Below are 121,896 nucleotides of genomic sequence, written 5' to 3'. Positions count from 1 at the left end.
CTGTCTGTTTTTGTTTCTCTTCGTCTTTTTTCGAGCCTGGTGCGGAGGTCTCAGCTTTTTATTTTCTGCTGTGCCGTTATTCCGTGGCGGAAAACGTTCTCAGCTCCTTTTCATTTTCGAATTTGAAAAACTGTGCAGCTGCTCTTCTCGTTCTCTTTCTACGGACTGTGGAAGGCAGGGGGCGTGGAAGGCCGAGTCTGCGGTCTGCAGCCAGATACAATTGACCTGCAACGGGACACATCTCTTTCAGAGGGGCGCACGCTTGGACTGAACTTAGTGAGTTTTTTGTTTTCTTTTGTTTTGCTGTGACACTTTCACAATGTCGCTGTCGCGGCTTGGATCCCTTGGCCTCACTGTGACCTGCTCGGTACGCGGCTTTGGCTCCGCACGCTTTTTCGACACTTCGAAGAGTGCAGCGGCGGCGGCGGCAGTTTCGGGACGCGCCTTCCACGTTTCAGTTCGGAAACAGAAACAGCAAGGTACGGGGATGTGGGGCCGCTAGGGGGCAGGAGAGACCCGCAGAGCTGCTGGAGAGCGACGCCGAGGGGGCGGACGACTGCGGGGAGGTGTTGGGCTGAGCCGCGCTGGATCGTCCCGTCCTGCCTCGTCCTCATAAGAATACTTTTTTTTTCAATAATAATACATTTTATTTATTTGTAGGCGCCTTTCTAGAAACTCAAGGACACCGAACAACAGACACAACACAGATTATAAAGAAAAGTAAAATACAAAAGTTAAAATCAGACCGAGCAATTGTAATCAGAGAAAAGCCGTCATAAACAAATAAGTTTTAAGTTTAGATTTGAAAAGTGAAAATGATTCAATATTTCTAAGCTCAGGTGGTAGTGAGTTATAAAGCTGGGGAGCAGAGCAACTGAATGGCAAGACGGGCGAAGGGGGCAGTCAAGTGGGTGGAGGAAGAGGATCTGAGGGTACGGGAGGGAATGGATGGCAACGTGGAGGAGTGAATAAGATTAACGTTACGCAGGTGGAAATACGCAGACCGGGAGATGTCATTGATGTGGGACTGGAAGGAGAAAGTCCTGTCAAGGGTGACACCTGTGGGGAAGGGGACACCGAGGAGTTATCAATAACAAATGACAAGTGATCAGTTTGAGATAATGGGGACTTTGTACCAATGAGGAGCACCTCTGTTCTGTCACTTGTTATTTAATTTAAGAAAATTTGAAGAAAACCAGGATTTGATTTCTGCTATGCAGTCAGTGAGTGAGGAGGGCGGAGAGGAAACGGCAGGACTGCTAGTGACACAGAGCTGGGGGGCATCAGAGTAACAGTGGAAGGTAACGTTAGATTTATGACAGGGGGAGGAGGGAAATAATGAAAAGGAGGGTCCCCAGGACTGAGCCCACCTGAAGTAACGGCGCTGGGTTGGGATGTGAAAGTTTTAAGCTGAACGAACTCATCTCTGGGGGGGTGGGGGGGGGGCTTCACACGTTAGCACTTCTGTGTGATTTAGTAAAACTTGAAAGGGTCTTCGAGGCGAGCAGACTGGGAGAAGGAACTGTAATGGGATATGACGACTTTCGAGGTGCGCACCAGCTCAACAGCCTCCCTTTTTTGCACTGGCAGGTCTGGAGTGTACACATGGGGACTTGTGTTATATAGCGCATTGCAGAATGAAAGTCATCTCAAAGTGAACTTAAGTAGTGGCCACCATGATACTGTCATGTGTGCAGAGTCTGGTGACATTCTGAACAACAAGCAGCAGGGTGGCGCTCAATGGCAGGGAAAAGCAGAATGAATGAATTAGAGATATCTGTTATATAGCGCCTTACACTTGAATCAGTTATATAATGCCTTTCATATCTATCTATCTAATCCTGCTGACTACGCTATCTATCTATCTATCTATCTATCTATCTATCTATCTATCTATCTATCTATCTATCTATCTATCAGTTCCTTCACTCTATATATCCATCTCTCTTATTATATAGTGCCTTTCCTGTCTATTATGTAGTTCCCTTCATTCTATATTAGAACATTAGAACATTAGAACACTCTAGACGAGAACAGGCCATTCAGCCTAACAAAGCTCGCCAGTCCTATCCACTTATTTCTTCCAAGAAAATATCAAGTCGAGTTTTGAAAGACCCTAACATCTTACTGTCTGCCACACTACTTGGTCGCTTATTCCAAGTTTCTATCGTTCTTTGTGTAAAGAAAAACTTCCTAATGTTTGTGTGAAATTTACCCTTAACAAGTTTCCAACTGTGTCCCTGTGCTCTTGATGAACTCATTTTAAAATAACAGTCTCGATCCACTGGACTCATTCCCTTCATAATATTAAACACTTCAATCATGTCACCTCTTAATCTTCTTTTGCTTAAACTGTAAAGGCTCAGCTCCTTTAATCTTTCCTCGTAATTCAACCCCTGTAGCCCGTAATCAGCCTAGTCGCTCTTCTCTGGACCTTTTCTAGCGCTGCTATGTCCTTTTTGTAGCCTGGAGACCAAAACTGCACACAGTACTCAAGTTGAGGCCTCACCTTATTACTGTATATACATTTATCTTTTATATAATGCCTTTCATATCTAGTGCCTTCCCCTCTATCTTTTTATGTATTATATAGTGCCATTCATATTTATCTATTGTGTGATGCCGTACATATCTATCTTTCATTTTATGTCTCTCATATATATATCTAACAATCTTTTCAGTGCCTAGCATATCTATTATATAATGGCTTATATGTCTATCATTTTTATAGTGCCTTTCATATCAGTTGTCTATCTACATTTAATATACTGCCTTTCATTCTATTATCTTTGTACTGGGGCGGCACGGTGGCGCAGTGGGTAGCGCTGCTGCCTCACAGTTAGGAGACCTGTCTGGGTTCGCTTCCCGGGTCCTCCCTGCGTGGAGTTTGCATGTTCTCCCCGTGTCTGCGTGGGTTTTCTCCCACAGTCCAAAGACATGCAGGTTAGGTGGATTGGCGATTCTAAATTGGCCCTGGTGTGTGCTTGGTGAGTGGGTGTGTTTGTGTGTGTCCTGCGGTGGGTTGGCACCCTGCCCAGGGTTGGTTCCTGCCTTGTGCCCTGTGTTGGCTGGGATTTGCTCCAGCAGACCACTGTGGATGGATCTTTGTACTGTACAGTGCCTTTTACGCCATAGTTTTCTGGTTATCTTTTATATTGTACCTTACATATCTATCATTTATATTTTTCATTTCTCTGATATATAGCTCCTTTCATGCTCTATATATCTTTTTATCTATGTAGTGCCTTTCACTCTCTCTCTCTATATTATGTAGTGCTTTTCATATCTGTGTATTTATTTCACTCTGCACATTTGTTTATCTGTTATAGTGTGCCTTTCTTTCTTTCTTTCTTTCTTTCTTTCTTTCTTTCTTATGTATGTATTATATAGTGCCTTTCACTCTATATATTTGTCTCTTATTTGTTTATCATCTGTCTTTCAATGTGATGTATAGCGCCTTTCACTTTCCCTGCCTACTCTTTCACTCTGCCCATCTATTATTTAGCACCTTTCACTTTGTCTGTCTGTCCGTCACTAATCACATCGATTCGCACACACAAGTTGAAGTTCCACTTGTTGCTGCACTTGTGACTCTAATGACCTCCTAAGTCTCTAAACTGATGAACGGGTTACTTTAACTGGTGACTCTGAATTGTCCCCTCCTTTGTGTCGGTGGCTGTTGCCGTGGTTGGCATTGGCTCTTGCCTTGTGCCCAGGGCAGCTGTGCTCTGCCCAACTGGATTAAGTAGGTTTCAGCTGGTCATGCCGTGTCGGGTTATGCTGCACTTTCTGTTAAGTTGAGGTCACTTCATAAAACACTTGGGGACCCGCAGAGGCTCAGCGTGGTGCCCATCAAGTACCAAACCTCAAATCTAAATGTGCGGCACAACAGACTCGGGGGTCAATTTCAAGAGTCAGTCCTGCACAGGGTGTCTGCCGGGATGTTAACTGTAGCCACCGATGGAGGGAGACCCCAGTGATGAGGATGACAACAGAAAGGGGACCTGACAGATGTGAAGGTAGCGGACAAAATGAATCCTCTTTGTCATGATGGGACAGCCTCACTGGTCCAGGGTTCAGTCCTGGCCCAGTTTGTGTGTTCCTTTCGTTTCCACAGACGTGCTGTCCAGCTCATGCCAAAGACCACTTTGGTGGAGTGGAGTCTCTAAATGAGCCCACCCTGTCCTGTCACCTGGGGACTGGCATTGCCTCAAGGTTGGCACAGTCTGTTCCTGACCCCAAAGAGTGTTGCAGGGGCCCAGCAGGAGGGTTAGGGTGTCGGATGTCAGTTTGCATTAAACTGAAGTGAACATTCAGGTCCATGGAAACCGACGCACCTGGAAGACGGGCGCGGGAAGATTGGAAATAGTGGCGAGGCTCCATGTGCCACCAGAGCGGCCCATCTGCTGTCTGGTTAGAGGTGCCCGGTTCAGGGCCGCCCGCTCTGTGCTTTGTTTAGCGGGGCTGTCAGGAGTCATCAGCGCCATCGCCCCCTCTTGCCCCAAGGTGGTATTGCTTACCTTCTCAGAGTCATAGAGGTTGTCCCCAGGTGGGTGTGTGTGACAATATTTAACATTAACATTACCGATGTCACTTTTATACCGTTATTTCTATATTTTCTACGCTGTGTTCTGTTTTCTGTGTGTTATTCTTGCTGCACTGCCTTGGATTGGGTCCGTCCTTGATTTGCATGTTGCTATGGTTACAGGTCCCCGTCACATAAAACCCAACGTGTGTTTCTTTGCAGCTCTGGGGCCCAGCGTGCTGGTGGAGCGCCACGGTTCCATTTGTTCCATTGGAATCAACAGGCCAGAAGCGAGGAACGCCGTCAATCTGGAAACGGGCCGGCAGCTGGTCGAGGCCTTCAAGACCTTCGAGGGAGACTCGTCGCTGACCGCCGCCGTCTTCCATGGCATCGGTTGGTTCTCCTTTTAACTTCTGCCGTGAGAGCCGTCGTTTTGCTGTAGCGTTCTTCTCATTTCAGGAGGTGAGTTTGGGAATTGAGCGCCGGCCACTGTTTACCTACGTGACATTTGTAGGCACACTTCCTCCAGTTGAGGCTCACGGGGGGCTTCAGAACACCTGCGGTTCACAAACCTTCAGCAGAATATGGAGAAGTGGAGACGTGACATCCCGTGGGGGTCTGCTGTGCCCCACACTACTGCTGGTTCTGATTGTAGGCCCACAAAACTCCAAAGGGCCTACACAGGCCTAAAGAGCTAAGCAGGCCAGAACTTGAGACGCGGGCCTAGGGGTCTGCAGGGGTCCAAACATCAATCAAATGTCAAAAATGATTCTCTGGGAGTGAAACCTCTGAGCCCATGGAAAGAGAAAAACTCCAAAAAACTTCACTAAAAATGTCAATTACAGCAAGACCCTGTTAGCCACCTGGTGTCCCGACTTCAGCCATCAGGACCTGGTGACTGTCCTGTCCTGTGTGGGGGTCCTGCATTCTCACCTTCTGCATCCCAAATCAATCATAATAACAAATGTCACCATGTCATTGTCTGGCCCCCTTAGTCTAAACAAGGGGCATAGAGGGGACTGGTGCCAATCAAAGGCAGCACAAGGCAGGGGCAAACCCTGGACAGGACGCCATGTGTGAACAAGTACATATATACACATATAGATAGTGATGGTAGGAGTAAGAGAGACGTATACAGGGCAGCAGTGTGTGGCTGAGCCCCCGATTTGTGCTAACTAACAACACACAGGGCAACATCCAGCCAAAGGAGGAAGACCCTCCGGTCCTGGCATCGTCTTCCTCAGCCTGGAGAAAACACAGGCATCCGCCCCCCCACCACCACGTCCATACGGCAATAGGAATGGGCAGAGTGGCACTGCTTGTGTTGGCGCAGAAGTGACGTCTCTTTGTCTTATGATTTCTCACAAGGTGGCCCAAGCTCTGTGAGGCCTTCAGAATGAGTCAGGACAGCAGGCCCAGAATCCACCCACAAAATACAAGGAACATAAGAGAACCGCACAGCACACACAGGACTAAAGACATAAAGACTAAACAGAATAAAATCAACAGATGACACATAAATAACAAATAATAAACAAATGGAGTAACTTTATAAAAATAACAGAAAAGTAGCAAATAAGAAAATGGAAAATAAACAAAAATAATGAGGGAAAGGAAAGTGAGGTGGCTCAGCCGCAGCCAGCTGGCAGCACTGGCATCACTGCGGTCTCGAATTCCTGCCATTTAGGATGCCCCATGTGTCTGGCTGTTTATATATTTAAATATATGCGCATATGCAAGAGAGGTATTCTGTATATAAGAGATGCCCTGTAATTTAAATCTTCTTCGTCTTCTTTCGGCTGCTCCCATTAGGGGTCGCCACAGCGGATCATCTTCTTCCATATCTTTCTGTCCTCCTCATCTTGTTCTGTTACACCCATCACCTGCATGTCCTCTCTCACCACATCCATAAACCTTCTCTTAGGCCTTCCTCTTCACCTCTAATCTGGCAGCTCTATCCTTAGCACCTTTCTCCCAGTATACCCAGTATCTCTCCTCTACACAAGTCTAAACCAACGCCATCTCACCTCTCTGACTCTGAGCTGACCCTCTAATGTCCTCATTTCTAATTCTATCCATCCTCATCACACCCAATGCACATCTTAGCATCTTTAACTCTGTCACCTCCAGCTCTGTCACCTGTGCCACCATCTCCAGCCCATATAACATAGCTGGTCTCACTACTGTCCTGTAGACTTTCACTGTCACTCTTGCTGATACCCGTCTGTCACAAATCACTCCTGTCACTCTTCTTCACCCACTCCACTCTGCCTGCACTCTCTTCTTCACGTCTCTCCCACAATCCCCGTTACTCTGTACTGTTGATCCCAAGTATTTAAACTCATCCACCTTCACCAGCTCTACTCCTCTCATCCTCACCATTCCACTGACCTCACTCTCATTCACACACATGTATTCTGTCTTGGTGGTCCTACTGACCTTCATTCCTCTCCTCTCATATCTCCACCTCTCCAGGGTCTCCTCAACCTGCAGATCACAATGTCATCAGCAAACATCACAGTCCACGGTGACTCCTGTCTAATCTCATCTGTCAACATGTCCATCACCATTGACAATAAGAAAGGGCTCAGAGCCGATCCCTGAGGTAATCCCACCTCCGTCACTCCTACCACAGACCTCACCACAGTCACACTTCCCTCATCCATATCCTGTACCACTCTTAGTACTTCTCTGCCACTCCTGACTTCCTCATACAATACCACAGCTCCTCTCAGTCACCCTGTCATTTGCTTTCTTCAGGTCCACAAAGACGCAATGCGACTCCTTCGTGTTCTTCTCAAAACTTCTCCATCAACACCCTCAGAGCAAACATCACATCTGTGGTGCTCTTTCCTGACATGACACCATCCTGCTGCTCCCTAATCATCACCTCACTTCTTAACTGAACTTCCACTACTCTTTCCCATAACTTCATGCTGTGGCTCATCAAATTTATCCCCCTGTAGTTACTGCAGTCCTGCACATCCCCCTTATTCTTAAATATCAGCACCAGTACACTTCTTCTCCACTCCTCAGGCATCCTCTTACTTTCCACGATTCCATTAAACAGTCTGGTTAAAAACTCCACTACCATCTCTCCTAAACACCTCCATGATTCCACAGGTATGTCATCTGGACCAATGGCTTTTCCATTCTTCACCCTCTTCGTCGCTGTCCTTACGTCCTCCTTGCTAATCCGTTGCACTTCCTGATTCACTATCTCCACATCATCCAACCTCTTCTCTCTCTCATTCTCTTCATTCATCAGCCTCTCCAAGTACTCTTTCCATCTGCTCCACACACTCTCCTCACTTGTGAGTATGTTTCCATCTTTATCCTTTATCACCCTAATCTGCTGCACATCTTTCTCAGCTCGGCCCCTCTCTGTAGCCCACCGGTCCTTTTCTCCATCCTTAGTGTCCAACCATCTCATACAACTCATCATACGCCTTTTCTTTAGCCTTCGCCACCTCTCTCTTCACCTTGCGCCTTATCTCCTTGTACTCTTGTCTACTTTCTGCATCTCTGACTGTCCCACTTCTGTCTATCATATAGTGCCTTTCACTCTATCTATCTATCTATCTATCTATCTATCTATCTATCTATCTATCTATCTATCTATCTATCTATCTATCTATCTATCTATCTATCTATCTATCTATCTATCTATCTATCTATCTATCTATCTATCTATCTATCTATCTATCTATCTATCTATCTATCTATCTATCTATCTATCACTTGGTGTACTCCAAACGTTTTTTCTTCCAAGCCCTGCCTCTTGATGGCTCCTGCACTTCTGCACATGAAGTGTCACACCAGGCGTGTGTTGTTTATAGCGCCTTTCTGGAGTGAACAAGGCGCTTTATAGAGCAGCGGTGTTTTCCAGCTGCTTTATATGGAGGGTGACCCCCCTCAGGTCACACAGAAGGTGGATCAGCTGCTGATTCTTTTTGCTGAATATAGCGCCTTTCTCTGGCTGACCCCACCCGAGACACTTCACAGTGTCAGGACTGCCACTAGTTCAGTTAATTCATCCCCGGCCATGAAGCAGACATTTGAATCGCAGGGGTGACCCAGAGGCCATCATCACCCGAGCCTTGGCTGGCAGTGCCCACTGTCAGGACCAGCTGAGGGCCATGTGTACGTTTTACAATCCTGAAGACGTCACCGCTGTGCACTTCTGCCTCAACGCCTGTCCTCCACCGTGAACCCCTCAGGCCGATTCTGGTTTTCGTTTGACTGCCTCGTGATGTCCGTCCTCGTTCTCGACTCCTCTGCTTGACTTGGTGTTTTTTTTTTTTTGTTTTTTTTCATCAGATGCCCCTTGGCATTCTGCCATTTGCTTGTCTGAATTCTCACAATATGCCGGTATCTTACTGCTGCCGCTTTGTCTTCCGCTCTTATCTTTGCTTATGATTCCTTTGTCTACCTAAAAGCGGACGTCCTGCCCTGCCAGAGGAGTTGATGCCTCTGCACATTTCCACATTTTGCTGATGAAACTCCTAAATGTATTTTTTCCCCCAAGTTTTTGACCGAGCCGAGTCTCACAGCGGGTGCTGCTGATTCTTTAACCCTACTGTGACTCGGGTGGCTCTCTTGGGCAGCAAAGGAGAGCAGAGAAGAGCAGTGCCCTCTAGTGGTGGGACACATATGAACAAGACAGAGGAGACCTGGCAGCGGCTGGCGACCTGCTGACGTGATGTGCGCCCCCTCTGTCTGTCCTCCCACCACAGGGAGCTTTGGTGGGCATAAGGCTCCCGGCTCTGAGGCGTCTGGAGGGTTGCCAGTTCAAATCCCATTACTGCCAGAAGGGATCCTACCCCATTGGGCCCTTAACCTCAACATTGTTACAGCTGACCCTGCGCTCTGACTCCCAGTTTCCTCTTGGAGATTAATCCAATATACCAAATAGCAAATGGACGTGGACCCCTGCTTGGGCTGGGAATGGTGAACATGCAGCTTTGTCATGTCATTTAGAGGTGGCATCTCCAGTTCCCTGGTGGTACACCCTTACCCTATGGTCACTCTGGCAGGCCATCTCTGTCTGCCAAGGAATTTGCTCATGGTGATGCCCGTCCTCCCCAGCTTGTTTGTCATTTCTAAGATGACACCAGCAGCACTTGGATTTGGCCACTGGATTACTGTGCCAGCCGTGCCAGTCAGGTCTTAGTTGGTAGCAGGCTCTCGTTCTCTCTCTCGTTCTCTCCCCTTCCTGAGCAAATCTGGGGTCACATGACCATCTGTCTCTACTCAGGAATTCGCTCAGGGTGACCCCATCACCCGCCGCCCCCATGAGCCACTTGTTCTCTCTGACAGGGTTAGGGTGACAAAGAAGTCTTTTAGTGCCTATCATGTGGCAGCAGCTCTCTCTCTCTCTCTCTCTCTCTGTTGCACTCGTCCCTCCCATTACACTTGGCCCCTCCCTTCAGTGAATCCGAGTCACATGACCAGGAGCTGGCCACAGTGAGTTCCTTTGAATCACAGAGGCTGTTTCTAACAGCCAATCAGATTTGTAGCTCTATCTCTTCCTTTCTTCCTTACTCTGCTGCGCAGGCTCCTCCCATTACGCCTGGCCCCTCCCTGACCAAATATAGGTCACATGACCACTCCTCTCCCTCTGCGACTCCCCTGCCGCTTGTCCTTCTTGAGATGGCAGCCACAGGCCTCAGACAGAGCAGCCATCCTTTAGCTCAAGTGGATAAGCTGCCAGCCTCTGGGTGACCTGAAAGCTGCGGGTTCAAGTGTGAGGGTCTGCTGGGTGGGCCCTCAGGTATTTAAAGCTCCATTAACTGTGTGCACCACCACAACGAAGACTGGAGCATCATGTGAGGTAAAGGATCAAAGTGGGCAGCACATTTAAACAGAGTGGGCAAAGAGCACCAGAGGGGTCACCTTCAGCCCCCCTATCTCTCCATTCACTGAGGAGCTCAGTGTGAAGGATTTGTGAAACATTTGGTGACCACTTAAATAGTGAGGACGTGATTTAAAAACCCTGGGGGATCAGTAACAGACCACCACACGCCTCCCATCTGTCCACCTGCAGCACAGTGAGCTGGCCCTGCAGAGGGCACTAGTCTGGCACGGGGCACTCTCCTTGGTTTTGGACGTGCCAGCATGCGGATAGCCGTCTTGGTCGTCCCCTGGCGTGTTATCCACACGACCTCATCCCAGGGTGGGCCTGTGCAGGTTATGGGGGTGCTCATGTGCCGCTTTATTGGGGAGCAGCAGGTAGAGCATGGGCTGACCCGTAGGGGGCGCTCTCCTTTTTTCCATCTTTAGTACGAGTGACCACCTGGTGGTGAGCTGGCGCGGGTGCAGGTGTTAAGATTTGATTTTGTCTTTTGTGCTCTCCTGCAGGAGGCCATTTCTGTGCCGGCTTTGACCTGAAGGAGCTGTGCCACCAGCGAGAGGCTCTCGACATCAAGCAGGATGTGACCAAAGGCCCTGGCCCGATGGTAGGAGCCTCCGTCAATAGTGTGGGTGTGTGGTGTGAAAGGCGCTATATGAGTGAATCTCGCCTGATGTATTAGCCGACCGCCAATCTGTTATCATGGGGGGCTCTCCTAGCAGATTGGGGTGAGTAACTACTGAGTGGGGGGGGGGGTTTGAGTTACTTCAAAACAGGACAGAGTGGGGACACAGACAGGTGACATGTCATCCTGCCCTTCTCTTTGTTGTGCCACCCCACTCAGGTGTGAACCTGAAGGATTGCCGTCAGGGCGTCCCTGTTTCTTCTGGTGGTCCCGCCTTGCATGGCTGTCCCTGGGAGGTCCCTGTGACTCACCAGTCATCTTCATGCCCGCTTTGGATGCCAGTGCTGTGTTTCCACATCTCCGCCAACGTCTTTGTGTTTCTCTCTGCCGCAGGGTCCGTCTCGTATGCAGTTCACCAAACCTGTGATCGCAGCGGTCAGCGGCTATGCGGTGGCCGGAGGTCTCGAGCTGTCACTTCTAGCGGACCTGAGAGTCATGGAGGAGAGCGCCATCACCGGAGTGTTCTGCAGGAGATTTGGTATTGCGCCTCTTTCTTTATAGCGCCTTTCACCGCTAGACTCGGGCGTTTCCTGTGCCATTTTATTTGACATTCTGGGACTCACTTGTGCAAACGGTAAGAGCGCCACCTGCTGCTCACTCTTAGATTTGCGCTTTGTTCTTTTAATTTGTAACACCGAGTTGTCCCCTAGCCTGTACCCTGTACCCGGTGTGGGCCATTCTGACCTCCATACCCACCAGCAGACAGTGTGTGGAAGGAGCTCACAATGACATGCCCGGGGTCAAAGTGCAGCTCTGCCACCCAAGCAGAGTGCCTTCTGTAAAATGAGGACTGGCACTGCCACAAATCAACACAGTAGGGCACTCAAAGATAACGAAGAGCAGAAAATATGAAATCAGAGCCAGCGGGAGTGGGGGGGGGGGGTCACATTGAAGTGTACCCAAGCAGGCCTCTCCTGTAGGACCCCCTTATCTCTGGTCCCCCAGCCAGTGGGTGTCTTTTAACCACATTTAACTTGACTGCCAACAGCCCACTCAGGCAGCGCCATTTGTTGCCCTACACAGCCTATCAGTGGCAGGTCACATGGGCTCCCACCAGACGTCACCGTAACCCCTCAGTGTTTGTCTCTAAACGTCCCTCCGTTGAAATATAAAAATATAAAATTACAGGAAAAGTCCGTCTGCAGCGCTGAGCGGCGTCCCTCAGGTGGTCACTCGTCACAATGTTAGTCCCCCCAATTCACAGGGAGCAGAATAAAAGAAAAGATTGGAGTGACCACCTGAAAAATGGACTTTAATGCAGATAAGTGCAACAGCCAGGCAAACGGGCATTGATTACGGCGGCATGATGGGCAGGTCCTACAACGGTTTACCCTGATGTGCCATTTTAATCCTCCTGGTAACATCCTGGCACAAACAATTAAAAAAGACCAAGAGAAGGACAGCTGAGCCTGGAGAGTTGACATCAGCTGAGACTGAAGGGGGCGCCAGGAAGTGACTGTCGGGCTCATCCTTCTGGCAGTGCCCGCCGTGTCATCACACACACACTTGTGTCTTCTCCCTTCCTCTAGGAGTTCCTCTCATCGACGGGGGCACCGTCAGGCTACCTCAGCTCATCGGGCTCTCCAGGGCCTTGGACCTCATCCTCACGGGACGTCCGGTGGGCGCGCAGGAGGCGCTTCACTTTGGAATTGCCAACAGAGTCGTTCCAGATGGCAAAGGTACATGCGCGTGAGTGAAGCTGTGCATGAGTGACCCCTCACCCTCTCATCCCACTCCTACCCCTGGATTTTGGGGTCTTTTTTTTTTTTTTGTTCCTTTGCTGAGCTTTTTTCCTACTGCAGAGGGCCATTTGTGTGGGGGGGTCCATTTGCAAACATCAAGTGAATGAACGCAACCTCAAGGTGGCACCAGAGAGGCTGGCAATCAAACTAAAGGTGCAGTTTTAGCACCAATGGGCTATGGCAGTGTTTCCCAACCGGTGGGCTGTGGTGGCATTGCAGGAAGGTTGGGCTGACTATGGACGTACCCCTGAGCCCCCCCCCCCGCCACCCCCCAAAGCATGTGTCACAGTGGCAGCATCACATTTGGCTTATGGCCAATCCTGCGATGACCTTCCCAGACACTTTGCATGAGCAAACCCCCCACTCCCCCCCCCCCACCACTTTGACACCAAATTCACCCCCCTCAGTGGGTCCTGCTAAATTCTCAGAGGGGGTCCCTGGTATGGGGAATTCTGGGTTGTGACACCACAAAGGGATATGGGCAGAGGAGCCCATTTACAAACCGGGTGATGTTACGAGAGTGTCCATCAGGGGGCAGTGCTGGGCACTGAGTGGCGATCAGCAAAAAAAACAATGAAAGCAGCTGGCAAGACACAAGAAGCTCCGACCAGACTGGAGGAAGATGGTGGTGGTGCCAGTGATGAGGTCAATGAGGCGGAAGGGGCGGGGTCAGGGAGTCCCAAACCGGAAGTGATGTCATGAGCCGCCGAGCTGCAATTCTCTGGAGGGAAGGGAAGGAGAGGCATTTGGAAGCAGTGCCAACCCCTGACTTGGCAAGTCGACTCGCCCTGACATCGTCTCCCAGGCACACGTGTGTGACAACAGGTGGACTTATCCGGCACTTTCTATAAAACTTTAAACTTGGACTTCATTGCTGGACAACACAATTTGTGCAAACTGGTGCAGTTTCCAGATGACACAAAGCTCAGTGACGGGGACTTGGCTACATCGTCACAGAGCCACCTGGGCAGCCCACCAGCTGGGGCCAATGGAACTCAATGTAGTTTTATCCAACACACTGAATGGCACCATAAATGACCCTTTTAAACGGACACACTGGTGACGTCACCTGCGCACACTCCCTGGGACTTCTGGCAGGTTACCTTGGTAACAGCTGGCACAAAAGTCACAAAACGACGCTGCCCATCAATATTCAAAATGGTGACGTAATAAGACACTAAAAAATGACAACTTAGTCAGGAACTAAAATGAGATGAAATAAACTCCTCAAGTGAGGTCCTCGACCACCGCAGAGACCCCAGGATTGGCACCAGAAAGTCCCAGAAACACCTCAGGAATCTGTAAAAAATCCTAAAGAACACCAATCACCATCAACACAACCGGAATGTTCCGTCCATCTCCTGCTGCCCTGCCTCATCCAACGTTGTCTTCCTCCTCCCTTTGTTTATGTGGGACCCGCCACTACTTCTGCTGTCACCGCCTGTCACAGCAGAGCCACCTCCAGGTCATACACACAACAGGGACGTCCCCTCTCAACAGCACCCTCTGGTGGCACCCAAGGACCTCAACAGGGTTGCTTTTCTGAACTACAAGTCCCAGGAAGGCCTGTGGGTGTCACGATCTGGGACTGGGCCATAAGGGCACTGCCACCTCTCGTAATGGGGGGGGTGACTTGTTTTTGATGTAAGGTCTCCACCAGTCCACCCAGCACCCTTTCACCCCAGCTGAGACAAGAACTGAAGGTCATCCTGGCCGAGTTGCACCTCCATTCATGTAGTCCCTCCATTGCCAGGCAAAGTGTCACCCTCTATGCCAGCCGGGATGCCAGTCATTCACACTGTATTTTTGTTGCTGATTTTTTCACATGACATGAAATGCACCTTGAAAGGAAAACTGTCACTGTCACCCGTCAAAGTTGCGTGGGTGGGCTTGAGCGAGTACTGCGTTTTGATTGGTGGCTCATCGGTCGCTCCACTTCTAGACTCCGGGCTTCTCGAACACAAATGTAAAGCCACCGCGTCACTCAGCCACACACGGTCACTGCCTTGGCCACACCCCTTACCGATGACTCGCCAATCAAAGAAACAGAACTCGCTAGGGCCCGCCCTCTCCACTTTTGACAGGTGAAGGTGACAGTTTCTACTTCTGTGTCACTGAAATGAATTCATGAAATAAACACACAAAGAAACCAGCAACACAAACCTGGAACTGTTTATGGTGACGTCACTGCAGTTGGATTTACTTTTTGTCACATTTCACAGTAAAAGTCCTCTTATTATGTTGTTTGTTATCCAAGGTGACTTTCAACATGCGACACTCGATTGGTTCCACTTTCTCTTTGGTTTCCCCCCAGCTGGCGCGCCAGCAGGTGAAGTGACTCGCTCAGGGTCACGTGGTGTCAGTAGTGGGATTTGAAGCCTCGGCGTCTAAAGTCTGTGGCACTACCCCACACTCAAGTTTCTTTATTGATTTATTTAAATATTCCACCATATGCAAGGACCCCAGAAGTGCGTCACCCTGTGAGAGTGGGTGGCTTACTGGTATGTGGGTGGCGTGGGGGCGCAGCAGTTAGCATGTTTGAACGTGTTGATCACACCTGTGTGCTTGAGGCCACTTCACTGCCATCTGATCGTCTCATGCAGGGTGGCACAGTGTGGCAGTTCGGCGCCCCCCTTCTGACCTGTCACCCTCTCACAAGAAGTGCCATTTAAGTGTCGTCATTCCATCGCCATGGTGAACAAAACTCATTGATTCCCCAAATGTCACCAATGGGTGCACAGTGAGGGGTCTCTCCCATTGTTGTAATGCATCTTGGCACCCATGTCCTGTAGCAATGTGGCTCCCTGCTGGGGTTGGGTTGCTTCGTCCCCATCTGGAATGAGTGGGATGGGGGCACAAGGACCTGCTGGCCACTGACCCTGAGCCCCCAACAGACCCTCCTCTTCTTGGTGGCATTGAGTCTTTTTTTGCTGTCCATTTTCTGAACCCGCTTTTCTGGGCAGGCTCACTGGATCCTATGCCAGTAAGCATTGGGCTCAGGACGTGGCGGTGTGCCAGTCCATCACTTCCCATCCCGTGTGTGACCCTCACGTCACAGATGCCCCCGTCACTCACTGCGTGTCCCCTTTGTCTTTTCCAGGCCTCGACTGTGCTCTGGACCTCGCCGAGCGGATCTCGTGTTTCCCCCAGGAGTGCCTGCGTGCGGACCGAAGCTCGGCTTACCACAGCGTCTTTGATGCGCCATCCTTCACCGAAGCCATGCAGTTCGAGTTTGACAACGCCAAGCACGTCCTCCTGAGCGAAGCCATCGCTGGCGCCGACAAGTTTGCCTCTGGGATTGGGAAAGGGGGAAAGTTTTTCTAATAAAAAGGCACAGGTGTGCCCTGGCATGGACCGTGTGCTGAGTGTTGAATCCATCCATCCATCCGTCAGTGAACCCGCGCCCGTCTGTCTGAGTGCTGGGTACACGGGCCGACGATGAGCGAACATCCATCATGAGTTTCGGGCGCAACTGGAGCCTGTCGGGGCAACACCTCTGCTCGTCATGGCACTCAGACCGTCCCCGGCCGGTGACACAAAAGTAGAGGGGCACATGTGGCCACACACAGGGAAGCAGCAGCCTATGGCAGCCATGCCAGCTGAGTATCCCAGGATGGCTCTCAACATTTGTTTTACTCACCTTAATCGTCACCTGATGTGCTGTCACCTCACATCCACAGCATTTGTTCGCGTCTTCAGCTTTTCTAACAAGTGGTGCGCTCCACCTGGACTTGAGTGGCAGTGCACCAGACTGTTGGCGCCCCCTCCTGCCTGGTGGCTGACACAACTGTCCCTTAAGATCCTCACTCCCTGTGACTTGGAGGGTGTATTCAGTGACAGGACACACTTTGCCAGGATGATGCTGCCCCCCCCCATCCCAAGATGGCAAAAATAGAAATTGAGGGGCCTTGGCATTAGCAGTGCAGCTTTACCATTTGGGTAAAAGAGAAACCTGCCAGTTTAGGCCAATGATGGCACATTTACCAAACTAAATCATAAAGAAAGCATAACACGTATAGACCCCCACTGTCCCACATCGTCCCCTTGTCCTTCTTGTCACACCCCAAATGTCCCCAGTCTTACAGAATGGAGCCTAAATCTTCATGAGACATGTCACCTCCTGTGCCGTCCCCATGTGCCATTTCACTGTCAGTCCAGCTATGCTCAGGGTGCCACACTCATTTCTCACCCACTGCTGGGTGACTTTTGTCTTCTTTAGTTTAAATCTGTGGCCTCCACATGACGTGTGTCCTTTGTCCTTCACCTTTTTCTCCCTGTTGCCATGCCAGTGATGCCAGCCCATAATATAACATGGTGAGTGAGGCAGGTCATTTTTTTCAGACGTGCCTTTATCATGAAACATTCAAACAAACACAAAGCGGCCAGTGGGATGAACTCGGACGCAGGGCATTGTGGGTAAAGTCCCTGGCCTTGGTGGCTTGTGCCCATAATGACGGCAGACAAAACAAGGCCTTGCAAGTGGTGCCAGCGTTTTAAAGGGTGAACACAACAAAGTGCCACGAGAGCCCAAAACGCCGGCCGCCATCAGCGTTGTGTGCCCCATCAGAGAGGTCAGGACCCCCATTCTGCTTTTCTTGAATCCTATGAAAGTGTCTGCTTTGGTGAAATGAGGCTGACGTTCAGCACCAGATGGGGACAGCCGCCTGCCTGCCAGCTTTATATAGCGCCTTGTGTAGAACTACGGGCGCTTGTATTTATTACCATGTGAGACCCCAAATCTATCATGTGAAGCCCACCTGTGTGTAACGAGGGGAGTCATCCAGAAGATGGCCACCCATCTTGCACTTGCACTGGAAGACATTTTCGCCCCCTTGTGGCCAATGCACCCTACTGCATGTGTAGACTTCAGCAGAGGTCACGTGACATGAGTGCAATTAGAGGTGTGGCCTTGATGTGCCTGAGGGGTAGCAGTGCCCACTGGAGGCTAAGTGCCACCCTTTCATTTAACTTACAGCTGCTTGACTAATTGAGGTCACGCTGGCACTCGTTTTTGTCACACTATATGATTCTTCTTTCAGGGGACAGTGATCTTCCAACAAAAAACAAAATGCCATCTTTGATGTGCCACTACAGGCCACCTGCAATCTTGACTGAAGGGGTTTCCTCTGAGCCCACCTGTCACTGCACTTACAAAAAGTTCAGCGCTGGGAGAGTTGAGCTGGTGTAGCCGATTTGCTGCTCCATACTGTCTGCCATTGCTGTGCCAGTGCCAACTTCAGAACTCGCTACCTGGGTACAGGGGGCTTGACCACATTTAGTAGGAAATTCTGGAGCACCACGGTGGCCACAGTTGATTTGCTCTGAGTCTGCAAGTCTCAGTGGAGACTCCTCTGTCACCGTGTCACTGTCATTGGGTAATCGCTGCCAGCCCCCGAGCCTCTGACAGTGGGGTCATTTGAACCCGTGTCGCTTCAGGGTCACTACCAGAGTCGGGGGCAAAGGGGGCACCTGGCTTGAATGCCCGTTAGTGCAGTGAGGTTTTCCTTCCTGTCTTGGGTCCTTCCATGTGCCCAAAGTGCCCAGTCATCCTGGGCACCTTTACAGAAATCGACTGAACACAGAAATGGGCATCTCCACGGGTTCCATATGCGCAGAGCACTCAGTGGTGGACACGAAGCCCGCAGCCTTGGGACTGTGATATTATAACTTACATAGCGCCTTTCATACGACGCCTCTTGACATTTACAGTGCGATTGTTTCCATGGTTTCACTTTATGAGAGCTGCTAAGTGACATGACTCACTCAGGGTCACCGGTCACCTTCTGCTGTCAGAGGTCCACTTCCCGTCGCGATTCCGGTATCACTGCTCATGAAATTTAAGGAACAGAAATTAAAGAAATGTGAAAGCTGTATGTGCATTATCGGGGCCCCCTAGTGGTCGAAGCCCCCTACGCAATGCCTACTCTGCTCACCCCCAGTTTAGACCCCGACACTTCGGATGCTTTCCGTTGTTCGGATTGTCACCGAGACGCTGCGAGTCCTGCCGCCGACGTGCACTTTCTAGTCTAACCTGGAGGGGGCGCCCGATGCTCAGGTACGACTTTTGCGCTGAACTCCTGAAGCCTTTTCGCGGTAACAGACACGGCAAGTCTCGCGACAAACCGACTGACTTTACGCAGACTCACTCCCGAGGCAGGCTGTGGGGGCATCAAAGGCGACGAATGTAAAGAGGGGCCACAGAAAGGCACAAAAAGTACATGAGCCACGGCCACGAGACCTGATAAGGGCACAGACAGTCGCTTACAGTGCCACATGTATCGATCGGTGCGCTTTGGGAGACCATTGGGGGAAAACGGGGTCGCAGGAAACTGGCAACGAAGTGCAATGAAGGTGCCAGGCCTGGAAGGGACGCCACTCCTTCGCCAGACACTCTCACCCCCCCACGACGGCCGCGTCCAAACCTCGCTAACCTGCTGCGCCACCAGGTCTTCAGCTCGATGTAAAGACAATTTGGCTGAAGGTACGATCTGCCCGCTGGGAGTCGCTCGTGGGCTCTCTGCGCACGGACTGCCATCAGCTGACCTGTGGAGATTCACGTGAATGCGCGGTCCCTTACACGCGCACGCGGACACACATTCCCGCACGTGATTCTCGTGAACGCGCGTGATTTGTGTCTCTTAACGTTCAGCCGAGTGCGCGCTCGCTCTCTAGCGCCTTCAAGCGGACACCGAGCCCTGAAACTGCGAAGTCACTCTGCCTCGGCGGGATCCCGCTCCCCTTCTCCAAAGTGGGCGACCACCCACGAGCCCTATGTGAGCGCTTCTCTCTCGTGCCCCTCCTCGCGCCTCTCATTGGCGATTCGCGCAGAGACGGGGCGGACCGACGGTACCTGCGGGCAACGAGTGGCGAGCGCGCTACAGTTGGAGCCCCAGTGGGGACCGCACGGGCACAGAGGCAGTGCCATGGAGAGAGGTGACTGAGTGGCATCACAGAACGCCGGAGCCGGACAAGACAGGGGGCTTCATGGAGGCCGACTGACAAAGCGCAGCCCGATAGCGAGACGAGAGCGACGTTTGTCGGTGCCCGCCACCTGCCCCGGGAGCGGCGCTGCGAGGGAGCCACCGTATGATCCGGAGCGCTCGCGGATCCCAGCCGGTCAGCGTCGGGTCACCAAGTGGGACACGCCATGAAAAGCTACCGCCCGGGTTATTTCTGGGGACTCTGGTGGAGCTCGTGGTGCGTCCTGGCCGCCGGAGGGGTCAGCTTTCTGTTGGACGGCGCCAATGAGATCCACGCGAGTTTTATTCACAGGAGGCTGCGGACTCACGAGAAAAGGGAGATGCAGAAGGAGATCCTGTCCATTCTCGGCTTGCCCCACAGACCCAGACCCCACCTCGCCCACGGCAAGTTCAACTCGGCCCCCCTCTTCATGCTGGACCTCTACAACAGCATCTCCGGCGGGGACGACGGGGGGCTGCAGGGATTCCTGGACCACTACAAACCGGCGGTGGTCACCCAAAGTCCACCCCTCGCCACCTTGCAGGACAGCACGTTTCTCAACGACGCCGACATGGTGATGAGCTTCGTCAACTTGGGTGAGTGAGTCGGTGGGCACAGTTGGCACGGGGTGGACAGCGCGGGGCGCATCAGTCTAAACGCACTTCTGCCCACTCTGTGTTCGAGGTAAGGAGTCGCGAGTGTTCAGACCAGCGGTGGTCGTCCTACATCAGCACCCCCCCAACCCCCCCGGTGCAGTGCCGTGTGCGAGGACGACAGCGATAATCATAAAGTGCGAGCGCAGCGCATAAAACAGTAATTATGGTGGAGATCGCGAGACCAACGCGGGCGGACACCGGCGCAAACAGTCGGCACGTCTAATTAAACGTGTTCGGGCCGAACGGCGACAGACAACAATAATTACGAGTCAAGAGAGCCAGTGACACCGTGGAAAGAGCAGCGACAAAACGAGACAAGACCAGTGGGCACCATACACTCGACGGCCGTTAGGGTCAGTGCCCACCCGAGGGGTCGATTCGATTTGTCCGTTCCGCTCCTTTATCACTGCATTAGCGCCTCAAAGTCCAATTCACGGACACCCCTTTCATGGCCCCTCGTACGGTAGGCGGCTTTGGGTCAGAAAAACATTTGGGCGTCGTTTACTGAAGTGGAGGTCACGTGGGGAAGGCGCTATATAAGTAAAATGGGGTGACAACGGGGACGTGAGGAGACTCGAGGGGACACCGCCGCGCCGATCACACCCCTGTCTGTCTGTCTGTCTGTTATATGGCGCCTTTCAGGGCTGGCTGGCTGGTTGTCCCGGTCGGTCACACGTTGGCTTCCTTTCGCTTTTTGATTTGATTGTACGTTTGAGAGGCACGCGGGATACAATCGGTACACAGAAGGGAGGTTTACTGCTCCGCTACGAAAACGAAAGGGGGTCCACAGTAACAGATATGAAAGGCGCTATATAATAGATAGACACTAAGGCTTCCATGATCAATAGATCGGTAAATAAAAAGGCACTATATAATAGATGCGTAACAAATAAACAGAAATGCATTACATGAGAAATAAATAAGTACATAGAAAGGCACTATATAACAATAGATAAGAACCGCACGGTGTAATTTTAGTAATAGATTCAGTAGACAGGCACTATATAATAGATCGATACATAGATGGACCAATAGATGTGAAGCGCACGGTAGGATAGATAAGGCGTGATTTGGCTCTAAGGGGTCAGGTACCTGCCGCTGGCGTTGGCACAGGCCCTGCTAGAACAGGTACCCGGCACACATAAGGGACAAATGACAAGGTGGACGTGTCTTACATTGTCACGAATCCGACGATCTCCCTGCATTTTGGTTTTTGGCTGTCAGTGCCTGTTTCGCAGGTGGACCTCGGGATGTGGTGTTACGTCCGAGCCGTAGCTCTGGCACACTGGCTGTTCCTTTACCTGCCCAGGTGCGGATCCCCACACTCGTCACGCCTCCTTCAAGGCGGAGCAGACCGACTCCTCCCCTGTCGCCTCGCCTCTGTGTCTTTACCTGGCTTGTCCACAGGTGAGTCCACACAGGCGCACACCTGACTACAGTCAACGTCTGAAATCCCGCCGCTCTCGCCGAGTGAAACGTGCGCCCAGTTCGGTGTCAGCCCGCCGGACGTTTACCGGAGTGACGAGAGGGGGTGACTCATTAAATCAGCTCTTTGCGTTTCCAGACACATTTGGGACAGGAGCTGCAGTCCTGCCCTCGGGGGTGTAGAGGCCCCCGCCACGCGGTACCATCGGGGGGGCCGCCTCTTCACGGACCGTCGCTGTCCTTTCCCGCATTTCTAGGGATGTGTCCGGACTTGTCATAGAGGCCACGCGCGCCTCGTCACTGTCCCCAAGGACACCGAGAGCGCGTCCCGTGCGGGGCAGAGCCGGTCAGTGAGCCGAAGTCGCGTCATCTGTCCACGCGCAATGACAGGATTCGCTTGTTTGGAAGTGAAGTTTGGGAGGTGACAACGGGGTGTCAGACGTGGCCGTTCAAAGGGGACACGAGCAGCAGTCCGTGAACGCGCAGCGCCAGGCGGCTCCCGCAGGGACAGGAAAAGGCGGCGCCCCCGGAAAGATTGAGCGATGCTGGCGGTGGCGGGCGGCTCCTCTACAAAGCGACTTACAAATCACAGGCACGGACAACGGAGGTCATCGCACTCATCGCGTGACTTCTATAGCGCCTCTCCACAGACAGGACACTTTTGTTGTTATTTGTGTAAATACCCAACTGGCAGGTGAAGTGCGCAGCTCAGGGTCGCACTGCCAGTCGAGATGACATTTGTTGCGATATTTAGTGCCTTTCAAAGGGAAACTCCACTCGGGTACAAAGCAGCAGTCCGTCTGTCACCACGTTACGAGCACCAAAAGGTAGTTTGGGTCACAGCAGCTGACCTTTCTTATGTGATATAGCGCCCCTCCTGCGGCGGCTGCCATTGCAATGCTCTTTGAAATTCAAGACTGTTTAGTTTGTGACCCCCTCTGTGTGCCCGCACACACCTGTGCCCTGGTGTGCCCCTCAGCAGTCATTCATAGGTCGGCCCCCCATGATTTTTTTAGTCATTTGGTCTGATGGCTCTTGCTGAATTGCGATGAAGGTGCCCCACTTTGGTTATAAACGTCCAGATGTTTGCTGCACCCATTCTAAAATCATTTAGCACTGGCACAGAGGCCAAGTGTCCACACTTGGGTATTGAGATAGAAAGCTGGAAAGCCATTCTATGGCACTCATGGATCTGAAGAATGATGTTAAGGAACTGCCCACCATTATCACCCACTGACCATGTCCTCCTTCAGAGAACTTGGAGTTTACATGCCCAGGGTGAGCGGGCACCATTCCTCTAAATGAGGTTGTAGGGGTATGGCTCATTTTTGAAGATTGTGTGCGGTCAACAAGGTGGCATTCAATGGTATTTTTCATGTGGCTATGAAGGCACTAAGCTGCCTGGTAGCAGCGGGGCAGGTGACTGGTGGGCATCAGCTCTCACATCATACACCGTCTCCTGTCATACAAAACAAACATCCAATTGAACGGAATAATAAAAGACAGCAAAGCTGAGGCAACGGGCATCAAGGCATTGGCACTTCATATTTTTACAAGCAGTCAGAAGGTGTTCTGCAAAGAATGCCCAGGTTGTGTCTAGCATAACGAGGGTCACCTTCTGCCCATGATACCCTGTGGGCAGACCTTACACAGGTGTACTCAGCAGACGCTTTTATCATAAAGTCTAAATGAAGCCCATGTTGTGATGGTAGGTGGCACAGCACTTAGTGTCTAGGGTCCTGCTTTGGGTCCCTCTGATGATTTCTCCTTCCTGTGTCTCAGAGATGCATAAAATGCCCCAACCAGTAGGACAAAGTTGGCTCAATGTGGGCGAGTGTGCCCAAGGCAGACTGGCACTCCATCCATGACAGCTCCTGCTTTGTGTCTAATGTTGCTGGAATTGGCAGCAGCTCTCCATGGTGCTGAACTGGGTGGCGTGGGTCTGATTAGAGATGGACAAGTCGATTTTTTGTTTGATCTGATGATAGTTTAGGGTGTATTGGTAGTCATTGTTAGGATGCCACGTTCACTTTGTGCCCGTGCACCCGCGGCCAATAAGAGGCAGACGTTGGGGTTAAAGAGCTGATGCTGACATTTGTCCACATCTGAATATTTACCTCCTCCATCCATCAGATCTTCCTTCTCCATTAAAGCTGAAGCTTACAAGAGGGGCATGAGGTCCAAGTTAGGAATCAACAATGGTTGGCACAGCAGTCCATCCAGAATTGGCACCCACAGTCTCTCCTTTGCTCACTCACAGCCTTATCCTCGCTGGGATATTGGAGGTTAACCAAGGTAGCCATAGATGGCCCCAGCGGGCACATTGAGGAAGTGCCAACTTCACAAAGACAAAGTCCTTGGAGGTCAGAGACAGCAGTGTGTACCCCTGTGCCCATAATAAAGACATGTGACATCCCAACTGTATTATCACCATTTGTGGGTGTCATGCTCCCTAGGTGGGGGGTGTAAACCCAGTAGACACACCTGCCCCTCCTCTGCCCAGTGACACGGTGCCAACGTCATTTTTGACCCCCACTCTCATGCTGGCTGCCCTCGTGCTGCTCTTATAATGAAGTCAGAGGCTCATGTGACTCAAATTGTGTCCAAAGTGATTTACAAATCCCAAGTGCACAGAGCGTGGTGACATAGTGAGGCAGTAGTGGGATTGGGCATCACACTGCCACAGTTTGGCCACTAAAGGGCCTTCCCAGATTTGACTTGTTATCTAAAATGTGGGCACCAAAGGCCCCCATCTCTGTTGGAGTGGCCAGCGTCTGCCTTCTCCACAGCTTTGGACTTCACGGGGTCACCTGATGAGGGGTGGTCACGTAGCTGGGTGTCATGTTCTCTCACTTACACCCCTCTTTGTTGCCAGCACTTCACACTATGCAAGGCTCTTGTCATTAGCGTGGTGCCACCTGGTGGTTCCCACTGCCAGTATCGGTTTTCTAAGGTCATGAAGACCCCATTGCTGCAGGTCTGAATTCAGTCCAGGGTGGCACAGTGGGTGGCTGCATTGCCTCACAGTTCCCAGCTTTTCACTCTGTGAGTCTTTCACCTGGCACACTCTTTTCACCCCACATTAGGGTATTCCAAACAGGCCTGGCAGCTGTGAACACTTGTGCCCAGCGATGAATTGGCATCCCACCTGAGGTTGGTATTGGCCTTCCACCTGATGCTTTCATTTGCCTTTCAGTTTGAATGAATAAAGCAGTTTCAGAAAAAAGAGGAATGAATGGATATGTGGTGCCCACTGTGGTGCCCACTACCACCAGGCGGGGTGAGGGACTCACTCCCGTTTGCCTTCTGTCGTTCAGCTTGCTGTTGTTGTGACGCAGCTGCTGGGTAAGCTGAGGTGGCTACCGACTGAGTGAGCCCGGTGGCCAGCGGGCGGCTCTGCATGCCACGACATGTCCCAGCCGCCACTCAATTACACCCTGCCCGTCTGCAATGGGCCAAGTGCTGACAGGGAGAACGCAGCAAATCTACACCCTGCCAGCCTGTCGTCTACCTGTCTGCGGCCCTGGCTGGCGCGCCGGCCACAGTCATTATCTCAACAGATTTATGTGGCTGCTGGAGCCGGCGTCCCGAGTGCCGCTGATAAGGATGAAGCATTGCGATGCCCTCCATGTCTCCTGCACCGACAAGGAAACGAGCGCCGCTGGATACACAGGGGTGGGGGTACAAAAGAACCAAAGAATCAGAGGGGTGGGCCACACATGGCAAGTATCCGGGTGCAGGAGTGCGCCCCACTGTACACTACAGTGTGTTTGAGGACAGTCCAGAGGGGGGCGCTCTTGAGGCCTTCTTGTGAAGTCCCGTTGCCATCTTGAGGTTGTGATCTTACATTCTTTGGGCTCCTGCCTTGGCCAGTGCTGTGCCCCGTGGGTGCCATATCATCACGTGTAGTGCCAGACTTGTGACTCCAGGTGGCGCCCTACTTTAAATTCATTCAGGCTCAGACCGATTGAGGCCTGCTTGGCATTCCTGTCTTCTCACTTTCATCTCTAGTTAAATAATCCTCCGTTGCCATGTTTACTTTTATAGCGCCCTTCACATGTATGTGAGTGGGCATGTGGGGAGGTAAGGTGACCACTTGGATACATAGATTGTCAGTGGTGACATATGAAGCCCTGATCTGGTTAAGTCTCAGCCTCCATGGGACAACAATAGCCTTGACATCAGTGGTTACCTGAAGGAGTTCCAGGGACCACCTGACCTTCAGCCAGCTTCAGGCAGAGTCTTGAGGACTAGTGGCCTTGGTGCCACTGTCACCTCTGTGCTATGAAGGAAGGTCAGCGGGTGGTCCGCTGTTTGAGGCCTGTGTGATGAACACACGTCTTTATGGGTACCCACGCCAAGGGGCATGCAGGTAGTGACACTTGTCTTGTCTGACCAAGTGCAGGATCTACTCAGATTGGGAAACAAGTGGCATTGCAAGTCCTCCACATCACCAGAGGGCAGCATGTTGTCTGGCAGGGCTGCTGTGGTTATCTGCCAGTCTGGTCCTCACTGGGCTACACCCTGGTTGGTGCCCCTGCTGCCAGTAGATGGTGCAACACCAGTGACTGGTGGGGTAATCCGAGACCCCAGAAGTATTTCCATTGGGCCCTGGATGGAGGGCTAGGAGTGGCAAAGGGTCACCTGACTAATGGGTGGTGGTCTGTGGAGACAGGAAGGGGGCCATTACATGTCATCATTCTGGAGTGTTTGTTATTCAAACCCGCCATCTTATTGTGTCTTCATGCTGTGAGGTCTGCCATTTAGCGCCCCCCACAGTCTACAGGTGCCATTGTTGGCGTCTGTGATGGCACCTGAAACTGGCAAATGTGCCCCAGCTTTTGTCACAAGAGCCATTTGGCCACTTAGAGGAGATGTGCTGGACGATGGAAGGAGAGGAAGCAGAATACAATCTGGACATTTGATGAACAAGTCACTGTGCCACATTAAAGGGCACTAGATGTCACCTTGAGCTGATTGTCCCCAACTGGCTTTGCCCTACGAAGTTCACCCAGCCTGCCTTTCACACATGTCACACCAAAAGCGATCAGCACTCAGAGCACCTTGGGCCTGTAGGTGAGCCTCAGGATGGCAGTGCAGCTGACCTGCTCCAGATGTTGTGCCATGTTACTCCAGGTGGGACCTTCTGCGATGTCCAGCTGTTGTCCATCCTTCTTCTCCATCCCAGTGCCAGTGGCTTTCCAGCTCGGAGTGTGAAGGGCTGGCCTGAGTTGGTGACACAGGAGCCACATGTCTGGGCAAAGCCATGGAAGGCCAGTAAAACACCCAGACAGACCCCAGGAGAACGTGGAGCTGTGCATGGCAAAGCCAGATGGTGGTTAACAGTGTGGCGGACGAGCTCGACTAGAAGGGGCAGCAGGTGGCAGCACTGAGTGTGACAGGATGAACCCAGACGGAGCAGTAATGTAACAGTAGATGTGACCAGACAAACAGGTAAGGGGTAGGACTGAGGTGGGACACAATGACCGTGACACGAGTTACTAATGTGGACGGACGCCTGGTCCATCCTCTGACTCAGTGCTGCCACCTGCTGCCCGTGTCAAACAGGGAAGGGAGCACACAGTATGAAAAAAAAAAACAAGCCAAGAAGGTCACAGGGAGTGTAAGGACAGTAAGTGACAGCAGGAGACACGGCGAGGGCCTTTTGGTGCTCACGGACCTTCTGTACCTTCACAGGTGTGGCATCCCTCACTGAACCCCTGAGGGCACTGCCAGTCTGCCTCGGCCCCCAGCCCTCATGCCTCTCTCTCTCTCTCTCTCAGGCCACCATTTCTTCTTGCCAATGAGCTGTTGACCTACGACCTTATCTTGGGTCCGTCCAGCCTCAGTGTCCTCTGGTGGTCCCTTGGTATATCCTTGAGCTTAGTACCCCTCCTGAATGTGGCAGGACTCTGGGCACCATGGTGGCACACAATGTGCTTGGCCTCTACAGCTTGCCCTCCAGTACTGGCCAGTTGTCCCCATCTTATGAGGCTCACAGCACAATGACATCATGTGAGGAGCGCCCCCTAGTGGCCTGCCAATGACTTCATTAACCTGAAGTGCAGCTCTTTGTTACGTGAGGTGAAGGCGAGGAGCACAGCAGCACCACTGGACACCGGGGGCAACACACATGGTGACATGACGGAAGACCCCCAGCCAAGGCTTTCCACCTCCATCAGAGAGGGCAGCAGAGGTCCGGGCAGGCCAAGATGTCACCTTTAGTCCCTAAAGGTCCCTAAATGTCACCTTTAGGCTGTCAGCTGAACTTGTGACCTGAGTGAGCTGCAGAACTGACCAAATACCAGGTGACAGGGCGCGGCGTCAGCCCAATGACACATAGTCACCAACAGTGACAAGTACGGTAAAGCGATGGCCCCTTGAACCCATGGAAACAGTGGGATGTGTGTGTGTGTGTGTGTGTGTCATCCACTGAGGTCCACCCTGTCAAATGGAGCCCCCCAGAGCAGCAGCTCATCTTGTGTGGCTCCACTGCGCCCCCTGGTGTCTGCACCTCTGCTGTGCTGTTGGTGTCTTCACAGCATTTCATGTGATGAACGTGTAATTGTATATAGCGCCTTGCAAGTAATTAAATGGCATACAGAACTGCGTCACTTCTTAAGGACAAACACTGTGCTGAAGGGACCCGCACACACTCACACACACACACACACTCACACACACACACACACACACACCAGTATGAGCCAGCGTGCTTCTCGCCCGACTCCGAGGCCCACATTTCACAGGATTAGTCCCACGTAGACAATCAGACATTGTTCCTGAATCCGTGCGGATTTGTGGCTCAGGCCGTCATGCTGCCCGCTTCCTCCTTCTTGAGTCTCCGGCGCCCCCTGTAGGTCGGCCCCTTCTTTGGTGCCTTAAAGAAGATGTGAGCAGCATGGTGGCCGTGTGTGACAGGGTAGCAAACAGTAAGTGGCACAGTGTGACAAATGGCCCTCTAGTCACAGTAAACAGTGACGGGCATGACGGGTGCCAAAGGGTGACCCTCAGACCCAACATCACTAAGTGATGCCCCCTTCCATGCCCATGACTTTTAAATGTTCATCTGTGCCTTGAATTACAGATCTGCCACCTCCTCCCCCCCACCAAGTCAGACCACGGACTACATGAAGCCCCTCCACCTCTGATTAAATGATGCTCCTCCCCTTGATGCCCCAATTGGTTCATTTCCCCCTAAGACACCTGAAGCCACTCCTTCTCCTCTGGTTAAGTGATGCCCTACCCCTGAAACCCCAATTGGCTGATTCACTCCCCCAGGTTCCTGTAGCTCCTCCTCCTCAGGTCCCTGCTAAAGGAACGCCCCTCCCCTTGAAGCCCCAAATGGTTAAATCTCCCCGCTAGGCTCCTGAAGACCCTCCCCCTCAGACATCTATTTTAATGATAACTCCTCCCCTGAAATCCCAATTGGCTGGTATCCTCCCAGTTCCTGAAGCCACTCCCTCTCGATTCCCTGATGCTCCTCCCCTTGAAACCCTAAATGGTTGATTGTCCCCCCTACCGGCTCCTGAAGCCCCCTGTCCTATTTTGGGCTGCCTTGGCTCATTGCTGTGGTCCTCGGCTGGGTCCTGCTGCTCCTGTTGTACTCCTTTGCCCTCACCTTCTCAGGTTAGCTGTTTTGATGGCACAGCATGGTACGTGTGGCAGAGAGAATGAGGCGGACTGCTGTGACATGTGACGCAGGGCAGTCAGGCCTCCTGTCCAGCTCACTTTTGGACCATGAGGCCCACGTGGACTGTGTGCAGATGTAGAGTAACAGTGGCCAGTAGGGGGCGCCCTGCACCAACCTCATCAAGGAGTGGTTGAGCACCTCTAGGGGGGCTGCTTCCCTTTGCTGTAGCCAGGGTCCCGGGGGCCATGCTGTAGAGTGACCCTGCAGTGACCACATGTGTAACGTGATGTGATGGCAGGTGGGCACATAGCAGGAGTGTGTGAGGACCGGAGAGCCCAGGAGTCCCTCAGACAGGACATATGTGAGCCGTGCCCAGTGCCACCGCGCCACACTCCCCTTAACGCTCCTTCAAGGCGCTCGTCCCTTCTGTGTGCCTCCGAGGTGCCCCTCCTCCACAGACAAGCAGGTGGAATTTCGAGCGACTCCTCGTCTGGAAAAAGCACATCCGTCTGGTGGTCTAATCAGCAGAGGCGCTGCGCTGGGCCGCCGGACACCTGGCGCTGGCTTGAATGGAGTGCGCCGCACGCCCGTGTGAAGCTCCTTTGTGAGCACACGCCTGATATTTTTAACAGCGAATGGACATCATTCATGGAAAGAGAAGAAAAGACGGAGGACGCGCTGAATCGAGGCTTCTGTGTTGGCACACGGCGCTGGCTTGAGAAGCAGATGTGGTGGCGCTCTCGGAGTGGTGCATGCTGGGATATGTACATCAATTGGCCTTTGTCTTATCTGGCTCCTTCCATAACACTGGCGCCCCCTACTGCTCTCGATTAAAGATCTGTAACATCTTCAGGGCTGAAGGGACGAGACCACCATCAAGTGGCACGGTTTTGTGCCCCTTGTTACAGAATTACAAATGTTGGACTCAGAAGGGTCTTTAAACCAGGGTGCCACCATCTGTCAGGTCGTCGCCCGAGCCACCCGGTGTCACGTCACATTCCTCTCTTTGATTTCTGTCCTTTGTGATTTGGAGACCCGTGCATTACAAAGTGCCAGCAGTGGCTTGAGACATGTACCCCACACAGGGTGAGGTCCAGTTCTGCTGTCCAGTTCTGGGGCGCCTGTAGTGGGCAGTGTGGCTCCTTAGCCCCGCCTCCCTCATGTGTCCTGCCTGCTTGTCATTGGCTTAACCAGGCCCTGCACTGTTGGTGCCCCCTAGTGGCAGAGTGCCAGCTATGAGCTTGGTGCCTGCCGCTGTGGTATGGATGTGTCCTGCCACATTTGCCACTTTAATTGGCGCTTTATGACATATGGACTGGCACTTTGAATTAAGGACTGTGGGGTCACAGTGCTGGTGATTCTCCTGCCAGGGTCCGAGTAGGCACTGCTAGGCAATTTGCCCAGACACACCTGTGGGCACCCTGATGAAGCCACTGGTCTCCTACTCATCTCCGACTGATCTTCAAATGACGAGAGTCTCCCCCAATGTGGTCGTGCTGCCCCTCATTACTGCCTCCTAGTGGCCCAAGTCCCCCACACAAGTCCTGACTGCCAGGAGAGCTTTTAAACCATAACTGTACCCCATCTGTGGAGCCCCCTGGTGGTTTGGAGGTGGCAGGGTGACCCTGTGGGTGCAATGAATGAATCCACGGGCAGACGCCTTCACTCATCGACCTCTCGGCCCGTCACTGCTCTCTGTGGTGAAACGAATGTCGAAGGGGTGGGCGACATCTGGGGGCAGACATGTTAATGAGCAGGGGAGGGTGGCATGTACTGACCTGGCTGAAATCTGAATCCTGCCGACTGCGCCAATATTCTGCCATTAGAGGTCGCAATTCAACCTGACAAAGGACTTTCTGACACTCCCTCATTCCTTCTGTTTGCTTTTATTTTTCAGGTGTGCCCCCCCTCAATGCCCCCTCCTAAAATCACTTGTGCCCTCTACCTCGCCAAGGCACTGCCAACCTACAGTCAGGCTTGCTTTGGCGTGATGACAGTCACACTGTTTGAAGGGTCACCAGCGACCTTCTGAATTGGAGGGCCAGCGGGGTCCCCAAGTGTGCAGTGACAGCAGGGGCCACCAGGGGGCAGCATGATTGGTCATGTGATTAACTTCAGGACCAGGGTGCGAGTCTTGGTGCAACAAAACAATCGGAGTGACATCAGGTGACCCACCTTTGAAGCCGACGCCCATCACGCTTCACTGGGCGGAGCTCAGAATGCATGCGGCCAATGGGGAGGCAGGCTGTGTGTGTGTGTGTGTGGGTTGACTTGTTTGTCTGAGGGTCTCGTGGCGGTGGGCTCTCCCTCTCCCTCTCCCTCTTCTTGGCTTCTCCTCGGAGCTCTGGAATGCCGCGCTCGGACATATTTGGACGTTTCCTTTGGAAGCAGCTGTGTTTCCCTTTTCCAGGATATTTTTTCCTTCTTTATCGACTCCCGCAGGATGAATTTGTCTCGCTGCTCTGACGTGGCCTTCCTCTGCTCGCTGTGTGCCCGGCCAGCCGCACACCTGCTCCTGTGGGCGCTCGATGGCTTTAGCAGGTTGCCTTCCATTTTTTTATTTCCTTTTCCAAGAGTGACTTCTGCCTGGAGATTTTCCTCCGGTGCCCTCGGGTTTGTCCGAGTCCGAGAGTCCCGCTGGCCACCACAGATAAGCTGAAGTCAGCTGGCATGACCCTCGGACAGGCACGAGACACGGGGGCCGCCATCTCCCTGGAATGTCTGGAATGCTCCCAGCCGTAATGAGTGTGCATTCCAGCCAGCAGAAAGGCAGAGGACCGGGAAACGGGACCCTCTAGAGTGACCGCGTGACAGATCTCTGTAGGTGTAAGGCGCTATACAGTACATCTGATGGGGGGGCTCTTTGTTTCATTTAGTGGTGTCCTCTACCACAGGGACATGAACTGAACTGGGGACACACGTGTCCTACCCGGGCACATGTCCTCCAACGCTATCTGGGTGAGGGACAAATCCAAAGCAACATTAAAAGATCCCTGTGCCAACATCCCCTATCTACCAGGTGGCAGCAATGGTGCCCGAAAAGCCATCCCTGCCTGAAAGCCATTCACCTACAGACTGGGCATCTAGGATTTGTGCCACCTACTGGGACCAGTGTGACCATTACAGCAAATGGTGGGATGTAGGAATGTGCCACATGGCCCCTCTGACTGGCCATTAGCTCCCTTTTGTCTGTCCCCACCTTTAAGGTGCCCAGCCTTTGCACCCACATCTCTGGACTTGTGAAACCCTTCTTGGCACGTGTGTACAGTGAAGTTGCCCCCCTGTTATTGCCACGCCTCTTGTTGTTGGGTTTCCCTGTTGGCCACACCCCATTCCCATCAATAAAATCATGTATGCAAATGAGGGCGGCCCATAGTAGCAGGCACCTTTGAACAATGGCGTTTTTATTTTCCGAGCACTCTTTGGGCCAGTGGGCACTTATGCCATGTTGAGGGGCTAAGGAGTTTGGAGGTGACCCCAGACTCTGAGAAGCTTCAGGAGGGTCGGTGGTTGGCACAGGTCACCCAGGGCCTTCTTAAATGCACTTTTCTTTATTCTTCCTCATCGCTATGCCTGTGCCCACCTTGGTATCTAAGTGCCACAGCCTGGGTTCACACTGACACGCAGATATTGTGTGCCTCGGGCACAGAGAAGTTTTGGAGTGAGGACATCTTGTGGTGTTGGCCTTAGAATGTAAGTGCCCAACTCCTAGCTGACCTGGCATCGTTACCATCAGCACTTCACAGGTAGATGCCATTTGCTGCCATCCTGGGCCTGGAAATCTGCTGACTTTGCTGTCTGTGGCTGAGAGAACAACCGGCTGGCAAGCGGGCACTTGGTGGGTGAAGCTGTGATCATGTCTGCCGCAGCCACAGGATAATTAAAGGTCTGTGTCTGTAATGAGCACCCTGCCAACCAGTGGGCACGCATGTCCTCAAGAGTCTGTACAAGTCTGGTGCCAACAGCAAGTGGTGCTCACCTGAAGTGGGTGCTGCCATGTGTGTGTGTGTGTGCTTACCCTGCAGAGTTCTGTTCTCTGCCATATTATCTATCACTGGAGGGCGCTGTGCCACTTGGCGCTCTAGCTGCCCAGAGCCAAGGTGGAGGCTCCCAAAATGGCTGCTTTGTGACCCGACTGTGTGTTTTGGTTCAAGTCACCCGTTATACCTTGGTGGGGCGTCAAGTGACAGCTGTTGATGTTGACGAGGGGGTCTTTTTATTCTTCTTCACCAACCCTGTGTGTGCCATTCTTCATTTTGTGGCGCTGCCCTTGTGTCACTATGGGCCACTTCACACTTCATTTTCTTGTAACTCTTAGATCCTGTCGAGTGACCACAGTGCCCTGAGATTAGGGTCCCAGGAGGGTGGGCAACACTGGGCATACCTGCTCAATCCACATTAGCAGGGCATGCAGGGGGGCAGTAGGCAGTGGAGATTTGTACCACTAGGTGGTGTTACTTCTTATCACGTTGTACCAATTGGAGAATGTGCCAGTGTGTGCCAGTCCACCAGTGTTGAGGGACTCTCCTGCTTCACCAGGCTGGCTGCACCAGTGGGCACAAGCTGTTCATTTTTGTACTTTCATGTTATTTTTGTCTGTCTGGGTGAGCGGGTTCAGCAAACGGCTGGATGTCTGGTAACGACCTGAATTACCAGAAGGGGGCGCTGCAGATCGTGAGTGCTCTGAGGCCACACCCCCTCGCCAGGTAACCAATGAAGTGGCCTTAACCTGGCTGCTTGTGACAAATGAACCTGGAAACACCTGGGCACAGACCACCACACATCTGTGCCATGAGAGAATGGTAGTCAGCTGGCACCAACCTATATGGTTGGTCCTGGTCCTGGGTGGTCTGCTCACTTTAGGGCCGCCGTCTGCCCAAATATTCATTCATCCATCTCTCTGTCTCTCCATCAATCAGCCCATTCATCTTTCTAGCTGCCCTCCCGCCTGCCTGCCCGCCCATCCATAATTCAGTCTTCCTGTGCAGAATGGACAGATGGACAAACCGAGGGGGACAAAGAGTTGGACAGACTGATAGACAGAAGGATCACAGATGAAGAGACAGTTGGTTGGATGGATGAGTCTGTTCAACCACCAATCTATTCATCCATCCATCCATCCAACCATTTTCTGCTTGTCATTTCCATTTGTCCATCTATCCATCCATCTGTCCATCCATCCCTCAATCTGACCATCCAGCCATTTGTCTTCCCATCATTCAGTCAGTCAGTTCCACCATCTGTCCATGCCAGCCTGCTCATCTGTCTGTCTGTCTGTCCACCTGCCAATAATGGATGACAAGCCCAGGGACTGCTGGGCTGATGGAGAGATGGACAGTAAGACAGACGGAGGGTCCGTGTATCCATCCGTCCATCTGTCTGTCCATCCAGCGGTCTGCTCCTCTGCCCTTCAGCTTTCTTCAGATCCCTCCATCGCCTCCCATCTCCCACCTCACATGTGGTGGTCTCTCACTTGTCAATCATCTGAACATAACTGGAGGACGACGCGCCGCTGCTGGCCCAGCCGGATTGTGTCACCCTCTGTGACTGCCCGGTCACTTGTGACCACTCGCTGCTCTCGTGAGTTTCCTGATTTGTCCCCGCAGTTCCTCTAGCGCCCCCTGCCTGACCTGAGGTCACCTCTCGTGGAGAGCACTTGGGGTCTTTGCACATCGCTTGAGCCCATGCTGCCTTGTGCCCGTGACGGTGGCCGTCCCACATGGACCCCTGAGCTTGCATCTCTTCACCCCCCTAGTCATCTCTCTCGTGTCCTTCCATGTCCCACACCTGTGCAGGTCGGGCTGAGTGGCATTAACTTGAGACCCCCCACTCCCCACATTAAGTGGCTTAAAGCTGGTCAAGTGATGGGGGGACGCATGTCAGGAGGTGACATTTGCAAATCTGTCCCCAGAAGAGGTGACACTGACCCTGATCTCCAAATCTAAACCCAGTTACTTCAGTTTTCCTGAGAGGAGCACATCCTGGGCGGGTGATGCCAGCCAGACAGGACAGCAGGAGCTGACCCCTCAAAGCATGGCAAGGCCCTGGATTGAGTCGGGGGGGCACTGTGCCACCTGCTGACTCCCAGCTGCCATTGTGCCAGTCCAGTAGGTGATACCTGGCATGTTTGTCTTTGTGGTGGCGGGGCGGGGTGGGCTTACGATGAAGGCAAAGTGAGGCTTGGGTAAGGAGTGCAGACGAGCGCAGCGTCCATCTGGAGAACATTCAGGCGAGCGTCCGCTGACCGTCCACCACCTCACTAGGAATTTCTGGACAGCTCAGGGGGGGTTTGATTACACGTTAATATCATGCTAAGACCCCTGGGTGCAGCCCCCCATACAATTTTATCCACCTCTGCTGAATGCCTCTGGGCAGTGCCCCCCCGTGGTGACCTCTGTCCCATGCTGGCTACTCGTGTGCTCTGTGTGGTCTTACTGGCCTGACCTGAGGGCTATACCCGGTGCTGTGCCAGCCTCAGCCACTCAAACAGGGTTTAGTGGGTACAGGGCATGAAGTGACAGCCCACCAGAGGACACAGACAGGGCAGCCAAAACTAACACAGGCAGAGACGGGCACCATGCCATCTGACATGTTTCTCTTTAGCTTTACCCGTAGCCAGTGTTGGATGCCCCCCGTATAAGACCCCTGATATTTTAGTGTTTTATTAATAAATCCACGTGATTCACAAAGACATCTCAAGGCCTTCATCACTCCTGTCATCCAGAATGTCGTGACGCCTTTGTGGTCAAATCATCTCTGATCCCAAATACCTGAGACCCCCGGTCACTATGGACCCACTATGGCCTCTTTAAGTCCTCGGGTCAAAGCAGTGGGCATTCCCTGGCATCTCATCGCCGACTAATGAGACCCTGCGCTCGCTTTACGGACGGCGATTTTTTGAACGAGTTTTTGTTTTTTCCTCTTCTCAAAGTGGACTTTAGCCAGAGGTGGTCAATCCATCAGGCGACTTGGGTGGCCACTTAGGGTGCCATTTACATAATACAAGGGGCACATAGTCCAAATACTGAGGGGGGACCCCTAGAACCCCCCCCCCACTCCCACCTGGGGCTGCATATGGGCTTTGACCGCCACTGGACTTTGCACTCTGCACCAAGGTGAAAGGACCGTTGGCGTCATCAGAGACCACCTCTCTCAGCTTCAGCCCCCCAAGTGCGACTGCCCCTCGCTGTCAGACTCCAGACTTGTTAACATTTAGTGAGACCCCTGGTACAGTGGGGGAGGGGCAGCCTTAATAGAAGGGCAGTGTCTCTGTCATTCCAACAGATGGCGCATCACAAACATTAATGCTGCTTGTATGGCTCCCATGCCAAATGTCACATAACAGGGACATCTGCACCGTTAACGCCGAGGTCGGTGATTTAGACGTCTGCCCATCTTAGACGACGAGCGCGTCCATAAATACACATCTGGCGTCGTGCCTCCTAATATGGTCTGACTCCGCCTACAGCTAGCCCCGCCCTGTCGTCACACACTTGGTGCTCACGGCTGAAGTGGACGAAAAGAAGTGGCGGCCGTCCAAGGGGGAGACGGACAGATGGATGGACTGGCGGACATCACACTCGGTCCTATTGGGGGGCTCCTTCTCTTTGTGAGATTAACACATGCTGAGAGACCATGAGACGTGCCAGGCCACATGCACCCCCCCAAGGCTGTGCCCCCCTGTCGTTGTCATCTTCAATGTGTCTGTGAGTGTTCGTCTGTGCACTGCATGTGGCGGGGGTCTCGTGTTCTGGCCGGTGGTCCCCCTCTTTGATTGGTTGGATGAGTTGGTGGCTCACGGCTCCCATTTCTGTTTCAGTTCCCAGTCACAGTCCGCTGTCCCACTTTTCCTGTGTGGCCCCCAGATACCCATCCAGTGCCACACACCCAGGGTTTAGCAGCGGGGTGACACAGAGAGGCTTTAATGGCCAGCGTGTCCAGGGAGCCCCCCCTCTATGGCCAGACTCAGGTGATCATTCGGATTATTGTGACATCTTCATGTCCACGGCAGTTTACTACACCTCAGATACAACTGAGCCCAGGCAGGTGAGGTGACACTCTCGCTCACTCGCTCGCTCGCCCAGGGGCACACAGCGTGCCAGTGCCAGTGCCAGTAGTGGGCTTTGAGGCCACAGCCTCAGGGTGTGAAGTCCACAGTCTTACCTGCCAAGTTTGGCAAAGTCTGCAGATGGCACCCAACAAGGCTGAAGGGCAGACAAAGAGCCGCCAGCTCAACTCTAACGGGTGACAACGGTGACAGACGAGATGTCAAGGCATGAAGAGTCACCGAGACAAATCATTAAAGAAATAAATACACAATGAAATCAACAACAAGAAATAAAGAAATCACGTCACATTTAAGGATTTATGCTCACAGGTCACATTTTTATTGTCACATGTCACATGTATTCCTTTGCATATTTTTTTATTTCTTTAGTTTGCATGACATATTCCTCCATACTCCGTGATCATTTAAGGGACAACTAAGGTCAGATTCACTCGGGGCTTCAGACTTGGGGGGGGGGGGGGGGGGTTTGGGGGGGAATTGGGTGGATACACAGCGCCTGTGGTCGGCTGGCAGGATTTAAACTTAAGTGAATAAAAAACACATTCAACCCGACTGTGCCAACATAAAACTGCGCTGCCCCAAAAGTGTGACAGGATTTTTAAATACACGATTTTGTTTTGTTGTTGATTGTCAACTTAACGATAATAACAATAACATCCCTGCTCTGAAATCGCAGCACCACCGGCAGTGCACCCACCTGAGAACCCTGGAGGGTCCAACGGGCACCACAAAAAGTCCGCGACTCCAACAAGGCTTCGCAAACCGGCACTGAGCGGGAGGATCGGCGGGTCCCGAGTCAGGTGCGCCTGCGTCAACGGCTTCGCGAATCTCTGCAGCGCAGCGCCATCTGCTGGGAATGGGCGGGCGGCGCTGCCTCGCATGCCCTTAATGTGGCGACGCGACCTGCGCACGTAGACGTAGGAAGAGCCACAGTGCGACACCAGACAGGAGAAGAGTTGGGGCGCCTGACGATTTGGGGAACCCCGTTAAATAAATAGGAAAAGAAACAAACAAATAAATAAACAGATAAAAATGCGCATAATGAACAAGGAGGAAGCTGAAAAGACGAGCTGGCAAAGGCGGACGAGAGAATCACCGAAGTGCGCAGCTTTGGCGTCTGCGGGCCTCCCGAGTCCAGCAACGCGCACCTTCTTCCAGGGGGTCAGGAGACTTCACGTGTTGTGGTGCCTGCGAGAGGCGGGGCTTGTGGGAGGGGCGTGGTCTCACTCGGCTCTGAGTGTTTTTCAGATCTGCGCATGAAACGAGAGACGAAATGAGCCAGTGCGCCCCCTCGTGGCGTAGATTAGTATAGAGCCCTGAAGTGTTCTCCTAAGAATACGCGCGTGTGGAAGATACATCCATCCATCCATTTTCCAACCTGCTGAATCCGAACATAGGGTCACGGGGGTCTGCTGGAGCCAATCCCAGCCAACACAGGGCACCAGGCAGGGTGCCAACCCACCGCAGGCATACAGCTTTCACATTTCTTTAATTTCTGTTCCTTAAATTTCATGAGCAGTGATACTGGAATCGCGGCGGGAAGTGGACCTCTGACAGCAGAAGGTGACCGGTGACCCTGAGTGAGTCATTTCACTTAGCAGCTCTCATAAAGTGAAACCATGGAAACAATCGCACTGTAAATGTCAAGAGGCGTCGTATGAAAGGCGCTATATAAGTTATAATATCACAGTCCCAAGGCTGCGGGCTTCGTGTCCACCACTGAGTGCTCTGCGCATATGGAACCCATGGAGATGCCCATTTCTGTGTTCAGTCGATTTCTGTAAAGGTGCCCAGGATGACTGGGCACTTTGGGCACAAGGAAGGACCCAAGACAGGAAGGAAAACCTCACTGCACTAACGGGCATTCAAGCCAGGGTGCCAACCCACCGCAGGACACACACAAACACACACTAGGGACAATGTAGGATCGCCAATCCACCTCACCTGCATGTCTTTGGACTGTGGGAGGAAACCCACGCAGACACGGGGAGAACATGCAAACTCCATGCAGGGAGGACCCGGGAAGCGAACACTCAGGTCCCCAGGTCTCCCAACTGCGAGGCAGCAGCACTACCCACTGCGCCACCGTGTAGAAGATACAATAAAACTTTAATAATCCTGAGGCAAGCGCCTTCAACATACTTGGTGCTCAGTACTAAGAGAAAGACACAGGACAGAAAGAAGCGACGGTCAACAACAAAACCAAACACTTCAGTTCCATCAAACAGGGAGGTGGGAAAAGTGCGTGAGGTAGGGAGACGAGTGCTAAGAATAAAAGGTCGTTAATGGCGAGGAGAGGGTTAACATTGCACAGCATTTGAATGACAGCAATTCACCGAATGCACCAATCAGATTACTGCACCCGAGACAAATGGGATTGTTGAACATTCCTTGGTGTCCCCATAAAGTCCCATGGCCATGGGGAGTCCCCCACCCAGGGGGACAACACGTCCTACATTAACAAATGTGTGTGCATACATGAAAAGGGGGGCCCGGCTGGGATGCCATTACAATGGATGGGCAGCAGGTGGCAGCCTCCAATCAGCCCTCCACTGGCCAGCTGTCCGGCTGCCTGGCACATGTAGTCCTGTTGGGGTCCTCGGGTGCTGCAGGCTGGGGGGCTCCTCTGTCCTCCTGGCCCAGAATTAACAGCATTGCACATGAAGTCCTCTCCAGTCCGCCTTGACGAGAAGCTCCTCTGCTTTAGTCAGGTGTGTCCTGGAGAAGATGAGGAAGAGGAGGAGAAAAGAACCAAGTCACCCTGTGTGGTGTCTGCTGCACTTGTGTCTTGGATGCCCCCTACAGTTTGTGATGATGCAGTACTTGAGAAACATAGGGATGGGCTCAGCACTTGGACATTGTGGTAGGTGGTCTTTAAAGGGTCCATTGAGTATTTGGTGGCTCTGATCTTCCCAGGCTCTGTCCACACGGCTCACCTCCTTAACTTTGTGAAATGCCAGGCCGTCACCAGTAGCCACACCTCTGAGGGCCCCCGTGATGGTCCACAGTCACCTGAACTGATTCTATGGGCCATCAATTTGAGGGTCCATGCATGGCACAGTGGGCCACGTCATTCATTTGCATGATGTTCCTTCTTCTGCATTTCTGCGTCGTCTCCTTTGGATTTTCTCACTCAGATTATGAAGTGGCTTGCAATGTTGTGATTTGTAAAAGGCGCTATATGAAATGAAGTCAGCGCAGCACCCATCAGTGTGTTAGTTAGCGTCTTGAACTTCTACACTCGGCCTCCTCAAATCCTCATGCGGAGGTCCGCCATGTGTCCGCTGTCCTCTGTTGGGAGCTTATGAGACGATGCCAGTGTCACCTACTTGATGTCCTTCAGATGCCATCCCTGTCCCCTGCCCATATTGTATTTTGAATGTAACAACACCGTAGGTATTTGGGAGACTCAGTTGAGGTGTAAGGCGCTATAAACATTCAACATGGAGGGTCTGTTTGTCACCTCCCAGCTCTAAGTGAGGGACTGAGAAGGCAGAGAGGTGGCCACCCAGCTCAGGACAGGACACACACACACACAGCCCGTCCTCCTCCTGACGCCAGTCACGTCTTTAATGACACCTCAAGCTGGTGGGGGGGCATCCAGGGGGGTCTGGTCAGCAGCCAAAGGGCAACGGTGCCCAGCTGGAATGAAGCCATTTTAAATATGCCAGCAGGGAGGGAGGATCACAGGGACTGACGTGCTGTCTTTCTTTCTTTCTTTCTTTGTCTTTTGCCCTCTCCTGCCCAGTGGAGAATGACCGCGAGTTCTCGGCCGAGCGGCGGCACCACAAGGAGTTTCGCTTCAACCTGTCGCAGATCCCAGAGGGGGAGGCCGTCACCGCGTCCGAGTTTCGGATTTACAAGGACTGCGTGAGCAACGCCTTTAAAAATGAAACCTTCATCATCAGCATCTACCAGGTGCTGCAGGAGCACGAGGACAGGTGAGAGGGTGGGCAGGGGTTGGGGGGGTCACCAGGTGTGCCAGTCGGCCAAACTGCAAACCGCTGCTGGCAGCAGACGTGAGGCACGGCCTGTGGATTAGGAAGGGCAGCTGGGCAAGGCCGCCACTGATAACGGATCTGAGCTCGACAGTCGAAGGAGGAAGAAGACAAGGTGGCAAGAGAAGAACTTTAAGGGTGGCGTTGGACTTCAGAGCCTGGGGTTCAAATCCCACTTTGGACACTGTGTGACCCTCAACAAGTCACTTCACCAAGTCCCCTTTAATAAAGGTGTCAGACAAATTAGTAAGTGAAAGGCGCTATATGTACATGACACTTGGTCACTAGACAGGTGGCCGTCTCCTATGAGTGTCAGTTGTCCACCTCACTGGGTGGCATCCTCATTTTGTGGTCATCCATAGCATCTTGTGTTGACAGAAACTGGCGTCTGGAGCCAGAAGAGGTGCTGGTAACTACAACACTTGCATGCCCGTGGTGCCCTGCTAGCAGCTTCGCTCTTGTCCTTCAGACTCAGGTAATCCATCATAAATGGCGTCAGAGCGGCCTGTAGGAGGCGCTGTACTGGGCAGTCCTGGGGGGTTTAGTCGCAGGCCGCCGCCAGTGGGTCACAAGTTCCTATTCTTTATAATGGGATTGGGTCACAGCCGGTCACCCAGGTGATTGGCATTGCCATTTCTGCTCCCACTTCTGATGCGTTAATTAACCAAGGGGGGAACCCACCCACCATTTGGAAGATTGCCTTTGATTCACCCAGTGGGTCACTGCCTCAAGAAACTTGAGAAACCTTGACTTTAATGCACCCTGTGCTGCCACAGCCCTTAAAAAGGTGCCAGACCTGCAGAGCCCAGACTTGAGCCAACTGGCGCACATTTTACAAGATGCCACTTAAACCAGTTAATCAGCAGCTGCAGCGATGCCCGTTATGTGTGGAGAGATATGAATGAATTTGGAGACCACCCAGTCACATGCACCACTGTATGGTGGAATGAAGCCCATAAACTGTGCCCACAGGAAGTCCGCGCCCCTTGTTGGCCGCACGTCACCAGACACTACTCTGTAGAGCGCCTTTCATCGCCCACCCTTTCCTAAGTGTGCCCACCTTGTTTCATCTGAGCACAGGCAGCCTCGGGTTCAATGCCCCTTTGCTTTGCAGGCATCTCCACTAAAGGGACATGAAAAGTCCATCAGTTCCTCATGTCCAGAGAGTGCCCCCGCCCACAAAGCGAGGAGGTCAGCAGTGAGTGGGCATCAAGTCAGTTAAAGCTTGGGACCCCCCCCACATGTCTCCCACAATCCACCCTCCCTGGGCTCTATCACTAGCGCCCCCTGGCTGCTGCACTTGCCACTGCCCACCTACCCCACACACCCTGGAGGTCACTTGCCAGTGTTGTGTTTGGAGTGGGGGTGAACACTACCCCTGGTGGTCTTCTTTGCAATGCCCTTGAAGGTCATTTGGAATGACCAGATGGGGTCCTGTCTACCGTGGGCTCTCCTCAGAGCTGGTAGACCCCGTTTGCCAGCTGTGCCACAGGGATGACGCGCCCATTTCTTTTGTTGTTTTTTTTTTTACCTGCAGGGAGGCGGACCTCTTTCTGCTGGACACTCGGACATTATGGGCTGGAGAGGAAGGCTGGCTGGAGTTCGACATCACGGCCACCAGTAACCTGTGGGTGATGAGCCCCCAGCACAACTTGGGGCTCCAGCTGAATGTGAGGACCAGCGCAGGTAAGACATTGTGAGGGTCCCGGCCAGATGGGTGGTCGCCACCCCTGCTCAGGTCACTTGACAGGGATAGGCAGTGCCACCCGATGGCAGAGGGATGTAGTTTGAAAGTGATTCTTGTCCTGCAACTGTCACTTCCCATAACAAAGTGCTGATGTCCATCGTGAAAGGCGCTATATCTGACTGCACACTCATCTTGTTGACACCTGCTCGTTCGGATTCTTTGTGTGTGCCAGTGTTCTAGATAGCGCCTTCCACTTGGACCCATGAGTACTAGCACTTCAAAGTGTAATGCTGTGGGGCACCCGTCTACCCCACCACCATCACGAGCCCACTGCTGTCCACTGTATATAGCACCTTGTAACGTGAAGATCCTCAAAGTGATGAAGAGGCAGATGTGTGGGCACTGGGTGGCACTGCAGGTACAGTAGGCAGATTGAGCTCCTCCCTATAAAGGGCACTATATCATCCCAAGGCTGGCGTTTGTACTGCCTGCCAACTCCCTCCCCCCCATTCATAGCTATGTGGATAACATATGGATGGCCCACACTGGCAATTCCATGAAGGACAAGGGTCTCCTGCACTCAGGGCATTGTGCTGCTGGGGGTCCCAGGCAAACAAGTGTCAAGAAGCAGAGCCTTGGCACATTCAGAGGAGTCATGCTGTGCCCACCGTGCCCCCTCTGCTCCTCACGAATGTCTCTTTGCTCTTTTAAACCCCAAAGGTCACAGCATGAGGCTGAGGGATGCTGGTCTGATTGGCCGTGACGGGCCTCACAGCAAGCAGCCCTTCATGGTGGCCTTCTTCAAGGTGAGCGAGGTGCACATCCGGACCACTCGATCCACGGCGGGCAGACGCAGACAACAGAACCGCAACCGCTCCACACAGCCACAGGAGGCGCCCCGAGTCCCCAGCATGGCAGGTAGGTGAAACTGGCATCCCCACCTGTGGTGAGGGGTGTGTCTGCTCGCCTCACCTTCTGCAGTAGGGTCATACATAGTGTGATGGCATAAGTTGGTTTCTTCTTGTTCAGGATGTTTGCGTTGTGTAATGGCCAGGACTAGGACACTAATGTTGGGCTCTGGGCCTTTAAGGGGGCACAAGGCCTGATGGGAAGTGTAGTTTCTAGAACTGGAGGATGCAGTGCAGACTTTTTGAAGTGGCACATCAGGCTGGAGAGCCGACCAAACGGATCATAAGGTCACTTCTGTGCCATTCTCCTCCCGACTCCATGGTCTCTCAGCATTTTGAGCCCCCCGATGCTCAACTCAACGGCTCCTTGCCATTCGTGGCCCACTTTGATGGCAGTTTAACCCTCAGGTTTTCATAACAGATCCCAGTTTCTGATCTGGGCGTCTCCCAGTCTGCTACTACTTGCTTCCAATTGGTGGCTCTGTTTGGGTCAGCTGACTGCTCGGCTGGACATGAAAATGGGAGCCGAGCCACTTTGGGTTTTCACAGCTGGCATAGCAGTCTGGTCGGAGCTCACCACTGGAGATCTTCTAGGACGCTCCTAGCAGATTAAAGGTGGCCGTAGCTTGGTTTTTATTTATTTTAAAATTAACCCCTTCTGCCATCTTGTTTCCCTGCCAGATTACAACAGCAGTGACCAGAAGACGGCCTGCAGGAAGCACGAGTTGTACGTCAGCTTTCGAGAGCTTGGGTGGCAGGTAAGGCCAAAGGGGAATGACGGGGACAGCAGGCAGGACTCACAAGAGATGTGGGCAGAAGATTAAAACAAATTGTTTAATTGTGGTCTCAATCTGTTAAAGTGAGTGCCCCCTAGAGCAATGTGCCACAATCAGCCTTCATCATACAGTTCAGCAGGGTGGCATGCACTGGGCACAAGATGGCACTCTCACCAACTGCTTGATGGGCATTAGCATGCTGGGATAAACTGTGGGGAGAAGTGGCACTCCGTCTGGCAGGCACTGATGTCACAATATGAAGTGACCGTCCCGAGACTGAGGTGTGTGGCACTTGACAGTGAGGAAGGCGAGGTTTGTGTCAGCCCTCCTCGAGTCAGTCCTGTCCAGTGCCACTTGCTCTTTTCACATTAAAGGCACTGAGCAAGCGTTGGCTTTTAGGGTGACTAAGATGGGCAGCACAGCACCAGGACAGAAAGGAGTGACACCTTGTGACAAAGACGGCTGCAGCAGCAGCAGCAGAGCGCAGGACATTGACACCCTGTGACAGAAAACCCCCCCATGACACACAACACCCTCTCCACACCAAACCAAAGGTCCCAAGAAGCGGATATAAGCGAAGATGGGCACCAAATGGGAGTCACTGCTGGCAGGTTTAAGACACGAGAGATCACAGGCGGCCACACAGCACTTACATAATGGACGAATCTAAAAAAGAAAACTCCGCTAGCGGCCGTTAGAGCAAGGAGACGGAACCCCCGGGACTCGCAACATCCTGTCAACTCAAATCGTCAGATGCCCACCTTTGAGTTGCGCTGCCTGTCACCTTCCCCCCGACTTTGCACTTAATGCCCCTCACTGTGCCATCAGCAGTCGACACTTCAAGTCTTTCTTTTTTTTTTGATCAATCCTCTGCAGCTCTGCTGGTCTTCTAACCCCGTGACCCCGACATTCATCTCGTCCTTTCAATATTCTCATGACCTCCAGTGGCACTTCAGGTTTCAGCCCGTGAAGGTCCAAGTGGGCACAACAAGAAGAAATCCAAACAATTGTGAAGGGTGGGGGTTGAAATCTCACATTTCCAGGAGACCCCCTCCAGCTTGATGGATTTGCGGTATTTTTAAAACAAATCAACGTATTACTGATTCAAACGACGAATGTCCTAATTAACTCTCATCATTTGAAATGTTCCTTAACAATTAGCTACTCCAGTAGATTTGATTAAATTCAAAACAACTTACCACACTGACGCCCCACTGCCAAACTCACTCAGCACAAGATGACACTTGTGGGGCTGTAGACCCCCCTGAGGCCGACAGGCCAATCAAACCGCACACATCGACTCTCATACAACATCCTTACACTGTGGCCAAGAGTGGGTTGTGGGAGGAGCCGTGGGTGTGTCTTAGAGGGCGTGCCACATCACGTGACAAACTGTCTCAGTGTCACTTCCTCACTCTGCAGGACTGGATCATCGCACCAGAAGGATACGCGGCCAACTACTGTGACGGAGAATGCTCGTTCCCCCTCAACGCGCACATGAATGCCACAAACCACGCCATCGTCCAGACGCTGGTAAGAAGCCTTCAAACCGAAGTGTCACTTGAGGGCCCTGGTGGGAATGGCCTGGCACCACAGCCTTCCAGGCCTACAGACTTCTGTTAGGGGGTTGTGCTGGTTGACTTGGCGGAGTTGGGTTAATAAATGTGACATCAGACGGTGGCTGAGCTTGATGTGGTTTTTGTTTTCTTGCTCTACAGGTCCACCTCATGAATCCAGAAAACGTTCCCAAGCCGTGCTGCGCGCCCACCAAACTCAACGCAATCTCCGTCCTCTACTTTGATGATAACTCCAACGTCATTCTGAAGAAATACAAGAACATGGTGGTGCGGGCCTGTGGCTGTCACTGACGGGCCACTTTGTTCTCCTCATCACCTTCATGCAACAAAACCACCCGAGCAAAATGAGACAAACAGGCCACCTAAAAACACCCCGAGGACTAACGAATGGACCTGCCACTCCTTGATGATGGCGGCCTATCGTGTGAGGACGTGGAGCGTAGAGACAAAACAGCGAGTGCTGCAAGAGAACCACCAGACATTCATGGAAACGTATGACAAACATTCGGCACCAAAGTGAAGGTCCCAAGAAGCCGTTAGAAGTTAAAATGGTCACCAAACAAGAGAGTCACTGCTGGCAGGTTAAGACACGAGAGTTCACAGGCGGCCACACAGCAGTTACAAAATGGTCAAATCTAAAAAAAGAAAATTCCGCTACTGGCCGTTATAGCGAGACCCCCCCAAAATAAAACAAAAGGGGGTCAAATCCACTGACCAATCAGTGCCACCTTCAAGAGGAAGCTTACAACAGACGCTCTTCCTGAACGCTGCCCTCCCTCCAGTGTGAAAGATGCTTCTTACAATGGGGCTGCTAAAACACAACGGCCATGCTGTCTTGTAATCCCCCCTCTTATAACAACACTTTTAGATAACTGAGAATCTCAACAGAAAACCTGCTCCCCTCTAATGTGGAACCGGAATGAAAGCCGGCAGATTCTCCTAGTAAGCTCGCCTTCTGTCCTCATCGAAGTTCATCAAACTCTTCAAGTGAGCAGAGTCTGGCATCAGGAGAGGGACATCAGTTTAGGAAGTGGGTGACAATGACAACATCCCCCACCCTCACACGTCCCATTGAACCTACTCAGATGCCTCCTGTGTGCTGCTAGCCAGCTGGTCCTGTGTCTCACGATTGTCCATCTACTGGAAGCTACAAACATCCCGACGCGTCCTCAGTCCTTGCCTACCTTTTACAACCCAACTGGTTTCTCTGAGATTTCAATTCCCAAATTCAAACTGCCCTTTCATGTGCACATTACAGAAAGCTCAAGTTTAAATTCACAACAGGAGGTTTAGAACTTGAAAACACTCTCATGAGAAGAACCCGGGAGGCCCTGTGGGCCCAGGTTACAGTTAAAGAAACTTCAAGTTACTCAAATAGTAAAATCCACATGTCCGTCATCCAGTCAGCATGTGGAAGACGAGGCTCCTGACCAATGAGTGAGCGGACAGGTGGGTCTTCAGTTCAGAGGCTCCATCTCATTTGAATGCACTTCATGTCTGTGCACTACAAGTGCAGGCGTCTCCGACAAGCGGACGAGTGACCCCAGTATCGTGAAACAGCTTTCTGGATGTTTTAATATTGTTTGGTTTTAGCCCCCCAATGACGCCTGTTCGTTCTTTAACATTCTCTCGGTTATCCATGAAAACGTTCTTGGCCATCAGTACAAACAGGGTAAGAAACATGAAAAATTAATCATTTTTGGTGAGATAATGATGGATAATAGGATGTTTGGTTATATAGCGCAGTTCCATGGAGGTAAAACAAAAGAAGATGAAGAGGTGATGGGTTTAAAATGATGAAGGGAATGAGTGTGGTGGATCTCAGCTGTTAGTTTAACAAGTTGTCCTTCAGTAAGAAAGCAGACAGAACCTCATTATGGGGAAATGTGACACCAAAGTTTGGAAGTTTATCTTCACACGGGGAGCCACAGACACAAAGAGTAAGTGACCAAATAGTGCGGCAGAGAGTGGCACTTGAGACCTTTAAAACCCAACTTGGTGACATTTTGGAGAACTTAGCTGGGCAGGATCGGTGAGCTTTGTTGGGCTGAATGGCCTGCTTACCTTCAGAATTGTTGTAATTATCTGCACAAAAAATGGATGTCTGATGACGGCACATTTGAGGTGCACTCCTCGTTTCTTTGTAGCATCACAAGGAAAGAGCTAAACCACCCGACTTCACCGTTAGTGCCAATCCTGCTTATTCACCACACGCTGTATGAAGGGCTCTCACTTCTTATTTAAGTTTTAATGTTCATGTTTTAAAACGGTTACCGTGACAGCCAGTGGGCATCGAGACCTCTGCTACACACTCAGTGTTGGCGTTAGATACATCTGCCAGACTGGCTTGAACAGTCAGAAGACACACAAGATGATGCCCAGTAGTACTGTATGGCCTATCAATGATGCACATGGCAAGGTGACCAAGACTCATAGCTGGATAAACCCTGGTATTTATTGTTATATATTTTATTAAATAATTATAAATTATTTTAGTATTTATTTTGTATGTTGTGATTTCAGACTGCTTTGCATACAAATCAAAGTGTTCCCATTTCTGCACATTAAAAATGGTTTGCTCAGGGTCACACTGCCCACTAGAGGTGGGGACTGAGCTTCAACTTAGCAATTCCTGCTTTTTAAATGATGAGAATTTCATATTAATTTCATACTAACTGCCGTCTGTGGAGTCAAAGGGACAACTACACTCGGCTTCAGAGTCAAAGATATTTGCAAAATGTGCCAAATATAATGCAAAAAAAAAGATTGTGTTTGCATGAACTGGCTAAACACACAATCAACAAAAGAAAACTCGGCCATCAGAATAAGAAAAAATAAAACACACCTTAAAGAATGAGGGTCCACCGACTATAGAGGGGTCCTACCATGAGATGGCAAACAATGAAGAAACCTACAATACTGGGCACAATTCTCCTAAATTTGGTGTGCTGGACTCCAGATGACCACTAAAACCACAGTCGGAGAGCCTCTCCTACAAATCTTGTGCACAGCACCATGACGTGTGGCTTTGTCAGGACACACAAGAATACCGATAAGTGGCAAATGAACGAAGTGCGGTCACTAAAACGAGAGAGAGAGAGAGAGAGAGAGAGAGAGAGGAGAGCCTCCTGACGTCCAGACAACTCGGCAGGAGGGTACGCGTGATTAGAACAGCAATGTCACGCATACGCATCGTAACGTCACCCTGAAATCCTCTCTACACCAAGGACTGTGAACCCGCTGACAAAAGCCCCGATGCTTTATGACCAAGTGCTCCGCACGCGTTTGGATTAAAATATACTTACTGTGTCTACAAAAACCAAACCCTCGGCGTCTACCTGAGCTGTCATCTTGACTGCTGGCCTTGTGCCTTCATTAGCAAATCTCAGATATTTGTGTAAAGAGCTGCTCTGCTGTACTGAAAAGAAAATAAAGGAGAAATTCATTCATAGGCTTGTTTACAGCTGCATACAAGGTCTGTAAAAAAAAAAAAGTGTACATTTTAATTTTATTTATTTGAATAACATTTATATAGAAATAAAGACAGATCTCTAGTTTTGTTTTGTTTTTTTATTTTATTACAAAATAGTCAAAGTTGTGTAAAACAATTTTGGTATTGATTTTCCTTGTACAAAATGCTTGTTATTGTAAAATCCAATTATACAAACAGCATGGGGTGGGGGGCGCCTTCTCTTGAACCACGCTCCTCCAGCCATAAAGACTTTTTTTTTTTACCAACACTTCAAGTGCCTTTGTTGTCCACTTATTTGTGCCCACGTCACACCGGGTCCACCACCACCACTACATGATCTGAGCAGCTTGCAACTGAATTCACCAAAACATTCAAACAGGCGTCAATTTCTGTCACGGGAAGATTTCACACTTAGGATGTCACAAGAGGAGCTAATTGCTAAAACTCAACCTAAAAGTAGCACACGGTGGGTAAGACACACACACACACACGAGGGAGGGACAATGCATCTCAAGACCTGACCATCATTTAGCCAGCGGTGATCTGCTGCTGCCGGTCTGTCAAGAGATTCCGTTATCACATAAAACACAAATCAAGCAATGAGTTGTAAACATGAAAACCACTGAGTATCAAGAAGCTGAAGTGCTGGTGACACTGAGGTGGGCACAACACAACACCTGAAGTGGGGGGACACCATCGTCCTCTGAACATTTGTTTGAAATGTTTATAGCAACACCAGTCCAAATTGAGTCTGCCAAGGTGTGCTTTACCAATAACGGTCCCTACCTGCGTGTTGGCATTCATGTAGGACAATAGAGAGCATGGCTTCAGTGCCAGGCACGATGTTGTACCAAACAAAATGTAAAGCACTGGACACGCTGGTAATTAGAGTGGCGGGCACCCACAAAACAGTTTAGGTTCACAAATCGAGTTTTACAACCTGCTGCATCAGTGCACTTTGACCAAGCAGCTCGCTCGCGGTCTTTCTCGCACTCTCTCCTGCTGCACACACCTTTGAAAAGTTAATACATAAAATACAAAAAAAAAAAAAAATAGAAAAAAGAAATGAACTAAAGAGAGCCGCGGGATCAGAGCTCATCTCTCACTTGCCGCATGACAAAACTGTGAAGACTTTCTAGATCTCTTCCACCATTGTGTTCATCGCTTTTCTCTCCTGCACGGAACAGCAGTAGTGTTGGGTAACCTCGCACCTAAAAAAAAAAGAAAAAGGCAGCAATAGTCAACTTGTGGAAAAATGGAACAAACACAACACTCTGATGGTACCTGATTTGTGATCACACCTGCTCTTTTTAATTACTCTTCAATATGATGCCATACTTACAATGTCAGTTCAACAAAAGTGTGCAACGTGGTCTGTTAAATGATAGTCTGAATACGAGGTGAGACACAAAAATAACCGGACTGGGCTTGGGGCTTTCCTGGAAAACCGTCTGGAGGTCGGCCGGATGTGAATCATAGAACTATATCCCCTCGTACAGGCCTTCTCAAACTGCCGACCAGCTAGGTGTATCCTGTGATTGCACAACAATCGCTACATGAGTTGCCGCTATAATGTCGGGTGGAAAAAAATCTAACAGCGAATCAACATCAAACGTCTCGTGAAATTGAACAAAATAGCCACAGAAACTTATGAAATGATAAAAACCGTGTACAGTGATAACAGTTTGTCTCACACACATTTGAGTGGCACAAACATTTCAAGGAAAGATAAGAAAACGTGGAAGATGTTCAACGCCCGGGTCGAAGGTGCCATGGGTGCTTCACCAAGACAACGCTCTCACTCACAATGCTTTTTCCGTATATCAGTTTTTGACTGAAAAACATTTCTGTCCTCCCTCGATCCTCCTCCCTATTCGCCCGATTTAGCTCCATGTGATTTTTACTTGTTCCCAAAAATCAAAAGTGAAGGGAAGACATTCAAAGGATGAAGTGAAGACAGAAACAGCAAGCCTGTTGAAGAGCCTCAAGCAAGAAGACTTTCAGCTCTGTTTCAATCAATGGAAGATACATATGGAGCGGTGTAGAGATCAGGAGGGGAATACAGAGAAGGTGACGATGTTTACAATGCTGTAATTCATCAATAAATATATTTAACACTCCGGTTAGCTTTGTGTCTCACCTCATAATGTTACACGTGTGTCACGTGACCCCAATACACTGCAGGTTATTGTGTTACATCTAATGTCACAACACAACAAAGGGAATAAGACAATACATTCCAACATTCTCAAACCTGGGGGGCCAGAGCCAATCCTGGCAGCCTCAGGTATAAGAAACGACCCCCATATCTCACACGGATACCAATATGCAAAGGGGCCCCATGTAGAGTCACAGTTTAATGTAACGGGCACATTTTGAGAATGTGGGAGAAAAAGCCGGAGTACCCAAAGATTAAAATAAATAAATAAATGTATACTATAAACCGAGTGAAAATTAGGTACCAAAATGAAACTTCAAGAAAAATTTCAGTTTATTTATTTTTGCAGACTGAAGGTTGTTCCATGTGACAGAATGCCAAGAAAATGAAGATTTTACACAAAGGTGTTTTATTTTGGCCACTTAATTGATTTGAAACTTTATGAATAGCTGCAGCTGGCAACCCAAGCTAACAGAAAAACAGATTTCAGCAGCGCTGATGCAATTAAAGGTTTCTCTAATAACCAATTAGCATTTAAAATCACTAAGGATAAGCTAAGGGAGTGGGCCACTGCAACAACTTTGAACTTCTAGCTCTCGTTAGGGGTCACCACAGCAGATCATCTTGTTCCATATCTTCTTGTCCTCGTCATCTTGTCACACTCTTCACCTGCATGTCCTCTCTCACCACATCCATTTAACTTCTCTCAGACTGGCAGCTCTATCGTTAACATCCTTCTCCCAGTATCCCCGTCATCTCTCTTCACATGTCCAAGTCAATGCCATCTTGATTCTCTGACTGTCTCCCAACCATCCAACCTGACCCTCTATTGTCCTCGTTTCTAATCCTGTCCATCCTCATCACACCAAATGCAAATCTTAGCATCTTAAACTCTGCCACCTCCAGCTCTGTCTCCTGTGCCACTGTCTATAACCCATGTAACATAGGTAGTCTCACTACCATCCTGTAGACCTTCCCTTTCACTCTTGCTGATACCAGTCTGTCACTAATCACTCCCGACACACTTCACCCACTCTACCCTGCCTGCACTCTTTGCCACCTCTCTTCCAGAATCCCCGTTACTCTGTACTGTTGATCCTCATCCACCTTTGCCAACTCTACTCCCTGCACCCTCACCATTGCACTGACCTCCCTCTCATTCACACACATGTACTCTGTCATGGTGGCCACTTGACAGGCCCTCTCACCACCTTGAACCCATCCAGTCCCTGCCACCATTATCTCTGTTCCTCAGCTCATGCTCACCACCCGGGGTGGGGGGTCTCTGTCTGTCAGCCCCTCTCTGCATACTTGACCTTGACTTATGAAATATTGGTGGTTTCCAGCTTGCTAAGAAAAATAAAATATACAGGCACAGGCTTTTGTGATTTAACCCTTGCTATACTAACATGCACTATGATATAATGCTTATTATATACAGTATAATGTGAATTTCCCCTTGGGGATTAATAAAGTATCTAATTTCATATATGCTTGTGATTCTCCATGAATATATGCAAATCAACTTTTCTATACCAACTTTTAGATACTAAAAAGGAAAAAAGGTTCTGAGGCATCAAACTCTGACTAGAATGATATTTACTATAAAAAATAAACTTGATATAAAACATTGCATGTTATCCATAGAAGTCAAATTAACACACATACTGTGAATAAAGCTGCACTCAAACATCACAATCAAACGTCCTAATTTTAAGTTACAGTCAATGGCAGGTGGGTGACAGCCGGGGTCTCATCTTTAGTTCAACATGGTCAGCAAACGCATAAGAAACGCTTTATAGCTGAAACAAGCACAAGGCTTTCTTTAGGAGGTCTCAGAAAATCTTAACAGGTTTTGAAGATGGGACTTTAGTTTTTTTTTTTCTCTTCCACTGTATAATTTTTATGGATGCTAGTCCCTTAAAATAAGCCTTATGGTCTTATTATACAGTATGGCCTCCAAGTCCAACAAGTCGAGACTTTTCAGGCTCAGCACTTAATGCCTTGCGCTGTTCATTTGACACAAACTAACCAGAGGTGGTTAGGCCTGCTGCCTCCATGATCCCACGTCTTGGATTTAAATCCCACCTTTGGTCACTGGCTGTGGGGAGTTTGCACATTTTATCCATTTCTGTTTGGCTTTTCTCCACATGCTGTGTAAGCCCCCAATATGTCCAGTGCTCAAGATGTACCTGTTAAGTTGTACTGGGCCTACTGGATGTGAATTTGAGGATGGGCCCTTGATAACCTTTATGTGTAATTGCTGCCAAACCCAAAAATGGACTAAGCATGTTTGAAAGTGACGTTCCTTCTGCTTCAGACCGTTGCCACTGGCACTGGGCATCTGGCAATGCTTGAGCCACAGACCGAGACAAAACTTCATCTTGATTTCCTGCACTGTTCAGACTCCTTGACAGCTCATTAGACTCCTAAAATAATTAAGAAAATTCTTCCTGGTCAGAAGTGAGCCAGTGCTACCTCATATGCCAGACCACCTAACCTTTCCAGCATCCACTCCATTTTTCCCATCTAGATAGGAGTTTTCAGCAAGTCAGTGTATTTAATAATCGGCTATTGAATCAAATGGAAAGACCATCCATTTCTAAATTCCCTGTGTGCTCTATGCAGAATGCAGATACCACAAACATCTGAAGTCTGAAAAATTTTAGGAATCTTTTGGGTTTCTTGCAGCTGCATAGCAATTTAACAGTCTTTGCTTCATGTGGCTTATTTGAAAATAATTACACTATAACACACAGTAAATCAAACTGCAGAGCAGCTGCACAACTTCAAATCCATGAATTTGTTTAAAACCCAAAACAAAGAATGACCGGAATCTGTTGTGCTCCATAGTTTCTATAACTGACATTCATGTCATATTTTTGAAATAAGGAAAAATGTGAGGCATCTGCACTAAAGCAAGTAAAAGCTGTCGCACGGTTAACTAAATCTACAGAACGGCTGCCACTACTGTTTAACACCTAATGTTTAAAATGGCCTAGTTGTTTAAATGTGAGCTAACCACTAAGGGTTTATCCATCAGATACAATCATTAATACCCCAGAATTCAACACAGTGACAAAAGGAGGTAACGTCCTCACTAATCTGGAAGGCACAGGGGCCTACGGTCGTGTGAAAAAGTCCACACCCCCCCCATGAAATGTTTTACTTTTATATAAATGCGGGACATTTAAAGAATTAAACTTGATTTAAACAATATTTGTAGATAAAAAAAAAAATGAAAACTTGACAATAATTTTTTTTAAAGAAAACTGAACAAAAGTGTCATTTCTGGCTGTGGAACATACAAGTGCATCTCTAAGTCTGATAGCTGGTATGTATTCACCCTCAGGTAGGGGTTTCCTAAAACCATCTCTGGAATCGAGTATTGGGAGTAAAGCTTTTCCTGCCCCACCATGTAAGCTGTGTGATGTTTGAGGGGTGTCTTGTGTGCATTTGGGGGAAATAAATGATTAATATGTGGGAGCTAATTGGGCCGATTGACTTGTTCTCCTCAAAACAATGTCCTAAATGTTACAAAAATGTGCATTTTCCTCTGTGTGCTCAAATGTCAAAGTTAAAGACATGATTTCATATTTGAGTCTCACCAAAAACTAATAAATATGGCTGTGAGAAAAGAGTCTTATAAACCCTTTGGAACATTCCAGATTCTTGCATGCATGTCTCCTAAAATGTGATCTGTGCCCGTTTTTATGAAGCGTCTCAGAGAAGGTCCTAACTGGCTCAAAAATCCCACAGCGACACAAATTTGGTCCTACTCATAGGAGTGACAGTAAATGCATTCTATCAGTGTCCGAAATGTAGGAAGTGAGTCTTAACTTCACCAGAACTGAGGAGAGCTTGTGAGCCGTGCTAACTTGGTAGGAGCTGTCAGAAGATCACGCTCGGGCAGATATCGGCACACACATCTTGGGAATTCCATACAGAATGATCTGGAAACACTGGACAACAATGAACTCTTATACCGAGATCACTCTGACAGAAACGTAAGTTATGAGATTGATTTACCTATATAAAGATGGCCATGTGAGCTCAGCCAACATGAAAGGGTTGCGAACGTTATGAGGGAAAAGGCAGCTTCACAATAGCAATGATTTGGCTTGGTCACAACAAAGCATTTCTCAAACTTTACAACTATGATCACCCTTACAACACATTAGGTAATCTGCAGATCTGTACATTAACAATGGATAGACAGACACCCCAAGAACATAAGGGGACATCAGCAAGAGAGGCAAGGTATGTGACTGGGAAACTATTGGGAACACTGGAAGAGTGTGCACAACTCCAGTAAGAGTGCAGGAATAGCCGTATAACTTTTTTTTTTCGTTCTTTATTTCACCTTATACAATTTCTTGTATTAGGAATTTGTTAGTTTTCGCATACCCCTTGGGGTCAGAGTGCAGGGTCAGCCATTGTACAGCACCCCTGGAGCAATTACAGGTTAAGGGTCTCGCTCAAGGGCCCAGCAGAGTAGGATCTCTTTTGGCTTTACAAGGCACCTCTCCTGTGGCCGTAACTGTGTGAAGACGACACTCCTGAAAGTACGGCTATGGATCATTCATTGTTAAAGAAATGTGCCTGTTACTGGGCTCAACTCTCATTCAGTGTGTGTCTCAGTCCTTCCCTCTCGATGTTTATTTCAGCATTTTAATATGATAATGTTGTGAAGTAGTAACGATTACATGAAACACAGTGCAAAATCCTACCTTACTATGTTTTCTTCTTCATCTTCAACTTTAATGTTATTACCACCTTTGTGGTGAAGCCTTAGCATTAGTATCAGAAAACTGCAAAACATCATCATGAGCGCCAAATTGGGGCAAGAGGCGCTGCAAAATCATGACATCACTGTCAAACATGGCCTCCTACTCCTTGTTGCGAGTGACATTAGGACCCTTCACAACTCCTACTTAGGTGGTGCTCTATGGTAGGACAAATTCTTATCCTAGTCAGCCTTTTAAGTGCAATTCCTAGGAGTAACGCGGAAATGCTTGATACAGGGTGGGGCAGAAATAACTCCCACATTTTGAAAAATCACTGTGGGGTTCCCAAAGCAGGTTGAGGGGTGCGGTCGGTTCCGTTAGGTAGGGTACATAAAAGTTTTTAGTCGTCACCATGCCGTGGTCGGGTGAGCATCGAGGCTTTGTAGTGGAGGCTTTTTTCAAAAATGGCGAATCTGTAACTGCGACGCAGAGGGCGTTTCACACGCGGTTTGGTTTACGTGCTAATGAAAGTGTTCCAGACCGGAAAAAAAATGATTTTGCTGTGGGTTCAAAGAGTAAGGGCAACAGGATCTGCACTGAAGAGAAAACCACCCGGACGTCCCAAAAATGTGAGACCACCCGAAAACATCGCTGCAGTGAGGGCTTCGATTGAGCTGTCTCCAGCGCGTTCAGCACGGAAACATGCCTCAGCTCTTTGGATTTCAGAAAGAACTGTGAGGCGAATTTTGCATACTGACCTTCATGGTGACATTTTGTGACTTTTTTCTGTGGGGGTACCTCAAGGCCGAGGTTTTCAAACATCGTCCTCTGTCCTTGGACAAACTAAAGGAGGCCATTCAAGAAGAAATTGAAGGAATTTTGCCCGACAAGCTAGTGAGAGTGATGGAAAACTTCCAAGAACGGCTCCAAATGTGTATCAGCCGTCAAGGCCACCATTTGGACAATAGAATTTTTAAAACTTAAAGTAAAAAAATTTTTTTATATCTACATTTGGGAAAAGTTTTTGGTGATACCTCGTACCATTTTTTTTCAATCCTCCTTTGAAATGTGGGTGTTATTTCTGCCCCACCCTGTACATACGGGCACTGATCTTTAAAAGCATGTGGCTCACCCAGTTAGAAGGCAAACAGCGGTCTGTGCCGAGGCTATCGACAAACTACAAACCAATGCTGAACTTTAATTACAACTACAGAAAACTCAATGTATTATGGAGACGCACACAAGAATAAGGCACCATGAAACACGCCGAAACGGAGCCTTGAAAAGTGGGCACTTGCAAGTCCAAGTAACGGGGATTAAACAGCAAACACTGCAAGTCACCATGATAGATGGGGACTTTCTGATTCAACAGACCACACACACACACCACTGCATGCTGCCCAACACTTTACTGAATATAAAGATACAAAAAAGTAAATGAATTGAGGAAATTGGCATGCTTAGAGGCAGGAGTTCAGATAAACGGATTTCAGGTGGAGGGTTGACGTGTTCAGCTCAGTTTGTTTTTAAACTGTGGGTCTCGTGCTTTGCTTCAGAAGAAGAGCTTATGAAACTAGTGACGTTAGAAAGGACTAGAAAAGAAACTTTAGAATGGCGTGTGATGGCACAGCGGTAAGGTAGAGGTTTAATCTCGGCACCAGGATAACCAAGTGCATCATGGGATAAAAGGGCAGGAGCTACTCTGCCAGGCTCAGGGATTTACTGTTAATTGCTTTAGTCTAAAGCTGAGCCAGCTGCATAGTGAACAGGTCTTCAAAATGTGTAAAGGACAGTGACAAAGCGGCTTTGAAAGAATTCTTTCAACTTCAACAGTGAATCTCTCACTCGAAGACACCGGTGGAAATTACTTTGAAGTGTTATCTAAAACTGAAATTAAGCACTTTTTTCAAGCAAAGAACTGTAGGAATCCGAAATAAACTCCAAAGCCACATAGCTAAAGCAGAATCCTTAACAACCTTCACATCACTTGGAGAGGCCAACCAAATCTGCGTGTTAATTAAAAAGGCAAGTTCCTTTACTTGATGTAGTCTCTGCAACCTGCTGAAGGTAGAAGCAAAGACGACGAAGAAAACAAAACTGAGCGCTATTATGAACACTGCAGCACTGAGAATTGTTCAGCAGAAGCACGTGACAAAATGCTGCTGGGGCTCCTTTACACCAATGACAATACACCTTTATGATGCCCCACTGTGCCTGTGATTGCTCTTTTCTTTAGCTAAATCAAACATTTTTTTGCCCTTTAGTGATTCTGGTGTGTATCTGAGAGGGGGTTGGTGTTTGTTATAATATTTATTTCTGTGGAGCAGCAAAGTTCCCCCAACATTAAATAAAATGCCATTTAACCAACCTTTAAAAAGTATCTGGACAAGATGCTGGGCCAGCTTAGCTCTTAGCTAATGACTCAATAGCCTCACTCCTTATGTACCTGAAGACCTGGAACTCCACTTGTACAGCATGGCATAATTTCTACCGCCACTCAAAAGAGCTTTTCCTCCACAAGATCACTGCAGTTACCAAGCAAAGCTCAAAATGGTAACGAAGAATCCCAGCAAAACTGCCTGTGTCATCTCTTAGGTCCATTAGGCTGTCAAGGACACCTATGTGACCGCTGCACTCAAATATACTTCTAACAATAATAATTCTTTGCATTTATATAGCACTTTTCTCACCTTGCTCAAGGGCCCAACAGAGCAGAGTCCCTACTGGCATTTACGGGATTCGAACCGGCAACCTTCTGATTGCCAGTGGAGATCCCTAGTCTCAGATCCACCACACCACATAACATACACTGCTACCCATCCCAATTTGACTAAAGAGCACCAGAGTCTTCCTCAGTATTACTCTACTGGAACAATGTCCCATTTATTCATAAAAGAAGAATAAAAACTTGAATGCTAGGCACTTTGTCATTCGTACTGCATACAAACTCTGAGTCGCCGACTGCGCTATGAAATGACAGTCTGGGGGTGGGACGTGCGCATTACTGGGTGGGCCTGCTTTGTTGCCTCAGGGTCTGTACGGTTTGCAGTAATTGAAGGAATTCAAAGTTGCATCAAGAATAATGTGCAGGAGGATATCTGTCTGTGATCTGGAGCTCAAGAGAAGCTGCACCATGTAGCGTGACGATGACCTCAAACAGCAGACTAAACTGTCCGCAGAGTGGCTACTGCTTTAGAAATGATGCATTTAAAAAGGCCGCAGACTTTTAAACCCCAGGCCAGACTGAAATGCTGTGGGCAGGCTGCTCATGCGAGACATCCTAGAGATATAAATGAGCTGTAAAGAGAAATGGGCTCAAATCTGACCCAGCGACAGACCTGTCCTCGTCACAGTGAACGTTCTATGGCATTTATTGTTACTAAAGGAGGTTCCGTCACTCAGGTACGTTTTTCATCGTTGACCATCAATATTTTCATATTTCCAACAAAGATGGGAAAATGCACTAGCCCCCCCCACCACCGAGGTGCTATTTGTTTAATTAGTCAACAGATGAAGATCAGATATTTTAAAAGCAATTCAGGACACAGTTTATAAAGCTTTCCTCACAATTGCGTACCCATCATCCAGAACTACCTGCACAGGTGCCATACTGGCAAATGTAACAAGAAACTCAGCTTACAGAGAAGCGATTGCAGAGCGTGCGTTCAACTGTGCAGTCCACTTCAGCAATCTTCACATCTGTGAGGCCAGGAAACTCCTTTTTAGCGAGATCTTCCCATGTTGGTGCTATATTCTTACAGTGACCACACCTAGAAAACAAAGTGAGAAACAAACAGATAAAAATGAAAGCAAACATCCTCTTATTCTGGCTGCACGCAACAGGATACGGAACATGGCTGGTGTGTCCTCCACAGATCAGAATGTCTTAATTACACTCGGAGGAGGAAATGTTTGCCTTGATCAGATCAGAAGATACTGCTGTAGAATGAATGATGTTAGTCTGCTGTAGTACACGATAAATAAAACACAGCAAACACACACAGGATGGGCACTTAAGGTAACAAGTCTGCCGAGAGGGCTGTCGACTTCAAGAAGCTTCAAAGAACACCACATTCAGAGATAAAAATCCTACAACTGAAGGAACAAACAATCACAAAGTGGAGCTGGAATTGAACACGAAATGAAAAACCTAACAGTCCAATCAGATCTGCAAATCCTTCTGGAAAATTCATCAAGAATTAAACAAATCGGGAGTGCTCTCCCCTCGCCTTTCTCGTATACTCCGATATGGGGATGGATATTTAAGGAGTAAACCACAAGTCAATTTTTATATTATCTACATTAAAGAACCATCAACAACAAAATCAATATATTATTAGTTTGATTTGAACAATTATAATAAAAGTAAAGTTGAATAAATCGGACTCTGCAGCTGCATAAATAAAAGCACCACTTCTGGTTAATGGAAATAGCCCAAAAGTTGGTAGAAATCTACATTTCGTATCTAATACTCGTATTTGGTTGACATAAGTGAAAGAGAACTCAAGTTATCCTGTTTAAACACACGCACACTTCCAAAAATGGTACTTTCAGATTCAGAGAGGTCTAAAACGTTGAGATTCATCAATATCTCGAAATGGAATTGGAGGATGACAATACTTTCTGTCCTCACAGGTGGCGCAGTGGTAGTGCTGCTGCTTTGCAGTAAGGAGATCATGGAAGATTGTGGGTTCGCTTCCTGGTTCCTCCCTGTGTGGATAGCGCTTTGAGTACTGAGAAAAGCGCTATATAAATGTAATGAATTATTATTATTTTTTCTATTTACTCGACATATCAAAGAGTAAAACCAAAATGACTGATTTGCAGTTCTCAATGTCCTTAAAACGAAGGCTGGACGAGGCACCCGCATGACAAGCCGTTTGTTTGAACCTCTCTTTCCCTTGTTCTGATTTCTGCCTTATTTAAGCCAATAACTGAAATAATACGTTGGCTAACCGAAGTACTCTGTGTTGCTCAAGTATATTTGTATAATGGCTTTAAAGTAAGAAAGCATTCGTGTTTATAAAAAAAAAAAAACGCTGACCCTTCTGGCTGAAACGTCCCATCTGTCATCTCCATTACCTCTCTCTGTATTTCATTGCACTCATGAGTCAAGAATTTGTTCTTTTTTTTGTTTATGACTGCTTTCCTTAATTAAAGTAACTCCTTGCGAGGTTGGAATGAGGAACCCTACATCTTCACATTTTCTGGTTTGGTGTGGTTTTATAAACAGATGTTTAATGCCACATTAATAAACCAGATGACTGACTGAATAACTGAGTCAATGGGCGGCGGAAAGCAGACATCACTGCAGGTCTCCATGTTAACTGTGTCATTACAGGAGAAAGCGCCATTGGTGGTATTCAATCACGTTACAAAGAGGATTCAAAGTGGATTTAAAACTGAGACACATCAAGTCAACTGCCTCAATATTAAATGGACTTGAATTGTCTACTGTCAAACAGTTCAAGCCCGTACCAAAACCTGCAGTTCTCTTTCCATAATATTCTGAACTGTGACTCGGCATGCGCCACCAAATCGTGTTTCATCGCGGCTGATCTCCATCATGCAGCTGCACAACAGCAGTGGCGGTTTTAAAAAATGGGGTTTGCTTTAATACAAAATGTGCCGTCACCAGTCCAGTGTTAACTGTTTTATGCACAAAGTGCAATGAAATTCTGATCTGTGCATTTGGCAAGTATGGAGCAGACTGGCATTGTCCTTATCTGGGAATGCAAATCTGACTTCTTAGGCATATGTATAATATTTAAAAAAATATTACTGGAGGTAGTGGTGAGTGAAAGTCTAATATGTGCAGTTTTGTGAAACTTGTGAATTTCCCCTTGGGATTAATATAAAGTATCTATCTGTCTGCCAAAATCTGCAACTTTAAAACTCGCTAAAAAGGAAATTTGAGTTTTAAAGTTTTGTGGGAGGTTGAAAGGACTATTACTCCAGGAATATCACTCCTTAATGGTGTGACAACACTGCACACGCCCTTTAGACCCAAACATTTCTCAGGAAAGGGTCTGGATGAAAATAAATAGGGGAAAAATGTCTTTAAAAATATAAAAGGGCTAAACAACCTCAAGGTTAGACAAAAATGACTTACCCTTAGACGAAAGCTGTAATTCTACAAGATAACATTTACATCCAAATGCTGAACCTGCCATTTCAGATGAGAAACCACTCTGGCGGCTGCAAAACTGTGTATGTGAGTATTGATAACAATGTCCTAACATCAGCCCAAGTGTTCTCCTGCTGCCCGATAGAATTTCAGCCCCTGCATCAGCACTGGTTTTTAGGACGTGCCCCTCCATTAACACATCTCCCCGTTATGCCATATAGCCCCTATATTTACCACATGCCACATTTTGTGAAAGTTGGTTCAGCCGTGTTGACATGACTGGTGAACAGACAGACAAAGAGGTGACACATTTAGATCAGGAATCCACCAAGCAGGTTTTTAATGGACGACAACTGATCACTAATTCATGTCACCACAATTCAGATTCCATTTTATTTTACACAGTGAGCTCCTGCATAACCAGTGGAATATAAGCCTCATGTCCTACGTTGAAGTATTACCCTTAGCATTTTTACAATTAAGATAAACTGTAGAGCACAGGCATGAATTGTTCATTTTGCATTAATATTGTAACCATGTGGCAAGTGAACCAATGTGTTGCACCTCAGTACCTCCACAAGCACTGGAATATAACAAACTAACTAATGTCAGTGGCCAAGAGCAGAAAATACCTTCATTGTCAGCAACACACTCTGCCCACATGCCAGGTCTCTAACATGCATGTTGATGGTAGGAGAGAAATGTCAGAGGCACACACAGGCATTAGTGGTCCTTTCTACAGAAAGATGTGTCAAATGAGTTTGCCACTCGATGAGCAAAAATGATTTTACTTCATAATAACAAACCTTTAGATGTTAATTCCTTAGGGCATTTTACAAGGAAAAATAATTAAGAACATGAAAGCCTTTGTTAGAGAGCATATACTTACTATTTAAGGAAGGACTGGAAGCAATTAAATGTGTATTTTTAATTAAAACTCTTGCTCAACCAAACTGTAACCACAATAAAGACAACCTACAATAAATGGCCTTCCCCTAAACAGCACAAAGAGCATTACAATGGACTCAATATATGGTACATTAAGTCACCCCATAATTACAACACTGTATATACATAATGGATTGGCAATTGTGTATTCTTTTTAATTTTTTCCCAGTTTCTTAAGAAGCATACAGAAGATCCTATCCAGTAAGTTACTCAGCCTCTTTTGGTTAATTAAAATGAAACAATAACTATACTTTTAATAGGAGCTTCCATAAATGCAAGAATTACATAAATTTTGGAACACAAATTTGCCAAAGAGAATTAAACTGGCAGCACGGTACTGTGTCTAGAAAAGAAAAAAAAAAAGGGACTTCAAATCACAAGGTGGCCAGTCCAGACCTGAAGAACCAACCACCCTCTGCTTCAAATGTAAAAAGTTTAAACTGCTGTGTGCGCTAATCTGATTGGCCCAAAGCCACCCCGGCTAAAATCTGACAAGTGAGATATGGTAATAAATAAGGACATTACACACTGTAAATCATCTGTATTAAACACTCTACTTCATTAGAAGTATCGGCTGTGGTGGACAATACGGTTAAAAAGGTTATCATGATAAAAGAAAGTTTCAGATTGTTAACTATACAGAGATAATTACCATTATGGACAGTGCATTAGGAATAGGATTAATTAAAATACAAGGCACATAAATGCACAAATCTCTCGTCAAATCTTTCATTTTAAGCAAATAAATGAAATATGCATTTAAATACATAAAACTGAAAAAGTGTCTCAATATTCATATGCTTACATCTTTATACTTAAGCAGTATTAGCCTTTCATTCCTGTAAATAGCCAGCGCGCTCATTGGAGAAACGTGGCTATAAAGTGCCATCATAATCCATTCTTGCTCTTCACACTGTGTCACTGCCCTACCACTCATTTCCCGGCTGACTCGTTTATTTAAAATGTTAAATAGATAGAACTTTGTCTTAATTGGCTTGCCTGCTAATTAGCCAATAAGTTGCAGCATTTAATCAGTATTTACTTGTGCTTTGCTGCTGGAGTTAAACGCATGCACAGCGTTTTAGTCCTTTACTTATTTTGCCATGACAAGGTCGGCACAAAACTAAATTGACTACAAAGCCTGACAATCAGCTATGGGTGTCTGCACATGTGAACTGAAGCAGAGGACACCCACTTCAGTCTTTGGAGCACAGGACACAAGTTTAGTGCTGCAGATGGAGTACTAGGGTGTTGTACCGTGTTAGCCATTATGGATGTAGTGACAAGTCAAATAAAATGACCCCTTTTATTGGCTAACTAAAAAGATTACAATATGCAAGCTTTCGAGGCAACGCAGGCTTCCTTCTTCAGGTGAGATGTAATCATGTGATTACAATAAGGTAATTACAATAATGTGATTACATCTCACCTGAAGAAGGAAGCCTGCGTTGCCTCGAAAGCTTGCATATTGTAATCTTTTTAGTTAGCCAATAAAAGGGGTCATTTTACTTGACTGTAAATGGAGGAATAAGACATGGGAGTAAAATGTCTCGTATTAAAACAGCAAAAGGAAAGCCAGCCCTGACTTTTGTCCCCTATTGTCACCGATTAAAGAGGAAGCGGCAGTCGTTTATTTGCCGCAATATCTGCTTAATTGTTTCAGCATAAAACACCATGAGCCACCTCACTCGTGCACTGCCATAAAAGTACAAGGCAAGTTCCAAGTGACAAAATAAAAACAGGCAAATTTTGTCAGGATATTGAGCTGTGTGATACAGATTCTGACAAAGTTTTTGATTTATGCAGCACTTGGACATTCAAAAGAGGCACAAATACTTCAGACTTGGATGGAATTTTAATGCTGTGTGTGGGAATGAAGTGAATTCTGAGTTTAAGCAAGCAGGATAAAAGCCACACAAAGAGGAAAAGATTTGACATTTAAAAAACAAAACTCCAAAAAATTACCAAAAGACTTTAATCAAACACAATGACTTATTATAGTTTAAAATTATCTGTATTACTACTTAGCCCTATAATCTCTAATATAGATCTATAATCTATATATATATATATATATATATATATATATATATATATATATAGATATATATAGATATATATATATATATATATATATATAGATCTATAATCTATAATCCTATAATCTCACTGATGACACTGCTATCGTGGGCTGCATCAGGAGCGGGCAGGAGGAGGAGTATAGGGACCTAATCAATGACTTTGTTAAATGGTGCGACTCAAACCACCTACACCTGAACACCAGCAAAACCAAGGAGCTGGTGGTGAATTTTAGGAGGCCCAGACCCCTCATGGACCCCGTGATCATCAGAGGTGACTGTGTGCAGAGGGTGCAGACCTATAATACCTGGGAGTGCAGCTGGATGATAAACTGGACTGGACTGCCAATAGTGATGCTCTGTGTAAGAAAGGACAGAGCCGGTTATACTTCCTTAGAAGGCTGGCGTCCTTCAACATCTGCAATAAGATGCTTCAGATGTTCTATCAGACGGTTGTGGTGAGCGCCCTCTTCTACGCGGTGGTGTGCTGGGGAGGCAGCATTAAGTAGAAAGACGCCTCACGCCTGGACAAACTGGTGAGGAAGGCAGGCTCTATTGTTGGCATGGAGCTAGACAGTTTGACATCTGTGGCAGAGCGACGGGCGCTTAGCAGGCTCCTATCAATTATGGAGAATCCACTGCATCCACTAAACAGTGTCATCTCTAGACAGAGGAGCAGCTTCAGCGACAGACTGCTGTCACCGTCCTGCTCCACTGACAGACTGAGAAGATCGTTCCTCCCCCAAACTATGCGACTCTTTAATTCCACCCCAGGGGGTAAACGTTAATATTACATAAAGTTATTGTCTGTTTTTACCTGCATTATCATCAATCTTTAATTTAATATTGTTTTTTGTATCAGTAAGGTGCTGCTGGAGTATGTAAATTTCCCTTTGGGATTAATAAAGTATCTATCTATCTAATCTGTCCTTTTTTCATTTACATACCTCATTTAAACAGGAACATTTCTTAACAAACGTGTATTAATAATCAATAAATCTGAACAATGCAAACACCTCTGGCTACAGTATTAAAAATATGTGCTTAATTACAGAACAGGAGCAAAGCACGTACAGTGAAATGCTTTGCTAACTTTTACAGCACTCTTACCAACCAATACAGTTGTTGATGTAATCAGTTACCGGCTGAACGTTTCCCATCTAGCTCAAGGTTGGGTGTCTGTGACATGAAGACCCCTCTCATTCCAATTCAAACAGTAACATTCTGCTGCTCATGCCAGTATGGCACTTTCACCATAACAGAATATCATAAGGTGATCCATCTGGCTACCTTCTAAAGCTTACCAACACTCATGAACATCAAGTAAAATGTACTTACCATGGAGCATAAAACTTGATGAAAGTAAGACCTGTAGCCACAGTCTCATCAAAGTTGCCTTCATTGAGAACAAGAACAGCAGACTGTAAACACATAAGAATTGGTCAGAGTTGAAACCAGAATGAAAAGTCACGGTGTGCTTGTTTTGTGGTTTAATTCTTCAGTTTTATTGGATTCATACAAGTTAACAATTGCACAGTAGCTCTGTACTTGTAAAACACCTTCAGACTGACATTAACTACACAGAGTTACTGTTTAAGTTGAAGTTTAGCCCTCTGATGTGGTCACAAAAGTACAAGGTCACCATACTTGGTGTTCCATCTGTCTACTGGCAACAATAAAAAGCTTCTTGCTAGTGAGTTAGCAGGACGAAAGTGACAAGCGTGATTAAGTGCATGCATTTCTCCTTTGTGTGATGAAATGGACAAACAGGAAGGAGGTTATATTACTAATGCAGAGTACAGCCTTTCCAGATCACTGACCCTAACGGACTTTGTTCCAAAAATGGAAATGGCCAAACTACTTGATCCAGAACAAAGTCAAGGAACCCCTGGCCCCCCGTTAAAACACACAGTATGAGAAGTGCACACCACCATGGCTTTCCACAATGAAACTAGGCCAAGGTGTACTAGTCTATCTCTGAAAAGCAATGGTACCTCATCCTTAGAGGCTTCTTCTTCTGCCTTCTGCTTGGCCTCATCTGCTAGAGAATCAGGAGTGTCAGTTTCTGAAGCAGCTTTCAGGTGTGAATCCACAAACTCTTTCAGTGAATCCAGATCTCTCTTGCCCCTGTACTGATCAACCTACAAAGGGTTGAATGGATGAGAGAGTGGAAAGGTAAAATTTAAAGAGTAAACCTCAGGAAAGCGTACACAACCCTAATACCTCACTTCAAGAAATAAAACATTTCAGTTGTGCAATACAGATAGTTTTAATCAGATTATGGAGAGAGAATACATATAAACCTATGGAGTCATGAGGCTCCATGAACAGTAAGGGTAAATACAACTTAAGATGGGTGTGTTTAGAGGCACAGAGAGACCCCTTCAAACCCCAAGATGAACACCTTAGGCCTAACAAAGAGGTTCTAATACACAGCACAGAGCCAGAAAGAAAGGAAAGCGACTAACACTTTTTTTTTTGAGGAAATGTTCACATACAGTATGTCAATTCTGACCTGCTTATTGGGGAAACTGCAAATAAGCAGCACAGTGCTGTGTTTTCATAAGCCCTCCATCAAGACACAAAGACAAAACAATGGGTGACTGACTTTTCAACTGGGGTGGTCTCAAGTGGTTATTCACTGGAGTGTTTAATTTAGAAGGTGTAAAAGAACAATAAGTGGAAATGACATATTGCTCTGTTAACTGACAGCAACCATCCTCAGAACCTCCGATTCAGACAACATACTTGAGTTCATTAACTGTCTCTAAAAAGGAGCGAGAGTACAATGGTACGGGATGAGGCGTTTGACATTGAAGATTGCCCATCTTAAATAAAGAGCAGAAAGCCACCCATTTAGAATGTGGCAGTAAAATGTTACAACACAACCAGCGACTACTACATCTGAATGACACCTGGCCTGCAAAATATTTTAGCACATTAAAATGAATTACATCCAAGGTATAAAAGATGGCCATCTCTGAAAAACTATGAAACTCAGTCTAAATTAATTTACCTTTTCACCACCCTTAAACCATAGCAGAGTTGGATATCCACGCACTTCATTTTGAGAGCAAACTTCATAATGCTGCGTACAGTCAACCTAAAGAGATGAAGGGAGAGAAATGCATAACTTTTAAAATACCGCAGCAGTCAGAAATGTTAGCACTACATACAAGAATGTTATCATGGAGACGCACACAGCTCCAGTCTTTCACTTTTAACAGTAATTCAACAGTTTAGCTGTGTGAGAGAATGGGACGGCCATTAGTCTGGGCTTACATTTCATTTTTCTCTAAAGGGTACAACTATTAGAGCCAAGGAGGTTACAGAATTGTCAAAAAGATGAGGAATTTTGAAAGAATATTACTGTATTTATAGATTCTCAATTTATCATGTATATTGTCTTTTCACTAACTGTAAAATTAAGTGAAATTAATACTATTAAAACCAGGATCTAGACATATCACCTATGCCACAGAAGTAAGCAAGCACTGTCATCATTCACAACACTTTTACTTCCAACTCCTGGTGGTAAAGCAGAGACCTTTTATTACGTTTCATTCCTATGACAGTTTGTCACATCTCCCATAAACCAATTTGGTTTATTTTTTACAAAGTGCTGCTTAGAGAGCTGAAACAAGTTCACAAGAAAATGCCAATGTATGTGTTACAAATTACAATTTCATAAAGAGTATTCTGCGGTGGGCTGGCGTCCTGCCCAGGGTTTGTTTCCTGCCTCGTGCCCCGTGTTGGCCTGGATTGGCTCCAGCAGACCCCGTGACCCTGTAGTTAGGATATAGCGGGTTGGATGATGGATGGATGGATGGATGGATGGATAGATGGATGGATAGAGTATACATAAGGGCACAGATCTGTTTAAACAGACAGGCAAGCAAAGCAGTTCCAGAGTGCTGAGCCTAAATAGACCCCAGCAGTAACTGGTCCATTAATGAAGCTGTTGACAACACGCTGCATAAAGCGACTCACACAATTTACTTGCTCAATCAGAGCAGACCCCGATTCAGTCTCGGAGCATCTCATGCACACGATTGGACAGGTGTTTAAAAAAAAGATTGGTGCAAATTGACTTGTGATTGGGTCAATCACAACACATACAGAGGTGCCAAAAAACAAATAGCAGTGCCCTGGCGAGACCACCGCTCAGACGCCCCAATCTCACATTATGAATGCATTGTGCGTTCAGGAGAGGCGCACACTAAGATTATAACATGTTAGTCAATGTTAATCAAGCAGTCCAAAGTAAACATTAATAACAAATACAATAAGTACAAGAGTTGAGAGAGGTGACATGTCATTTGAGATCAACTAAATAGAGGCTTTGTTCATAACGTGGCTACTGGAGAGTAAATACGCAACATCATACAATTAAATGCAAACCACGTGATAAGTCTACCATCGCCAAAGTGCGGCCCATCCGTGTGTGCCATCAGCACAGGCCGTCTTCTCCTGTGCACTCAGCTCTCTGAAACGTGTCCGTCAGCGCATATGCTTTCTAGTGCATCATTTTCAAGAAGTCTTCCAGTTAATTATGGAAAAGGCAACTGTGTGCAAATACACGCCATGATTTTTTTTTTTTTCTCTCTTGGGAAAATTTTTGTTTGCCTAACGAGAGAAATGCATAAGACATCCACAGGCTGTTTACTGGTATGTTTAGTTTGCTTGAACGTTTACAGTGTGAAACACAACTGAAAGAAACCAGAATTTGTAACAACGTAATGAAACGCCACCTGATTCTGAACAAAGTAAATCGGCTAGGAGTGTGAAAGCACCTAAAGTCATAGTCGGACCACCTGGCCACCCACCCCCTTCATTTGTGATTGGATGTTTGCTTCTTCTGTGGAATCCTCTACATTTCATCCTAAACTGCAGAATTTTTTTTTCCACCCATCAATGTACTTGCAAGTGCAGACAACATCTCAATTACTCTTACGCTATTTTAACATGTGCTTTTGCCATCTTTGCTGTACTGATGCACACTCTGCGGATTTTTGAAAACACAACAATCCCTAAAAATGCGGAGACTGCCAATTCATTTTCACCGATGAAGTAAACCTTCACTAGCAGCGTGTCCTTGTCAGACTGATCTGCCACATTAGAAGAAGGATCTATGGATGCTACCAGGCGTCTGTTTAAAGCTTTCACAGCACCAACTCAAATCAGTCTAACAATATTTAGAGACAGTCAGTCATTTTGGAATTAGTCTTGATGTTTGCTTGTCATTACTGTGGATTCACTTAAAGGCTGAATGAATGCAAAGTTTGTGTCCTTAATTGGACTATATAAGGTATAGTGTGTACACACACACACACACACGTTTGGAATCAACCAGAAATTTGAATGATTTTGATAAAAATGTATTTTTTTAAATCAAAGTACCAATATCTTGACTTAAATATACAGTAAGACATTACTAACGTTACAAAGGGCCATTACTGCTAGAACTGAATGATTTGCAATTTATAATTCATATAAGGATTTAAATAACTGCAAAGCCTCACATTCAGCAGCCCATACTCCACTGTCCAAATGGTAAACACGCTTTTAGCTTATTCTTCATTTCATGTTTAATGGGAGTTGTTTATTAGCAAACCCTCCGCAATTGTGATACAAACCTGTAATTCTGTTCAATAAAGCAAGTCATTGCCTTTCCTGAAGATTTAAGGTACTGGCATTTCTAAAGTTTAATTCAGGGCTCAAAAACAGCCAAAATGAAACATTGGTCAAGAAAAACGTCAGTCTATTATTGTTGTGAGAAATGAAGGTTAAGCCATGCAACAGATTGTCAAGAAATTGAAGATTTTATTCAAAAATGCTCACTACTCTCCTGAGAAAAGACACGAAAATGCGTATAACCAGGACATAAAAAGAACAGAAGGACTAAATGCATAACTGCTGCTTTTCCTATTTTAATCTGGATACAAATCAGCGATAGCAATTTAATTGTTGTCTTGAAAGTGCAGTGGGATTTTTGTTTCGTTTGTAAGATAAACTTTACAAGACTGCTAAAATAAAATGAGAGGTTCTCATAATCCCACTGAATTTCAAGATGAAGTTATAATTTGAATTTGTTCTTTGATGCAAGGCTCAAACATTTAAATGCATTGCTCTTTAACAAAAGTGTGCCTTTGAGGTATACAGTTGGACGTCACAAGTTTCCATACACTTGGGGTGAATTCTTTAAAGCACTCCACAGATTTTATACTAACTATAAATTCGGCATATCGTTTAAGACGCTTGCTGTGTGTAGGGCAGAAGTTAATTGATATACTGACTGCAAAATGTTCAAGTCGACCTGCAAAAATCAACAGCAGTCCACATCTATTATACAGAGTCTATATTATTATATAATAAAAAAAAATCATAAGAAGTGCATTGCAGATTCTGACAACGGAGTCCAGTCATCACTCCAACTGCTGAAAGGTCTTTTCTAAGTGAGGGCTATGGGAAGCATAAGCCTGTCCTAGCAAGCTAGGAGTCGAGAGCAGATCACACACACACACAACACACTCGATGCCAATCAAGCATTCTAATCAAACTTTAAAATAAAAAAAAAAAAAAACATGCAAGAGGTGGCATGGAAAACTTCTATGAAAAAAGAAAATGGGAAATCTACACTCCAAAGACATTCCAACAACAACATTTATTTATATGGCACATTTTCATACAAATAATGTAGCTCAAAGTGCTTTTTTTTCCCCCATCACTGGAATCCAGCAAAGTGAAAAGATGGTGAGGCGCCAAACGTCACCTGCTGCAAGTTGTAACTAAGAGATGTGAAGACTGAGAGACTGTGACCTATGAAGACGTACTCTGAAAAGTTAACTGGGAGTGTATGCTGCAGTGTTTCATGACCAGATAATGAGTTAGCAGCAGTGCAGCCCCGCTATCATAAAGCTCTCAGTCACTTAACTGGTCATCCATCCTCCAACTTTACGGCATGAGGAATTGTCTTTAATACGTAACTTCAGCTGGCATCATATGACCCAAGAGTCACGCGGATATTAAAGGTAACTGGTCTCAAGACTTCAATTACTTACTGAATACTGCAGAGAAAACACTTTAAGTAAAGAGAGTGATGTAGCTATTAAAACAATCCACTATGACAGAGTCTTTATGATGACCATAATAGTGTTAAGGAGGTAGGAACTCCAAAGCTAGAGCCTATAATGAAATTAAAAATGTGATTTACTGGATATACTTTTAACTAAGCCAGGTACACATAACGCAGGCCTATCTGTCCATGTTCCCCATCGCGCACTTTAAATGGCACAACAGGACCTTGACACCAGTAAAGTACAGCATGTGAGGGGAGTCCATCCATCCATCATCCAACCCACTATATCCTAACTACAGGGTCACGGGGGTCTGCTGGAGCCAATCCCAGCCAACACAGGGCTCAAAGCAGGAAACAAACCCTGGGCAGGGAGCCAGCCCACCGCAGAGCATGCGCACACACACACACCAAGCACACACTAGGGCCAATTTAGAATCGCCAATGCACCTAACCTACACGTCTTAGGACTGTGGGAGGAACCCCATGCAGACACGGGAAGAACATGCAAACTCCACGCAGCGAACCCGGGTCTCCTAACTGCGAGGCAGCAGCACTACCCACTGCGCCACCGTGAGGGGAGTCCCCATTCAATATCTTTACCATCACATGGTGTATTTCCTGTCCCAACCAAATGAGGACTTAAACATTGTATGATTTATAGATATACAAATTGAGAATACACACAAGTGGAGACATGGGATGTAAACTGATTTGCACTTCAGGAGCACAGGACATCAGTTGTAAGATTATAATTGTTTAAGACCTTAAGGGTATAATGGTAGATTATTCATTTGTGCATACAGTAGAGCAGGTGCCTTTCTTAAAGGTACACAAGAAGCTCATGTCATGTGAGACATTTTTCTGTATCTCATTTAGTGGATATTATCATATTGTGACATATCAGGAGATGTGCCCTTACATTGCCCCAAAAGTACAGCAAACGTAGTTTTGCCTAAACCAGTTCATATGTTCAGCATGCACGCACATCAATAGCTTCAGATAAAGATACCTTCCTGTACACAGGTATTATTTAAGCTGATGTTATTCCGTGTGTGACTCGCTTCCCATATAAGTCTACAGCAGAGGCAAGTAAAGCAGCTTTTTCAAGTCCAATACAGACGGAGTTAGATGACAGCACTGTTTTGTTAAAATGACACTGTGACAGATACTGTAAATCCATATATAATGTGGCCAGCAATGCACCTCACTCTCTCACACCACAGTGTGCAGTGCCAACCAAGAGGAGTCAGGAGTACAGGAGGCACACCAGGGTTTGGGTGACAGGAGTCCACAAAAACAAACACGGTAATAAATAAATGTGGTACCACCTGCCACATCCGTCCTTATGCCACACATCCAGTTTACATGAAGATGAATTTACGTAGATTCGATCCTTAAAGGAGTACTTCACCCAAAAACAATATTTTTCTTAAATGTTACATACCCCATATGTGCTTTATAATGATGGCTGAGAACGTTTTTTAACCTCATGTTTTCATGCAGAAAGAAGGTAAGAAAACGTGTGATTCCATTGTTACAGCAGGGGGCCAACTCAATACATCAGCCAACAATATTAACCCGTCCATGAAAAAAAATCTGTTACTCGTGTTGCATAACCCACATGCAAAGTCACCCAACTCACTACGTCCAAAATATGTAATTTCATTAAAATATTTCAATAAAGCGCATCCGGAAAGCCCTCTCATGAATGAGAAAGGAACGCGCACACACACACACACACACACACAGCATGTGCTCAAGGGCAGCCAATGAATAAGGAGAAGTCCTGGCCACTGAAAGAGGTGGGCAAGTGGGTCTTCACATCAAACGGCCATTCGCGCGTGTGCAGCCGCACTTTTCCTTGTTCACAGTGGTACTTTGCGGAAGCAGTTTATTTATTTGGGCGACACTGAATGCGGATTATGTGACATGAGTAACGTCAGATTTTTTTTTTTGTTTTAAGGATGTTTTGATATTATTTGCTATTGTTGTACAGCACTGGGCCTCGTACTGCAACTGTTGAATCAAACTTTCATACTTCAGTTCTGCAAGAAAACACAACATTGAAAATTCCTCTTGGCAGTCACTATAAAGTAAATGGGGGTTTGTGACATTTAAGCAAAACATCATTTTTGGGTGGGGTACCCCTTCAAAGTCGATTCTCTGCTTTATGATGACTTTCAGCTTTCAATTGTTCCATTCACCAAGTTAAATATAATGCAGCTTTATTCTTTGTACATCCGTCCATCTATGGACTTCTAATTTATAAACCAACCAGAAACATTCATCTTCTGACTTCAACACACACAAGGATTTCCAGTCAGCCGTTTCTACAACATGCAGTTGGCTTTAGAAGGTACAATTTACACACCTAAGCAGTGGGACCTACCTTGGCAACCTTGACCGTCTCTGAATGTTCAAACGCACTGGCAAGCTGTTCCCATGTGGGGGCCAGTGCTTTGCAGTGACCACACCAAGGGGCAAAGAACTTTATAAAATGATATCCTGCAAAAAGGACACAAAAAAGAATGTTTTTCCAAATTTATTTTTGACTTTGTAAAGACTTGTCTCTTGGGGGAAAAAAAGATAAAGACAATCACTTGAGAAAAGCAGCGGCAAGTAAACACTTCAGCAAGCTACAATTTACGTTTGGCTTGTGTACAAATCAGTTCTGCACTTACATATTTTATAGGTCTCTGACTGCTATATATTTATAATTCTTTGGAAATGAAAACTTTAATAAAACCTGTACACACACCTGCATGAGTATGTATACACAGGGTGATTCAAAAAGATTCCTCCAATTTCAAAGTGCCATACAGTGCAACCTCGGTTTATGAACGTCTCGGTACACGTACAAATCGGTTTACGACCAAAAAGTTTGCCAAACTTTTGCCTCGGTTCACAACCACACACACTGTATACGAACAAGCCAGTTTCCCTTTCAGTTTGAACATGTTCAGTCTCTCCCTGTGCAGCGAGCGAGAGATAGAGAGAGCCAGAGAGAGCGCGACACACACACGCACACGCACGCACACGCACGCACACGCACGCACACGCACGCACGCGAGAGAGGGGGCTGGAGGCATAAGGTAGGAAGGCAGTTAAAGAATGCACTGGGCTTGATTTTGTTTTCACTTCTGTTTACAGCCATCGGTTCATAGTGTGCATTGTTGCAATGTTACTTTTCTTGGTGGTTTATTAAATTATGGATTTTTTCAAATGTTCATTTTTTTCCCTGTGCTTAAAACTCATTAAAAAAAAATTAGCTAGCGGTTGGTAGCGCTATGTAGCGTGAACTATTTCAGTGTTAGTTTTCTCTGTTATTCAATGTTTTTACATTTAGTTTACTATTACGCTGTGCATTCTATGGTTTAATTAACTATATTTGTGCTTAAAAACTTAAATATATATATTTATATACAGTTATATAAAAAACAACCCATGAGGCGCCTAGGTACCAATCACATACCAATTGAAAGAGGGACTCATGGAGTTTGTCACTGGAAGATGGCTCCCTTCAGTGTGCAAGGAGAAGGTGACCCTTATCGCTGGATTGGCTGTAAAGGAGTCCATGATTTGGGACACCACTTCTGGCCCCCAAGATCACCAGATTTATCACACCATGTGACTTTATATTTCTGGGGGTACATTAAGGATTCTGTTTATGTGCCACCACTCCCAACAGCACTGGATGATCGCCAAAATCACCGTGAGTAGTGACACCTGACATGCTCAGTCGAGTATGGGTTGAATTGGACTGTCGCATTGATGTTGTCTGTACAGCTGGAGTAGGTCATATTGAGCACTCAGAGAGTAATAAACTTTATGCTCACCTAAACCGTTTATAATTTACTGCATTTTTCTGTAATGATTTACAAGTGAAATGCATCATTTTGAAATTGGATTCATCTTTTTGAATCACCCTCTATTTTCTCTTCTATTGCTGTAAATGACAGCAGCTTTGAAACTAGACCATTTCTTACATACTAATTTATAAACTACAGTAGAGTCTCACTTATCCGACAAACGGGCCGGCAGAATGTCGGATAAGCAAAAATGTCGGATAATGGGAGGTGTTAAGAAAAAGCCTATTAAACGTCAAACTATGTTATAATTTTACACATTATGAACCTAATAATCATGTTTTACAACAAAACAGAAAAAATTAACTGAAAAAAAGAACTTAGCAACAAAAAATAGACTACGCTCATGCTCGCAGCTTGCAGTTCTTGTTGCCGATTGATGCATTTTTTTTGTGGTGTGATGTCGGATAATACGGAATGTCAGATAAGCGAGACTCTACTGTACTCTTAATTCATATCCAATGAGTGAGTTCAAATGCATCTGTCAGAACAACAGAAGACGCAGAACCTTAAAAAGCATACAGTGCTTACCCTGTGCGATATGTTCCTTAAAAGTAGAGGCCCCAAGTTCATATAACCCCTGCTTCGGTTCAGGGACCTGAGGAGGCTCAAGTTCAGACTCTGGCTGCTAGAAGGGGGAGGAAAAAAGAAACAACATTTCAACCTTTATATGTTAGATAAAAATCAAAATGGTTATTAAAGTAAAATGAACAATGGATTAATGTCTTTGGTTTCTGAAACTAACTGGTACTTCTAGTTGTTAAAGTGAATTGGCCAACGGTATCAAGGAGTCACTCTTTGTAATAAGTATTTTGGGCTCTACAACAGTAAGCCATTATTAACACATTGAGTCAGTGAGCAGTAAACCGCATCAGATAAGGCAACAAACAAATCAGGAGAAAGCAGCTGAATGTACTGTCATTTTGTGAACTTCATATTCTGCAAAGTGGAATTCTTTTAAAAACCTTTAGGTTTTCTGTATAGCAGTCACAGTGTATGCATATCTACAGTGCAGAAAAACACACTAAAAAAAACTTCACTTTATGAAAGAAAAGCATTAAAATAATCAACATTAAGTCAGGCCTAACTACAAATACGTATTGTTCAAAAGCATGTGGTGTAATTATTATATTGTAACAAATCTCTTAAAGGCATCAATCAAGCAAAGGCATTTTCAGCTGTCATTAAAATATCTGAGCTGGACAGTTCGCACCTCCACTCCTACATCACGGTAGTGAGCGGAAAAAACAAAAGGCCTTTCATCCAAACATCCTGGTCACCAGGCAAACTCCTGTAAACACCACTACCTTGAGATATGAAGAAGTGTCCTACTCAGTACTACTTGATAACTTTATACATCCATATCTCTAGAACATTTATAATTCAGGTGAAGGCATACCATTTGTTCTAACATTTTTGTAAAACAATTCTTTACCCAGCATCCACCTGCTTTTCTGCCTGTTTATTGAAGAGCTATTGTAAGTTAACGGCTCCATTGAGAACATCTGCCACTTCTCTCATTCCACCCGTCTTCATTCGTTTAAAGTATAAAGGTTAATCTCTCTTTATTGAGCACAATCTCCAATTCAGGGATTAGCCTTGCTGCACTGCCTTGGGCTTCATCTAATTCTGTTACGTTATTCTTGTCATACGGAGGCCAAAACTGAACACAATGATCCAGAAATGTCTCATAAGGGCATTAAACATCTTAACATTTCTTGACTGGTAATAATAATAATACTTCATCTCCTGTTAATCACGTGCAGTCAAATTCACTAAGAGCACACCATAATACCCCAGTGTTCCAACATTTCTCGACTGGTATGTCATTTACCATGGATGCTATATAATTAAAATTTTTTAATTGATTCCACACTCTAAACACACCTGCTTCTTCTGTAATGATTTTTACCATCCGTAGATGAATCCAATAGTTGACTGCCATCTTCAATCTGTACTCTCTTACTGATCTTTGAGTAAGGACCATCTTAAACACTGGAAAAGTTTTCCTCCATATTTCTCTGGTTAAGCCAATTCTTCCACCAATCTGCACATTATGCTCTGAATATCTGCTTCTCAGAGTTTAATCAATCATCACATGGTAGGTTCTGGGAACCGAAAGATTAAAAATAAAACACTCACACATACACACAAGTACCATGTGTGTCAGTATGATCAAAAGCTTACATTGGTTTCTCAAAGTTCTAGAGTATTATATCATTCACCTACAGCTATGAGGACTGTTTGGTAATAAATCACTCCAAATATTTTATAAGTTACATCATCTTATTTTAGTAATTACTTTCATTAACGGGCGGCACGGTGGCGCAGTGGTAGCGCTGCTGCCTCGTAGTTAGGAGACCTGGGTTCGCTTCCCGGGTCCTCCCTGCGTGGAGTTTGCATGTTCTCCCTGTGTCTGTGTGGGTTTCCTCCCACAGTCCAAAGACATGCAGGTTAAGTGCAATGGCGATCCTAAATTGTCCGCAGTGTGTGTGTGCCCTGTGGTGGGCTGGCACCCCAGCCTGGGATTTGTTTCCTGCCTTGCGCTGACTGAGATGGACTCCAGCAGAACCCCCATGACCCTGTGTTAGGATATAGCAGGTTGGACAATGACTGACTGACTGACTTTCATTAATTTATAAAGTCAAGATCATCCTTTTGATACGGTGTTACACAGGAGTTGTGCTGCACTGCAGGAGTACACTGCTCCGCCATGTTCACAACCAGATGCACACCTTCGATTTTTTTCTTAAGACTTCTGAAACTGTTCAAAGTTTTTTTTTTTTTTTTTTTAAACTTAGTACGATTAATAGCCTTAACTCTTAAAATAAATAAAAATGACCTTGCAGATCTCAGATGTTTAAAAGAAGGGGTCATCAATCACGGTCCTGGAGGGCCGTAGTGGCTGCAGGTTTTTGCTCCAACCCCATTGCTTAATAAGCAGCGTTTATTGCTCAAGTGACACTTCTGCTTCACTTTAGTAGTCTCGCTCGTTAAGATTTTGAACCCTTATTGATTATTTTAGTCTTGAACAGCTGTATTGTTTTTTAATTACTCCTAATTAGCAATAACATGCAAATGACAAAAGAGACCAGCATTGCTCCATTTACACCTGTGTGTATTTATCAGGCACTATTGGGTTTAATTAAATACTTGGAAGGAAAGTGAAAAGAAAAGTGAAGGACTGAGAATTCCTCCTCCATTTTAGCCTTCAAATCATTTGGATGATATCCTTAGAAAGGGGAAGAAAATCGAGGAATTGAGAATGACCTGACATGGCAGAGTTAAAGCACAAACAAGCCATGAAATTAAATTACTGGCAAGAATTGCTTTCTAATTAAGCAACCGGGTTAGAATAAAAACCTCCAGCCACTGTGGCCCTCCAGGGCTGTGATTGAGGACCCCTGTTTTAAAGCATTCAGATGTGCTTTAATCCTGAATTCTGTCTTGATTATTCTAGAACAGCAGGTTTTGACAGGCTTCTCTCCCTTCCCTCACAATCACCAATGACTCCATCCTCCACTAATGGGCCAGTATCTGTAATGTACTCCAGTGTCCTGGCCCTATCCTGACAATTTCTAGTCAAATCTAAATACATTTACTGGACTGTGACTTGTGTCTCATTCAGATCAGTCCTGGACTTAAATTCTCCTAAGTTCGACCCTTCCATCTTTTGATCCTACTCATGTAACACACAATCATTTAAAATTTAACACCTTCCCTTTGTTACCAGTTCCATGCCTGTGAATTCCCTGCAGGCTATTATTTTCAATGTTATACATGTAATAATGAAATACTGTATGTTTGTGTACGTATTAATCAGTATCAGCAGCTGATACCCTCAAATGTACATAAGATAAGCCCTGCATTACACATTCTGATCCTCTCCCTCGTGCCCAGACTGGCAGAATTTCAAAGTAGATGTGCTGGCCAGCTCAGCTGCTGAGCTTTGTACCAAGCTCTTTAAATACGTCTTGCAAATTTGGCAGCCAGCAGTTACTTACAAGTCATTTGTTCTGAGTTGGACAATGCAACTGGATATGCTTCATTCACTTCTGGCCAGAAGCAAATCCAAATTCACAGCAACAGGAAGGTAACACACCATAACCCACTCCTTACTGCTGTCTGTCATATAGAGAACCTCCAGCAGTGCATCCTTTGAAGATGAGGCTCCTTAGTCCGACTTACTGCTCAAGATGTGTCAGAGCCATTGTTCACCTCAGCAGGGCACTTCAACTATAAAACGCCTGTCCCTTCAGCCACTGACTTAAGCATATAGGGACCCACCATCTTATCACAGGCACAAGTTACAATCCATGTGACTGGTGAAGATCCCACCCTGTAAACTCATGTGGATGGATGCCTCTCACTATACACTCTGAAATACTGAAGGTGCACATTTGTACTTACAGCAGAGTCACAGAGCAAAGGGCTGCTTATTTTACGAAGCGCACACACACACACACACTCTAAAATGTCATATATTAAGATGGAAAAGAAATGTGTCCAGTAGCAAACAAACAAAGCAAACTGAGAATGTCCCTCCTGTGAGAGCAAGTTCCACACCATTTGACTTGTGCTAAACGTGCAGTCTTGCTAATGAGAAGGACGACTGTGTAGAAACACAACCACATCACCCTGAACTTCGATTCCAAAGATAATCAACTATAAGCCTCATTAGAACTTTACCTTTTTTTACTCATTTTTCTTGATATCAATAACCAGTCTGATTTTGTGTAACACCCAAAACTGAAAGAAAAAGCTCACTCACTGGAGGCTCTTCTTTCAAAGTCTTGAGCATCCAGTTTTCAAGTGTCTGTAAGTCACGTGGACCCTGGTATTTCACAGCTTCCTGGTCTGGCCTGAAGAGCTTCAGGCTTCATTTAAAAAAGAAAAACAATAAGGATAAAAGAAAACAAAAAGTTAAAATACAATAGGAAACTGCTCCTCACATTAAATGTTATCCAGTGAACAGGTGAAATAATTGAAAACTTAGGCAGTGTCAAGTAAATCTGTCAACTAACTCTACAAAATCAATAAGCATGCAAATAAAACACCAGCATCTCACCTACAATATCATTAGTGCATGGAATTATTTGTTGATGGGGTTCCCCTCTTAGAGGGATGAACAAATAAATTGTTTAAAAAGTGCAACAATGCATAATAAAAAATATTTAAAATGATAAAATTAACAAAACAGGAAAACACACAATTACAGAAAAACACCCACAAAAAAACAAAAATAAATAAGTAAATAGCATTCACAAAGGGTATGTCCACTGAAAGTGAACTTCAATGGAAAGACTTCTTAAACTTGTTATAAGTAAGAGGTCAGAGCATCTGAACAGTTTCCATGAAGATCAGGCTGGTTCGAATCCCATAAAACGCCAGAAGGGGCTCTACTCCATTGGGCCCTTCAGCAAGACCCTTAACCTCCGTCCTGGGTATACCACTGCACTCAGGTCCCAATCCAGGGGGTTCACCGTGTGGTGGCTGTGACAATGTGCTATCAGCGCATAGTCCCCAACCTCCTCCTCCAAGGCATTCAGCTCAACATATTTGCCAGTCCTAACCACCTAATCTCTCCAAAATAATAGCAGTCAAGGTCTGAAGGTCCCCAAAGTCCTACTGTCCACCACATGACTTGCTCATCTGTTCCACATCTGAGACTGCAGGAGGAAAACCAACTGTTTGTGTGCTATCTCCCCTTGACAAGTGTCCATCTGTGTCCCTGTATTCTTGTTGAAGGATTTTAAAATAACAGTAGCCTAAACCAACTGTACCAATTCCCTTTGTAACTTGAAAAAATTCAGTCATGTCATCTCTTACTCTTCTTTAGCTTAAAATCCTTCAGTCTCTCCACAAAACCCATACCTTGCAATCCTGGAGTCAGTCGCTCTTCTCTGGACTCGCTCTACTGCTGTGGTGTCGTTTTTGAAGCCTATATGCAGAAGATGGCTCCCTGTTATGTTACACGGCTTATGGATAACCTCACCTGAACACGGCGGAGCAAAGCGCTTTGAGCTACACTGAGGTATGACAATGTGATGTTGGGGTTGCTTTCATCATTGGTTAAATTACTGAAAGGGGGGAGAACTGCAGGAAGGCATTTGTCTTTAGGCAATAATTGGATTTGCTGCAACTCCCAAAGCAAAGAGTCCGATTTAAACGTCTTCATGAGCTCTGGACAGAAGGCATGCCATACTGAAGGGCGGTAGTTACCGATATCTCTCCACTCCTCAGTTGCTCGAGCGGTCACTGCAAGTCAATGGTGGTTTGTGACTAATTACAACATTTCTTACGAGTTTTCACATTGATTCCAAGTGGTGCACTGGACATTTTTGCAGCAGACTGATGTAAGGAATAATAAGAATTCTTTGCATTTATATAGCACTTTTTCTCACTACTCAAAGCGCTCAGCAATTGCAGGTTAAGGGTCTTTCTCAAGGGCCCAACAGAGCAGAGTCCCTATTGGCATTTACGGGATTCGATTGCCAGTGCAGATCCCTAACCTCAGAGCCACCACTCTGCCTACTGGAATAAGAACAGAAAACACCGTGCAGAAGTAAACGCTCACACCGTTGACAACTCCGTGGCAGTGTGCTCCCTATGAAAATTGAGTGACTTACATTTGGTATGACTGGCTGATACGGCAAAAAAGAAAACCATCTCTTTTTTTTAATTTCTGGATGACTCAGGATTTATTTAACTCTTTAAGAGCCTGTTTGTTCTTCACCACCATTGCAGGATAAGACGTTGTGATGCACAGCTCTGACGTGTTCTTCTCCAGCCGCAGAGAAGGCACACTTGGCTCCCAACATGATGACGGCTGTCTTAACAGGATATGCAATGGGGTGTGCACCTTGTGCAGCGCGTGCTGAAGCAGGGAGACCACCACTACAGGGCTGTCAGCTGGGAGAGGCCATTATCTTCAATCCCCGCTTTCTCAAATTGGTTCCATTCTGTGGTTTCTGTTTTAAGTGCTGGATGTGCTACCAGTTTTTACTGTCATTGCCTTTTTGATGGTTTTACATTTTACATTAGTTTGTCTGGCATCCAGTCTTTCATATTCAACCAATTCCAGACAACCAACTTAACATTACAGGCTTTCTGTGGACCGAGTTCATTTGAAAGAGGAGTTTCATTTCTCAGTCATTGCATTAAAATGTTTGGACTGTACACAGGTGACCAGCTGAACAAACTGTGAAGTCTGCTTGACTTAACTTTACCATTTAGTAAAAACAAAGTGACTAATGTTTGAATATCACTTTAAAACATGAATTTAATTTAAACAATTTAATCGAAAAAAAAACAGCCAGCCTTAACATTCACTTCATGATTGGCTGCCACAATATTGTTAATACAAATCTGCACCAGGGGCTCTCAATGTCGGTCCTGCTGGGGGCCCACTGGGGCCGAGGATTTTGTTCCAGCCAGCTTTTGTTTTTAATTAAATTAATTAATTAAGTGAACTGTTATTTGCCAGATTCTGTGGTTTGGGGGAAAATGTAGAAATTAGAAGACTGAGTTTGTTTAAAAAAATATTAAAATGTACCAAGCAGTTATATGGAAATAAAGTATTTTATTTCTTTATAACAATAATTTCATTTTGAGTTTCATTCTATTTTTTGCAGGGTGTTCCAATTGTTTAATTGATCCATTATTTTATTTTTTTTTTCATTTTATTGTAATCATTCCATACAAATAGATCAATTTTTACAAAAAAAATTAATCCATTATTTTCTAATTAGTGGGTCTGACGCTAAAGTAGTTGCAGCCTTTGATTATTCAGTGTTGTTTGCCTGGGGGTCTGCTGTGCTGGTTGTCATTATTAAGATACAATGAAGGGAGCAAACTGCACAGAGAAAGGACAACATAGAATAAAATACGACAAAAGAGTTAAGCATTTAAATATCTAGCAAAAATGGAAATGTTCCTAAATCTATCTACTGTATATAAAAGACTCATTCATCACAAAATCTCCCAAATCGTGAGGACTTGAAATTTGGAGTGTAGGTTACCCTTGGCCCGTAGGTGCTCGCTAAGAAACGGTCTGAAAAATTTCGAGATCCAAAAGCCAAATTTCTTATAGTTTTTTTTAGACCCGCTTTTCACGAGAGAACTGCTTCACGGATTTAGATTGTTTTTTCTATAATTTGCTTCAACAGTCCATTGATTTTGCGACTTTCTCATCATGCTAAGTATCAGAGTTCGCTTCTGGTACTGATTTATTAGCGTGAATCAGGGAAAGACTCATTGGGCTGCGGGGCCCTCCTCACTCGTGCGTCTGCCTCAGGGTGTAACCTTAACTCCGCTCAGTTAGCTAAACGAGAGAACTACTTCATGGATTTAGAGCTTTTTTTCCTCTAAAATAGCTTGAACATTCCGGTTCATTTTGCGACTGCTCTCATTGTGCTAAGAATCATGCTCCTGCAAGCGAACCGACATATTCACGCTAATCCGAGACAGAGGCTGCGGGCCAAGGGAAGGGGGAAGAGTGACGTCAGGAGTAATGAGTCGGGTGGGACCCTCCTCACTGTCCTGTTTCACTAATACACAGGCAAAGCCACAGGGGATGGCTAGCGTCTTATAAATGTAAAAAATCATGCTGTGGTGCTTTAACTCTTTGAGGGCTGAATATTTTTCCAAAAAACTCAGTTTTCTGAAAAGCACACATAGCAATGGTTTCACACAAAGGTCAACATAAAACATCTGTTGCTATGTGCTGTGGCTGTTTTTGGCGCATGTTCAGCATCTCTGGCGGAAGTGGCTGCGTGGGGGCACGTTGAAGGTTAGCAGGAATGCACGATGGGGCAGCTGCCTGGCTGTCTTCACACAGCACGTGGGTGGCAGTGGCAGTGTGATGCAATCTGGTTTGTACCTCTTGACATCATAAGTGGTGGTCCTACCAGGCAAACACTTCTGTAGCTGCATCACCTACACAAAAGTGTTCAGCGTCACAATCAGCTGAGGACCATTCAGATGATACTGGTACCTCACTTTTGTTTTTGATATCCATCTCCAGATCACTTGCATCAAACTCGGAGTCTGAAAAGTCAGAGTTCAATTCAACGAAGTTGCGTAAAATGTCCATGGAGTATTTTGCTTTGCACATTCGCATTGGTCTCTCGCCACATGTCAGTGCTATTTTAGAGATTGTTTGCTCTTTGCTACTCATGCATGTGTAGGGAATCGAGGTTAAATCAACAAACCTATGTAACTTCTAGCAAAAGGAGTCAAACTAAAGTTTACAGCTGATTCCTGTCCTCTAATCCTGAATTTTGACAAAAGTCGACATCAGCCCTGAAAGAGTTAACGTAGAATAATAAGAGAAAAGAATAGCAGCTAATTAACTGAGCTCAGTGTTATCAGATGTCACAGATTATTAATCTGGTGGGAACAAAAACCTGCAGCCAGAGGGGATCCCTAGGACTGGGATTGAGAACCCCTGATCTACACAATACCTAAAAACCAGATTACTGCAAGGCCTGCCCACTAATTCCATTGAAACCTGAAGCACAAACTGCAGTGTACAATCTTAAACTGGTATTGTGAGTGTATCGCCTTAAGACCACTGCAGAAAGGTCTATCAAGACTCCAAAGGTCACAATATGGCTGGCTAATGCTATCATGACGCACTAACCTCACACAGCAGCTAAACGGTCACCTTCAGAGGAAGTTCTCAGCTTCTAGAACAGTAGAACACGGTGACGACCAGAACAAGGTGGCACAGGCCTTTGGATTACACCTTTAAGTAAACATCTCGTCTGGAGGTTTTCATTCTGAATTACTTGTAATGATTTCATATTTAACAGGAACAGATTTGAAAACATTTCTTTACTGTAACATTTGCATTTCAATAAACGAATTAAAAATGTAAATTCTAGGCTGGTTAAAATATAAATCAAACATGTAGCAGCGAATGTATGCAGCAGTACCTTAACACGAGGCTGGAGGGGTTTTAATGCTTAAAGACCTCTATGCACACACAGTGTCACCATTTTAATGACAGTAATTTTGACAGATTGATTCCTGTACCAAAGTAAGGTGCTTAAGACAGAAAATGTAACAATATTTTAAAAGAATTAGAAATTGCAGGATTCTTTGTAGCAAAGTGTCCTCGCTTCCTGGTTGAATTTTTCTTCCAAAATTTTTTTTCAAAAGGTTAAATGATAATATTAATAAATAATAATAATAATACTGTAATAATGAACCTGGGCGGCACAGTGGCGCAGTGGGTAGCGCTGCTGCCTTGCAGTTAGGAGACCTGGGTTCACTTCCCGGGTGCTCCCAGCGTGGAGTTTGCATGTTCTCCCCGTGTCTGCGTGGGTTTCCTCCCACAGTCCAAAGACATGCAGGTTAGGTGGATTGGCGATTCTAAATTGGCCCTAGTGGGTGCTTGGTGTGTGGGTGTGTTTGTGTGTGTCCTGCGGTGGGTTGGCACCCTGCCCAGGATTGGTTCCTGCCTTGTGCCCTGTGTTGGCTGGGACTGGCTCCAGCAGACCCCCAGTGACTGTGTTCGGATTCAGCGGGTTGGAAAATGGATGGATGGAATGGATGGATGGATAATGAACCTTCTTAAGCTGCTGAAGAAAAATGAAGCTGGAGTGAAAGGCCACTAGAGAGCATTTTTAATAGAAACCACAGTATATGCTGCTCCATGCACACCAGTGAGGTGGAGTTTCATCCTGGGAATTCTGGTTTCCTCCCTCACACCCACGACCTGCTGACTTGAGACGTGAGCCATTGTGAGGGAGCACTGGGATTGCTGCCATTCCCTCCCGGGAGAGATCTGCACACCACTTTGTAGGTTATATCCTCCATCGGGGCCAGCTTAATGCACAAGCTCACACCCAGGGGTCTAAAAGAGTGTGTGGGAAGGGGGGGGCATCTGGCTATGACAAATTCAAAATTAAAAAAACACACATGACAATGGTTAGGTTTTGTAAGGCACGGGGTGCTTTCAAGAAAGTATTCAGAGCCCTTCACTTTTTATACTTTTACAGGACAATTAAAGTGACCACCAGCCCTCCCCATCGAACAACACTCAACACCACAGAATTACAAAGCAAACACAGGATTTTAGAAATGTTTGCAAACGTATGAATAATAAATAAAACACACACACTCAGATCCTTGGCGTTCTATTCTACTGATCACCACTGTGAAGTCTGGCGTCGGTTCAGTTGATTGGGCCATAAGGCTCATACATCGAAGGTATACACCGATCTGCAGAAGGTGCCACAGGTCAGCAAAAACCAGGCTATGAGGCCAGAGGAGCTGCCAGCAGAGTTTACAGACAGGCTCGTGTCTAGACATGAATCTGTGGAAGGCTACAAGTGCACAGCGGCCTCCATAATTCTTCAACTGAAGAACATCCACGACTCTTCTCAGAACTTGCCGCTCAGCCAAACCGTTCAATTGTGGGAGAAGAGCTTCGGTAAGAGAGGTGATCACAATACCCGACAGTCACTGAGCTGAACTCCGGGAAACCTGAGCAGAAATGAAACTTCCAGAACAACCTGCATCACTTTGCTGATCTGGCCTTAATGGCAGAGTGGCCTGACAGAATCATCTCTTTAGGAAGACGCACGTGAGAGTTGCCAGAAGGCACCTAAGGGACTACAGGGCTGTGAGAAACAATGTGAGGCCGACATTGGAGTGGGTGAGCTCAGTTCTAGGTGTCACATCTTAATTTTTAGCATGAGACTTCAATACAACAAAAAATTAAAAAGCAAAGGGGTCTCAACATTTTTTGAATGTGCTGCATTAGATAGATAGATATACTTTATTAATCCCAAGGGGAAATTCACATACTCCATACTCAAGTGCTTACAGTAAAATAAAACAAAGTCTAGAACTTGTAGCGGTGGCGGTGACAGGACAGGGGACCTGAGGTGGCTCGACTCTTCTGTAGACGCACAGGTAGCAGCAGCAGGAGTAAAGGCAGGCTGTGCTCCAGTAGACCTTGCTGCTCCTGCCATCTTATAGAAAATGCTTTGTACTTTCCATACTGCATTTGTAATTACAGAACAGACTTGTTGGGCCCATAAGGGGAAGCAGGCATAATAAGAACAGATACAACTGAAGTTTAAAATGTAAAAAACAGTGTAGTATTTGCTTGCAGTGTTGTTGGCGTGTCTTAATAATAATTCTTTGCATTTATATAGCGCTTTTCTCACTACTCAAAGCGCTTAGCAATTGCAGCTTAAGGGCCCAACAGAGCAGAGTCCCTATTGGCATTTACGGGATTCGAACCAGCAACCTTCCGATTGCCAGTGCAGATCCCTAGCCTCAGAGCCACCACTCAGGGTAGGTATGCATGAACAAACAACCAAACTGTGGTTTTGATAAATTATACCATCATCCACAAGTACCTACATACACAAGGGGCACTGGACTGTGGCATAAGCACTCTAGAGCAGGGGTAGGCAACGTCGGTCCTGGAGTGCCACAGTATGTGCAGGTTTTTGTTCCAACCCAGTTCCTTAACGAGAACTCAATTATTGCTGATGAAGCACATATTGCTTAAGTGACATTTTAATGCTTCATTTTAGTGGTCTCGCTTGTTAAGGTTCTCCAACCTTAATTGCTTATTTCAATCTTAAACTGCTGCATTCAGTGTTTTAATTGCTCCTTATTAGCAATAAGATGTAAAAGACAAAGCAGCCAGCAGTTCTCCAGCTAGCTTTTTTCCAATTACATCTGTGTGTGTTCATCATGCACGGTTTGATTTAATAAAACACTTAATAGAAAAATGTGACAGACTGAAAATGATCTGTTTTAGGCTTCAAATCATTTGGATGATATCCTTGGAAAGGAAAAAAATCTACGATATAAAAGCCTTACATTGCACAGACTAACAAGCCATAAAATAAGGTCTGAGATTGGCAATGATTGGTTTCTAATTAAGCAATTGGGTTGAATGAAAACCTGTAGCCACTGCGGCTCACCAGGACCGACATTGCCTACCCCTGTTTTACATCTTCTATATTCTATTCGTAACATGCTCTTTTCTACCCGTTTGACTGACTCACTCAGCTCTATAATATAACACACTCGGCTCTAACCTTTACATTGCTGACGCCAATCACTGGCTTGCTCCCTTTACAAAAACGCAGTCAGCCGTACACAGGAACACCGGGCCAGGAGTCAAGCGTAGCCTCCAGGTGTTAAAGGAAGCACTGTGCCAGTTTTCCAGCACTGACGTATACATATTGGACTAACTGCCAGCTCTAAACAGGCATGGCAATGATGAGTGGGGGTGTGTGTGCCCAGCAATGGAATGGCACTACAGTGGTTTGCTGCCTTGGATTTGCAAAGATGGGTTCAAGCATCCCACAATAACTACAGTGGAAAAACTGGGAATAGTGGGTCGGGTGGGAATGGAGGAGCAGCTTGCGATGCTTCATTCACATTTGTTTTTAAGTCTTATTAGTATTTTCAGCAAGTTCAAGTTTTCCTCACAAGCTTTACTATTTCTAACAGCTATGCTTTTCTTTAGCCAGTGTCTATTACCAATTGCCGAGATATTTCATACTTTATGGAAAATATTAGATTGTGGGCTTTACTAAATGCTGATTCTGCTATTGCTCTACTTTTCTTTCAGTCTTTTTTAAAAACTCCTTCATGTGTCATGGCAACTGAAGATGGCAGAAAAGGCTAAACTCAACCAAACCCACCAATACACACAAACAAGTCTACTTCTGATCGAACAAAGGAAGGCACACGCGACTTAAAGAACACTTCAGCATGTACTGCTTATTCCGTTTCATTTTCTCTAGTGCCCTCAGCAGGAGATTCACTACTTTGTGGAAAGAATTGCAAAGGATCCACTTATCAACGCCTTAGAGACCTGGATAACATCTCCAGACGGCCTCCTCTGCTCAAGACTAAACAGACCAGTCAGAGCGTGATGTCCCTTCATCTCTGTTTCTACTATAAAAAAAAACACTGCATCTGCCAGAGTCGCTTCACTTGGACGACAACAACGCTGCACCAACATAAACCCCTGAAACCTTTTCAGAGGTTGTGCCTCCCATCTTGTATTTATAATTCGGATTCCTTTTTCCACCTCTTATCTGTACTCTGTCTTCTGTCAAGTTACCAGCTTGAGATCCACTTATGTAGTTTACCTCTGATGCCAGTAGTTTCTACTTCCAGAATGAATCTTCAGTGTGCTACGGCATCAAAGACTTTGTGAACGTCTCAGTCACTTCTCTCATATGCTTTGTTTTTATACACTACTCCAGTGGCCCACTCAAAAACAGAGTCTAATAAACTGGTTTGGCAGAATCTTCCTCTCACACAGTAAATAAGGGTTTGTTGGATTTGAGATACTTCTCACTAGTCGGTCCAGTAGCCAGCTTTCAGTTATTTATTTTTATTTTGTGCGAGACTCTTCACTGAGTGAAGACTCAACTTCACAGGAAAACGCAATTACAAACTTTGAAAATTAATCAATCACTGCAAATCAAGGCAGCTTTGATATGCAGCAGAATGTTTAAAAAGCTTATTACAGTAATTTACAAATAATGTTTTTCCAGTAGCCTATAACTGCAACAAACAAAAGTATAACAAAATATTAAAAACTAAATAGATACACATGTATATGACAATAAAATGTAAATCACTTATAGTACGTGCTGAGAATTGAGTCAACATGCAGAAATGCATCTCCAAATGGTCTTCACAGCACTCAATTCTAAGGTAAGTCTGCCAACCTGAAAGAAATCTGCCTGCCCACTTTATTCCTTCATCACATTCTGCTTTCAAGCTTCTTAAATGCCAATTTTGCCAACAGAGTACTCTTTGCGGTTTGAAAACTCACACTACTTGTATACTTTTAGGGAGTGTTGTTTACATGTTATAACACCACAAAAAATAAACTGCAGCATGTCGTAAACCTGTTACTTAAAAGCACACTCATGAACTTCTGCCCTACGGTACACACACACCCATGTGGCACACAAGTACAAGAACCAGTGCAGCATGGGGGGGGGGGGGGATCAATGGAGATGTCACGGACGCCAGGATTAAATGATGCAAAGACACCATAGCACAGCTAGCTCTTTATTACAATTGTCATCCAATAGAAGTGTCATTCTCAAAAATGTACTGAAACACAACACTCTCTCTATATTAATTATATATATATATATATATATATATATATATATATTTTATTCACGGCATTCGTAGTCTGAATCACAATCTGATTGTGTGGGTGGTTACCTACCAGGTAACGCTTGTTAGCAGATTGCTGGCCAACCACAAGCGTTACCTGGTAGGTAACCACCCATACAATCAGATTGTGACACAGACTACGAATGCCGTGAATATATATATTATATATTATATATATATATATTATATATATATATATATATATATATTATATATATATATATATATATATATATAAATAAATAAATAAAATAAAAAATAAATAATTTTATATAGTCAACCCTTGATATACGACCGGCTTGACATGCAAACAACTTGGTTTACAACCAAAATTTTTGTTCTGAATTATGACCAACATCTTGCGTTACGACCCGAATGCGGTCACGTGTATCCGCTTGTGCGATTGCAAACAAACAACCGAGAGCGTTTCTAATTGTCAGTTGGAGCCCAGATACATGTGTTTGTGGATGTAACTTCGGTCAGTGCAGTGATTTATATCATTTATTTCAATAATTGCTAAGGAAGGAAGAGAAGGTAATGAAGGTAAAGAAAGCAATCACAAATCGAAACGAAGAAGGAAATTGTGTGGAAATACAAGAGTGGCGTTCGTGTGACCGATCTCGCTAATATGTACAGCATGTCGAAATCCACCATCTCGACAATTTTACAAAGAAAAGATTTGTATAAGGAAGCTCCTTCCAAACAACAACCACCTTCCATTTCATTCTCCTCCTCCTTTCTTCCTTCCTGCAAGCCAAAGATGTCAACTTAAATGGTGAGTACAGTATGAAATTGTAGTTTCTGGTAGGCTAGACATTTTTTATAACTCTTTGGTTAGTACATTAGAAAAAGTATTTGTGTTTTTGGTACATTATGCACAACCCTTTTTTATTAAAAAAAAGTGTTGCTGATGGCGGTTCAGAACGCATTATGGGCATTTCCATTATTTCTTATGGGAAAAATAGTCTCGACTTTCAACCAGCCCTCACGAATGAATTGAGTTCGTAAGCCAAGGGTCCACTGTATGTATACCGTACATATCTATCTCTCTCCATCTACATGAATATGAACGCTCCAAACTCCGAGGAGAAGCAGTGCCCTCCTTTCAGTACAGGGAGTGTAATACGATCAGCTGCAGCTTCACTCTGCTGTCATACGGGTACATCCGTGTTTGGTGTAACCGGGGGGCTTTGCTGCTTTGAAGAGGGCCATTAAACTAATTTTAAGGTTTTTCACGTTGGCTCTTCTGTCATACTGGCCAGTCGTGAGCTGCTTGCAGAGACATTTTCATTTTTTAAATTTAACAGCAATCAAAGAAAGTGTCAGGTGTAAATAAATAAAGGCAATAAACAATTGTGAGAAAACAAGAAGGACTTCAAACCCACCACACTTGTCCTTCACACTTCTATACACAACATTTGTCAAGCCAACAAAACAAGCATTAAAAAAAAAAATGCCCCTGGCTGCAGTGCATGCAACTTTTATAAAGGTTTACAAAACTATAATCAGTTCTGCCACTGAGAAGCATTACCTAAGCTACATGAAGTGCATGTGTGCAAATGTCATTGAAAAAACACACACAATCAACCGAGAACTGTTTTTGCTATCAGACGTAATTTATACAAAGACTGGCAACCTTTCCCGATCTCAAATGCTTCTAAACAAAAGCCCACCATTGTTGTTGATGATGATCTCTTTGTTTTCCCGCTGCCAAGTGCTCGTTTTGTTTGTGTCACTGATGGTACTTTCCTGGCACTTTCCACGTTGCTTCCTCTGTTCTGACAATAGCGCTCTGAAAACACTTGGAACTTTACCTTTAGATCTTTAGAAGGCCAATTATACAACAGACAACAAAAGATTACATTCAGACAAAATGTACCCAAAAGAGATGAGATTTCAGACGAATGCAGCAGCACTCTACAGTTTTTAAAAACTTAGAGACAAAAGTGGTTTAAGGACGGTTACTGGATAAGAGCCCAGGTTGTTATTGAAAGTTTTACATTGATTTTCTGGTGTTCCGTGCCATGGTGTGCTGGGCTAGTGACACCATTTTGGGAGAAGACCTCTGAATCAACAAGCTAATATTATGCTTTATGGGGCACACTCGTGACTCCCTGGAGGGAATGAAAACAAAACCGAGTGCCATTATGACCAAAGATGCACATCCACTCTGTGGCACACCAACACTGAGGACTTTCAGCCAATGAAAGATGCTATGGGGGCTCCTTCATCCCTACAGCAATACCCATACAGTACAAACCCTCTTAACCGGCCACCTCGGGACTGGACCCATGGCCGGTTGCCGTTTTGGCCGGTTAATCCGAAGCATACCTAGTTTCATGTAGAAAAATATTTCTAAGGTATGTACTGTACCTCTTCGACGTTTCTGAAGAAACCATATCCACAAGGCTTCATCCACGATTTCACACACGGGTTGTTTTCTCGTACAACGACTGGACAGTGTGGTGTAGCGGGTCCACAGCTCAAGTCAAAAAGGCCACTTTTTAAATAAATAATTGCAGCACTCGTGGCTTAGTGAGTATGTGTGGCCGACTGGTTCCCAGGGAATTCGTGATGTGGGCGATCCTAGCTTAAGTGCACAGGTGAGGAGTCATCCGCATCCGTAATAGTTCCCGGGAACTGCTAATTGCCACATATGATCCACTTCCTCGTGATAAAAACAAGCCTGAGGCGGCTAGGGGGAGAACAGGAAAGAACGGGAGGTTAATGGAGAAGGAAGCAGATAGAGGAAAGCCAGTGCATGAGAGTGAGCAAACGAGCAAGCGAGAGCAGCTTCGATGGAGCAAAGGCAGGCAGCTGAGAGTTTGGCCGATACTCGGTGGGGCTGATGAAAGCGGTCACTCCAGCTGATTGATCACGGAGCTGGAGTGACCAGTATTGAAGACGACTGGCCATCAAAAGGCAGCAGCAGTCACGGAGGCTTTGGGCTGGTTTAGCCTCATCGTGAGCGCCCTGGCCGCTGGGGAAAGAACCCAAGTCTCGGTCTGGATGGAGCCCGATGTACCCAGGGATCAGAGGGCTACCGAACCAGTGTGGATGGCAGCTGCACCTGCAGGTAGAACGACTCTCCTGTTGCGAAGCCCGATGGGAGAAGCAGGGAAGCCGGCAGGGAGAAAGAAGGCGGCACCATGGAAAATTCATAAAGGAATATGTAAGCGGAAATCACTCTGAAAGTAGGAGCCCTCTCAATTTCCAGGAGAGAAGGAAGTGCATACATACATACTGTATAATATAAGGATGACCTCAGGATTAAACATTTTTTTTTTTTTTAATTTTATTTTAACAGGCCGGTTAATCCGTCAGCCAGTTAATGCGAGGCCAGTTAAGAGGGATTGTACTGTAATATGGTGCCATTGTGGTGTGTGTTCAGACCATAGTGTGGATATGATATTTATTTACTTACTTAGAGATTCTGTAAAAAATGTTACTCTTTCAAAACCCGTTCCAAAGCAGTCACATTTTTCATCACCTTCAAAGCAAATCCAGACAAGCCACATTTAATCACTTCTTCTAGTTGGAGGCAAAATGCAAATGCAGAGTGTCTGGCACCTCTAGCGCCTGCACTTTAGCATTCACTTACAATTTGTCGTGGATTACTTATTCTTATAAAATACTTGACAGAAATATTAAGTCTACTTACGTCGGATACCCTCGGACTCCCCTGCTGAGAGCAAAGAGTTGTGTCTTTTGTGCAGTCCACCTTGACCACATACGCAGGAGGGTCCTCCATATTGTTTATACTTGTCTGCCATCTCATTCCACGCACCCTGAAGCCTCTGACAATGTCCACACCTTGTAAAGCAAACTTAAAGTTAGCAACAAAACGCACACATAGTTAAAAATCCAGCTGTGATTAGTGTGTTGGATTGAGCAACGAGGAAACACATTAAGAAAACATGAATTCAGTTCTATATTTTATAACAGAATAAATGAGACTGACACACAGAAATAGCACAGTGTGGGATCTGGGGATAATTTGAGGACTAAACCTCTAACCTTTATGAACACCCCCCCCTAGTTAAGGTGGTGGGGGGCTGGTTGAACTGTTATCAGATCGTTAAATTGTTAAAATGGTCATAAAACATATGAACCTTGCACAACATACAGCTCAGCCTGGTGGCAAATAAAGCAAAAATGAAAGAATTTCCTCTTCTGGAATACAAGTTTCAAATGGCTACTAACCAAATTAAAAGAAATGCACACACACACAAGAGGCACAGATTCCTGTATGGCTTAATATTTGATTTCTGTAAAGCTTAAGAACAGCTGGCTGGGTAAACCCAGCAGGCACAGAGAGGCACAAGGACCAAGCCTGGGTGACCCTACTGAAGGGACATCTTAATAATAATAATTCTTTGCATTTATATAGCGCTTTTCTCACTACTCAAAGTGCTCAGCAATTGCAGGTTAAGGGCCTTCATTGCTCAAGGGCTCAACAGAGCAGAGTCCCTATTGGCATTTACGGGATTTGAACCGGCAACCTTCTGACTGCCAGTGCAGATCCCTAGCCTCAGAGCCACCACTCCGCCTTAATGCATCTTAATCTTAATGCATCTTCTAACCCTTGCCATCCAACAGTGAGGTACAAAAGCTGGCACTATTGCTCTGCAGAGATTGTTGTACCAACTGCTTCAGATATGTAACTCAATATTTTGTGAAGTTGGAAAAAAATAAAAGCAATTTAAATACACCAATCATGTAGCTATTAAACCTGAGGACATGCTGATCAATTTAATACAGAAAAACAAAAAATAAAAAAGACAAATAATTCTGAATGTTTATGTGTGAATGTGTGAAGCAGCAAGTAAAATAAATTGCTGCTGGCCACAGACTGACAACGACTTTAACAGCTTTACTGAAACTGCAGCCTCCTGCTCAGATACCACTGACAAGTCCACACGTCTTTGGTCTACTGAGGTGTGAATAAAGACTCCGGAAATCCTAGGCTTGTGTGCAGGTAGCAATCGTTGACGAGAATGTTCGAGAACTTCTGCTTTTCTGCTCATTTTTTAATTAACTCAATTATTGTAAGCGAGTGCTGTTTGGAGTATCAAGCGCAAGTCTCTCTGGACAGCCCTTTGGATTTCGATGGCAGCACGAGGAGCTTCAGTGGTGTGACACGGCATTTGATACACTGGGGCCCTTGGGACTGGACAAAGGTCCGCAACAGGACTCGCAGAAAGTTTTAGGCAGCGCTCTGCCCGATTGTCCCGTCTTGTGCCCAAGCCCTGCTGACCTCGATTGCCAGTAGCCATTCGGAAGTGAGAGCCATCAAAGGACTCCGCTTCAGGCGTTCGGCGAGACCGTCAGCTCGTAGGCAGCAAAGTGGACCAGACCTCTGCTAAATTCCGCCCCAATGTGCCGCCCTACCGAAATCACAACGACGGGAGCCATGGCAGACTTTCAGGGGCGGCGGTGCCCACTGCACTCATCCTATTTCACTGGACCCTCGAGCCGCGTCACACAACCCGCCACGTCAGCACCGCGCCGGGCGGCTCTCCTCCCTCCCTCATTTTCCTAGCACCGGGGCGGAGGGGGTCGGACCCTCGTGACATTTCCCAAATCCCTCTTAATTCGTACACGTGCAGGGTTTGTAAATTAACAAATCATTTTCAACTTTTTCCAATAATTACAGATTAGACAGTTGGTGACAATTCGCACGCTGAGCACCTACAGCTACTACAGGGGGGCAGACCGGGAAGCGCCGCCAGCAACTCACCAAGGGGCGAAGAACATGACGAAGTGCGGACTGGTCTTGACGGGCGTGGGTGACATATCCTCCGTGTACAGGTGCTTGGAGCGTGCTCGTCCTCCCCATTGTCCTCCGCGACGCACAGCAGCATGGAGCAGCAGGCGAAGGTCAGGAGCCGGGCGATAAGGCGGCCGTGCAGACGGAGCAGACATGGCTTGAGCGGAGGACCGGAGGAGAGAGCGGGCGGGCGGGATGAACAACTCGAGCGCCGGCCCTTTACTCGCGCGCGCGCCTTCCCCGCGGGCTTTTAATGCGCGCGACCTTAACGATGCCGTAAAGCAGTGTCTGCTGCCGCGAAGCGCGACGGACGGACGGAATCGAGGCTGCGTCTACAGCGCATAAAGTTCGGTTAATTGAATCATTGGCATGCGCGTTTTATATAGGCGCCTCTCCGTGCCTCTCGCTAAACACTTAGTCAAATCGAGATTTTTGTTATATGTACGTACTGTAGTACAAAGAAATTAGTACATGCATATCTTCTCAGTTGCCAAAACGACGATACAAAAAAATACAAATAAGTTTACTTAGCAAGCAGCATATCGAGAATACATATAAACACAATATGTGCGTTATGTATCTGCAAATATTGTCACACACTGGTATATTACAATATGAGAATTAGTATTCTATATACAGCCTTTCATGTACAGGTATTTAGCACCTTTCCCATCTATCCGTCCATTAGCAATCTAATCTTGAAAGACAGAAAAATAAATGGATAACAAAAAGGGAAACTTCTCAGTACACAGAAACTGAAGAAATACACAAGAATTACAGAAAAAAAGAAAAAGACACTATAAAAATATACTGCTATGGGTGCGAAGGAGACAAGTAGCATCTAAAGTGCCTTTAAAATCTATCTATAATATAGTGCCTTTCACCTATCTATCTATCTATCTATCTATCTATCTATCTATCTATCTATCTATCTATCTATCTATCTATTATATAGTGCCTTTCATCTCTATCTATCTATCTATCTATCTATCTATCTATCTATCTATCTATCTATCTATCTATCTATCTATTATATAGTGCCTTTCATCTCTATCTATCTATCTATCTATTATATAGTGCCTTTCATATCTATCTATCTATCTATCTATCTATCTATTATATAGTGCCTTTCACCTATCTATCTATCTATCACAGGTTTTTATAGTTTTGTTTTTTTATATTTCATTTTTTAATCTTTCTCTGAAATTCAGTTTAGTTTTATTTTTCCATCTTTGTGTATTTTTAATTTAGTTTTTCTTTCACAAAGACACTTTTATATTATTTTTATATCTTTTAGTCATTATGATTTGGTTTCAGAGCTGCTAGTTTTGTGTCACAATCACACAGAGCTGTTAATGGGTTTGAATTTGAGTTTAATGTTACTGGACGCTCGCTCCACCACTTGGTTTACTGTCTGGTTTTGTTTTTTGTCTGATGAAGACCACCCTAATCCACACCTGATACTGAATATGAAAAGTTTTATACAATTTTATCATTTTTAAATCCTGTTCTATGTCATTTGTGCAGCGCTGACTGTTGGCCTGTGTCATCTTTTCCTTTACTCGGTGTGAGGGTTTTTACTCTCAATGTCCACAGCACAAACATCTCCTGCTCCAACACAATGCGCTTATAATGAATGCCATCAATGTTGCATTCAAAATCTCCCACACTGGGCTTTGTTATTTTCTCCCAGTCACATTGATCTCTGATTCCGTCTCAGACACAAACAATTTATAGATAGAATTTTGCCACCTGAAGGCCCAAAAAGATCAAAAATCAGAAAACAGATTGTACTGCGTGCTGACCGGTGTGACCATGAAAAGTGGGGCTCTTAGGCTTGAATTACTGTGTAGACCCCAGCTGGCTGCATTGAGGGAAACAAAGAAAAACGAGCATGACATGTGAAGGTTAGGGGTGGGTGGTGAGACTTGAGTAAGAGCAGGTAATAGGAGTAGGACAGCCACAAAACGACAGAAACAGCATCTGAGATTAGGAGCGATAGATATTGATATTCTCTAAACTCGCTTATCTAGAGCAGGATCACAGGATTCCTGGAGCCTACCCCAGCAGCCTTGGATGCAAGGCAGGAAAAATCCCTGGACACGGTGCCAGCCTATTGCACCAATACTATATAAATATATAAATATATCTACTCTCTCTATATATAAAATGCAAGGCCTAAAAGTGCAACAATTTTATGTGACATTTTTATGTCACACTTTAAATCGGCCTTATTTTAAAACTTACATATATATGTTTGGTATCATTCTTTTCAGAATTTATTGAACTTTACTGTGATGTTGTTAGATTTTCAGATTGTTATTCGGTTTTTAAATTATAAACTAAAAAATATTAAGAACTCACGTCCCACAAGATGAGACTTTGTGCCAAGAGATTTAATCAGGCCTGGGGCTGAAAATAAAAGACGAAGAGTAGGACAACCGCAGTTCAGGCTTTTAAATGTTTGAGGCGCCAGGCGAGATGAAGATCACACGAGCAAAGAGGAGGTAAAAAAACCTATTTGTTTCCCATTGTATCACCGGTATAAAAGGGGGCTTCAGAGGAGCACCCGTGTCTCCATTTGGGTGCATTCAGCCCCCCACTTCACAACACGAGTGGCAGAGACACAAAGAGGCTGGCACGTAGCACAGGCGGGGGGTTGGAAGTGAAGCCCCTATAGTCTTATATATAAAAGTCTAGGATGTGGGCGTGTCTCTCCATCGAGCCTGGAAGTGAGGGGTGGAGTCAGGGTAAGAGCTCCGCCTCCGAGGAAACAGAAGCTCACTTAGCCGCTAATAACACAAGCGGGGCGAACACATCAGCAAAATGGAGAGAGACGCCCAGAGGAGATCCTTTCAACTACCTGAGGTCTCCACATTTCAGTTTATTTTCTGACGATTTGGGCTTACACGGCTAGTATATAAATAAATATATAAATATGTGTGATGTTAAGAACAAAAAGAGTTCGATATTTCAGCTATCTATTTTGAGAGAGACAAGGACTGAAAAGAATGGGACGAATATTTTAAAATAGAATTCTAGCACCGGATTATTTTCACGGGTGGCACGGTGGCGCAGTGGGTAGCGCTGCTGCCTCACAGTAAGGTGACCCGGGTTTGCTTTCCGGGTCCTCCCTGCGTGGACTTTGCATGTTTTCCCCGTGTCTGCGTGGGTTTCCTCCCACAGTGCAAAGACGTGCAGGTCAGGTGGATTGGCGATCCTAAATTGTCATTAGTGGGTGTGCCCTGCGAAAGGTTTTGTTTCCTGCCTTGCGCCCTGTGTTGGCTGGGATTGGCTCCAGCAGACCCCCGTGACCCTGTAGTTAGGATATAGCGGGTTAGATAACGGATGGAGTGGATTATTTTCACAATATCAGGTATTTTGAGCTGTGAATGTAAAACTAAAAAAGATGAATTAATAAAAACCAAAGCACATTAGTAGGTTTAGTTTCTCACCAGTTGGCAGAGTCTCCTCACCCACCTACCTGTAGTTCAGCAGAGACGTTGCCAACTCCGGGATTTCACGTTTTACGTGTCGCTTTGTTGTTTTTTTTTAAGGTGGATGTGATTGGTCAGCAACAACGCGCTGATCTTACGTGATGGCCGTCAGTCTCCCAATCGGCGCCGTTTTATTTCTCGTCTCCCGTGCGAAGTGGCAGGTGAATGACTGACAACACCTGAGAAATAAACTGTAATGTTAACTCACTCGGGATTTTTCCGTCCATAACTGTGAAGGTTTTGTTGAGCAGCACATTCTGATTTCAGGCGTTTGAATTAAATACAAGGAGCGCAAAGAAATGCGGCAGCGCATCATAACGGACATCGTGAAAGAATCCGGCTTGGCGTGTGCCGATGAATGAATTGCTGTGTAGAAACTCCACACGCGGGCTCAGTCCGAATTAGAGCTAACACGTTGTCATCATTGGCACCCTGCCCAGGATTGGTTCCTGCCTTGTGCCCTGTGTTGGCTGGGATTGGCTCCAGCAGACCCCCGTGACCCTGTAGTTAGGATTCAGCGGGTTGGAAAATGGATGGATGGACGTTGTTATCATTTATGAACAGACTGAATTCTAATCTAATCGTCCTCTCGTTAGCCCCGGAGCACATTCATCCAGTCGGTGTGCTGCACTAACACTTGGACCCTGGGACGCGCACGCATGCGCATACGGTCAGGGCCGGCATCACGAAAAGTAAAAATGACAACATAAATGTGTCCGCTGGTTTGTGCTCTACATTTGATTTCTGTTTGATTTTGATCATTTCTACAGTCAATATGGCCGAATTGGCGCATTTCCTGTTCAAATTCACGGGAGAAACACGAGGGGCGGCAGCGACGAGTCTCCCCTCGGACTGCGCGATTGGCAGGATTACAGACACGTTTATTATACACGCTGACTCTCCACAGTCTGGCTAATATCTTTAATGAATGTGTCGGACATAACAGTCAGTCAGTCATTGTCCAACCCGCTATAGCTAACACAGGGTCACGGGGGTCTGCTGGAGCCAATCCCAGCCAGCACAGCGCGCAAGGCAGGAAGCAAACTGACATTTTTTTTTAATCAAATGAAACACAATACAATACAAAAGTCTCGTAGAGGATATGAACTCAACATTCAAAAAAGTATAAACAACATACACAGTACAAGGGGGGGCTTGATACATTTCACAGAATATGCAAGATAACAAATAGGGAAATAGGGAGCGCAGGCCAAAAGACACAGGAGGCATAAATCAAGAGTAATAAATGAGACCCGTTATCATAAATCCTTCTAACAGATCTGCTGGATTTCACTTTCTTAAGTGATAGGAGGTGTTGTTTCAAATCATTTATGAACCATGTAAACGATGGCTTGCTATTTCTGCACTTCCTACAGTGTATGTGGTAAAGAGACCGCCAATGTTAATCACATCAGAGACAGATGGATGTCAGTCATCCACGTAGATCATAATATGAGACAAGTCAAACTGGGGGACATCAAAAAGTATCTCTATCTATCTATCTATCTATCTATCTATCTATCTATCTATCTATCTATCTATCTATCTATCTATCTATCTATCTATCTATCTATCTATCTATCATGAACCTTCAGTGATGTGCAAAACACGACATGAAAAGAACAAGAGAAGTGATGATTCACAAGTTGGATCACACAAAGAGCACAAGTGCACCTCGAATTTAAATCTTTTCTTTTTAAAAATTCTGCCACCGGATGTGAATTATTAATTATCTAGAAATGTGTTTCTTTAATTTTGGGGGAAACGGGCCACTTAACAAATTTAGAAAAAGCCTTTTCCATAATCGACTGATCCCCCTTAAAAATTTGCAAATGCTTTCCTGAGTTAAAATCATGGAAAAGAATGAGTTTAAAATTTGCTCTAATAACCTTATTATTACATTTTACTATCATTTAGATTATAATTAACAGTTTTTAAGTTTGGCAACGCTGACTTGACTTCTGAATATAACATGATGTTGTAGATGAACTCTCTTAATGCCAATGGGATTGTTTGACAGACCTGCCTGTATTCTTTTTGAGTACAAATTCTTCATAAAGGACATATAATCTAGCAGCTTACCTACAAAGGAGTTACAAACAAGATATCGCTCTCAAACCAGTTTCTATTAAACAGCGACTTTCTATTAACTGGCATCACTCTGTTGTTCCAGAGGGCAGACAGGTGGGGAGAAAAGTTGTGTGTAAAAATCAAGAAAGGATCTGAGTGTGGAAACTCGATAATTTTACTAATCTCAAAGTCGCATTTTAATAAAAACTCAATTCCTCCTAATTTTTTTTTTAAATAGATCTGAGTATATGAAACCACACGGAATCAGATTGACAAACACGCTCTGTGTCAGTTAATCTTAAAAGTTCCAACCATTGATTCAAAGTCTAAAGCTTTAACATCACACTTATCATAATCTTTTACTAACTGACATCTGTTAATATAGTGGGTTTTATTTTTCCATAGGAATTGAAAAATGACTGAGTTGGCTTTCTGAACAAACCGACATAACACCGCAGTGAAAAGGCACAGGGTGAGGCAGGCAGTACCGCGCTGTACCTGAAGGGGGCGCACGTGAGCCCAACGCGCGCTCATTGCTGCTGTTCTTCTACGCAGTAAGTTAGTGACATCACAAAGTCACGTGCGCTGCGGCGCGCCGCTTATTTTTAATTTTTGTGTTCCTACTGACTGCCAAGATGGAAGATTAAGATTTTTAAAACTAAAAGAAAAATAAGGAGGACTTTTACAAGAAAGTGGCGGAGATTTTTGTGGAGAGGGATAGGCGCGTGGACTTCATTTACAAATAAAGGTTAAGACATTAAACGGTTTTCAATTTTATAAGAAAAAATGGGATCAGAGTAAGAAAAAAAAAATCCAATATTTAAAAACTAAATAAAATATTTTTGTTTTTCTTGTTATCCCTTTGTTGAACAGTCCGTATTAAAACTGAGTAAAGCATCAGAATTAAAAGCTTTTAAAAACAACTAAATATTTCAGTTAAGGTCCAAATTGAAATCCGTTTTTTTTTGTCCGCCTCTCTATACTTTCATTTGTGTTGAATGAGTTTGAATTGTGGAACTGCGACGGCAAACACACGGAGGGTGAGGAGCGAAGGTGCGCTCTCCGCTGGCTCTCTTAGTCAGATATGCGCCTCACCTGTCTGTGTGTCAAGAATGAGATGAGATCTGAAACATCACCGGCAGTCGAATAGTCAATCAGAGGCTCACCGCCCCTCACTGTCACGCGGTCACTTTTGTCACATGCGGGGGGCTCGTGCCTGGGGGATGACTTTCTGTTTTAGAGCTTAAAGCTCCAAGGGTTAAAGAGTAACAGTAGGACTGACATTCCTATCAGAATATTCTGATTACATTTTAGGACCCCTGCAGCGCACGTTAGCCCCCTGCGTAAGTCTGGTTGTTACCAAAATGATTGATTACTTTATTTCAGTTAGTCTTTCCAGTGCGATGGGCTGGCGCCCTGTGTTGGCTGGGATTGGCTCCGGCAGACCCCGTGACCCTGTAGTTAGGATATAGCGGGCTGGATAATCGATGGATGGATGATGGATGGTCTCTCCAGCTACTTTTATAGTTTCGTTTACTTTTATTATTTTATTTCGGTTTACGAAAATGTTTTTTTTTTTTGTTAATAGTTTCAGTTTTTGTTAACTATAATAATCTTGATATATAGTGCCTTACATATCCTTCTATCATGTAGGATCTTTGTTCATTTTAAGCACCAGTCCTCTATTTCTCTGTCCAGCCTTTATATTTACTGTATAGCGCCTTTCACGTCTGTCTGTCTGTATTTCATCGCACCTTATCTAAGTACATTATGCGGTGCGTTTCATTTCTGCTCCCCCCAGATTTAACAAACCATATGGGCATTACCAACTGGATGGGGGGGGGGGGGGCTGGTGCTGAGATTTTGTTTTCTTCTGTTCCCAGAAGCCCCCCCTCCCCACCTAACATGCTGGCATCTCTTTTTCTTTCTTTCTTTCTTTCTTTCTTTCTTTCTTTCTTTCTTTCTTTCTTTCTTTCTTTCTGTCTTCCAGTTGTACTTCTTCGCATGCCCGAGACCCCCATGGTGTGCCCCCCGTGCTCTCACACTCCTTTGGTAAGTTGAAGGCTCTCAGTGCCATTGTAGGCGCGATTCTGCTCTTCCATCTGTTTGCTGCCAGTTCAGGTGCCATCTTTCAGCTTTGCCCGTCCTCCTCTGCTATAGTGCCTTTCATCCCCAGCTTACCCCCAAAGGTCTGTGCAATGACTTGATGTTCTTATGGAGTAGACTGGAAGTGGCTGGCATCTCTTTAGAGCGGGCCCAGTCCAGCTAAGAGCTCAGCCTCACTTGGCACTGTAATGCCCACTTCGGTTCATTTCAGTTGTCCATTTGAGGCTCTACATGCCCACCTTTGCTCCAAGTCCACCCGGAGGCCAGCGCAATGACCCAAGGACAGGGGTTGTGTGGTCAGACGTTTCAGTTCTTGTAAGGTTTCTCACAGCAGCATTCTGAATGAAGTGCCAGCTGTGTAAAGAACATGTGGCACAGCCCTCTAGTAATAAACACGTGAATTTGCTTCTTATTGTCCTTCGTATTTAGAAACTTCTTTCATTTTCTTTGCTTTACTTTTAAGATGGATTGGCAGGTTTAATGTGTGCTTTTAGTGCCCAGGATGAGTGCCAAGTCAATGAGACTTTGTTTAGAACTACTGAGGTAAACATTGGCAGGGCCCTGTGTCACTTTCCTTCACTTACTAACCTTTTTGTTTTTTAGTGGTGGCACTAAGTGACCGAGCAGAGGAGGGGCAGTGACAGGTGACAGGTATGAACACATTTATGGTATATAACTGTGTGAACAATTAAGAAATTCAAAAGACTAAACACCACAGGTGCCAATCAGCAGCTCTATTCAGGCCATGCCAGGGTGGATTGGCAAGTCTTGTGCTCGAGGCCAACAGGAGCTCCAGCACGCCGGACCCCCCTTATTAATAATGTGTCACAGGCAGGCCTTGAAGGACCACAGAGAGGCGGGTGACCGTCAAAGGCCATACCAGGAGTCCGGCTGCAGAGCTCCAGAGCTGCGCTCCATTGAGTAGCCAATCCGGTTACATGCAGCGGTCTTGGCGTGACACGTCAGTGATGTCACACGACACGCCCAGTCGTTTTTGTTCTTCTTGACACGCCCATTTTTAGAGGGCTGGGTGCTGTATTCTCATTAAACGGGGATGTGGGAGGAGTAATGAGACAGTCGAGTGGGCGTGGTTCGCAGTGGGCGTGTCACACGGTAGGGTGAGTGCAGCGTGCCACGCACTCTCAGACAGGCACTGAAGTTGGTGCTGCCAGTTGGACAATTCAGAGGAAACCAAGCCACCCAAATTGTGTAAAAGGTATGAAGCAAAAAAAAGAAAATGAAACCTGGTGAGGCAGAAAGACTTGCATGGGGACTGAAGTGACACGCGGGTGACACATTTATTGTGCTCTTAATTTCTATGAAAATGTCTTTTATCTTTAGTTTTTATTTTTTTTGCAGACCAAATAACAAATCAACGGCGACTTCAAGCAGAAGCCCACATGACAGAGCCAGTCAGTCCATCAGGTGACAAAGGTGGGCAGCTAGGGCACTGACACCCAAGGGGCGCTGTTACTGAAAGTGAAGGGGTGTGCGCTTCAGACATTTCTGTAATTCAAGTGACGCAAACATGTCAGCCCTATGGGCAGCATGGAGTGCCAACCCAGGTGGAAGCTGCCAGTGCGGCCAAAGCTCGCTGCCATTATAGGGGCACGTCTGGAGACTCAAGGACACCCCCTATGGACACTGAGGGGCACACACACACTCAAAGTCTAATGTTAGTACTAAAGGTGCACTCCGGACACAGGGGGGCGCCGTTTATAGGAACTCAAGTCTCTCCTCCTCCCCTCCGTCCTCCATTTTGTTAACTCAAGTGCTGTCCGTCCGTCCATCTGTCCGTCCCCCAGGGGCTCCATATGGGCTTTGAGGTGGAAAGGAGAAGCGTGACGAGTCGGAGGGTGGTGACACTGGGGTGTAGTGCGGCCAGGTGCTTGGCAGAGTCCTGACATGTGAATCAAGTGGCATAACTCTGCAATCTGATTGGCTCGTGTGGCGTGGCGTTGTGGTGGTCTGCCGCTAGACGGGGGGCATCTCCTCGACTTCAGCCCGTTGCCCCATGTGTTTTTTTTTTTGTCCACTCCTGGGGGTCTGCAGCTTGACTCTGTAGGCGGCTCACCACTCCCACAATCTCCTCTTATGGTGGGCTTCATCGTGTGGCCCCGCCCCTTTGCTTTAAGACATTTAAACGTCTCTTTGTGTTTCCGTTGTGCTTTTCTTTCTTTACGTGACGTCTGATTAGCCGATCACGATGGCGACTGACACACCGGTGACACCACAGGCAGTGACAAAGTGAATACGGCTGTGACCGCACGCTGCCACCCTCCTCAGTGCACCCCAAACCCGCCGTTAACCAACGTAAGCCCTGGCGGTGGAGTTTGTGTTTTCTGCCGTGACCTCAGACCCCCCCTTCGGTTTCCCGATTGTCATTTGTGTCTCCTGCTTGTCCCGACCACAGCGTCTCTATCAGGGCTTCTAAGCAGGGGGCTTGTGGGGCATTCGGTGTCTCAGATAATTGTGGGTAGACCTGGTGCTGCCATACTATGATAACCTAAATATCTTCTAAGGGGCCGACTGTCACTTGCAGCCTGTCACAGCTTGGCACTCAACCTATGCCAGTCTGGACTTGCTGTGCTGCAGAAAGCCATCAGTTTATCCATCCCTCATATAGCGCCTTGCAGGCTGTGCAGCACACAGGGGGCTCACAGTACACCTAGAACTCAGGCCTCTGGCTTCTGTGCCACGCTGGCTGCCCCTGTCAGTGGTAGGTTGGCTGGCAGCAGCCGTTCTGATTCTCCTATAGGTGTCCAAACGATGGTTGTCTGCTGTAAAGACAGCACTGTGCCACTTTCTGGGGGATGCTGCCAAGGCCACAGTCACATCGCAGGAGGTCACATCCTGTGCCAGGCAGACATTACATCATGGCACACAAGTGTCCTTTGTGTGGCCACGACCAGGAGGGCAGGGCTGGCCATGCAGGACGTGAGTCACTCGGCTCTCTGCTACCATCACGGCTGCAGGCCTGGTCCACGTCAAAGGGCCCCTTCGGTAATGAGGCTGACGCCAGGCCCAGATGAGTGATGGAAATGCCACCTGCACAGGCACCGGGCGCAGAAACTCTCACCGAAGTATTAGTGACACTGCTGCAAAATGTCAGCATACACAAAAAGCTCTGCAGACATCACCTCAGCCCAGCCAAACCCCACTGTGCCAGTGCCACCCACTGTGCCAGGGCTGCTGGCTCCGACCCGGCACATTCTGCTGACAGCCTGCACGGTGCCCCTCAGCTGGTCCTGTACCCTGGAGGCGTCCAACCCTCTGCTGGTGAGAGCTGGCACTGCACCCTATCTTTTATGGGCAGACCCTGAAAATGAAACGAGATTAAATTCAGACAGAGAGAGTGCCAGGTATGAAAGGCACTATATAAGTGCACTAGTTACTCATTGGCACTCCTCATGCATCATGTGCTCCACACCTGCAGTTCTTACTGGTTAATTCAATGGCGCGCTGTCAGACTGCACCAGTGAGAGCCATGGCAGCCAATGAATGAGCTGCTACTGGGTTAGCACTGGCCAATGAATGAGGAGGGAGGCGTGTCTCCAGTTCAGACGCCTGCTCTCATTGGTGCTTATTTTACATATTTGGACTCAAGTTTTGAACACTTGAATTTGGTGACAGGAATCTTTTTTTTTTTTTAGGACACTTGGATTTTGTCCCCACTGAGGGCAACTTTGTCACAAGTTTTGTCACCTCAGTTGAGCCTTCAGGTTTACAAACGATGTGGGCAAGTCCCAGACACACAGAGGCTCACTGTCCATCTGTGCCTTTTCCATGTCATTTTCTTCTCGGCTGGCGTTATTGAGGGTGACAGTCAGTTGGCACAGGCTAATAGTCAAGCCTGGAGGCTGCGCCAGCCAAGTGCAGGGCGCCCTGACACCAACATGGCACATTAGTAAAAGATGGAGGACAGAGATGATGGACCTGCTGAAGCGGAGAGCTAAGGTCAGCTTACCTGTCCGAGGAGATCAGGCAGAGAGGTGGATGGGCACTGGAAGCCATCAAGGTGGGGGTTTCATCATTGGTGGTTCCTGTTGAAGATGGAGGACAGCTGCCCATCAACGTCCTCCTTAGCATTGCTAACTGTGATGTAGTTAACTGGCACACAACTGACTGGCACCAGTCAGCCCATCTAACTTGGATCCTTATTGTGTTAGACCTCACGTCATGAACGTGTCCTGTAAAGAAAGTGAAGAGTAAATCTGGAGGGACACAGGACACCTGCCATGTGCCCCTCCACGCCACCACAGATACCAACCCTGGAGTCCAACCTTTGATCTTAGCTCAGAGGGCATGTAGAGGGGCACAATGGGGTTCTTGTTTGAACTGGCCTTGGGGCACCAAAGGTCCACTCCACTGACATCAGGCTGGCACAATCAGTTCTCGTTGTCTTTGAGCTTTTCTTAGGAGAGTGGGAAGGTGCCAGCATGATGGCGCCTGTGTGTGGGGTATTCTTACTGGGGGTCCGTCATGTCTGTTTCTCTCTTGTTCTTTATAATCTCCTCTTTCCTGCTCATCTTGTTGTTCAGTGTGTTGTGTGCCCTGCTCTCTTCATATTGAGCCATGGGGGGTGTGGCCTCCTGACACCTCAGACGTGGCCCCGCCCTTTGGCTTTGCTCATCTCCTCCTGATTCCTTACCTGGCTGGGCTCATTTTGTTTGGCACACATTCCTGGATTTCCGGCGTTTTCCTGCTCTCTGGACTCTCGTTTGTCCGCCTTTAGATTTCATTGTTTAGTTCTCTCCTCCCTCTTGGTTTTGATTTTGTTTATGCACTTTTTTTATGAATTCTGTTTTGTCACACTGCCCCCTGGTGGTGTTCTCCTTCACCACACCGTGTTTCTGCTAGTCTGCGTCCCCCCCCCCCCCCCCCCTCTGCCCGCCGGGTGCCGCTCACACTCGAGTGACAGCGGATGTCATCCTGAATGTCAGTAGGAATAAAGGTGCCTTTGTGAGGTCCCGTTCGGCCCCCCATGTCGCTGACAAGAATCAGTGCGACTGGGGAATTCCGAAACAAGAGAGCCTGTTCAGTCGGGGGGCACAGCCCAGGAGACAATCGGTCTCATCGTCCCAGAGCTCCTCAGATCTGACCTGACGTGTCTGCAAACAAATGGGAGCAATGGGGAAAAAAAACAAGAAAAGTTCAGGTGAGGGGTACTGGGCTGGCATGACAAGTGGGCACTGGCAATTGGCACAGACGGACATCCCAGGGCACCAGTCCAGAAGACGCATCTCCATCAGCATGGTGTGGCACAGAAGCGGGCATTCTGGGACAGGCCACGGCTGACTGCTCACTTTGTGTCCCTTCATGCCATTAGGTATCAAATGAAGTGGGACTGAGTGGCGTGAGAGTGGCACAGTGGTAAGGGTCCTGGGTTCAGATCTCCAGCCTGATCGGTTCCTGTGTGGAGTCTGCATGCTCTCCCAGTGTCACTGGGCTGACTCCAGTTTTCACTTCCACGTCCCAAAGATGGGGTATGATTTTGTGTACCCGATGACAGACTGGCACCACTTCCTGGGATAGGATACGTGCCAGCCCTGGGCCCCTGAATTGAGCCAGTAGGTTAGAAAGTGGCCTGATAAATTACAGGTAGTCCCAGTGACTGTGGAATATAAAAATCCCCGCTGAGTTAGCAGGAGCCCACTGCTCTACGAGAGGATATAAAAGTCAAGAATGTCAATCCACTGCCAAACATGAAAGGCGCCATATAAAATAAAGGAGCAAGGTGCTTGTGAAAGACGCTGTGGAAAGAAGAGGGAACTTAGGAAAGGCGCTATATTAACAAGAAATGAGCATCTGGAGTATTCTGTGAAAGGTGCTATATGAGACAAAGACTCGGCCTCTACCTGCAGCTGGACTTACAGTACCCAGCCCTGCGTTGGCATGTCTGCCTTGGTTCTCGGCTGCCAAGTGGTGGATGTGGCTGCTACTGGCATTCGTGGTGCCTGGCAGATTGTCACCTTGATATGAAGCGGCAGGCAGACAATGGCTCTTTATTGCCTGCTTTAAACAAGAATGGCCCGATTGTGTGGGCTTGTCTTCTGTCTTCAGTGCCAGGGTTTTTGGGAGGATTGCATGGCAGCCCATACCAGTCCATCAAGGCCACAGTGTGGGCAGCAATGACAGACACCTGGCATGACTGGAATACGAGACATCAGTTCTCTGACAGCTCAGAGGAAGGCCCCCGAAAGATGGGAGCAGCTTGGAGGTGACCAACTCGTGACATAAATCTGCCCATCAGTGCCCACGACTGGCTCACTGTGTGACTATAAGGTGTATGTGTAGTACAATGGGATGACAGGAAAGGCACTATATACAAAATATGATGTCAAATCTTTATCAGCAGGTGTCAAAATATGACAAAGTGCCCACTTGGTGCCATGTCAGACCTCCCAAGTCCACCACTATGCCATCATGGCAGGCACTTTACTGTAAAAGGGGCGGGCCAACAGTCAGCCAAGAGAAGTGATTGGCTTCTGGGGTCTGAACGCGGGCAAGAAACGGACAAAAATGATTTGAAACCGAACCATCCAGAGGGTCCGGCTGTGGTGGGATTAGAAGAAGAAGAAAACAAGGAGCGCCCCCTACTGACACCCTGACAATAACATGGCAGGGGACAAGCAACTGTGCAAACGACAACATGGCAAGGCAGTGGCCACCACCTGGTGCCACTGGATTAGTCAAGAAATCGTAGAGGAAAGCTGGCACTCTGCTGGGCAGCATCCCCGAGTGGTCCACATAAATATAACAGCAGATTTCTGCATCTTACTGGACATTAGCAAGAAATGGTGAAGTCCAAGTAACTGGTAACTAACTGAAGTGCCACCCTGCAGAGGCCCAAAGAATCCTGTGCCCAACATCATGCCAGCCTCACTTACTAAGGGAGGTTTATCATCAAAAGCTGAAGACCCCACAGGTGAATTGCTTTTGTCGTTTAGTGCCCAGTCCCTTTAAAAATGACTTCTGTGCCCACATGTGTATGAATCCATGCCAACTGACGTTGGCCACTCTTGATGGTGGGGTTGTTCTGTTTCCTGCCTTTTGCTCAGTGCCAGGAGAGTGCCTGCTCTTTAGACTTCTTGTCCTGGGTGGTCAGCATGTATCCTCCTGTCCTTCCTGCATGTCACCTCCTGATCACTCCAGACCGCTAGGGCAGATCAAGGACATGCTGTAGCGCCCAGCTGGCCTGGGAACACCCCCCAAAGAGAAAGTGACAGTGAAAAGGCATGTCTGGGCACCTTTGCTTAGACTGCTGCCCCGATGAGTCACACCGAGATAAACAGCAGAAAATGGAGGACAGTCGAGTCCATGTGACCTGGCATTGATGACAATGTCCCAGCTGTGATCATGTGATGCAAGGACATACATTAGGACGCCGGTCTCAAAAATCACAGCCAGACTGCGTGTTACGCAGCAGGCCTCACCCTAGGCAGCCTGGCCCCAAATTCAAAAGACAGGCTTGCAGGTTATGAGCTGTCAATCACAATGCAATGGCGCACCAGTTGAACGTCAGGTTACGTTGGCATGAACTCCTCCCTTTCCCTTTGGTTACCGAAGTGCTGGCACAGACCTTCGTTTTGAGATTTTTGACTCGGATTCTCATCTTGTGTTTTGGTTGCTGTAATTCTGGATCTTCTGATATTTGACCCGTTTCTGTCTCTGGACCACATCTCATCTCTTCGTTACCTGACAGAACTCTTCACGCTGAAGGAATCTGAAAATCAAAAATCAGAGAAAGAGCACCAGGGGGTCAAAACCAGAAAACCCAACGAGTGGAGAAAAGCAAAGACCACAAAACTGAAACACAAGCGGTAGCCATGACGATGTGTGACTTTTCCTTGTCACTGTGCTCCTCATAATCCATATGGATGTTGAGCCTGGGGGCGGAGCTTTGGCTCAGAGTCAGGTGGGGGTGGAGCTTCGGCTCAGAGTCAGGTGGCCCCGCCCCCAGGCTCAAAGCACGGACTACGAGGTGCGCAGTGACAAGGACAAGGCGCCACACTACAAACCAAAATTAAAACAGATGCATCAAATCATGCAGCAACCAATTCAACAATACGTACAAAATAAAATATAAAAAATAAAGAGAAAACACACGTTTGTATAAAGTATCACAAAACCCAAGGCAGGGACTCCAGGAAGCAGTCTGTGTGTTTATATAGCGCCTTTCCTGGGCACTCATTGTCAAATTCAAAGCGTCACATGCCAACCGCCACAGGACGCCTGACAAAGGGAACCACAACCTGAACTTTGGGCCCCTGCACGTTGTGCCATCCCCTTCTGGCAGAGGCCCGCACCAGCTCGCTCCCTTGATGGGTGGTACCCCCTCGATGGCCCATTTTGGCCGCCGGTCCCGCGGCTGATGAATTACGGAAGCCCAAGTGTCAGACTTCTCTCCTCGACCTGCCGCCTCGAATGTTTTTTCCGCATTCCCGGGCCGCTGACGGACTGGAAGAGAATTTCAGGAACTGTGCGTTTGTCACCCCGAGAGTCCCAGACGAGTGAAAGTATTTCAGGAAACGCTGTGAAAACGAGCCTGTTCCTGTCCTGGCAGCCATCAATTTTGCTCTTTATCATTTAAACAAACGGCGGCGAGCCGCGCTTTGTGGCGTCAAAGAGGTGCCAGGCATAGTGGGTGCCACCAACTGTCAAAAAACAAGGCCAGGATTGAGTGTTCCTCTTAATTCACAGCACAAATAAACCAACACAATGTGCCATATATAGCGCCTTTCTATAGTCAACACTGTCCCCGGGCACCTTACTGGTATTTGTCTGAGACGCGAGTGATCGCCTGGTGCTCGGGAAGTCAGTGGTGGGGACACAAATGGGGGCCTAGCACTTAGAAATGAAGCCACACAGCCCACCGTGTGTGTGTTTCACCGCCACCAGGGGGTGCCTCTCACTGGACTGCCCTTGTGCCCAGCATTGTCTGAGATCCAGGCTGTGTTTAGAGGAGCCACCAGGGGACAGCTGCACGTAGTCCCTCAGGTATTACATAGGAGACCAGCAGATAAGCTGATAGTAGGGGGAAGAGAACTGGACCGGACAGGGGAACATCAAAGACCACCCATGTGGGCACAGGGCCTCACAAGTCCTTTGTCTGCCCTGCACTGCCCAGATGTGGCTCATCATCCTTGGATGTCTGCTTCTATCACCACCATGAAGCTGCTGAGGACTCCACATCTTAAAAACACAACTGTGGGATGGCGTTTAGTCATTGGAAAGGCGCTATATAGTGCATGGCTGAATAGTCCACTTGGAAATGAAAGGGAGAATGGGAAACTGAAAGGTGCTATATACAAAGCAGTGTTTCAACTGGACAGAATCTAATTTCAGGGGTAAATGCTTTTCATGTGTGTAGAAAGGCGCTATATGACGTAAGGACTGACTTCTGTACTCAACTGACTCTAACCTGAGAAAGGGGGGGGCTCCTGGTGCTGTGCTGGCGCGTTTCTCATTCCCACACTCGGGTTGTCTCACCGCTCAAAACCCACGGGTCAAAATGGTCACCTCTGGGTTAAATATTGTAGTGCTGCAGATGTTCAGCATCCCTCGGTGGAAAATTCCTAAAAGTAAGAATAAAAAATAAAAATTATTAATATCTACGTGAATGAGTTAGTGGCGAAAACAACCAAAAATCAGGCTGTTAGGTGGCGTTTGGCACTCCTTGTTGGTTTTCAATTGTTGTTCGTCAGCATTGTGTTCTCTTCTACCCGGATACCCAGCTCATGATAATTCAGGGTATCTCGTCCTCACCACACGATGTCTGCCATTCACTCTTAACATTCCCAAAAAATAAAAAAGTGACCTTGTTGATGTCATCGGCCAGGACATCGCGTGTATGCCACACTTCAGGACGCCAGCCTGTGCCCGCATGTCTGTGCCACCCGAGATCACCTGACTGAGGAGTTGGCAGCCTGTCATGAAGCACTTCCTGGTCACCCGTACTCCAGAAAGTGACAGGCCACGGGGGACAAAAGAATATTAAAGACGAGTGGCAGTCAGAAGTGGAAGGAGCTCAAGAGGGGCCACCAAAACCAAACGTCTGGCAAAAATAAAAACGGATTTAAATCTCAAACCGACAATTCCTTTCATGTTTTTATTTGTTTTGTATTTTTTAACGCTTTACACGCTTACATTTGATCAGTGCCGGGGTTACCGTCCCGCCGACATTTTAGGCTCCTATCCCGGCGGTTTAACAAAACTGTCAGCTTGCTCGAGTTTTTTTCACCCTGCGGCCCGTGGCTCCCGACTTAGTTTACTTCTTTCTGTTTTCTTTTAAGTTTTACCTACCGTGTAATAATTGTTAATAAAACTCAGATGAACCCTCAAAGGCGATGCCGTAGCTCAGTGGTCCTCAAACGAGGCGCCGCGCACATTATGAAAGTTAAAAATTAAAAAAACCTCATCCAGGCATCCAGCTCCCGGGTCTCACATGGACGGGAACTCCAAACTCTCCATACGGTGAAAGTCTTTTTATTTTATATAGTAGTCCTCAGCTTGGGAAAGATAGCGACACAAACATCTCGGCGAATGTCACGAGCGCAGCATCGCATGGCGGCAAACTGCAATTTGTCAAAGCGGTAACGGCGGGAACCGAGTGAAGTACGGCGAGCACACGAGGTCAAAAAGCACGCCGCTGTCTTTAGGATGGCGGTACCTGCGCGCTCTCTTTCCTGCTCTTGATTTCTCCGTCGGTTTTCATTCTTGTGGTGTGTAAATCTACGAGACAGCACTTCTTGGCCTTTGACGGGGGCGTTGAGAAGTTTTATCCCGCCCCCCCACTCCCCCCCGAAATTTCTAAAAATGAGCACGCGAAGATCCTCGTTGAACTCGGATCGATTTCTTATACCTCAACATTTCTAATGCTAATGCTACAAACGCATGTCGCTTGGCCACCTTGGGTCACTTTCAGACTGGCTGTCCTAACGTCACATCACATCCTACTTGTTAGAACGACATGCTTGAATTCCATCCAGATGTTAGGGGCTATCGATGTGTGTTCATTACCCTTTTTTAGCCGTGCATATTGTTTATTGTATTTGTAATGATTTTATTAAAATATAAATAAAGCCCGGCTTTCAAAGATTGTGCGTGCGTTCTTTCGACTACTACGCATGCGCGAAACTGTCCCGGAACGCGCCTCTGAAATTCACGACCGAGAAGTTCATGTCGTCGTATTGTTCACATTCTTTGTAGATCCTTATCAAATGTAACAATTCCCTTTGTTACAGAAATGTAAGACTTCCCAGCGGTGTAAAGGTCTGATAAAGTTCTGAGAAAATAAAATACCAGAGCAACGGCGCAACAGGCGGAGCGCAAGGCATAAAAACTGCGCCATTTGAGGAGCGCATGCCCCCTGCTGGACACAAAGTGCGACGCGTGCGGTGACACCTCTAGTCAAACGGCTCATTTTTTTATGGTGGCCGGTGAAATGTCACTGTCACCCTCAAAGTGTCATATAGTGCCTTTCCACCACAAGCCACGTCTGTTATGAACACAAGCACTGACAGGTGACATGTCTCACCTTCGGTATCAAACAGTGAGGGGAGCCGCCAGTGGGCCTCCCCCTCCGTACGAACGGAATGCCAGCCACTGGGCTCCCCTCCCTGCCCCAGGGTCGCCTGTTTGGCTCTGTTTGCGCCGCACTTCCTCGCTGTATTGTTCTCCTCCAGTTAGCTTTGGCACACAGCTGAGCTTCTTCAGCTCACATTCATAACAGGAAGACCTGCAGATAAGAGCCATGAACGAGGGCACCGTCGAGCACAAGTATCGGGCCGCCGTCTCCATCTCCCCCTGGCCGTACGCCCCAAGCGGTGACTTCACTCCATTGGCAGATGTGGCACTGCGGCTGACTGACTGACCAAGAAGAAAGACCGACAACGTCTGACACTCGGAGAGCTGCGACTTGAACACCACCGAGTTAACTGGCAAGTGTGGCTGGCAGTTAGTGACATCAAAAGAAATGTGACAACAACAGGAAGCACAAGACCACCCTATGCACTGTCCAGCCGCCTGACCCACCTGGTCTGGAAAATGAGACTGTGCTGCTGAGGGGTCACCCACTGGACTGGCCACTGCTTGTAGTCACAGTCATCATAGTGAGGACAGCCACATGTCACACTGTCACTCTCAGAGACCTGCTAGATAGATAAGAACGGCACCACACATTATTTGGATATGTAGGAAAGGCACTATATAATGAATAGAAAGACAGAAATGAAAGGCACTATACAGACTGATAGATAATGCAATCACGATACAGACATGAATAGGAAAGGCGCTATATAACAAAGTTAAATAGATATGAGAGGCTCTATGTAATATAGAGAGAAATATGAAAGGCGCTACATAGATGGATTAAACAAAAATTAAGGAGACATATGTATGAAAGGCACCCTGTAAAACAAAGTTAGATAGATATGAGAGGCACCACAGTGTTGTGAGAAAGTCTTTGCCCCCCTTCTGTCTTTCAGATAACACGCAGTATCAGAGAGTGGGAGCCCCGAGTGAACACACACAACAGACTTTAAATCAGGACATTCCCTATTCTTGTGATCCATCAGCCCATCATTCTTGTGAAAAAGTAATTGCCCCCCATTGTTTAAAAATTTGCCTGCAGCCCTTTTAGCAGTAACAATGACAGCTAGAGAATGGCAGACTGGGCTGCACTGCAGACTCGTGACCACCTTTAGATGTTCTGCAGTCCTGTGATTGGTCAGCAACGTCACTTTACGAGAGGCCCACCAGATCAACAAGCTGATTAAAAAGGGAGGACTCAGGTATGGGACACAGTGTGGACCCCTTGGAGAGAATGAAAATCAAAACTGAGTGCCATTATGAAGAACCGCGACAGGAGTACACGTGTACAGCACCTAAGGAGGACTGTCCAGTCAGAGGTCTACCTCTGATTCATTGTGGTGTGTGTGTTTTTTATATTTAAGTTTATTTAATAAGGTTCTGTCGAAAGCCAACTTCACCTCTGAGGACATATCAAGTTCTGTCTGCTGTATAGCGCCCTTCACAGTTCTCTCTCTTCACATTTGTGATCATTTCATTTCCATCTTTGCTTCACTTCAGACACACAGGTAGGCCGGCGAGTGTCAGCTTGTGGTTTCTGTCTCTCCATTGGCTTCCCATCAGAACTTCTGACATTTCACTCCAAAACCTGCGAGCCCCCCAGTTGTCGACTTCATTTCTGTTTGTCTGCAGGGGTGCGTCTCTTGGATGGCACAGGTTTCCCTGGTTCTCCTCCTTATTGGGGTCCTAACCTTACCCGAGGCTGGAGAAGCCTGCAGCTCTTTGGATGTTCCTCTGTGACGTCTTCACCGAGTCATCGCTGTGCCATGGGGGTCTTTTTGGCAGGCCAGCGTCCCAGATGGTCTCCACGTAGAGACAGAGGCTCTCACTATGGCGCCTCAGAAGTGCCCGTCTCGCCTTTTCCTGATTGGTACATTTCATCCCCTTTTTCCTATCATTTTCTTTGACTGAGGCATGGCGTTCTTCTGGGAAACTCGTGGTGCCCACTTCACTGCCATGGCGAGGGTCAGTCAGTATTTGGCTGCTGGAGTCGAGTGCTGTATTCACATCGGTCAGCTGTTTGTTGGGGTAACTAAGGGGGCCCTTATAGGCAATGCAGGTGTTGGATGACTTGTGTTACGTACATCTACTGCAGTGCAGTGTAGAAATGGTGCTTTAGGGGTCCTCTGGATCTGACATTACATTCTGTCTAAAGACCTGGGGGGCCACTCGTTGTGACAAATACACAAAAAACACGCCGTTACCAGGAATGGGAAAACACCTTCTCACCGCATTGTATACCCCACTTTCTACCCAGAATTTGTTCAACTGGGTGGGATGAAGGAGTAATGGGGTGGGAGGGGGGGGCCGTTAAAAAGACAACGCAACACTCGGAGTGATTACCAATCAAGCTTATAAGTTCATGTAACGACTAGCGGTGCCACCCGTCTGAGACGTGGACCTCGCTGTTAAGGTTTGTGTGCGCCATCTACCAGACATAATGCACAGAATTTGTCACTCCAACGGGTGGTGCATTACAAATGTTTTATGACACGCCATCTGTTGGAATGACAGAAACACTGGCCAGGCTCACAGATACACACGCAGACACTTGTCCTTTTACTAAGGTGGACTTTTCTAAACACTCGGGGGTCTGGAGTTTTTTTTCCTTTACCAAGAGACTACGGAGTGTGTTTCGACTCGTGTAGCTCCTCAGCCAGCTTTTCATGGCACCAAATCCCTTTTGTGTCACCGTTGAGGTGGCACTGGAGGACAGTGTGATTCCTGTCACTGAGCCTGGAGTATGTGTGGCAATGGCGCCCTCTGCTGGCCAGACACACAAACACATTTCTTTTTCTTTTCCATACGATGCTGTAATGACACAATGACACGAGACGTGACCTGCCAATTGTAATTATATTGTGTTAAATAAGAATAAAAATCAGAATTGTGGGTTTAAAAGTCATTACTGTCACTTCTGCAGGGTCCAGTGAAATTCTTACTTGCATGGGCCACTCTCTGGTGTGTCATCAGTGACCGTCCGCTCCACGAGGCAGCTGTTAAAGGCGCTATATAATCGATTCGATTGGCTCTCACTTGCATGGCTAACCACAGAGCAGGACGTCACCATCAAGTTCCGCTTCTTCTGTTTTACACAAATACTGAAATACCTTAAAAGCAGCAAGCGGTGGCACACAGTTTGCTGACACTTGGCACCCGCCTTCCTTGTGGGTGAAGTTCACTCCTCGTCACCTCAAACAGGGCGCACTGCCCACGCCTTTCGAATGTCCCGTTGAGAGGCACCGATCGATGGGTGATGCTGACGACCTTCACACAGACAGGCAGGCGGCGCGACTTCACTTACGGTGTCAAACGGGCCTTTAATTTGGGTATTTTGCGTGTTTCAGTCTTTGGCTCACACATTGAGGTACCTGCTGTCTGTAGAAGTGGGGGTGCAGTGGCACAGTGGCATGATGTGGATGACTGTAAAAGTAAAAACCAGTTCATGTGTGAATGAATAAATGAAGAAGGAAAAACGGGCAGGGCAGCATGTGGACCACCTGAGACAACGCAGCAGAAAACCACCCGACATCAGCGCCACCTCGTCCTGGTCTGGCAAACCCCAGCGAAGGGTGGCAGTGCAAGCAGTGGGGCAGAGCCACCCGGCACCACCCCATCTGCCAGTCATTTACATCGAGTCGGGCGGAGCGACAGCAACTAAAATCAGCGTAACGGACCACCCACCCAAACCAGAGGGGCTCCTCCATCAGAGACGTCACCTACACACTTGATGTCAACTCCTGCTGCTTCACGGCTCCACGTGAGTGATGCCACCTTTGGCACTGCCCGCTCCATTTCTTTGTATTTCTTAGCAGTCCAGGTTTGCACTTCTAGGTGCTGACACAAATAAATGAATCCTGAACGGGGTTGCCAGGCGTGGCTTGGTGACGCGTCATGCTGGCGGTGAGCAGATGCACACATTTAGGGGTTCAGTTACGTTAAAAACGCCCCCCCCGCCCAGGCTGTGCCACCCACACACTCAAGTGATTCAATATGGTGGGGCCACAAGCCCCACTGTGGTCAGAGTCACAGACCTGCACTCTCCATCGGGTGGCACTTTGAAGAATTTCAGGTTTAGTCATTTTGAATTACAACAAGCCACACGTCAGCCGTAATTAACGACGGGCCAACAAGTGTGCCACTCTGACGTGAGCTGAACTGGAATCCTCCATCTGTTGGGCCACCACAAGAATATCAGGGCCGAGATTGTAAAGTGGCATTAAAGGGGCTGCCTTAACGTCGTCTACTAACAGACGCCACTCCATTCTGCTATCGCTGCCCTCCTTGAACGTGACGCACACAGTTAACGAATGACATGTGATGGCTGACCCTAAGCTGCAGTGACTGGCAGTCAACACAGCGGGATGGCACACAACACTTCTGGCACCATGATCTGCATTTACCTGGAGCTCCCCATTGCTGCGGGTCTGTGCCACACTCTGCCATCACACCTCAGTCCTCTCTTTATTGGCATCCTGCGTCCACCGGGTACATTTTTAGGCTTCCTCTCCTCACTGTTACCTAACAAATCAGTGCTGCCGTTTGGATCGCTGCACTCGAGTGACGTCTCAGCGGTGACAGTTCAGAGATCAGAAGGTGGTGAACTTAGCCAAGTCCCTCTCCAGCTCGCCGTAGTGGGCACTGAGCCGGGACACGGCCTTGGCATGCTCCTCATCGACCTCCTCCTTCCTGCGCGTCTGCTCCTTCATGAATTCCTCCCATTCGCTTTG

General features: G+C 46.8%; 4 protein-coding genes across 5 annotated transcripts in view; 2 read left to right on the top strand and 2 right to left on the bottom strand.

The window, feature by feature from the left end:
• Positions 1 to 222: 222 nt before the first annotated feature.
• On the top strand, positions 223 to 16,157 carry zgc:101569 (uncharacterized protein LOC449822 homolog). Its single transcript, XM_028790843.2, has 6 exons — positions 223 to 479; positions 4,748 to 4,918; positions 10,886 to 10,983; positions 11,395 to 11,539; positions 12,591 to 12,740; positions 15,904 to 16,157. Exons 1-6 carry the CDS (start codon positions 320 to 322, stop codon positions 16,125 to 16,127), a joined length of 948 nt encoding a protein of 315 aa, XP_028646676.2. The 5' UTR covers positions 223 to 319; the 3' UTR covers positions 16,128 to 16,157.
• Positions 16,158 to 19,486: 3,329 nt separating this feature from the next.
• On the top strand, positions 19,487 to 49,139 carry bmp6 (bone morphogenetic protein 6). Of its 2 annotated transcripts, XM_028790840.2 has the most exons (7): positions 19,498 to 20,359; positions 41,294 to 41,486; positions 43,081 to 43,229; positions 43,951 to 44,148; positions 44,820 to 44,896; positions 46,337 to 46,447; positions 46,633 to 49,139. In XM_028790840.2, the coding sequence occupies exons 1-7, from the start codon at positions 19,951 to 19,953 to the stop codon at positions 46,780 to 46,782; spliced, it is 1,287 nt and encodes a 428-aa protein (XP_028646673.1). In that variant the 5' UTR covers positions 19,498 to 19,950; the 3' UTR covers positions 46,783 to 49,139. The 2 variants fall into 2 exon arrangements, with proteins under 2 accessions (XP_051784963.1, XP_028646673.1); XM_051929003.1 differs by lacking the exon at positions 46,337 to 46,447 and having other exon boundaries at positions 19,487 to 20,359.
• A 1,819-nt stretch (positions 49,140 to 50,958) lies between these two features.
• Positions 50,959 to 98,150, bottom strand: txndc5 (thioredoxin domain containing 5). The gene is given in 12 exon segments (XM_028790841.2): positions 50,959 to 51,174; positions 60,489 to 60,618; positions 67,340 to 67,422; positions 67,996 to 68,142; positions 69,018 to 69,104; positions 75,469 to 75,584; positions 77,477 to 77,573; positions 81,717 to 81,822; positions 95,793 to 95,813; positions 95,815 to 95,888; positions 95,890 to 95,944; positions 97,872 to 98,150. Coding segments are annotated over 12 exon segments (1,224 nt in total). The 5' UTR covers positions 98,057 to 98,150; the 3' UTR covers positions 50,959 to 51,051.
• A 23,459-nt stretch (positions 98,151 to 121,609) lies between these two features.
• Positions 121,610 to 121,896, bottom strand: part of bloc1s5 (biogenesis of lysosomal organelles complex-1, subunit 5, muted) — a 12,617-nt gene continuing 12,330 nt past the window's right edge. Inside the window, exon 5 of the mRNA XM_028790845.2 lies at positions 121,610 to 121,896. This exon is cut by the window's right edge and continues 33 nt beyond it. Coding sequence (XP_028646678.1) covers positions 121,756 to 121,896 — 141 coding nt within the window. The 3' untranslated portion in view covers positions 121,610 to 121,755.

This window comes from Erpetoichthys calabaricus, chromosome 6 (genome assembly GCF_900747795.2).
Source record: "Erpetoichthys calabaricus chromosome 6, fErpCal1.3, whole genome shotgun sequence".
Taxonomy (NCBI): domain Eukaryota; kingdom Metazoa; phylum Chordata; class Cladistia; order Polypteriformes; family Polypteridae; genus Erpetoichthys; species Erpetoichthys calabaricus.
Note: the sequence above shows the minus strand (reverse complement) of the source record. Positions and strands in the feature narration are given on the sequence as shown.

Coding starts and splice junctions, on each gene's coding strand:
- zgc:101569 (XM_028790843.2), top strand. CDS start 320: ATGTCGCTGTCGCGGCTTGGATCCCTTGGCCTCACTGTGACCTGCTCG. Junction 480..4,747: donor TCGGAAACAGAAACAGCAAG/GTACGGGGATGT, acceptor GTTTCTTTGCAG/CTCTGGGGCCCAGCGTGCTG. Junction 10,984..11,394: donor CCAAAGGCCCTGGCCCGATG/GTAGGAGCCTCC, acceptor TCTCTGCCGCAG/GGTCCGTCTCGTATGCAGTT.
- bmp6 (XM_028790840.2), top strand. CDS start 19,951: ATGAAAAGCTACCGCCCGGGTTATTTCTGGGGACTCTGGTGGAGCTCG. Junction 20,360..41,293: donor GATGAGCTTCGTCAACTTGG/GTGAGTGAGTCG, acceptor TCTCCTGCCCAG/TGGAGAATGACCGCGAGTTC. Junction 41,487..43,080: donor CTGCAGGAGCACGAGGACAG/GTGAGAGGGTGG, acceptor TTTTACCTGCAG/GGAGGCGGACCTCTTTCTGC.